Source organism: Dasypus novemcinctus, chromosome 4, assembly GCF_030445035.2.
Source record: "Dasypus novemcinctus isolate mDasNov1 chromosome 4, mDasNov1.1.hap2, whole genome shotgun sequence".
In the NCBI taxonomy this organism is placed as follows: Eukaryota; Metazoa; Chordata; class Mammalia; order Cingulata; family Dasypodidae; genus Dasypus; species Dasypus novemcinctus.
This window is the reverse complement of record NC_080676.1, coordinates 20148578-20292756: the sequence shown is the minus strand read 5'-3', so window position 1 is coordinate 20292756 and position 144179 is coordinate 20148578. Positions and strand designations below refer to the sequence as shown.

General features: G+C 38.8%; 1 protein-coding gene and 2 pseudogenes across 3 annotated transcripts; all 3 read right to left on the bottom strand.

Annotated features, from left to right (window-relative positions):
• Window positions 1–14215: 14215 nt before the first annotated feature.
• On the bottom strand, window positions 14216–14832 carry LOC101432159 (ubiquitin-conjugating enzyme E2 E3 pseudogene; annotated as a pseudogene).
• A 41464-nt stretch (window positions 14833–56296) lies between these two features.
• EIF2A (eukaryotic translation initiation factor 2A) lies at window positions 56297–103553 on the bottom strand. 3 transcript variants are annotated; one of them, XM_004465654.5, is made up of 14 exons: window positions 103396–103553; window positions 91766–91835; window positions 85522–85596; window positions 83480–83598; window positions 82339–82438; window positions 81884–81966; window positions 78625–78698; window positions 78342–78486; window positions 78034–78150; window positions 74622–75193; window positions 69660–69773; window positions 62288–62413; window positions 61453–61518; window positions 56297–56676 (listed from the first exon to the last, which is right to left on the bottom strand). In XM_004465654.5, exons 1-14 carry the CDS (start codon window positions 103421–103423, stop codon window positions 56611–56613), a joined length of 1755 nt encoding a protein of 584 aa, XP_004465711.1. In that variant the 5' UTR covers window positions 103424–103553; the 3' UTR covers window positions 56297–56610. The 3 variants fall into 3 exon arrangements, with proteins under 3 accessions (XP_004465711.1, XP_012383421.1, XP_023446674.1); XM_012527967.4 differs by lacking the exon at window positions 83480–83598 and having other exon boundaries at window positions 103396–103527; XM_023590906.3 differs by lacking the exons at window positions 83480–83598; window positions 85522–85596 and having other exon boundaries at window positions 103396–103527.
• A 21066-nt stretch (window positions 103554–124619) lies between these two features.
• On the bottom strand, window positions 124620–125569 carry LOC101436065 (procathepsin L pseudogene; annotated as a pseudogene).
• Window positions 125570–144179: the final 18610 nt, after the last annotated feature.

The following is a 144179-nucleotide window of genomic DNA, read 5'->3' as shown; positions in this document are numbered from 1 at the left end:
ATGTGAGGGTCTGTTTCTAAACCATACATTTGGTTCCATTGTTCTATGTATCTGTCTTTATGCCAGCACCACGGTGTCTTTACCACTATAGCTAGGTAATATGACTTAAAGTCTGGAGATGAGGGTTCGCTTCTATTTTTTATAATGTCTCTGGCTATTCAGGAGACTCTTTGCCCTTCCAAATAAATTTGATGATTGTGTTTTCAATTTTTTTTAATGCTGGTAGAAATTTTTTAGAATTGCATTGAATCTGTATATCCATTTTAGTAGAATTAACCTCTTAATGATATTTAGTCTTCCAACCCATGAGCATAGAATGTTCTTCCAGTTATTTAGGACTTTTTTTGATTTCCTTTAACATTGAGTTGAAGTTTTCTGAATACAAGTGCTTTACATCATTGGTTAAGTTTATTCCTGACTATTTGAGTTTTATCTGTCATATTTTATTTTCACCACTCTTTTGAGACTTTTAGTTACTTTTACTGTTTTAATCTTCATTTCTAGACTCTCTTCTAGGCCTCTCCTGTCTTTTCTTTTTAGGCTCTAGCACACCTTTTAGTAGTTCCTGAAAAGCTGGTCTCTTGCTTAGAAATTCTCTCAGTTTCTGTTTATCTGTGAATATTCTAATCTCACCCTCATTTTTGAAAGACAGTCTTGCTGGATATGAGATTCTTGGCTGGAAGTTTTCTCTTGTAGTATCTTAAATATATCAGACCACTGTCTTCTTGCCTCCATGGTTTCTGGTAAGAAATCAGCACTTAATCTTATTGGGTATCCCTTATATGTTTTGCATTGCTTTTCTCTTGCTGTTCTCAGAATTCTCTTTGTGTTTGGCATTTGGCATTCTGATGAGTATGTGTCTTGGAGTTGATTTATTTGGATTTTTTTGGATGGGAGTATGTTGTGCTTCTTGAACATGGATATCTATGTCCTTCAATATTCCTTCTGCCCTTTTCCCTTCTCTTCTCCTTCTGGGACACCCATGACACCTATGTTTACATGACTTTTGCTGCCATTAATTCCCTGAGACCTTGTTCAATTTTTTCCATTCTTTTCTTCATCTGTTCTTTTATATGTTCACTTTCAGAGGCCATTTCTTCAAGCTCAGGAATCCTTTCTTCTGCCTCCTCAAATCTGCTATTATATGATTACAATTTTTTTAAAACTTTCATTTATTTCACCTTTCATTCCCATAAGATCTGCTATTTTTCTATGTATGTTTTCAAATTCTTCTTTGTGCTCATACAGTGTCTCTTTAATATCCTTAGTCTCTTTAGCCAGCTCATTGAATTTATTAAGGAGATTTGTTGAACATCTATGATTAGTTGTCTCAAGTCCTTTATGTCATCTGGAGGCTTATCTTGTCCCTTTAACTGGGCCATAGTTTCCTGTTTCTTGGTGTGGATTGTACTTTTTTGTTGGTGTCTTGGCATCTGGATTATTAGGGTATTTATTCTGGCTGCAGTTTTTCTCTTTAGTTTAGGGCTTCTTGCCCTTTCTCCCTTGCAGGTTGTGCAGTAGGAGCCAAAGTTGTAATGGTTGCTATAAGCTTTGGACACTCAAGCTGCCCTCATTGCGCCAGGGACCAGTGAAGCTTCTACCAACTTTCTCCTTTGCCAGGGGTAGGGATAGAATCATAGCTGTGTGGAATAATCCAAACCAAGCAGGCCTAGACTGTAGTTGCCCAGAGAGACTGATGAAGCTTCATGCCCCTTTCTCCCCTGCCTGAGGCAGGGATGGAGCTGCAGGTGTGGGCAGCAATCTATGCAGTGTGGGTCCCAGTTGCCCCAGTAGACTTCCGATTTTCAGGCTGTGCCAGCCAAAGTTACCTGCAGTTACCTAGATAGGCTGATGCAGGGCCCACCAGCCTCCTCCCTGCCAGAGGAAGCCTAGTCTAAGGCTGCAGGCTGATCTGGGTCAAAGAAACCGGTTCCTCCTGTCACTGCAATTTTTGGTCAACCTGGCTTTCCCTCAGGCTGGGGGCAGAATCAAAATGGCGACTAGTGGGCTCTTTCCAACTTGGGCAGATTCACACCCCAGCTGTTCCCAGGGTTATATCTAAGGCAGCCGAGTATACCAATCAGTAGCCGAAATTGGTAGCCAACCATCTCCCCTGTTTTTGGGAAATGGAGCTTCCAATTCCAGCCATAGACTAGCTCTTGGGGTGGCTCATGCCACCAGAGTAGGATAATCACCAGCCTTTGTGACTTGACTGGTAATTTCCCAGAAAGCCTGGCACAGGTCCCCGTAGCTTCTTCCTTGCTGGAGGTGGCACTGGGGCTTAGGCTAGAGCTGCAATCTGACCTGTATGGAAAAAAGCTGGTCCCCATCAGCACTGGGATTTTCAGTCAGCCTCATTTCCCCTCATGCCAGGTGTGGAGTTAAGAAGGCGGCTCCCAGCCTCCTTCTGAATTGGACAGGCTCAAACTTGAGCTGTTCTCAGGATTATACTTTAACCCACTGAATTTACTGATTAGTAGTTCAAGTTGGTGCCCAACTATCTCTTCCCTACCATTTTGGTGAAGTGGGGTTTTCAATTCCAGCCACGGAGCAGCTCCTGAAGCAGCTTGTGCCTCCAGTGGAGGATGGGTACCAGCCTCCAGAGCATGGAGTGCTCTACTTACAAGTCTTCTCTGTAGGTGGGCAGTCTCCTTCTTCCATTCCTTCAAGTATGATGCAGGATGCTCTTCTGGCCTCTTAGAACCCCCAAACAGGTGCTTCAGCTAGCTCCAGAGAGCTCTGGGTGTTTACTAACTGCCCTATAGCAGGAGCTGACTCTAGGAGCTCCTTACTCCACCGCCATCTTGCTGGTTGTCCGGAAGAACTTTTATCTTTGATGTGGAGGCAGTAGCCACTGGAGGTTCTGAGGGCAGGGAAAGGGAAAAATATGTGTAATATATGGGCATTTTTGGTACTTGGGAATTGTCCTGAATGACATTGCAATGACAGATGCAGGCCATTATATATATTGTTATAACTTACAAAAATATGTGGGAGACAGTAGTAAACTACAATGTAAACTATGCTCCACACTTAATGGCAATGCTTCAAAATGTATTCATCAATTGTAACAAATGTATGACACTAATAAAGGATGTTGTTAAAGTGGAAAAACGTGGGAGGGATAAGGAGAGAGGCATATGGGAATCCTCTATATTTTTATGTGACATTTATGTAATCCAAGTATCTTTTTAAAAATTTTAAAGTACATAAAAAATAAAAATAACATTTTTTAAAAAGCAGTTGAGTACCAAGGTATGACTGGAAAAATCTTCTCCTATGGTCTATAGTTGATAACCACAATGTAAGTTAATTGTCATATGTTTTAATTTCTTGATTTGGAAAATGTTCATAATGGAATTAGGGCCTGCATTGTAACCTCTTGCAGCAGTCATATTTGTTCCTGGACTATAGTTGTTATTTCTAAATTCTGAGATGCTTTATTCTTTATATATAGCCTGATAGCTCCCTGGAACTTTGGGTAGCTGTGTGATACCTGAGACTTAGAGCTGGAGTTCTCCAGCTCTGAAGGTGCTGAAGAAGCAACATTAATTCTAAAAAGAACTCCATACAGCAACTGTTAAAGAAGCTAAAAAAGGGATCAGACTTCAATTGAGGAGGTGAATGGGACTGATCTGGGTAAAGTGTAAGGTGAATCTGAATACAAGGTAAAAGGTGATTTTATCTGTATTTTAGGACTTTAATTTCTGTGGGAGACCAAAGGAGAAGAGATTTATTTTGTCCAAAAGTTTAAACTGCTCTATGGCACAATATCTAATTTAATCTCTCTGGTCAGTTTATTTGAATAACCTAACTCAGCATTACTGAACACAGAACCTAGAATAGAGAATGAGATCTTAGTATTCTGTACAGGTTAATGTAATACCCTGATGCTTTTTAGAGTGTATTAGGCAAGAATGAGAAATATCTGTTAGGTCCCTTAAGGGACTGGGGATGGAAAAACTGGAACTGTAAACTCCCTCCTGGGGGAATTTTTGCTATTCTCTCAAGCAATAGGGGCTCCTAATTTACTAAAACTGTAATCAAGGAACTTTGCCATGCCTAAATCTAAGATTTACTCTGTTTTGGAAAGCATAAACTATCTCTATTTGAACTTATAACATGGAGACATATGAAAATAAACTCTGGAATACATGAGTACTGCCTAACAGAAGGAAATGTGCTAATAAACCAAATCCTTGATCTTAAGGCTTTCACTTATGAAACTTATTTCTAAAGTGATAAAACTAAGACTAAATATAATTAATGTCTAAGTGTCACCCCCCGCCCCCTCCAGAAGACATCCTTATGTTCTAGGGTTTAGGACACCAGGATAAGGCTGAAAACCACCTAGAAGAGAAAGGGGCAAAGGGGAAAAAATCTTGATGTTAAGACTATAAGTAGAAGCTGCAGCAGGTGCCTCTACCGATGCCCTCTGCCACCTTACAAGCAGGTAATTTGAATTGTCCAACCTCCTGTTGTTGGCTACAGACATAGGGGGCCACAGGAATACACCTCCCCAGGAAACAGGAAAAAGAGAGATGCAGCCTAAGGCTGATGCAGCTTTTGGCCAACAAGTTTGGTCTACTGTGTCCCTCAAACACTTCCAGGTCAGGTGGGGCCACACCATTGTTTGCCTTGCGAGCCAGACTAAAGATCTGACCCTTTTGCTCATATTCCCTACTGACTGGGACTGGATGCTGAGGATGCAGAGGGGAGTGAAATTATTTCCTACCCACAGAAAGGGCAGGGCTGCCCACAAAGGTTAGAAAACAGCCTCTGAGTAAGTTTGAATTGGGAGACTCCGAATAGCCTCCAGGCAGGATCCTCTCCACTTTGTTGCTGTCCATTTTGGAGTGAACTCACTCCCACCAGGCTTTGACCTGAGAGGGCTGTCTATGAGCACCATCTACTGGCAGACTGGGAAGGTGCACATGATGAAATTTTAAAAGTAAATAAGAAAGAGGCTTTTTCCGGCCTTTACAACCTTCCTCCCCAAGGCCCGTGGAAGCGGGTCTGCAACCCGTTACTGAGTCCATGGCCCAGATTTGAGCAACTAAAAGGGACAATCCTAAAGAACTAGAACAGGTTGAACCAAGAATCAAAGAATGGTAGAAACAGCCTCCCAACACTAAATTCCCATAGAAGAGAGAAATTCAGCATCAGAGTAAACTCATTATCATAATCAGATGCTTGGACATCAGCTAAAAATTAGAAGCCATACTAAGAAAATGGAGGAAATGGCCCAAGCAAAGGAATATATCAAAGCCCCGGATGAGACACAGGATTTGAGACAACTAATCAATGAGATTCATACGAATTTCCAAAATCAAATTAATGAATTGAAAGACAGTATGGCTACAGAGATAAAGGACATCAAGAAGTCATTGAGCAAGCACAAAGAAGAATTTGAAAACCAGGGTGCCCATGAATACATGAGGTAAACTCTGGCAAAATTGAAGGGAGAAATAGACATCTCTAAAATAACAGTTGAAGACTTCCACACACCACTCATTACATTAGGTGGAACACTAGACAGAAGATCAATAAGGAAAGAGAAACTGAGCAATATGATAAACAAGCTGGACCTAACAGGCATGTATAGAGTGTTTCATTCCAAATCAGCGGTTATACATTCTTTTCAAGTGCTCATGGATCTTTCTCCAGGAAAGACCTTGTGTTAGGTCACAAGACAGGTCTCAATAATTATTTTTAAAATTGAAATTATACAAAGCACCTTCTTGATCATGATGGAATGAAACTGGAAATCAATAATAGATGGGAAAGGGAAAAATTCCCAATATGTGGAGGCTAAACAACACACTCTTCAACAATCAGTGGGTCAAAGAGGAAATTGTAAGTCAAATTAGTAAATATATGGAGACAAATGAAAACAAGAACACAACTGATCAAAACTTACAGGATAAAGCGAAAGCAGTGCTGAGAGGGAAATTATAGCCCTAAACACCTATATTAAAAAAGAGATAACATCAAATATCTAATTGAACAACTGTAGAAACTAGAAAAAGAGCCAATGATTCTCAAAGGAAGCAAAAGGAAAGAAATAATAAAGATTAGAGAAGAAGTAAATGAGAAAAACAAACAATAGAGAATCAACAAAACCAAAAGCTAGTTCTTCAAGAAGATCAATAAAATTGACAAACCCTTAGCTAGACTAACAAAGAAAAAGAGAGAAGATGCAAAAAATAAAATCAGGAATGAAAGGGGGAGGTTAGGATTGACCCCACAGAAATAAAAAAGATCTTAGGAGGATATTATACAAAACTGTATGCCAACAAACTAGACAACACAGATGGAATGGACAAATTCTTAGAAACACACAAACAACCTACATTTACTCTACAAGATATACAAGAATTCAGCAAACCAATCACATTTAAAAAGATTGAATCAGTCATGAAAAATCTCCCAACACAGAAGAGTCCAGGACCAGATAGCTTCATAGGTGAATTCAACCAAGCATTTCAAGAAGAAATAATACCAATCCTGTTTAAACTCTTCCAAAAAATTGAAGAGGAGGGAAAATTACCTAATGCATTTTATTAAGCCAACATCACCCTAATACCAAAGCCAGATGAAGATAGTACAAGTAAATAAAATTCCAGACCAATCTCTCTAATGACATAGATGCAAAAATTCTCAACAAAATATTTGCAAATAGAATCCAACAGCATATCAAAAGAATTATACACCATGACCAAGCAGACTTTATTCCTGGTATGCAATAAATACTTTAAAAATTAATGAAAAAGAAAATTAATAAACTACTGCACCACATTAACAAATTGAAGGAAAACAACAACAACACATGATCATCTCAGTTGGTGCAGAAAAGGTGTTCAACAAAATCCAGCATCGTTTATTGATAAAAACACTTTGAAAGATAGGACTAGAAGGTAAATTCCTCAATATGATAAAAGGCATTTATGAAAACCCACAGTCAACGTCATACTCAATGGGGAAAGGTTGAAAGCTTTCCCTCTAAGATCAGGAACAAGACAAGGATTCCCACTGTCCCCTCTGTTATTCAATATTGTGTAGAATTGCAAATTAGGCAATTAAAAACAAGAAAAATCTCAACAGAGTTGCAACTCCTACTCTCTGGTTCATTGAACTTACCCAGGTCAGCTAACAGGGAGGTGAAGATGGTCAACCACCACACTAGGGAATCAAGAATGCCTATAACTTCAAGCAGAAGAAGTGCATCCATCATCCATGTGGAATCTATGCCCCTTTTGATCTAGAGGTGGAGTGGACATCACCATCCCAGAGTCCACAGAATGGAGGAATAAAATATGGACTAGAGTGGACTTACTGATATTCTACTATAAAACTACTGTGATGAGTAATAGAAATTTTAGCATCAAGGTGGAGAAAGTGGCCATTATAGTTGCTGAGGGCAGGGAGAAGGAAGAAGAGATGTGATGTGGGGCATTTTTGGGACTTTGAGTTGTCCTAAATGATATTGCAGGGTCAGATGCTGGACTTCATATATCCTGCCATAACCCACTGAATGTACTGGGGGAGAGTGTGAACTACAGGGTAAACTATTATCCATGTGGTACAGCAGTGCTCCAAAATATGTTCACCGACTGCGATGAGTGTGCCACAATGATGGGGGAAGTTGTTGGGGTGGGAGGAGTGGGATGGGGAGGTGTGGGGTATACGGGAACCTCTTATGTTTTTTAATGTAACATTTTTGAGGTGTATATATCTTTAAAAAAATACAGTTTACAAAAGTGATGGGGGTGGGGGGTGGGGAGTGGGTTATATGGGAACTTCTTATGTTTTTTAATGTAACATTCTTTGTGATCTATTAACTTTAATTTTTTAAAAAGTGTTTAAAAAAAAGAAATAAAAGGCATCCAAATAGGAAAAGAACTAAAACTCTATTTGCCGATGACATGATCCTATATTTAGAAAATTCTGAAATGTCTATGACAAAGCTACTTGAGCTAATAAATGAGTTTAGTTTATGTACAGTGGCAGGATATAAGATCAACATGCAAAAATCAATCATGTGTCTGTACACCTTATCGAACAATCTGAGGAAGAAATCAGGAAAAAACTTCCATTTATAATAGCAATAAAAAGACTCTGTATTAGTCAGGGTTCTCTAGGGAAACAGAATCAACAAGGGATATCTGTCAATAGAAAGAGATTTATCAGAGTCTCTCACACAGCCATGGGGATGTACAAGTCCAGGTTCCGCAGGCAGGCTGCAACCAGAAGCTCTGATGAAAGTCCAATGAAGATTCTTGAAGAGTTCGGGGATGTTGGCTGTCCAAAGACAAGCTGGGAAATTCTCTCTCAATTCTGAAATCACTTCCCCTTTTAAGGGATTCAACTGATTGGGTTAATCATCACTCATTGCTGATGGCACTCTCCCTGACTGATGTAATTATAACCAGCTATCTATGATTTACCACTGCAGTAAAGTCAACGGTGACTAAAGTCCATAAATGCCCTTATATTACAGTTAGCCCAGTGCTTGCTTGACCAAACAACTGGGCACAATTACCTGGCCGAGTTGACACAGCAGCCTAACCACCACAGACCCAAACACCTAGGAACCAATTTAACCAAAGAAATACAGGACCTAGATTCAAAAAAACTATAGAAAACTGCTAAGAGAAATCAAAGAAGACCTAAAAAAATGGAAAGACATTTTCATGAATTAGAAGACTAAATATCATGAAGATGTCACTCATACTCAAAATGATTTATAGATTCAATGCAATACTTATCAAAATTCCAACAGCTTACTTTGCAGAAAAAGAAAAGGCCATTACCAAATTTATCTGGGAGGGAAAGTGCACCCAACTAGCCAAAAGCATTCTACAAAAGAAGAGCAATGTGGAAGGACTTTCACTGCCTGATCTTGAAGCATACTAAAAAGCTATAGTGGTCATGGGAGTAGATGTGGCTCAAGTGTCTGAGCACCTGCTTCCCACATGAGAGGTCTCAAGTTTGATCCATGGGGCCTCCTAAAAAAAAATAAAATAAACAACCAGCAAACAAATGAAAAAACCAATTCAGGTGAGCTGTTGTGGCTCAGTGGTTGAGCACCAGCTTTCCACATATGAGAAACAGCATGGTATTGGCATAAAGATAGACACATTGATCAGTGGAATAGATAGTTGAGAAATACATCCTCACTCTATAGCCAACTGGTTTTTGACAAACCTACCAAGTCCTCATTACTGGCACCAAACAGTCTCTTCAACAAATGGTGCTGGGAGAATTGGATATCCATAACCAAAAGAATGAAAAAGGGAAGCAAATGTGAGTCAAGTGACTGGGCTCCCATCTGCCATAAAAGAAGTCCAGTGTTCAATTCCCGGGACCTCCTGGTAAAGGCAAGCTGGCCTGCATGGCAAGCTGGTCTGAACAGAGAGCTGGCCCATGCACAGTGCTGACCTGCACAGCATGCTGGCCCATGCAGGAGTGCAGGCCTGCATGGAGTGCTGGGCCACATGGAGAGCTGGCACAGCAAGATGATGCAACAAAAATAGACACAGAGGAGCAACAATAAGAGACACAGCAGACCAGGACGCTGAGGTGACACAAGAGATTGAGCACCTCAATCCACTCCAGAAGGTCCCGGGATCAGTTCCTGGTGCCACCTAAAGAGAAGACAAGCAGACACAGAAGAATGCACAGCAAATGGACAGAGAAAGCAGATAGCAAGTACAAAACAATGGGGGGGGGGGAGATTAAATAAAATCTTTTAAAAAAAAGAATTAAAGAGGACCCCTATCTCACTCCCTATACAAGAATCACCTCAAAATGGATCAAAGACCTAACTATAAATGCCAAAACCATAAAACTACTAGAAGAAAATGTAGGGAACCATATTCAAGATCTTGCAACAGGTGGTTTCTTGGCTCTTAACAACCAAAGCATGAGCAACAAAATAAAAAGTAGGTAAATGGGACCTCCTCAAAATTAAACACTTTTGCACTTCAAAGGACCTTGTCAAAAGGGTGAAAAGACAGCCAACTCAATGGGAGAAAATATTTGGAAAACACATCCAGTAAGGATCTAATATCCATGATATATAAAGATCTGCTACAACTCAACAATAAAAAGACAATCCAATTTAAAAATGGGCAAATTACTTGAATAGACATTTGTCCAAAGAAGAAATACAAATGATGAAAAAACACATGAAAAAATGTTCAACATCACTAGCAATTAGGGGAATGCAAATCAAAACTTCAATGAGATATCTAATAGGTGTTAAAACACCTATTAGAATGGCCACTATTAAAAAAACAGAAAACTACAAGTATTGAAGAGGATATGGAGAAAAGAATACTTATTCACTGTTCATGGGGATGTAGAATGGTACAGCCACTGTGGAGGACTGTATGGCAGTTCCTAAAGAAGTTGAATATAGATTTTCCATGTGACCCCTACTAGGTATATACCTAGAAGAACTGACAGCAGTGACACAAACAGACATCTGCACACCAATTCATAGCACCATTATTCACAGTTGCCAAAAGGTGGAAACAATCCAGGTGTTCATCAACCAATGAATGGATAAACAAACTGGGGTGTATACACATGATAGAATATTATGCAGCTGTAAGAAGATATGAAATAGTGAACATATGATAACATGGATGAACCTGGAGGACATTATGTTAAATGAAGCAAGCCAGACACAAAAGGACAAATACTGTATGATTGTGCTATTATGAGCTAAATATAATCTCTAAATTCATGGAGTTAATAACTAGAATATGGGTAACCAGAAAATAGAAGGAGGTTAGAGATTGGAAAGATGAGGGTTAACCTATGCAGAATTGGTAGAAAGATTGTTTGTTAATCTTTGGAAATGAATAGAAAAGATAAAATCACAACATAGTGTTGGTAACCAGCAGTGCTATTATATGGGTATGATAGTGGTTGAAAGGGAAAGTCTAAGGTCATATATAGTACTAGAAGAAAAGCTAAAAAATTTAACATGGGACTCTATAGCATAGTAAAACCTCATGTGAAATATGAATACAGGTATAGAGATGTTCAATCCTGTCACTATGGTGCAATAGACAAGTTCCATCTCCAAGTTCCTGAGCAAAGCCAGAGGAAGGCTTCAGGAGGCAAAGAAGTTGTTGCTACTCTTCTTCCATCTGCAAACAAACAAAAGGAATTCAAGGAAAAAAGAATAAAGGAACATGTAACAGAAAGTTTATTTTTTGAGCAGTTTCAACCAGAAAATAGAACTGTCTCCTCAGGGCCTAGTTTACTGTCTTCCTGGGAGTGGTGTGCATTGCAGCCCTAATGCTTCCTATGCTGGTGGATGTAGAATTGCTGGTACCTCACTACCTCTAGTTAAGTGTGAATCAAAAATTGTTGGCCACTTATTTTAGGTCTTATCACAATAGCTATACTTAGAACATGAGCAAAGATTTCAATCAACTTCTGAAGTAATTTCTTCAAAACATCATAAGGAGGGGGCAAGATAGTGGCAGAGTATGGAACCCTAAGAGTCAGCTCATCTGACAGGGCAGTTAGTAATCAGCCAGAGTTATCTCGGTTACCTGTTTGGGGGGCCCAGAAAACCAGAAGAGCATCCAGCAATATCCTCTGAAGAATAAAAGGAGGACACTGCCCATCTGCAGTGAAGATTCACAAGAAGAGCACTCCATGCCATGGAGGCCAGAGCCCATCCCCTGCTAGCAGTTCAGGCTGTCTCAGGAGCTATTCCTTTGCTGGAGTTGGATGCTCAATTTCCCAAAAACAGAGGAGGAAGAGAAGATCAGGCACCAACTTCAGCTCCTGATTAGTAAATTTGCCTGGCTAAAGTCCAGTACTAAGAACTAACATTTGAGCTTGTGCACGTCAGAAAGAGGTTGTGAGCCTCCATTTTAACTTCACCCCCAGCATGAGGGGAAGCGGGACTGATTGAAAATCAGAGTGAGTTAAGGACTGGTTCTTTCCACGCAGGTCAGATTGCAGCCCTAGGCTATGCTCCAGCCCCAGCTCCAACAAGGAGGAAGCTGGGGGGACCTGCACCAACCTCTCCAGGCAACTTTAGGTGCTTTCAACCCACACAAACTAGAGTGCTGGGCATTCCTGTGGATCCATCCCCACCCATGACAGGGCAGACAGGCCTGTGCTACCTCAGCCTCTCCAGGCACCTGTAGCTGCTTTCAACCTGTACCAACTAGATTATTGGACAAATCTCTGACTCCACCTATGCCCGACAGGGCAGGAGGAGGGACAGTGCTCCCTTACCCTCTCCAGGCAACTGCAGTTGCTTTTGACCAGCATGAACTAGATTGCTGGACACACTGGGAGCTCCATTCCTGCCCCTGGCATGGAAGGAGGTGGGCCAGTGCTTCATCAGTCTACCTGGACAACTGTGGTCAGTTTTAACTTGCATGGCTTAGCTGACTGCCCACACCTGCAACTCTTTCCTCACCTCAGGCAGGGAATGAAGGGGTGTGGAGCTTCATCAGTCTCTCTGGGTAACTACAGATAGTCTTAGCCTGCCTGACTTGCATTACTGCATACAGCTGTGACTCTAACCCTACCCCTGGCGGGGGAGAATGGTGGGAGAAACTTCATTGGTTCCTGTGGCAATGCAGGCAACTTCAGCCTCCACAGCTTATGGTACCAACCACAACCTCAGCTCCTGTTCCACAAATAGCAAGGGAGAAAGGTCAAGAAACAGATGAAAAATAGCTGAAAAATTCAGATTGACTAAATACAAGCCACTATAATGTTCTAAATTAAGTTGAACCAAGTATCAAAAAGAGGCTGTAGCACAAAGTCAATCAAATAGAAAGCACTAGAGGAAAGAGGAAAAGGTGCAAAGAATAAATAAATCTAGTAAATCAGATGCTGACACACCAATAAAAAATTACAATCCATACCAGGAAACAGGCAGATATGGCCCAGTCAAAGGAATAAACTAAGCCTCCAAATGACATAAAGGAGTTGAGACAAATAATCATAGATGTTCAAACAAGTCTCCTTAATAAAGTCAATGAGATGGCTAAAGAGATTAAGGTTATCAAGAAGACACTGGATGAGCACAAAGAAGAATTTAAAGGTATATATAGAAAAATAACAGATCTTATGGGAATGAAAGGCACAATAAATGAAATTAAAAATACACTGGAGGCATATAACAGCAGATTTGAAGGGGCAGAAGAAAGCAACAGTGAGCTTGAAGACATGGCCTCTGAAATCAAACATATATAAGAACAAATAAAGAAAAGAATGGAAAAATTGAACATGGTCTTGGGGAAATAAATGACAGCAAGAGACATGCAAGCATATGTGTCATGTGTGTCCTAGAAGGAGAAGGGAAGGGAAAATGGACAGAAAGAATATTTGAAAAAAAAATGGTAGAAAATTTTTCAACCCTATTGAAGGACATAGTTATCCATGCCGAAGAAGCACAACATACTCCCATTCAAATAAATCCACATTTACCTACTCTGAGACAAATACTAATCAGAATGTCAAATGTCAAAGATAAAAAGAGAATCCTGAGAGCAGCAAGAGAAAAGAGATTCATCACATACAAGGGATTCCTGGTAAGATTAAGTGCTGATTTCTCATCAGTAAACCATGAAGGACAAGAAGGCAGTGGTAGAATATATTTAAGACAATGAAAGAGAAAAACTGTGAGCTGAGAATCTTTTTTTTTCCTTTCTTTTTCTTCAGGAGTATGTTTATTATGTATGAGATGGTACATCAGGTGCTTTCTGAGCTACAAATGGTAAAAGGAAATCCTCTCATTACAAACTGACAAACATAAAAGGTAAAACACTTTTCACAACAGCATGTACCATGTACTCAGAAGTAGATCTGGGTTTAATGCAAATGACATAATTCTTGGTCATCTATGGCCACTTTATAACTTCATACAGATAATGAATTAGGCTAAAATGCACTATAATATTTGGTAGACTTCAGGACCAGTATCCTCAGTACATTACAAAATACATTTTGATATCCCTAAGAAGGAAGACTTGCAAGTAGGCATTTTAAACATAATCTACAGCTGCAATGTTCTACTCTTGAGGAGTCTCCCATTTTCCAAAGGATAAAAGCAGAGTAGAATTAGTATGACATGTATATAGAAGTCTGCACTGTAAAGGCTATAAATATTTGCAGCACAGTGAGAAGATGCATTTTGTTCCTTCACACTACATAGAAATTATGTGAATTATGTTGCATATCTCTAGGTCCACTCTCTAGGTATCCTGTCTGGTTCTACTCTTTTGGTCAAATACTGAGTGGCTATGCTTCCAACCAAGGATCTTCAGGATTGCAATCTGTCAAAAGGGAACAAATAGACAGCCAGACCTTTGAGATAGTCAAAGAGGGACTCCAGTTGTCTTTAAGAATGTCCAGACAGATGACTCCCTGATTGTTGATTTTGCAATGATATATTCTAGTGTGAAAAGTAACTTTGGTGGTTTACATGGATGATCTGATGAAAATGTGATATCCAGATAAAACATACCACCTTCATATACAGAACCTGGTGGACCAAATATAGTCTATCTCCACTCATAAATGTTATCTCCTTTAGGCCCAGCACTGCAGTTAGGAGGAGAATCAAGGATTATTTCGACTAGTTCCTTCTGAATTCTTTTAGCACTAGTGGGTAACTTAGCAGTGGTTTTGCTAGAGTGTGATGTTTTTCTTCTGATGAGTGGCAGGTTTTCTTTCTTCTTGCTCTTCAGGTTCTGGAGTGACTGGGTTTGGCTGGTCTGCACCTGAACTACCACTGCTGGTGCTGGGACTTTCATCATCAGACCTTTGCATATCACTGCACATCTTGGTAAAGCTATCTCTTGGAAAACTCAGCTGCCTGCCTGGCCCACTTGTGCACTGCTATGGTGTGGAGGAGGAAGACAGAAAAAAATCCTTCCTTAAGGAAATGGAGGCAGTGGGGTGGGGGAAGAAGTGGGGATGGAAAAAAAGAAGTTGAGGAGACTCTGGCCAGGGAAAATGGAAACACTGAAAATCAGAGGGGGTTATGTAGTCCCAGACTCCAGTGGGATGGTGGCACTGCCCAGTGCCTTCAGAAAAAAAAAAGGGGGGGGGTATTGGAAGCTTGGTGGGGTGAGGGAACAAGCTCCCAGTGAGGAGAGGGGACATAGGAGACCCACATGTGTTGTGGCCTCCAGCTGCTGCTGTCCCTAGCTAAAAATCTTATATCCAGAAAAACTGTCGTTCAAAAATGAGGGCAAGTTTAGAATATTCACAGATAAACAAAAACTGAGGGAGTTTAAAACCAAGTATGTAGCACATACTAAAGGGAGTGCTACAGCATAAAAAGAAAAGTCAGGAAATAGAAGCTTGGAAGAGAGTCTAGAAATAAAGATTATATCACTGAAAGTAACTAAAAGTGTTAAAGGGTGGTGAAGACAAGAAATGACAAATAAAACCCAAAGAGCAAAATGGGTGAAGTAAGAACTGCCTTTACAGTAATAACATTGAATGTGAATGGGTTAAACTCCCCAATCAAAAGACACAGACTGGTGGAATAGATAAGAAAATATAAACCATCTCTATGCTGTCAACAAGAAACTCACCATAGACCCAAGAAGACAAATAAGTTGCAAGTGCAAGGCCAGGGAAAAATAAGCCAGAGTAGCTATACTTATAGCAGGTGAAATGGTCTTTAAAAATGAAGCTGGGGAAGCAGATGTGGCTCAAGCAATTGGACTCCTGTCTACCATTTGTGAAGTCAGGGTTCAATTCCTGGGACCTCCTGGTGAAGGCAAGCTGCCCCTCACAGAGAGCTGGCCCACGCAGAGTCCTGGTCTGAACTGAGTGCTGGCCCATGCAGGCATGCTGGCCTGTGCAGGAGTGCTGGCCCACACAGGAGTGCTGGCCTATGTGGCAAGCTCACCCAAGCAGAGAGCTGGCACAGCAAGATGACAAAACAAAAAGAAACACAGAGGGGACACAATAAGAGACACAGCAGACCAGGGAGCTGAGGTGGGGTAAGAGATTGAGCACCTCTCTCCCACTCTGGAGGGTCCCAGGATTGGTTCCCAGTGCCACCTATAGAGAAAACAAGCAGACACAGGAGAATGCACAGCAAATGGATACAGAGAGCAGACAATGAGGGGGTTGGGGAATAAATAAATAAATAAATATTTTTAAAAAGTGAAGCTTTTATTAGAGACAAGGAATGTCATTATATACTAATAAAAGGGGCAATTCACCAGGAAGAAATAAAAGTCATAAATGTATATGCATCTAACCTGGATGCCCCAAATTAATTGAGGCAAACCCAGGCAAAACTGAAATGAGTAATAGATACAATAATAGCTGAAACTTCAATACACCACTCTCATCATTGGATAGATCATCTGGGTATAGGATCATTAAAAAAACAGAGTGCTTGAATAATATGATAATCAAACTAAACCTAAGAGACATATATAGAAAATTGCACCCCAAAACAGCAGGATATACATTCTTCTCAAGTGCTTATGGATCTTTCTCCAGGATAGACCATATATCGGGTCACAAAGCAGATCTTAATAAATTTTAAAAGATCAAAATTATACAAAGCACTTTCTCTGATTATAATGGGTTAAAGCTGGAAAATGACATGCAGAAAAAGGAAAAATTCATAAATTATGGAGATTAAGCAACACACTATTAATATTAAATAATCAGTGAGTAGAAGAAAGTATGAGTGAAGTGAATAAATATATCAAGATGAACACCATATATCAGAACCTATGGGATGCTGCAAAAGCAGTGCTGAGAGGGAAATTTATAGCCCTTGATGCTTGCATAAAAAAGAAGAAAGAGTTAAAATCAGTGACCTAACTACACAGCTGAAGGAATTAGAAAGAGAACAGCTAACTATTCCCAAAGCAAGGAGAAGTAATGAAATAACAAAGATCAGAACAGAAATAAATGAAACTGAAAAAAAAAAAACAATAGAGAGAATTAACATAACCAAAAGTTGGTTCTTCGAGAAGATCAACAAAATTGAAAAACCCTTAGCTAGACTGACAAAACAAAAAAAGAGAGAAAATGCAAATAAGTAAAATCAGAAATGAAAATGGGGACATTGCTATTATTGACCCCACTGAAATAAAAGAGATCATAAGAAGATACTATAAACAACTATATGCCAAAAAACTAGACAATGTAGAAGAAATGGAAAAATTCCTGGGAACATATAAGCAACCTTCACTAACCCTATAAGAAATAGAAGACCTCAACAAACCAATCACAAGTAAAGAGATTGAAACAGTCATCAAACAACTCCCCAAAATGAAAAGCCTGGGACCAGATTTCTTCACAGGGGACTACTACCAAGTGTTCTAAGAAGATTTAAAACCAATATTACTCAGACTCTTCAAAAAAATTGAACAGGAAGGAGTACTACCAAACTCATCCTATGAAGCCAATACCACCCTAATACCCAAATCAGATAAAGGTATTATGAAGATAGAAAATTACAGAACCATTTTCCTAATGAATACAAAATGCAGAAATCCTTACAACATACTTGCTACTAGAGTACAACAACAGATTAAAAGACTTATTCATTTAAAAAAAAGACTTACTCATCATGATCAAGTGGGTTTTATCATAGGCACACAAGGGTGGCTCAACAGAAGAAAATCAGCGAACCACACCACATTAATAAATCAAAGAAGATAAGTCACACAATCATTTCAGCTGATGCATAAGAGGCATTTGACAAAATCCAGGATCGTTTCTTGATTAAAACACTCCAAAAGATAGAAATCAAAGAAAACTTTCTCAATGTGATAAAGGGCATATATGAAAAACCCACAGCTAACATTGTACCCAATGGTGAAAGACTGAAGGCTTTCCCATTGAGATTGGAAACCACTATTCACTGCTGTTTGATATAGTGCTACAGGTTCTAGCTAGAGCAATCAAGCAAGAAAAAGAAATAAAAGGTGTCCAAATTGGAAAGGAAGGGTAAAATTTTTCTATTCGCAGATGATATGATCCATACCTAGAAAATCCCAAAAAAATCTACAACAAAGCTGATAGAGCTAAGAACCAAATTCTGCATAGTAGCAGGATACAAGAATCACAAAAATCAGTAGTGTTTCTATACATTAGTAATGAGTATTCTGAGGAGAAAGTCAGGGAAAAATTTCATTTACATTAGCAACAAAAATAATCAAATATTTAGGAATAAGCTTAAACAAGGATATAAAGCACATGTATTCAGAAAACTACAATGCATTGTGTTTTTTTTTGTGGGTTTTTTTTTTAATTCAAAAAAATTTTTGGTTTATACAATGCATTGTTAAAAGAAATCAAAGAAGACCTAAAGAAATGTAAGAACATGCCATGTTCATGGATAGGAAGACCAAATGTCACTAAGATAGCAATTCTACACAAAGTGATGTATGGATTCAATGCAATCATGATAAAAATTCCAAGAGCATTTTTAAAGAAATGGGAAACCCAATTATCAAATTTATTTGTAAAATTTAGGGGCCCTAATAGCCAGAAACATTTTAAAAAGGAAGAACAAAGTTAGAGGGCTCTAAATTCTGGAATTTACTTAGCTACAGTGGTGAAAAAAAAAAACAAACCCAGCATTGTACTGGCATAAAGATAGACATATAGACCAATGGAACCAAATTAATGGTTCAGAAACAGACCCTCACAAAAGTCACTTCTGAAGTGATTTTTGACAAGGCTGTCAAACCCATCCAGCTGTGGCAGAACATCTATTCAACAAATGGTGCTGGGAGAATTAGATACCCATATCCAAAAAAAAAAAAAGAAAGAGGACCCCTACCTCACATCTTATAGAAAAATTAACTCAAAATGAATCAAAGACTTAAATACACAAGCAAGAACCATGAAACTCCTGGAAGAAAATGTAGGGAACCATCTTCAAGACCTGGTGGTAGGCAGTGACTTCTTAAACCTTACACCAAAAGCATAAGCAACAAAAGAAAAAAAACGGATAAGACTTCCTCAAACTTGTTCTTCAAACAACTTTCTCAAGAAGGTGAAAAGGTAACTCACTCAATGGGAGAAAATATTTGGAAACCACATATATGATAAGGGTTTGATTTCCATGCTAAAAAAAGGGATCATACAGGGAAGCCAATGTGGCTCAAGCGATTGAGCTCCTGCCTACAACATGGGAGGTCCTGGTTTGGTTTCTGGTGCCTCCTGGAGAAGACAAGCAAGACAGCAAGCTGGTGTGACAGGCAGGTGCAGTGAGCTGATGCAAGGAGATGATGCAACAAGGAGACACAAAGAGGAAAGACAGTGAGAGACACAACAAAGCGGGGAGCTGAGGTGGCTCAAGCAATTGACTTTCACTCTCCCACATGGGAGGTCCCAGGTTCAGTTCCTGGTGAGTCCTAAAAAGAAGATGAGCAGACACAGAGAGCACACAGTGAATGTACACAGAGAGCAGACAGCAAGTGCAAACAACTAGGGAGGGGGAATAAATAAATAATAAATACATCTTTAAAAAAATAAAGAGATCATACAACTCAATGATAAAAGAGCAAGCAATCCAATTTGAAAATGGGCAAAAGACTTAAATAGACATTTCTACCAAGAAGAAATACAAATGGTGAGAAAGCACATGAAAAAAAAAATGCTTAACCTCATTAGCTATTAGGGAAATGCAGGTCAAAACTTAATACAATGAGATAACTTGTCACACCTCATAGAATGGTCACTGTTTAAAAAACGGAAAACAACAAGTGCTGGAGAGGATGTGGAGAAATAGGAAAACTCCTTCACTGTTGGTGGGAATGTACAATGGTGCAGCCTCTGTAGAAGACAGTTTGGCAGGTCCTCAGGAAGCTGAATAAAGAACAGCCTAATGACCTGGCAATCCCTCTACTAGGAATATATCCAGGAGAACTGAAAACAGTAATGTGAACAGACATTTCCACACCAATGTTCATGGTGACATTATTCACAATTGCCAAAAGATGGAAATAACCCAAGTGTCCATCAATCAATGAATGGGTAAACAAAATGTGGTGTGTATATATATATATATATATATATAGATATATATATGATGGAATACTATGCTATTGTAAGAAGAAAAGAAATGGGACATATATGATAACATGGATGAACCTTAAGGACATTATGCTAAGTGAAATAAGCCAGACACAAAAGGACAAATATTGTATTGTAACTCTAATATGAAATAAATATGAAGAATAAACACATAGAGTTTAAACCTAGACTATAGATTACCAGGATAGGATAAGGACTGAGAAGGGTTACTGATGCTTAATGTATGTAGACTTTTCAATTAGCCTAACTGTAAAAGTGTGGAAATGGTTAGTGTTGATGATGTAACATTATAGCAAATATAACTAACACGGCTGGTTTATAATCAGGATTATGGCTGAAAGGGGTAGTCTAGGGATGTAAACGTCACCTGAAAGAAAGCTAGAGAAAAATCTAGGGATTGAATAACATAGCGAACCCAGAAGTAGATGAGGATTGTGGTTACAAATACAAGAATGCTCTTTTTTTTTTTAAAGATTTATTTATTTTTCATTTATTTCTCTCCCTCCTCCCCCACTCCCCCCACCCCCACTGTCTGCTCTCTGTGTCCATTTGCTGTGTGTTTTTCTGTGTCTGCTTAGATTCTTATCAGTGGCACTGGGAATCTGTGTCTCTTTTTGCTGCGTCATCTTGCTGTGTCAGCTCTCCATGTGTGTGGTGCCACTCCTGGGCAGGCTGCACTTTTTTTGCACAGGGTGGCTTTCCTTACAGGTTGCACTCCTTGCACGTGGGGCTCCCCTACACAGGGGACAGCCCTGCATGGCAGAGCATTCCTTGTATGCATCAGCACTGTGTGTGGGCCAGTTCACCACATGGGTCAGGAGGCCTGGGTTTGAACCCTGGACCTCCCGTATGGTACGCTGATGCTCTTATCAGTTGAGCCAAATCTGCTTCCCCAAGAATGCTCTTCTATGAACTAGAACAAATGTATGTCACTAGTACAATGTAGTAAGAATATAGTAATACATAGGAAAAATACAATTAATGTAACTTATAGACTGTAGTTAACACCAATATTGTAATATTCTTGCATTAATGTCAAAAAAGGTAATATATCAATGCTAAGTGTCAGTAATAAGAGGGTATGGGTTTTTTTCTTTTTGGACTAAAGAAAACATTCACAGGTATACTGGGATGATGACTGCACAACTCTGTATGAAAGTGAGAGCCAATGAGTGTACACTTTGGATAGAATGTACAAGGCATGGGACTGTATATAACACAGTAAACCATGTGGTGGAAGATGGATGGTGGTTAATGGAACAAATGTGTTTTCTCATGAACTATAACAAATGTACAACATTAATATGTGTTAATAATATTACACTATGGATCATAGTTAGTGGTAATAGTCTGATCATGTCCTTTCATAATCTGTAACAAATGTTCCACAATAATGTAAGGTTTTGATGGAGGAGTAATGTATGGGAATTCTGCACAGTATACATGATTGCTTTGTAAACTCACAACTTCTCTAATAAAAAATATATATTAACTTTTTTTTAAAAATATATGAATATGGACTGCCTTTATCTCTATTAGTGTGCTATAAACTGTTAACTGATTTAAAATAATTGTAAATATATAGGATATCTTTTAAATTACTATCATTATTCGAAGGATTCTACCACATTATGTGAATAGGCAGCAAGAATGCTTCTGAGTGACACCTACGAAATTGTTTGAAGATTCTTTTTATATCTATACCTATTATGCAAAAGACTTTAATTGCAACAACATTTGTTATTTTGTCATCCTTTCCTAGTTTGCTTTGCTTGTTAAGGTCATGTGTCCTTCAAAGTTAAAGGTCAAAAAGACCAAACTGATCAGCCTAAAAATAAAAATTACATTTATTTCTTAGCTACAAACATCAGTGTTACTAAATAAATTATACCTTCCCCTCTAGCACTATAAACAGTTGCTATGGTGTTTCTAAAATAAGAGTTTTACACTTGCCCAAATTGGGATTATTAGATGCTGAGTTGTTCATGTGCAGATTATTTTCCTCTTTAAACTCTAAGCCAAGTATAGAAATCCTTGATATCTGCGTCTATTTTGTATCAGTCCCTGAGACTTTTTAAGTTTCTATTTATTATTAAAACAACTTTACCGAAAAATGTCCCCTAAGCACAACTATTTACATTTCTTATATCCTCTTCTAATATCTGACATAAATTTGCAGTTTTAACTGTTGTCTTCTGATTTAGGATTTTTATCTGAGAGCACAATGAATTATGAACAGTCTCTTGAAAATCATCTTTCAGATCTTATTAGAGAATGAACTTACATACCGCTTCTGTAGTAATCTCAAGGACTATATGTAAACATAAAATATATGCCTGAGTTTGTTTTTTGCAGTAAATTGGCTTATTTTTTAAAAAGCTTTTATGTATACTCTTTCATAGAGAATCCTCATTGTTTAACCATTTGGGAAGCATACATCATTATATGGATAATGTCTGTACATTGTGTAATGACTAAAAAGCACATAAGTGTATTCTACTTTGAATTTTGTAAAACAAAAACTGTAAAACAACAAAAAAGATTAGAATGGAGATAGATGAAATAGAGAATAAAAGCACAATAGAGAGAATCAACAAAATCAAAAGTTGGTTCTTTGAAAGGATCAATAAAATTGACAAACCTTTGGCTAGAGCCACTAGACTGACAAAAAAGAAGAGAGAGGACACAAAATCAGAAATGAATGGGAGGTCATTATTACTCACAATACCACACAGAAATATAAGGATTATAAGAGAATACTATTAATAACTTATGCCAACAAATTAGATAACCTAGATGAAATATACAAATTCCTTAAAACACACAAACTATCTACACTGACTCAAGAAGAAATAGAAGATCTCAACAGACTAACAACTAGTAAAGAAAAAAAAGAAAAGCACAGGACCAGATGGCCTCATGGGGGAATTTTACCAAACATTCCAAGAAGAATTAACACCAGTCCTGCACAAATTCTTTGAAAAAACAAAAGAGGAAATAACATTCCCTAACTCATCCTATGAGGTTAACCTCACCCTCATACCAAAGCTGGACAAAGATTCCACAAGAAAAGTTAATTACAGACAAATATCCCTTTTGAATTTAAATTAAAAATCCCTAAACAAAATCCTAGCAGGCAAGTGGATGTGGCTCAACTATAAGGCCTCCACCTACCATATGGGAGGACCCAGGTTTGAGCCCTGTGATCTCCTGCTGAAAAAAGAAGAGAAAGCATACCTGCACAGTGAGCCAGTGTCCACACAAGTGAGTCATGCAGCAAGATGATGATGCAACAAAAGAGAGACGAAGAGGAGAGTCAAAGTGAAGTAGAGCAGAGACCAGGTACTAAGGTGGCACAATTGACAGGGAACTTCTCTCTACAGCAGAGGTTCCCAGGATCAAATCCTTCTGAATCCTAGAGGAGAAAAATGAGAAGAGAAGATAAAAAAGAGAAATAGAAACAGAAGGTCACACAACAAATGGACACAGACAGCAAAAATGGCAGGGGTGGGGGTGGGGGTGGGGTGGGGAGGGGGAGGGGGAGGGGAAATAAATAAATATATATTTTTAAATCCTAGCAAACCAAATCCAATAGCATATTAAAAGAATTACACACCATGACTAAGAGGGATTTATCCCAGGTATACAAGTGTGGTTCAACACAAGAAAATCAATTAATGTAATCTACCACACTAGTAGAAAGCATGTAAAAAACCATGGGACCATCTCAATTGATGCAGAAAGGTGTTTGATAAAATTCAGCAACAATTCTTGATTAAGACACTAGAAAAACTAGGAATAGAAGGAAGCTTTCTTAAAATGATGAAGGACATATATGAAAAAGCCAGTGCTAACATCATACTCAATGGTGAAAGACTGAAAGTTTTCCCCCTAAGATCAGGAACAAGACAAGGATGCCCATTCTCACAACTTTTATTCAACATTGTAATGGAAGTTCTAGTTAGAGCAGTTAGGCAAGAAAGAGAAATAAAAAGACATACAAATTGGAAAGGAAAAAGTATATGCTTTTTTCCAGAATAGACACTTAGGCAAATATTTGAAGGAGATGAAATTAAGAGCCATGTAAATGGTAGGGGGTGGGAGGGGGTAGGGGTGTGGAGGAGTGTTGCAGGCAGAAAGAACAGAAAATCTAAAAGCCCTTACTCCACACATCCTATCACCAAATCCAATCAGATTTTTCTCTAGAGGGTCTGTTAAAAATGTTGCCTTATCCTCATTCCTCTGCCACAGCCCAGGTCAATACCCAAGTCTTTTCTCCTTATTTTCTGCATTAGCTGCTTCCCCTTAGAGGACACTCTCCTTTCACCAACTTAAATGGTTATAGGATACAATCTATAATTTCAATCATTTTAAATTTATTGAGACCTGTCTTTTACCCAACATGTGGTCTATCCTGGAGAAGGATCCATGAGCACTTGAGATGAATGTATATCCTGCTGTTTTGCGGTGTAAGGGTCTATAATTGTCTGTTAGGTCTAGTTCTTTTATTATATTATTCAAACTCTCTATTTCCTTATATATCCTCTGTCCAGATGTTCTATCCAATGCTGAGAATGATGTGCTGAAGTCTCCAACTATTATTGAAGAGATGTCTATTTCTTCTTTCAGTTTTGCCAGTATGTGTCTCATGTATTTTGGGGCACTCAGGTATGGTGAATTTCCCCTTTTTTAATATATAATGACCTTCTTCATCCCTTATAACAGTTTTTCATTTAAAATCTATTTTGTCTGATCTTAGTATCATTACTGTAGGACTTTTTTGATTACTAGTTACATGGAATATCTTTTTCAAACCTCTCCCTTTCAGCCTGATTGGGTCCTTGCATCTAAGGTGAGTCTCTCATAGACAGCATATAGACGACTCATATTTTTTTATCCATCTGTCAGCCTATGTCTTTTCATTAGGGAATTCAATCCCATTAACATTCAATGTCATTACTGTAAAGGCATTTCTTACTTCATCCATTTTATCCTTTGGCTTTCCATTGTCATATCTCACTATTGTATTTTCATCCTTTAAGTTCTCCTTACTAAAAACCTTCATTTCTACACACTTCTCCAAGTCTCTTGCCCTTGTCTTTTCCTTTCAGCCTGCAGCACTTGCTTTGGTACCTCTGGTAAATATGGTACCTCTGGTAAATAGAGTCTTTTGGTAACAAACTTTCTCAGTTTTTGTTTCCGAAGACTTTAAACTCACCCTCATCTTTGAAGGACAATTTTGCCAGAAAAAGAATTCTTGACTGGCAGTTTTTCGCTTTCAGTACCCCTGCCTTCTCACCTCCATGGTTTCTAATAAGAGATTGGCACTTAGTCTTATTCATCTTTCCATGTATGTGATACATTGCTTTTCTCTTGCTGCTTTCAGAATCCTCTCCTTATTTCTGGCAGTTGACATTCTCAGTAGTAGGTATCTGAAAGTATGTCTATTTGGATTTATTCTAATTGGAATTCATTGTCCTTCTTGGATAGTGATATTTATATCTTTCATAGGGATTGGGAAATTTTCAGTCTTTATTTCCTCAGGTATTTTTTCTGTCCCTTTTCCATTCTCTTTTCCTTCTGGGACACCTATAATGCACAGGTTTGTGCATTCCATGTTGTCATTCAATTCTCTGATACCCTGTTTCTATTTTTGCCATTCTTTTCTCTTTCTGTCCTCTTGTCTTCTCAAGTTCAGGTGCTTGGTCTCCTAATTCAATAGTCCTCAGCCAATTAAAACCTGCTGTTATATGCCTCTAATGTACTTTTTTTGCTTTTTAGGAGGTACAGGGGATCAAACCCAGGTCCTTGTACATGGAAAGCAGGCCCACAACCACTGAGCTACATCTACTCCCCATTGAGAGCTGGTTCTTTTGCCTATTTGTTCATTTTTGTTTTTAGGGGATACCAGGAATTGAACCCCAGAGCTTCTATAGGGGAAGCAGGTGCTCAGCCACTTGAACTACATCTGTTCCCCTCTAATGTATTTTTTTTAAGATTTATTTATTTATTTTTCTCCCCATTCCCCCCCGCCAAGTTGTCTGCTCTCTGTATACATTCACTGTGTGTTCTTCTCTAACCACTTCTATCCTTATCAGCAGCACAGGGAATCTGTGTTTCTATTTGTTGCATCATCTTGATGTGTCAGCTCTCCATGTGTGCGGTGCCATTCTTGGGCAGGCTGCACTTTCTTTCGCGCTGGGCGGCTTTCCTTACAGGGCACACTCCTTGCGTGTGGGGCTCCCCTATACGGGGACACCCTGCGTGGCATGGCACTCCTTGCGCACATCAGCACTGCGCATTTTTTCATGTGTTTTTTAGCCATTTGTATTTCCTCTTTGGAGAAATGTCTATTTAAATCTTTTGCCCATTTTTTAATTGGATTGCTTGCTCTTTAATTGTTGAGTTGTACGACCTCTTTATATAGAATGGAAATCAAGCCCTTATCAGATAAGTGGTTTCCAAATACTTTCTCCGATAGACTGGGCTGCCTTTCACCTCCTTGATGAAGTCCTTTGAATCACAGAAATGTTTAAGTTTGAGGAGGTCCCATTTATCCATGTTTTCTTTTGTTGCTTGTGATTTTGGTGTAAGGTTTAAGAATCCACCACCTACTATCAGGTCTTGAAGATGTTTCCCTACATTTTCTTCTAGGAGCTTTATTGCACTTCCTTTTATATTTAGACCTTTGATTCATTTTGAGTTAATTTTTGTATAAGGTGTAAGGTAGGGGTCTTCCTTCTTTCATTTGCCTATGGATATCCAGTTCTCCCAACACCATTTGTTGAATAAACTGTTCTGCCCCAACTGGGAGAGCTTGACAGGCTTGTCAAAAATCACTTGGCCATAGATATGAGTGTCTGTTTCTGAACCATCGGTTCATTTCCATTGGTCTATGTGTCTATCTTTCTGTCAATACCATGCTGTTTTTACCACTGTACCTAGGTAATATATTTAAAGTCTGGAAGTGAGGGGTCTCCAACTTCACTTTTCCTTTTTAAGATGTTCCTGGCTATTTGGGGCCTCTTACCCTTCCAGATAAATTTGATAATTGTGTTTTCCATTTGCTTTGAATCTGTATATCAATTTGGGTAGAATTGGCATCTTAATGACATTTTGTCATCCAATCCGTGAGCATGGAATGTTCTTCCAATTATTTAGGTCTTTTTATAATTTCTTTTAGCAATGCATTATAGTTTTCTGAATACAAGTGCTTTGCATCCTTGGTTAAATTTATTCCTAAATAGTTGATTCTTTTAGTTGCTATTGTAAATGGAATTTTTTCCCTGACTTCCTCCTGAGATTGTGCATTATTAGTGTATAGAAACACTACAGATTTTTGCATGTTGATCTTTTATCCTGACACTCTACTAAATAATTTATTACCTTTAGCGACTTTGTTGTAGATTTTTCAGGATTTTCTAGATATGCAATCATATCATCTGCAAATAGTGAAAGTTTTAATTCTTCCTTTCCAATTTGGATGCCTTTTATTTCCTTTTCTTGCCTGATTGCTCTAGCTAGAACCTCTAGCACTATATTGAACAACAGTGGTGACAGGGGGCATCCTTGTCTTGTCCCTGATCTCAACAGGAAAGCTTTAAGTCTTTCACTGCTGAGTACAATGTTAGCTGTGGGTTTTTCATATATGGCCTTTATCATGTTGAGAAAATTTCCTTCAATTCCTATTTTTTGTAGTATTTTTTTTTATCAAGAAAGGGTGCTGTATTTTGTCAAATGCCTTTTCTGCATCAGTTGATAAGATCATGTGATTTTTCTTCTTTGATTTATTAATGTAGTGTATTATGCTGATTGATTTTCTTGTGTTGAACCAGCCTTGCATGCCTGGTATAAAACCCACTTGATCAGGATGGATAATTCTTTTAATGTTGTTGGATTTGATTAGCAAGTATTTTATTGAGGATTTTTGCATCTGTATTCATTAGAGAAATTGGTCTATAGTTTTCTTTTTTTGTAATATCTTCATCTGGCTTTGGTATTAGAGTGATATTGGCATCATAGAATGTGTTTGGTAGTGTTCCTTCTTGTTGAATTTTTTGGAAGAGCTTAAGTAAGATTGGTATTAAATCTTCTTTGAATGCTTGGTAGAACTCGCCTGTGAAATGGTCTGGTCCTGGGCTTTTCATTTTGGGGAACTCTTTGATGACTGTTTCAATGTCTTTACATGTGATTGGTTTGTTGAGGTCTTCTATTTCTTCTAGTGTCAGTGTAGGTTGTTTGTACATTCCTAGGAATTTTTCCATTTCATCTACATTGTCTAGTTTTTTAGCATAAAGATGTTCATAGTATCCTCTTATGATCTCCCTTATTTCTGTGGGGTCAGTAGTAAGGTTGCCCTTTTCATTTGTTGTTGTTGTTGTGTTGTTTTTTCATTTATTTGCATCTCCTTTCTTTTTTTCTTAGTCACTCTAGCTAAGGGTTTTTGAATTTTGTTAATCTTCTCAAAGAACCAATTGTGGTCTCGTTAATTCTCTCTATATTTTTTTTGTTCTCAATTTCATTTATTTCTGCTCTGATCTTTGTTATTTCATTCATTCTATTGCTTTAGGATTAGCTTGCTGTTCTTTTTCTAGTTCCTCCAGTTGTAAAAGTCACTGCTTATAGCCCTTCATTTTAAAAGTAAGCATTGAGGGCTATAAATTTTCCTATCAACACTGCCTTTGTAGCATCCCATAGGTTCTGATATGCTGTGTTCTCATTGTCCTTCATCTCAAGATATTTACTGATTTCTCTTGAAATTTCTTCTTTGACTCACTGATTATTTAAGAGCGTGCTGTTTAATCTCCATATATATGTGAATTTTCCCTTTATTTCCTGCTTGTTGATTTCCAGCTTTACTCCATTATGATCAGAGAAAGTGCTTTGTATAATTTCAATTTTGCTGAATTTATTGAGGTCTCTTTTGTACCCCAACATATGGTCTATCCTGAAGAAGGATCTATGAGCACTTGAAAATAATGTATATCCTGCTGTTTTGGGGTGCAATGTTCTGTATATGTCTATTAGGTTTAGTCCATTTATCATATTATTTAAGCTTTCTGTTTCTTTATTGATCTTTTGCCCACATGTTCTATCCAATGCTGAGAGTGGTATATTGAAGTCTCCAACTATTATTATAGAGATGTCTATTCCTCCCTTCAGTTTTGCCAGTGTTTGCCTCATGTATCTTGGGGCATCCTGGTTAGATGCATATATATTTGTGATTGTTATTTCTTCCTGGTGAATCATCCCTTTTCTTAATATGTAATGTCATTCCTTGTCTCTAATAACAGTTTTGATTTTAAAGTCTGTATCATCTGATATAAGTATAGCTATCCCAACTTTTTTTTTTTTTTTTTTTGGTTGCAGCATGTGTGGAATATCTTTTTCCAACCTTTCACTTTCAATTTATTGGTATCCTTGGGTCTGAGGTGAGTCTCTTGCAGATGACATATAGATGGCTTATATTTTCTTATCCATTCTGCCAGTCTGTGTCTTTTGATTGGGGAGTTTAATCCATTCACATTCAATGTTATTATTGTAAAGGCCATTCTTATTTCATCCATTTTGAACTTTGCATTTTGTCTGTCATTTTATATTTGACACTTTTAGTTACTGTTACTGACACAGTTGTCATTTCTAGGTTCTCTTTCAAGCCTCTCTCTCCTGTCTTTTCTTTTTAGGCTGTAACACTCCCTTTAGTATTTCCTGCAAAGCTGGTCTTTTTGTTATAAACTCTCTCGATTTCTGTATATCTGTAAATATTCTAATCTCACCCTCATTTTTAAAAGATAATCTTGCTGGGTATAAAATCCTTGACTGGCAGTTTTTCTCCTGCAGTATCTTAAATATATCATACCACTGCTTTCTTGCCTCCATGGTTTCTGATGAAAAATCAGCATTTAATCGTATTGGGTATCCCTTATATGTTATGCATTGCTTTCCCCTTGATGCTCTCAAAATTCTCTTTGTCTCTGGCATTTGACAGTCTGGTTAGTATGTGTCTCAGAGCTGGTCTATTTGGATTTATTCAGATGGAGTATGTTGTGCTTCTTGGACATGGATATTCAAGTCCTTCAATAGGGTTGGGAAATTTCCCACCATTATTTCTTCAAATATTCTTTCTGCTCCTTTTCCCTTCTTTTCTCCTTCTGGGACACCCATGACATGTTTGTTTGCATGTCTCTTGCTGTCATTTAGTTCCCTGAGACCCTGCTCAATTTTTTCCATTCTTTTCTTCATCTGTTCTTTTGTTCATTCACTTTCAGAGGCCATGTCTTTGAGCTCTCTGATCCTTTCTTCTGCTTCCTCAAATCTGCTGTTATATGCCTCCAGTGTATTTTAAACTTCATTTATTGCACCTTTCATTCCCATAAGGTCTGCTATTTTTCTATGTATGCTTTCAAATTCTTCTTTGTGCTCATCCAATGTCTTTTTAATATCCTTAATATCTTTAGCCATCTCATTGAATTTATTAAGGAGATTTGTTTGAACATCTAAGATTAGTTGTCTCAACTCCTTTATGTCATCTGCAGGTTTATCTTGTTCCTTTAATTGGGCCATCTCTTCCTCTTCTTTGGTATGAATTGTAATTTTTTGTTGGTGTTTCTGCACCTGTTTGCCAGATGTATTTATTCTGGGTGCAGTTTCTCCCTTTAGTTTAGGGATTTCTTATCTTTTCTCTATTGCTGGTTGTGTAGTAGGAGTCAAGGATGTAGTTGGTGCTGTAAGCTATTGAAGCTGAACCTGCTCATGTTGTCCCAGGAAATGATGAAGCTTCTCCCAACTTTCTCCTCTGCCAGGGGTAGGGACAGAGCTATAGCTGTGTATAATAATCCCAGTTGGGCACAAGACTGTAGTCACCCAGAGACACTGATGAAGCTTCACACCCCTTCCTCCCCTACTTTAGGCAGGGATGAGCTATAGTTTTGGTCAGCAAGCTATGCTGTGTCAGTCCAAATGACCACAGTTGCTCAGGTAAACTGATGCATCACCAGACCCTTTCCCTGCTGGGAGTGGGAATGGACCCTCTGGAATGCCCAACAATCTAATCTTTGTGGGCCAAATATGCCTGCAGTTGCCCTGAGAGGGTTAAGGAGTACTGTCCCTTCTGCCCTTTAGGGTGTGGGAACAGAACCACAAATGCTCAACAGTTCAGTCCTGTAGGCTGAAATTACCCACCGTTGCCCAGAGAGGCTGAGGAAGCACCAGCCCCCTCCTATCCTATTGGGTAGTAGTGGTGGTTCTATGGGTGCTCAACAGTTCAGTCCCTTTAGGCCGAGAATACTTGCCATTGCCTGGAGAGGTTGAGGAAACACCAGCTTCCTTCTATCCTCTTAAGGCATGGGGTTGGATCCATAGGCACCCGACAGTTCAGTCCCTGTTGGCTGAAAGTACCCACCATTGTCCAGAGAGGCTGTGGAGACACCAAACCCCTCCTGTCCTATTGGGGGTGGCAGTGAATTCATAGGCATCCAATAGTCTAGTCCATGCAGGCTGAAGGTCTGCTGTTGCCCAAAAAGGCTGGGGAGAGACCATCCCCCTTCTTTCCTATTGAGGGGTGAGGGTTCATCCACAAGTACCTGCCAGACAAGGCTGTGTGGGCCAAAAGCACTTGCAGTTACCCAAAGAGGCTGGGCAAACACAGTCCATCTCTTGTCCTATTGGGGATGGAGGTGGAGCCACAGGTGCCCAACAGTCAGACTTGTGCAGCCCCAAACTGTTTCCCTGAGAGGTTGAGACAACACCAGTCCCCTCCTATCCTGTGGGGTGACAGAGGTAGAGATGGGCTCAAAGGCACTCAACAAATCTGTGTGGCCTGAAAACTCCTGCCATTGCCCAGAGAGGCCAAGGATACCCAGCTCCTCTCCTATTCTCTTGGGGTGCAGGTTGCAGCCCCAGGTGTCCGACTGACTATTCAGCCTCTACCAGCGGAGAACACTTGCAGTTGCCTGGAGAACCTAGTGCAGGTCCCACTAGCTGGAGGTGGGGCTGGAACCTAAGCTAGGGTTGCAGTCCGATCTTGGTGGAAAGAAGCCTGTCCCTAACTTCACTGGATTTCAGTCAGCCCAGCTCCCCCTCGTTCTGGGGGCAGAGTCAAAATGGCGGCTACCAGACTTTCCTGCTTGGACACGCTCACAGAGACCCCAGTTGTGTCTATGATTACACTTTAGCCAGCCGAGTCCACTAATCAATAGCTGAGGTCAGTGGACATTTGTCTCTTTCTCCACCATTTATGGGAATTGGAGCTTCCAACTCAGTCACAAAATAGCTCCTGAGGCAGCTTGCGCTCCTAGAGTAGGATGGGCACCAGCCTCTGCAGCGTGGCTTGCAGCTTCCCAGGGCATTGGTGCATGTCCCCCAGCTTCCTCCCTGCCAGAGGTGGGACTAGGGTTTAAGCTAGAGCTGCAGTCCAACCTGGGTGGAAAGAAGCCAGATCTTTCAAGTACTATGATTTTCAGTCAGCACCGCTTCCCCTCATGCCCGAGGCAGAGTCTGAATGGTGGCCACCAGCTTCTCTCTGACCTGGACATGCTCAAAGTTTAGTTGTTCCTAGGATTCTACTTCAGCCTGCTGAATCCACTAATCAGTAGCCGGAAGTTGGTGCCACGCTGTGTTTTCCTCCTGTTTTTATTGGGGGAAATGGAACTTCCAACTCCAACCATGGAACAACTCCTGAGACAGCTTGCACACCACAGGCACTGACCTCCACTGTGTGGAGGGCTCTACTGACGATTCCTCTGTGCAGATGGGCAGTCTCCTCCTTCCACACTGTCAAGGATGTTGCAGGATGCTCCTCTGGTCTCCTGGGTCCTCCAAAAGGTGCTTTAGGTAGCTCTGGGTGACCACCAACTGCCCTGTTTCATGAGCTGACTCCAGGAGCTCCTTACTCTGATGCCATCTTGGTTCCACTGCTCTTTATTTTAAAAAAAAGTATTGTTTTTTTTGAAGATACATTGATCACAAAAAATGTTACATTAAAAATATAAGAGAAAGAAAAATAAAAAATATAAAAGGTTCCCATATACCCCACACCCCACACCCCATACCCCCATTCGTCCCACATCAACAACTTCTTTCATCATTGTGGCACATTTATTCCATTTGAATACATTTTGGAGCACTGCTGCATTGCAAAGATTATGGTTTACATTGTAGTATACACTCTCCCTCAGCACTTTCAGTAGGTTATGGCAGGATATATAATGTCCAACATCTGTCCCTGCAATATCACTTAGGACAATTCCAAGTTGTTGCTCTTTATGTTCACCCAATATCTTCTTAGTATCCTTTATCTCCTTAGCCATATTTTCCTTTAACTCCTTGAATTCATTTCGGAGATTTGTATGAATATCATTGGTTAATTGTCTTTAATCCTGTGGCTCATCAGGATTTTTGGTTTGTTCCTATGGTTGGGCCATATTTTCCTGTTTCTTAATATGACTTGTAATTTTTTGTTGATGTCTAGGCATCTGATTGTGCTGATGAATTTACTCCGATGGTGAATTTCTCTCTCTGGCCTAGTGGTTTTGTTTTATGGTTCTTCTCGGATTTTGTTTTAACTTATTCTAAGATTCTCCAGCTTAAAATCAGAACAGGGCCAGTGATCCACTAATGGGGCACCAGATCAATGGGGCCTAGGACATGAGAGATTCCAAAAAGCTATTTTACTTCTTACAGTTTCCCAGCCTACTAGCAGAGGGCAAGCTTCAGTGAGTCTTTCCACAAAAGTGTCTCTTTCAACCTCCACTTGCTGGGTTGGCTAGGGCCAAGATTCAAAGCAGGCTCTGCTGGCCAAACTTACTGAAGAGAAGACTGCTCTCTGCCCTTTCTCTTTCTAGGGAGGATGAACTCCATTCCCCTTTAGTTGGCTGCAGTGAGCCATGAGTTCTACCAAGGCTGTTTGCATTGAGGGTGTGGGATGGTTGCCATTCCCAGTCACTGGGGTGAATAACTCACATTTTTCATTTCAGCCTCTTGGTCTCTCTGTTCCTCTCTCTCCTGGATGATGTGTAGCACTCTTCTAATCTGTAGATACTCAAAGCAGTTCCCTCAGACAGCTTTTTTGCCCTTCCTCCATTATGTTTGTAAGAGAGTTGAACCCTGCTGTCCTATTCCAAAGCCATCTTCCTGGAAGTCTGATACAATCTAAACTCTTAGGCATGGAAAGTCAGGCAAATTAGAGATAGCCCAAAAGATTGCTGCCTGTGTCCCAAACACATTAGAGATTTTTTCTGCTTATGAGCTTTTGCACATGCCACTCCCTTCCCCTAAGTGAATCTAAACCCTGCTGCACAGTAAAATCACATGTGGGAAATTTTAAAAATACAGTTGCCTGGACCCCATACCCAGAGATTCTAATCTATGTGGTGTATCAATTTCCCAGCTGCTAAACCAATTACCATGAAATGGGTTGGCTTAGACAACAGGATTTGTTGGCTCATGGTTTGGGGACTAGGAGAAATAAAAAATTGACATATCAGCAAGGTGATGCTTTCTCCCCTAAAATTGTGGCATTCTGGCTGCTGGGGATCCTTGGTCTTTGGCTTTTCTGCCACATGGAATACAGATGTCTTCTCCTTTCTCCTTCCAGATTCCATTGACTTTCTGCTTTCATGGCTTTTTCTATGTCTGAATTTCATTCTTCTTATAAAGGATTCCAGTAATCTAGAGTAAAGACCAACTTGATTCCATTGGGCTACACCTTAATTGACATAACACCAAGAGATCCTGTTTACAATGGGTCTACACCCATCAAAATGCAGACCATGACCAATAATATGTCCAAACATGTATACATAATTAGTCTACCACATTTGGTCTAGGGTCTGGCAGGTTTTTTGTTTTTTTTTTTAAGTTTTCCATATGATTCTAATGTGTACTCATGGTTGAGAAACACTGGTCTAGAAAGACTTACCTCTCCTTTTCACCTGTGACACTCCTACTTCTTCAAGGCAAGTTCACTGTTTCCTCACTAAAGTCTATCCTAAGCTTTCCTTGCACTGTGCCCCTGAAGAGCTCATCACTGAGCTCCCTATTTAGTCATTGTGTTTCCTTGAAATAATTGTTGCTCTGTTAGTCTATCCTGCTTTTATCTGAGCTTGGCAAGGACTGGGACTGTATTATTCATTTTTGTAGCCCAGGTAACCAAGGAGTTCTTGCAAAAATAACAAGGGCATAATGAGAATAAATAAAGCCATCAGTTTACTGAGTGCCTACTATATATAAGGTGTGATGTTTAGCCTTTACATAAAATTTTTTAAAATTTCAAGATACGTATATTTTTAAAACAGGTCACAACATTAAACTTTTGGCCCATTCTGCCATTATCGAACTTGGGGAAGTCATGGGACCTCCAAAACTGGGGCAATGGGAGTTCAGGAAGCACAAGATAAATAAGAGCCTGGTGAGCCTCAGGCCTTCGAAGAAGCTGGCCAGCAGTAGATAAAAGATTTTCACTTATCAAGTTTAATAATTGTGGAGAGAAAAGGAATATACTCAGCACTGATAATATTGTAGGATAATGCACACTCTTATATTAGCTGTTAAGAAAATGAATTGGCACAATTCTTCCAGACCACAGTCTATCAACATGAACCTAAAGTCTTAAAAGGTACATAAATCTTGACCCAGTAATTTTACTTCTAAATCTAACTGTCATAGTTGGAGGCTTTTATGGACCCCAGAAAATCATGTTCTTGGATACAATCCAGTCCTGTGGGTGTTAATGTATTGTAGGTGAGACCTTTTGATTAAATTACTTTAGTAGGGCATGACCGAGGGTGGGTACTAATCCTCTTACTGGAGTCCTTTATAAATAGAATGATTTGGAGACAGAAGCACAGAAAGAAATCCACGGAAGCACAGGAGCAGAGAGAAAACCAAAGGAAACCAGATGCTGAAGCAATGAAATCTGGAAGAGAAGGGAGACCAGCAGACATTGCCATGTGCTTGCTGTGTGACAGAGGAATCCAGGATTGCCACCAGCCAGTCTTTGAGGAGAAAAGCATCAGTTGATGAAGCCTTGATGCGAACATTTTCACAACCTCAGAACTGAGTTTATAAGTTAATATATCCCCATTGTAAATGCCAACCCATTTCTGGTATATTGCACTCTGGTAGCCTAGCAGACTGAAATACTAACCTAAAGAAATAATGGAGAAGTGGGTGTGGCTAAAGCAATTGAGCTCCCACCTACCACATGGGAGGTCCCAGGTTCAGTTCCCAGTGGGTCGTAAAGAAGATGAGCAAGACAGCAAGCGGACATGATGGACAGATGTGGCGAGGTGACACAACAATATAATGCAACCGGATAATATAACAAGAGACACAAGGAAAACACAATGAGAGATACAACAAAGCAGAGAGTGGAGGTGGCTCAAGCAATTAGGTGCCTCCCTCTCACATCAGAGATCCCAGGTTCAATTCCCAGTGCCTCCTAAAAAAAAAAAGAAAAAAGACTAGCATACAACAAACAGACACAGCAAAATGCAAACAATGAGGGGGTGGGGAGAAATAAATAAAATAAATCTTAAAAAAATAATAATGGGCAAAGATTTTAGTTACAATATTGATCATCATAATGTTATTTTATAAGTTTTGAAATCAGAAACAATCTGTGTCCAACATATAAATCATAGCACATTAATGGCATTTTAACAACCATTAAAATGATTTATAAATTTTTATGTATGTGTATATGTCCAGAATAATATTAAAGAAACCAAGAAATATTTGACCCTTAGAGAAGGAAAAAGGGCAGCTTGGAGACTGTCTTGAAATTCTTTATCATTTTTGAACAAGGGCCCCACATTTCCATTTTGCACTGGACCTCATAAATTATGTAGCTGATTCTCCTTCAATGCCCAAGGATGTTCATTTCTCTACCACTTCAGGATAACAAAGCTGTATCTGAAATAACTTGAAAAAGTCTTTCACTGCCAGTGTTTAAAACACAAATATCTGATAGAGGTTTATGTTATGTCCATCAATAAATACGGATGGATTGTCTATAATTTTATTGAGGGGTAGTGAGAGGTACAAGCCAGTGGCTTCAGTTTTCTGAATTGGGGGCCAGATATTCTTGCTGAGAATAAGAGGAGAGAATGTAAAAACAGGCTGGGCACTATAAAAGGCTTTCTCCCATGCTTTGACAAGTTTTCTAGGATTTGTTCTGTGACATCAATTGAAAATAGACAAATAAAACTGTCCAGAAGTATTTTTGCCTGATAGTGTAAATGCAAGATCTGATTTTGTCGGGTCATTTACAACCTCAAAAATACTGCTGAGGCTCTCTCTGCCTGGAGGAGCCTACAACAAATCTAAGTGTGTATGTCCATCTTTCTATCCCATTTCTCAGCAAGCTCTGTTCTTTCCTCTGTCTCCCAAATAAATACTTTTTACTGGCCTAATGTAAAAAAAAAAAAAAAAATACAGCTGACTTTTCTTTAAAAAGGAACCTAATTCCAAGAGATTTGTGAAAGTATTCCCAAGTCACTATACTTGGGAGAAATGAGTAGTTACCTAATACCTCTCTTCCTCTTCCAAGACTTCTCACCATCCCCCACACCCATCCCTCCATAGCTCTGACAAGAAATTGAGTCGTCGTCCTGTCCTGTAAGCAGTGTCTCCAACTCAGTTCCAGTGTCTCTTTCCCTCACATCTTCCTTTCTTTCCCTCTTCCACTGTTTATCTTGTGTATGTTCTTTCCTCTATAATCCTTTTCTTTCCATCTGAGCTTCCATTTTTTGTTCAGCAATTTCAGGAAAATAGCTCTTCCTCTTTCTTTCTTTCTCTTTATTTCATTTGTAGACTCTGAATGACCTCTATTAATCATGGTTAAATTTTTTCTCTTTTTTTTTCATTGTGATAACGTTTATACAACATCAAAGTTCCCATTTTAACCACATTCAAGCATACAATTCAGTGGTGTCGATTGTATTCACAATGTTGTGCTACCATCACCACCCATCTATTACTGAAAGTTTTTTATCATCCCAAACAGAAAATATGTACCTATTAAGCATTAATGGTTAAATTTAATAATAGTGAAAATTTGAATCCAGGAAAGGGAGAGATAAGTTTATATGTATGTAACAAAGACCCAGGTCTAAAACACATAAAAGCATCCTTAGGAATCTCCTACAATGATTTCTTTCTACTTTTTCCTTCATTTAAATCTGTCATTTCTAAAAAAAAAAATTTCATTCAAACTTTCATAAAGAATTCTCATTCTATTTTCTTGTATTTCTAATGCTGGCATTAAATTATTTTTAATTTAGTAAATTTTAAACTACTTTTTAAATGAGTCTATACCCATTTCTTCAGTTTAAGAATTTCATGGGCTCACCTCACCACCAGTAGCCATTTATATTACCTCTAAGAGGAAACACACTCCATTTTCTTTTTTCTTTTTTTCTTTATTTCTCTCCCCTTCTGCCCCCTCCCCCAGTTGTCTGCTATCTGTGTCCATTAGCTGTGTGTTCTTCTGTGTCTGCTTGTATTCTTGTCAGCAGCACCAGGATTCTGTGTCTCTTTTTGTTGCATCATCTTGCTGCATCAGCTCTCCATGTGTGCAGCCCCACTCCTGGGCAGGCTGCACTTTTTTCATGGGGGGCAGCTCTCCTTACAGGGCGCACTGCTTGCATGTGGGCTCCCCTACACGGGGGACACCCCTGTGTGGTACAGCACTCCTTGAGCACATCAGCACTGCATGTAGGCCAGTTCATCACACAAGTCAGGAGACCCTGGGTTTGAACCTTGGACCTCCCATGTGGTAGGTGGATGCTCTATCCATTGAGCCAAATCCATTTTCCCACACTCCATTTTCTAAAAGATTGACCTACAAACAAATTCTTAGGATGTGATTTATTTGCATTCATTAGAAATTAACAGATGGATATCAAGGAATAAGCATGATTGCAAGGAGCTAAAGAGGATTATTTCAAGGAATTTGACAATTAAGGAAGAGCAGCAACTCAGGCTACTGAAATGCAAGTTTTAAGTGAGCGAACATATTTTCCAAATATTTTCCAAACTTTCTAATTCAGCATCAATTTCTCTATACTCTGACCTTTGAAACCCTCTCGGGGCACATAAGGAATTGTTTTGGGTGACCTGAATAAAATGCTTTTAATGTTCAAATTTTTCTAAAAGTATAGATATGTGTATGCACATTATAAGATATTTAAAAACTTTAAAAGTTGCTTTTCTGACTTCGGATATAATAAAGCAGAATAACCACATGTATTTGCCTCCTTCCTTTCTCAGGATCTAGTGGTACAAGCAATTAATTAATGGCAACATTAAAAGGAAGGAAATTGTATAAAATCTCAAAAAAAAAAAAAAAACCAAACCTACAGAAATCAGATGTATCACACTGATTGGTTTACTTATGATTTCCGTAACATATTGGAAGAAACAAATGAGCGACATAGAGGGAAGGAGTGAGATATAAAGCAGCAAGCTGAGTGACCAATTAGAGCTCTACATGTGGAACTGCTAACCTTCTCATGTGTAAAGAACAAATGGTGGTGCAAACCATTGCTGGAGTCCTGCAAATTTCTTTATTTTATTTCTTTAAAGATTTATTTATTTATTTATTTCTGCCCCCTTCCTCTCCACCCCCCTGCCCCAGTTGTCTATTCTCTGTGTCTATTTGCTGCGTCTTCTTTGTCCACTTCTGTTGTTGTCAGCAGCACGGGAATCTGTGTTTCTTTTTGTGGCATCATCTTGTTGTGTCAGCTCTCCGTGTGTGTGGCGCCATTCCTGGGCAGGCTGCACATTCTTTTGCACTGGGTGGCTCTCCTTATGGGGCGCGCACCTTGCACATGGGGCTCCTATATGCGGGGGACACCCCTGCGTGGCAGGACACTCCTTGCGCACATCAGCACTGCGCATGGACCAGCTCCACACGGGTCAAGGAGGCCCAGGGTTTGAACCATGGACCTCCCATGTGGTAGATGGACGCCCTAACCGCTGGGCCAAGTCCATTTCCCACTGCAAACTTCTTTAAAAAAGAGGATTCCAGCTTGGGGTGATTCAAACCTCCATAAAGTCCTGAAGAGCAAAAGAAAGCTCTAGTCCTAGAAGAAATGAAAAATCTTTACTTAGGAAACCGTGGTAGTCCCCAGCCATCCTGCCACCACACTTATCGAACACCTGCCCGTCATGGGACCCAACCACTGACTGTGGGGAGGCAGTCAGCGCCCTCATTTAGGAAAGGTCTGTTATGTGCACAGGTCTCCACAAATGAGGAGGCAGACCCGCCTGACGCCTGACCTCATCTACTCTCTAGGGCTGAGGTGACCCTGTACAGTGGTAATCTTATTTTTGGGGCCTGTGACTGACCCCTGATATGACAGAGAAGTCACAGACTGTCTTAGAAGGACCATAGCTATTAATAGTTTGTGTCCTATAGACAGAAAGCCGAAGAACAAAGAATAAAATGCTCGCCTTACAATTTACTTTTGGAAAACTCAACATCTTTTTTTCATGTTTTTGGATTACAACCCAACATCGGGGACTTTCTGATATAACTCATGCACATAACCTTTCTAATTGGCAGGGGTGTAAATTCAGGCAGTGTTCAAATTAGTAAAAAGAGTGGCATAAAAAAAAAAAGAGTGGCATAATCTTTTGTCCGATTCAGTTTGGTTGGCCCTGAGCTCTTTTCATTAACCTTTTGAACAGTAAATATTTAATTGATTTGATCTGTGTGAAAATCACTCTGGCCCATTACCCTATTTCTTAAAAAGAAAAAAAATTTAGTTGTTTAAACGCCAATTTGGGAAGTGGATTTGGCCCAATGCATAGGGCATCTGCCTACCACGTGGGAGGTCTGCAGTTCAAACCCCGGGCCTCCTGACCCAAGTGATAAACCAGCCCATGAGCAGTGCTGATGCGCACAAGGAGTGCCCTGCCACGCAGGGGTGTCCCCCGCATAGGGAAGCCCCACGCGCAAGGAGTGCGTCCCATAAGGAGAGCCGCCCTGCATGAAAAAAATGCAGCCTGCCTAGGAGTGGTGCTGCACACACGGAAAACTGACGCAGCAAGATAATGCAACAAAAAGAGACAGAGAATCCCATACTGCTGACAAGAATACAAGCCAAGCGACACAGAACACACAGAATGGACACAGAGAGCAGACAACTGAGGGTGGGGGGCAGGGAAGGGGAGAGAAATAAATAAATTTTTTAAAAAATCTTAAAAAAAAAAACAAAAAACAATGCCAATTTGCAGACTCATTTACCAAATTCACAATGGTCTCAGAGTACCAAATGAGAAAATAGGTCAGTTGAAAAAAGAAGGTGAGATTTGTGAGGGAAAAAAATAAGTTTTTATAAATGAAAGTATTCAAGTTTTTGAATATCACTTAACTAAGCAATTCCACTTCTAGGAATTTATACATCAGAGAATACAAGGAGAAAAATAACTTGATATTGTGACTATTTCCATGTCACTTTATATTCTTCTACAGTAAGGGTCAGTAAACATTTTCTGTAAAGGGCCAGAGAGTAAGCATTTTAGGCTTTGTGAGCCAGATGGTCTGTCACGACCACTTTACTTTGCAGTTGGAGCATGAAAGTAGCATGAACTTAATGAATGAATATGGTTGTGTTCTCATAAAACTTTCTTTATGGACACTGAAATCTGAATTTCCTTAAATTTTCATGTGTCAAAAATATTCTTTTGAATTTTCAACCATTTAAAAATGTATAAACCACTCTATGTCTGGTTATATTTAGCCCAAGGGCTGTAAGTTGCTGACTCCTGATCTACAACATCATTTTGTAAAGGCTGCATAGTATTCCACTATACAGATGTACCATAACTTAACCAGTCCTGTATTATCAAAGTATTCGCTACTATGAATATGACTGGTATTAACATTTTAAAATGTTTATTGTGGTGAAATACATATAACAACATTTACCATTTCAACCATCATTAAGTGCACAATTCATGGGCATTAATTATATGCACAATGTTTTACAACCATCATCACTACCTAATTCCAAATTTCTTCATCACCCTAAATAGAAGCTCTATAATCACTAAGTAATAACTCCCATTCCCTCCTGCCCCCAGCACCTGGTAACCTCTAACCTAATTTTTTCTCTATGAATTTGCCAATTCTAGGTATTTCATGGAAGTGGAATCATACATAACTGACCTTTTGTGTCTGGCTTACTTTTACTTAGCATAATGTTTTCAAAGTTCATCCATGTCTTAGTTTGCCAGGTCTGCTATGACACAAGTCACACAATGAGTTTGCTTAAAGAACAGGTATTTTATTGTCTCATGGTTTTGGAGGCTACAAGTCCAAAATCGGGGTCTCCACTGGCTATGCTTTCTTCTGGAGTACTTCAGGTGCTGACTTGCAGTAATCCATGGGATTCCTTGGCTTCTATTTCTTCTTCTGTCTCTCTAAGAGGCACAGGGAACCAAATCTGGGACCTCCATTGGAAGAGAGGCACGCAATCACCTGAGCCATCTCAGCCCTGGTTTGTTGTATCTCTCATTGTCTTTTCTCTTTGTGTCTCTTTTGTTGCATTATCTTTTTTTTTTTTGTCTTTATTCATTTTTTTAATATTACATTAAAAAAATATGAGGTCCCCATATACCCCCCACCCCCTCACCCCACTACTCCCCCCATAGCAACATTCTCCTCCATCATCATGAGACATTCATTGCATTTGGTGAATACATCTCTGAGCACCGCTGTACCTCATGATCAATGGTCCACATCATAGCCCACACTCTCCCACGTTCCATCCAGTGGGCCATGGGAGGACCTACAATGTCTGGTAACTGTCCCTGCAGCACCACCCAGGACAACTCCAAGTCCCGAAAACGCCTCCACATCCTATCTCTTCCTCCCATTCCCCGCACCCAGCAGCCACCATGGCCACTTTCTCCACACCAATGCCACATTTTCTTCAATTACTAGTCACAGTAGTTCATGAATAGAATATCAGTAAGTCCACTCTATTCCATATTCTATCCCTCCATCCTGTGGACCTTGGCTTGGTTGTGTCCATTCCACATCTATGTCAAGAGGAGGCTTAGATTCCACATGGATGCTGGATGCAATCCTCCTGCATTCAGTTGTAGGCACTCTAGGCTCCATGGTGTGGTGGTTGACCTTCTTCAACTCCATGTTAGCTGAATGGGGTAAGTCCAATAAACCAGAGTGTAGGAGCTGAAGTGTGTTGAGGCTCAGGGCCTGGCTATCATATGGTCAGTCCAGAGATTCAGATCCCCTGGGTATATATTAAACCCCAGCACCAACTACAATTCTGGTAAAGTAACAGGAAAGGCTTGTGAAAAGAGATCGCATCCGAGTCCAGCTCCATCACCCAGAAACACCAACTCCAAAGAAGGGCCAACTGACATGGCACTGAACTCCATGTGCCATGACCATAAAACCTGTGGGTCTCTGTAGCCCTCAGAAGAACCAATACCTGGGGTTGTATCTACTTTATCTGTCTCTGGGACTCTGCATAAGGGCAACCCCTCTGATAACCTCCCGGCTCTTGTTGTATCATCTTATTGTGCCAACTCGCCCTCTCCAGGAGGCACTAGAAACTGATCCTGGGACCTCCTGTGTGGTAGGTGGAAGCCCAATCACTTGAGCCACATCCACTTCCCTGAACTCCATTCCTTTTATTTTATTTTTTAGTTAGGCCAGTAATTTAGTCAGGTAGGGAGGGACAAGAAATGGTATCCCAGGTAGAGAGGAAGGGGTTGAAAAGTGATAAAGAGGACTGGTTTACAGACTACAATTCCCCATTATGGTTATAAATGCCCAGGTTTTACTTGTGTAGTCATCATGGCAGAGGAAAAACAGCAAGAGCAGGGCACAGAGGGCAGCAACAGAGGTCCCAAAACGAGCCCATTCCTTTATATGGCTGATTAATATACCATCATATATAATACCATATTTTGTTTATCAATTCTTCCATTAATAGGCATAGGTTGTTTTCCACCTATTATTGTAAAAAATATTGCTTATGAAACATTAGTATACAAGAATCTGTTTACTTACCTGTTTTCAATTCTCTGCAGTAAATACCTAAGGAGTGGAATTGCTGGGTCGTATGGTAGTCCTACATTTAACTTTTGGAGGAACCACCAAACTGCCACAGCAGCTGCACCATTTTATGTTCCTACAAGCAATGTATATGAGGTAGTTCCAATTTCTCCACATCCTCTTCAACAACTTATTTTAAACACATCAATTTTATTGATACGTATTAATAAATCATAAAATTTTCTTAAAAATAGCCATCCTAAGGGTATGAAGTGGTATCTTGTGATTTTGATTTACAGTTCCCTGGTGGCTGTTGCTGTTGGGCATCTTTTTGTGTGCTTCTTGGCCATTTATATATTTTCTTTAGAGAAATGTCTATCCAATTCCTATGGCCATTAAAAATGTGGGTTTTATTTTTTTTGTTTTTCTTGAGTTGTAGTACATACTTATTTATATTAAATTCTTATCAGATGTATAAATGACAAATATTTGTTCCCATTCTGTATGTTTTTTTCACTTTCCTGATAATGTCCTTTGATGCGCAAATTTTAATTTTGGTGAGTCCAATTTATTTTTGTTATTGTTGCTTGTGCTTTTGGTGTTAGAGCTAAGAATTCACTGCCAAATCCATGGTCTTGAAGATTTATCCCTATGTTTTCCCCTAAGAATTTTATGATTTTAGCTCTTATATTTAGGTTGTTGATCCATTTTAGAGTTAATTTTTGTATACAGTGTGAGGTAGGGACCCACCTACAGAAATCTAGTTGTCCCAGACTCATTTGTTGTAGATAACATTTTTTCATAATATAATTTTACACACATCCCTAATTATTTCCTTGGATAACTTCTGAGAGGTGAACTTGGTGGGTTGTTTAAAAGGCTGACGACAACAGAAGCGGACAAAGAAACAAGACGCAGCAAAAAGACACAGAAAACAGACAACCAGGAGAGGGGAGGGGAATTAAAATAAATAAAAATAAATCTTAAAAAAAAAAAAAAAGGATATGCAAAATTCTCAGCCCTTATCTTTTTATGTATTCCTTTGATATTTATTTTCCTTTGTCTTTTCTTCACCTTCCCTACTTTTCTTTTTATTCTTTTTCAGTTTAAGGTCTGATTTACCTCTCTGAGATTGTCTTTTTACATATAAAGCCAGGGTATATATCATTGGCCCAACTGATTTTGGTCCAGCTACTCAACAAGCTAAGAAAGGCAGTGGTTGCCAGTGTTGCTGTCCCAACTTTCAGAGTTTACAATTAAAGATTAATTACTCTGCACAATCCATGTGTATTAGACTGGCAGCTAACAGAAAAAAAAAATGTTATGATAACACATGAACAGAAGGGTAAGAACAGGAATATGAAATAGTACCATCACTGATTAGTTGGAAGGAAAAGTCGAAATGTTAGATTCTCTCTGCATTTTCCCCTTCCTTTGTTTAACTGTCAACTATGAGAAGTACCTAAAATAAAGCAAACTTTTATCTCTGTAAGGCATCCATAACAGACCCATGTTAAATTTTAATTCTTTCCATGAAGCTTTCCCTGGTTAATTGGCCATCCTTGACTTTTAAACAACCTGAAATTTATACATCCTAACATATGTTTCTTGTACCACTTTGATATTTAAGTACTCTCATGGATGCATGAATACTTTGAGCAATGACACAGTGCTGTTCCCTGAGAGCCTAATGTTTAGTTTTGTGTCATTGTTGTCTTCTAAGTCTGTTCACTAATATATGTGGAATTATTTTCTAATATCTCATTACATTTTTCCCAAATGACTAGACAATGAAAAAAATACTCATACTATAATAAAAACCTTTTATCTTATGAACTTAATACTAAGAAAAAAATGGAATTTATTAGGTATGCCAATATGTTTAGCACCAGATTCCCATAGGAACTTAAAATTTTTAAAAATATATGTAACCCAACATATCAAAAATACCTTTCAAAATGTAATAAAAATTTAAAATTATTAATGAAGTTTTACATTCTTTACTGTCTTTGAAATCCAGTGTATTTAATAATTTTAATTTCGATATTATAAATTAAAATTTATATTTTTTTTACACTTGTAAAAAATACTTTTAAATAATTTCAAACTTACAGGACAGTTGCAAAAATAATACAAACCCATACAGAGAACTCCAACATACCCCTGCCCCAGCAGACACCCAAATCCACCAATTTTAACTGTTTGTCATATTTGCAATTTCTTTTCCTTCCTTCCTTCCACCCACTCATCCATCCATCCATCGCCTATCTATCTTCTGAACATTTGAGAGTAAAGTGTATACGACATGCTCCTTGAACACATAATATTCCCATGTACATTTCCTAAGAACAAGGATATTAATTTATGTAGCCACTTTCAGTGCAATTAGCAAGTTCAAGTTTAACATCAGTATAAACTTGAGTCTATATTCCAATTTTTTCTTTTGTTCCAGTAATGTCCTTTTGAGTCTTCACTCCTCCATTATTAGATCCTGTTGAGACTCTCATATTAAAAATTCTCTTTTTAATTGCTTTTATTCTGTTTTTGTGTTTAATTCTGGAAACACATATAAAACATAAGCTTTCCCATCTCAGTCATTCCCGAATATACCATGCTCTGGGACTAGTCACACAATCTTCACCACCATCCATTACCAGAACTTTTCCATCACTGCAAAGAGAAACCCTATACCATTATACATTAATTCCCCACCCCTGCCCACTGCCCTTGATAACCTGTACTCTATTTTCTTTCACTATGAATTTGCATATTCTCCAATATTTTCCTTGTGGTTACCACAGGGCTTAGTTTAACATTCTAAATTTATAACAATCTCATTTGCTTTGATATCAACTTAACTTGAGTAGCATAAATAAGCTATGTTCCTAGGCCCCTCCACCCCCCACCTTATGTAGTTCTTGTCACAAATTACATATTTATATATTTTGAGTCCAAAACCATTAATTTATCACTGCTGTTTATGCATTTGCATTTTAGACTTTATAGAAGGAAAAAAGTAGAGCTACATATCAAAAAAGCAATAGTACTGGTATTTATAGTTCATTCACCTATGTCATTATCTTTACTGGAGATTATTTCTTCATGTAGTTTTGATCTATTGTCTAGTGCCCTTTCTTTCCAACTTGCAGAACTCTCTTTAGCATTTCTTATAAGGTCAGTCTAGTGATGATGGATGCTCTCAGCTTTTGTTTATCTGGGAATATCTTAATCTCTCCCTTATGTTTTTAAAGTTTTACCAGATAACAGAATTCTTGGTTGGCAATTTTTTGCTTTCTATACTTTAAATATGCCATCCCACTGTCTTGTCTCCATGGTTTCTGGTGAGAAATTGGCACTTAATCTTATTGAGGCTCTCTTGTACATGACACCTTACTTCTGTTTTATGGCTTTCAGAATTCTCTATCTTTAGAATTTGACAGTTTGATTATAATATGTTGCAGTACAGACCTATTTGGGTTCATCCTGTTTGAAGTTATTGAACTCTTGAAGGACGTGTATATTCATGTGCTTTGTTAAATTTGGGAAGTTCCCAGCCATTACTTCATTGAATATTCTCTCTGCTTCTTTTTTCCTTCTCCTTCTGGGATTCCCCCAAAGCATACATTGGTACACTTGATGGTGTCCCACAGATTACTCAGGCTCTGTTCACTTTTAGTCCTTCTTTTTACTTTCTTCTCTGCAGACCGAATGATTTCAATTGTCTTATCTTCAGGTTCACTGATTATTTCTCCTGCCAGCTCCAATCTGCTGTTGAACCCCTTTAGGGCATTTAAACTTTGTTACTGTGGTTGTCAGCTCTATTTGTTTCCTTTTCATAATTCTAATCTATTAATATTCTCTATGTGTTCTATTGTGTTCCTAACATCCTTTAGTTCTTTCTTAATGTTTTCCATTACCTTAAGTATACTTAGTACATTTTTTAAAAAGTGTCTTTGTCTGGTATGTCCCAGGTCTGGGCCTCCCTTTGCATGGGTCATCACTTCCTGTTTCTTTTTATGTTTTGTAATCTTTCCTTGCAACCTGGACATTTTTATACTTTAATGTGTTATCTCTGACACTGTAGAATTTAAAGGCTTCTATTCCTTAAGCTTGTATCCAGCTAGTGTCATTCTGTAAGGAGATTTCTGTGAGCTGCCTTCATATGCAGGGCAAGTTCTGAGATAGTGAGCCTGTGACAAGTGTCCTGATTCAGTCCTTCAGGCTACCAAAAGACAGACTGGCACAAAAATACACGTTCCCAGTATGTGCATATGATGGCCAGACTCTCCCCAGTCCCTGCAATACCCTAGCGTCTTTGGTATTTGCAATCACAGCATCCCACTTTCTTGGTACCAAAATCTGTTTGTTTGCTAAAAGCTACTGAAAACTTCATAGGTTCCTCTGTGAGCTCCTGTATCTGTGTATTCATCCCATTTATGAAAGACTCCAGCAAGAGGATTAAAACCCACCCTGGTTTACACCTTATTTAAGTAATCTCATCAAAAGGTCCCACCTACAATAGGTTAACATCCACACAAATGGATTCTCTCAAAGGATGTGATTTTATGGGGTCCATTCCGCATCAAAGCATCACAATGTATGATGGTTACTTTGCCCCCCTGAAATGAAGATCAGGGACCCATACTGGGAATGTGGGCTGGCTCCAAGATTTTAGGATGAGGAAGGGGCCAGCAAGAGCACCAGGATATCCAACTGTTTTTAAGTTATTTTTTTCTTGATTCAGTGCTCACTCCGTTACTGCGATCCTTTTACCATTTTCTGGAACTTTGAGAAAGATGCCTCTGCCAGTTGTGCTTCTTGTTCCAAGTTCTGGAGGGGGAGGGGAAGGTATGTAGCCATGGAGCCTCTCTCTTACAGAACTTTTAAAAAAATTTATTCCCCTACCCCCACCCCCACCCCCATTGTTTTTGTGCTTGCTGTCTGTTTTCTGTGTCCATTCACTTGTGTTCTTCTTGTCTGTCTTCTCTTTAGGCAGCACCAGGAACCGATCCTACAACCTTCAGGAGTGGGAGAGGCACTCTATTTTTGTGCCACCTCAGCTCCCAGGTCTGCTGTGTCTCTTAATGTCTCTACTCTGTGTCTCTTTTCGTTGCATCATCTTGCTGCACCAGCTGTCCACATGGGCCAGCATTTTGTGTGGGCCAGCACTCCTGCATGAGTCAGCTCATCAAACGGGCCAGCTTGGCTTCACCAGAAGGCCCTGGGAATCAAACCCTGACCTCCTATATAGTAGGCAGGAGCTAGACAGGAGCCCAATTGCTTGAGCTACATCTACTTCCCTAGAACTTTTATATTATATGAAATATTGTAAATATAATGAATGTCAATAAGGCAAGATGTAAAATATATTACAAGCTCTTTAAGATAAACACACACCCTATAACAGAAAAGGATATAACTTGACTTTCAAATACATTTTCATTTTCAGTAATGTAATATATATAGGAGCTGGGTCTGTGGCTCACAAACATTCCTCACACATTGTAACCACTTGACTAGTTTCCACCACCTAATACGGCTACAAAATGCGGGAATCATTGGGCTACCTTATCCTGGCAATAAAAAGGATCCAAAGGGGAGAGGGTGTAGCTCAGTGTTTGAATGCCTGTTTTGCATGTAGGTCTCAGGTTTAGTCCCCACCCTCCCCACACACATAACACAAACCCCACCGAAGTTCAATTACTGTTTTTTTAAAAAAATCATTCATGTTACAAGTCCACCATGAATCAACAGGGGGCTTGGCTCATTCTAGTCACTTGGAGGATGATACTTATGACACTGCCTTCTCAACCCCAGATTTTAGGATCTACAGCAAGGGAGGAGGCATGATGAATCACGCACTGGCTTTTAAATGCTTTTGCTTACAAATAACACATCTTACTTCCCTCTGACATTTAATTGGTTGAAGCAAGTCACTTAGCCATGCCTAACTTCAAGGGGATGGATTGGGAAGTGTAATTCTCCCATAAGCCAGAAGAGGACAAGAAATAATGGTGAGCATAGTAACATTGCCCATAATTTCATGTCAATATACAGTCAACTGTGTTTTATGATTTCTCCTGACATTTTTTGGTAATAGGTCTTGAATTGTCTTCTGCTTATTTCATGAACCAATCTTGCAAAAAACTGGAGACTCCTAAATTACACATTGCATTTCCTTTGTTTGTTGCACAGTTCCCAATAAACTGGTGAATTGATCCATATAACTTAAAACAACAATAACAACAAAAAACCTAGTGTGAAGGTTATTTCTTCAAAATTCAGTTTGATTTTATGGATTTAGAGGATGGTAGAGATGACTCAGAAGTAGGAACCTGGTATAGGCTCATTCCACTATTTCTCCTTTGCAGAACCAAATAAAACACTTGAACTGCAACACTGTCACAGTCATTCTTCTCATTTTTTACTTATAAATTAGTGCCAGTTTGCACTCCTTTGGATATTAATATATTTACCCAGTGGATGAACCCAAAAAATGCTTTGAAACCTCACTTGAATAGACTCTTAATCTTCCCAGTTGTCCTTTCTAGTATCTCAACTCAAAGAAATATCCTGAAAAATAACCGCCAGTCAAACAGCATATATGGAACTATTAATAATTTCCCAAAACATTCAACTTCATGCTAAGACACAGATTAGCATTAAAAAAAGGCATGTATGTATGTATATTTAATTGAAATTTTATAACCTAAGTATGTATCAGTATAGAGATGGTTAAATTATCTTACTTCACATACTGGACCGTTATGAAGTTATATATATATATATATGTGATGTACTGATATGGAATGATTTCCAACATACATTAAGGGAAAAGAACACAAAACATTTGTTTTAAAAGTACTTATACATATACATACTGTATATATATATACACACATACTTGTACACATATACTATTGTCTTTAGAAGGATACTCACAAGAAAGTGCTAATAATTGTTTCCTCTATAATAGAGATGAGAGATATTTTTCATTGTATATATTTTTTAAGTAGGTACTGGGGATTGAACCCAGGACTTGTACATGGGAAGAAGGTGTTCAACCAACTGAGCTACATCTGCTCACCATTGTACACCTTTTTGTAGTATTTTAACTTTTTAAAAAATCATGTTCATGTAATTTATACTTAAAGTCTTTTCTAAATGAGGATTTCATGGGTTTCCACATAGGACAACCTAACAAATTAGTAAGACAAGAACTAAACAACCAAATAGAGCATTGGGTAAAGGAAAAGGAAGAACAGTACACTAAAGAAATACAAACTGTCAAATTTTAAAAAGTACATAACTTATTCTGAATAAAGAAATATACATAAGAATAACAGAGTATCATTTCCCCATTCTCAATTGGGCAGAATTACAAAGCCTAACAGCAACCAATACTGACAAAAGTATGGGAAACTTTCATTAGTGAAGTATAAATCTTGAAAGAGGGCAATTTGGTGATATCCATGAAAGGAGGAGAGAAGGGAAAGGGAAAGGAGAAAGGACGGTAAGGGAAAGAGGAAAGGAAAATGGCGGGGAATAAGTGGGGGGTAAAGGGGGAAAGAGGGGAAAGGGTAAAAAGGAAAAATAAAACCCTTGCCAAATAGGTTCTTTTTATTTCAAGATCATTTAAATAGGACTGTCATACTTGTACTTAATTATGAACTATTACTGTTAAACTTACTTTAAACTACATTGAAAACTACAGTCCTATTGCTATTTCATATTACTCAAAACAATCAAAAGGATGTCTAGCAAATAAAAGGTATCAAGGCAATCTTTAAGTAGCCTCATGATTAAGTCTGTTATAACTCTTATTAATATTATATAAAAATCATACAGGTACCCATTGATTAAAAGAAAAATGGGTGAAACAAGAATCACATTCGTTTTTTAAAAATTAAGTTATATGTCAAGATAAAAGGCACATGCCAAACCTATTTGACACTTGAGAACATTGTAAATATCCATTTCCCAAATCTACTTGTCAAAATGCCTAAGAAAAAAAAATAGGTCACAAGTATTTTCCCAGACATTTATCTCCTTCTCCTCGTTTCATATATTAGGTGATGCATTCCAAAGACTAATAAATTCTACCCAATTTCCTAACACTGAGTTCTTACCGTAAATATCAGAGGTATATGGAGTAGAAGACAAATTTCCTATTCCAAAGCCATCTCAATTATAATTTTTAAATTGTACAAAACTATATTTTCCTTTTAAAAAATGTTCCTTTTGGTCCCCCAATCCTAGTGGTCAATCTAGTTTAGTGTATACTCATACTAGACATTTTCCCATATTTATATACTTAAATGTACCCATAGAAAATACTATTGCTTTGAAAATATTCAGTATTACTTTATTTAAAATATAGATAAACATGATTTGACATAAATGCTATCTCTATTTCTTTTCTAAGGGAATTCCTTTCTTAGGGTTAGCCTTGGGTTTTGCTCCTTTTTTTCCCTTCCCTCACTGGGAAGAACTTAACAAAAGGTTAAGAAGAGCCTTTGTGTCTACTGAAATGCCTCCCTTTAAGCTTACATTATCTCTAAAGATGTCTTCTGGTAGCTGCATAGTATATTTCTAAGATGACCAAGAAGGGATATCTTCATGAGAATCCAGGATTTACAAGTTTTCCTTTATCACGTGAACAGCAAAATATTTTTTAAAGATTTTATTTCTCTCCCCTCCCCCCCGCCCCCATTTGTCCATTTGCTGTGTTCTGTGTCTGCTTGCATTCTCAGCAGCAGCAGGAATCTGCATCTCTTTGCGCTGCATCATCTTGCTGCATCAGCTGTGTATGTGTGCGCGGCACCACTCCTGGGCGGGATGCACTTTTTTTGCATGGGGCGGTGCAGGGCGCACTCCTTACGCGTGACACTCCCTTATGTGGGGGACACCCCTGCGTGGCACTGCACTCCTTGCGTGCGGCAGCACTGCGCGTGGGCCAGCAGGCCCTAGGTTCGAACTCTGGACCTCCTGTATGGTAGGTAGACACTTTATCAGTTGAGCCACATCCGCTTCCCTAGCAATGTATTTTAAATTTCATTTTCAAACTGACTTTCATCACTTTTATCATATCCCCAGAGAATGTATTTAAAATAAAAACCTAACATTATGTAGCAAAGAACATCTCAATGAATTTTATCTTTATGTGTAGTGTGGCTGGAGGTGGTACAGCTGTTGTAAACAAAGTGCCCTTAACAAGGACAAATCTAATTAAAATAAGGATACTTGATCTCTACAGCATTATGATGCCAGTGGCATTAAATAGCTAAATTACAAACTACAACAAAGTCACCTATGTTGGATATTTACCTTCTACTCTGCTGTGTTGAAAGTACTGATGACTGGCTTTCATCTGAACAGAAGATAGCAATACTAACATAGTGTATGAATGTTTCTCATACTTAAATTTTCAGCTTATCTGGTAAAACGTTACCCTTATTATTAGTTATAACTGAAATCATGGAACCCAGAAGCAAGCAAGCCACAGAAGGACAGCTGGAAGCTGAAGGCAACAGAGCCTGGCACAGACCAGCAGATATGTGCTTCCCATGTGACAGTGAAGTCCAGGATCACCTAAAGCCAGGGGACTTCAAAGAGAAGCTTCACCTGATACCTTGATTTGGGTATTTTTTCCAGCCTCAGAACTGTAAGCCTCTAAGTAATAAATCCCCATTGTAAAAGCCAACCCATTGCTGGTATATCATCTTGGCAACATTTAACTAACTGAAACACCTTACAAAAGAAAATATCTTTTCTAATACCCTAAATATGTGCAATTCTTAAAATTATCTATGGATTTTTTAAAGATTGTTTGAAATTAATTTCCCCTCTTTAGATAAGAATCTCAGGAGTAGGTGGAGTAAAAGCGTTTCTTGTTGTCAGCATATAGGACAGTGCTTATTAAGGGTTATATTACCATTTATAATACAGTTCACAACTGTAAATGGTAATTTTTAAAAAATCTTTAGGCAGCCAGGCCAAGAAAAATTAGGCTGTCTCAGGATACATTTAACATTTTATTAGAATAATATTTTAAAAGTTACTATATAATAGCCTGTATCTGTGGTTGTAGTGTATGGCCATAACCTACAGAGTCGAATTGGAGAGTATAAACTATGATGTAACTGATAATCCATGCTTAGTGGCAATGCTCCAAAATGGGTTTATCAATTGCAATGAATGTACCACACTGATGAACGATGTTGCTAATGTGAGAAAATGTGGGAGGTGTGGGGAGCAGAGCATATGAGAATTCCCTATACATTCTGTAACATTTATGTAATCGAAGTATCTTTTAAAAAATAAAAAAAGTGAAAAAAAAATTTAATGGCAGAGAATAAACTAAAAAATTACTATAAAAGTAATCTACCTGCATAAGTTTCTATGGCCAGAAATTAATTTTGAAAGCAATTATATGTACATGTACACAGGCAAGCACACACCTCGAATACTATTCAGATTTTAACACAGTAGGTCTTTACCAAATCTAATAGAAACTTTGGGATCTCAAAGCTTCTGTGTTCTTTTCTCTCACCTATCAGTTTAGGTATTAGCATTTTAACTAGCTCACTATGGAAAATGAATACGTATATCAATGCAAATGACAGAGTAACTTCAAATGTTAACCTGATGTAAAAAAGTTACTTATATAAGGTAGATAAATAGATAGGACAGATATATAGATAGATGAATAGACAGAATGATATGGCAAATGTGGCAAAATGTTACACTTTGGATGAACTGTATGCTTTATTAATATGAATCAATAAAACTGATGATAAAAAAACGTTAAAAGAAAGTGAATCTAGGGAAGTGGATTTGGCTCAGTGGAGAGTGTCCGTCTACCACATGGGAAGTCCACAGTTCAAACCCTGGGCCTCCTGACCCATGTGGTGAGCTGGCCCACGCAAAGTGCTGATGTGCACAAGGAGTGCTGTGCCACACGGGGTGTTCTCTGTGTAGGGGAGTCCCACACACAAGGAATGTGCCCCATAAGGAGAGCTGTCCCACACGAAAAAAGTGCAGCCTGCCCAGGAAGGGTGACGCATACACGGAGAGCTGATGCAGCAAGATTACGCAACAAAAAGAGAAATAGATTCCCCATGCTGCTGGCAAGAATAAAAAAAAATAAAAATAAAAAATAAAAAAAGAAAGTGGATCTAATTATCCGGGTGGGGAATATGTTGGTTTTACATCACTTCTACAAATGTCCTGTATATAATTTTTGCAAGTATCTTGTAAGTCTGAAATCATTTCAAAATAAAAAAAAAAAAAAAAAAAATTAATTATAACAGGTTCCAGCACCAAATTTAAATAAGCCTTTATAGTTGGGTGTCTTGCATTGTCATTACATCTTTTTTCGGCATAAGAATCAACAACAAAAATAAATAAGACTCAACTACAGCCAAATAATCACAGTCCATATCTGTAAAATATTTATACCACCCTTAAATCGCAGGGTTTATTTTTTAAAATAGCAAAATCAAATGTTTTACTGTTTCTTCTTATTATTTTTTTTTAAGATTTATTTATTTCTCTCTCCTTCCCCGCCCCCAACCCCGGTTGTCTGCTCTATTTTGCTGCATCTTCTCTGTTCTCTTCTGTTGTTGTCAGCAGCACAGGAATCTGTGTTTCTTTTTTTTTTTGTTGCATCATCTTGTCAGCTCTCCATGTGTGCGGCACCTTCCTGGGCAGGCTGTGCTTTCTTTCGCGCTGGGCGGCTCTCCTTACGGGGTGCACTCCTTGCGCGTGGGGATCCCCTCCGTGGGGGACACCCCTGCGTGGCATGGCACTCCTTGTGCGCATCAGCACTGCGCATGGGCCAGCTGCACACGGGTCAAGGAGGCCCAGGGTGGGCCTCCCATGTGGTAGACGGATGCCCTAACCAATGGACCAAGTCTGCCGCCTGTTTCTTATTTTTAAAGACTATATTTATTTCAGAGCTACTCATAAAAGCTTTACTTCAAATAATACAAAATATATAAACAATTTAATATATTTAATACAATCTGATTTTTAAGGCTTTTTTTTAAGTGTTTGGAAAATAAGATAATGCTTTAGGATCAAGAAAGCAGTACTATATATGCTAGTGAAAAATTTCCAAAACTTACCTGGTAAACTAGTGAGGGATGTCTTAACTTGAACTTATAATAAAGCCAAAAATGATTAAATTTAAAATGCCTTTATTCATTTATACAGTAAATACTGTTCCCTACTAAAAAAGAATGACATTTGTCTTTCCATATACCAAGCTTAGCTTAAAAATTCATGAGTCTCTTTTCTAAATCATGTTATTAACAGAACATTCAATTTAACAGACATTATTAAATACTTTCATACATATGCAGAGTCTTGGCTAAATTGTTAAAATTAGAGGTGAACATTAATGTGAGCACACGGATATTCCACGTTTGCTGATGGGTTTAACATAAAATATGTTTGCACTGATTTCTGGTAACCAACTTGCTTTCTGTGAATCTTTAAATACCCAATTCCAAATCTTCCAGCTCCTGCAGAAGGGCTTTCTCTTTCTGAATTTTCTCCAGCTAGAAAATTTTAAAACAAGAAAGTTATTAAATAGAGAATGAAATAAAATCAATTAATTCAGTGTTTTTGGATCCATAACCAAAAGAGCAAAGGAGAAAATAAATTTCTAATACTATCAGATATTGTGGTGAACACAGCTTAAAAAATACAGATTATACAAAATTTTAATTTATCTGGTAGGAATCCAAGAGGTAAAGGATAGATGCTGCCTTACTACATCCCTTTGGATCCAGTGATTTTCCCATTCAATATTTGGACTAAAAATTTTGAAAGTAAGGGAACTGACAGACCAGTGTAACCTGAGATAGAGCAAAGTAGAGAATCCTATATTAGTCTAATGTAAGAAATTGTCATTATTTTCAGCAGCAATAACATTAGTATGGTTTTTAGGAATAGCAACTATCTAATTCACCATGATCCATGGCCTTTCTTCCTCTAATCTGTATTGCTTAAGAGTAAAAGCATTCTGGAAGATGGCATTGGAGTAGGTCGGAAGGCCCAACTCTCACAAAAACAAGAGAGGAAGGGCAAAAAACTGTCTGAGGGAAATGCTTTGTGAATCTGCACACCAGAAGAATGCTATGGATCCTCCAGGAGGGTGAAGGACAGAGTAATGAAAAAGCTGAAATGAAAACCGGGAAGTTGCCACCCCCTTGGATGGAAAGGGTACTCATCCCCTATCCTCAAGGTTAACAGTCTGGGTAAAATCCCTGGCTCACTACAGTCAACTGAGAAGGTTAACATACTTCTTCCCAGGGAAGAGGGAGAGTGCAGCAGAGAGTGGAAAGTGGTTTCTATTCAGTGAATTTTGCCTCAGAACCTGCTGTGAATCTCTGGTTCTGGTCAAGCCAGAGTCACACAGGCAAGTGGAGGTTGAAAGAGACAGCTCTGCGAAAGATTCGCCAATGACCACCATCTGCTAGACCACCAGGAAACTGCAAGAAGAAAGACTGCTATTAGGAGTCCCTCATCCCAGTGCACTTGGAGAAAATCTGGGCCCCATTAATGATCCCTGGTCCTATTTTGATAACTTAAGCTGGGCAATTTTAAATACTTAGAGTAAGTTGAACCAAAAATCAAAGCACCATGAAACAAAACCAATAGGCAAGAGAGAGAAAATGACCATAAGAGTAAATTCACCAATATATTCAGATGCCTAGACATCAGCAAAAAATTATAAGCCATACTAAGAAACAGGAAAAGATAGCCCAGGCAAACGAACAAGGCCTTTGACAAAACACAGCATCCTTTCTTGAAAAAACACTCCAAAACAAAGGAATAAAAGAGAGCTTTCTCAACATGGCAAACTGCATATATGGAAAACCCAGAGCTAGCACTATACTCAACTGTGAAAGATTGAAAGCTTTCTCACTGAGATTGGGAACAAGACAAGGAAGTCCACTGTCACAACAGTTATTCAATATTGTGCTAGAAGTTCTAGCTAGAGCAATTAGGCAAGAAAAATAAATAAAAGGCATTCAAATAGGAAAGGAAGAAGTAAAACTTTCACTATTCACTGATGATATGATCTTATATCTAGAAAAGCCCGAAAAATCTGTTAACAAAGCCACTAGAACAGACATGTTCAGCAGAGTGGCAGGATACAAGTTTAATACGCAAAAATCAGTAGCATTTCTATACATTACTGATGAGTAACCTGAGGAGAAAGAAAAAAAATTCCATTTATAATAGCAACAAAAAGAATCAAATATTTAGGAATAAACTTAATCAAGGACATAAAGGACCTGTATTCAGAAAATAACAAAACATAACTAAAAGAAACCAAAGAAGACTTAAATGGAAAGACATTCTGTGTTCATGGATTGGAAGACTAAATATCGTTAAAATGTCAATTCTACCCAAAATGATTTACAGATTACTCAATCCCAATGGCTTTTTTTTTTTTACAGGAATAGAAAATCCAATTATCAAATTTATCTGGAAGGGTAAAGGATCCCAAATAGCCAAAAATGTCTTTAAAAAGAATGAAATTGGAAGACACTCACTTCTGACTTTAGAGCATATTACTTTTCTACAGGAGTAAAAACTGCATAGTACTGGCATGAAGATAGACCTATCAACCAATGGAACCAAACTGAGAACTCAGAAATAGACCTTCATATCTAGAGTCAAGTGATTTTGACAAGACTATCAGCCCACCCGACTGGGCCAGAAAAGTCTAATCAACAAATGTGGGGAAAGATGTCATTCAAGGGATTGGGCTCCCATCTATCATATGGGAGGTCAAGGGTTTGATTCCTAAGGCCTCCTTGTGAAAGGCAAGCTGGCCTGTGCAGAGAGCTGGCCCAAGCAGAGTGCTGGCCCACACAAAGTACTGATCTGTGCGGGAGAGCTGGCACAGCAAGATGACACAAGAGACACAGAGGAAAGACAATGAGAGATGCAGTGGACCAGGTTGCTGAGGTGGCACAGGAGATTGAGTACCTCTCTCCCATTCTGAAATGTCCCGGGATTGGTTCCTGGTACTGCCTAAAGAGAAGACAAGCAGACAGAAGAACACACAGGGAGCACAAAATAATGAGGTGGAGGGGGAGGGAGGGAAGGAGGGAGAAATAAATGGTGCTAGAATAAATGGATATCTATATCCAAAAGAAAGAAAAAGGACCCCATCTCACACCTTATACAAAAATTAATCAAAATGGATCAAAGATTAAATATAAAAGCTACAAACATAAAACTCCTAGAAGAAAATGTAGGAAAACATCTTCAAGATCTTGTAGGCGGTAGGTTCTTAAACCTTACACCAAAAGCATCAGCGATGAAAGAAAAAATAGACAAATGGGACCTCCTCAAAATTAAATACTCTTATTCTTCAAAAGACTTTGTCAAGAAAGTAAAAAGGCAGCAGCCTACTCAATCAGAGAAAACATTTGGAAACCATATATCCGATAAAGGTTTGATATCCATGTTATATAAAGAGATCAAACAACTCAACAATAAAGATATGCAACTCAATTTAAAAATAGGCAGAAGACTTGAATAGACATTTCTCCAAAGAGGAAATACAAATGGCCAAAAAACACATAAAAAATGTTCAACATTACTAGCTATTAGGGAAATGCAAGTCAAAACTACTGTGAGATACCTTGTCACACCTTATACAATGGCCATTATTAAAAAAACAGAAAAAAACTACAAGTGCTGGAAAGGATGTAGAGAAACAGAACATTCCTCACTGTTGGTGGCAATGCAGAATGGTGCAGCCTCTGTAGAGGACAGTTTGGCAGTACCTCAAGAAGCTGAATAAAGAACTGCCATATGATCCAGCAATCTCATTATTAGAATATATTCAGAACAAAAAGCAAGGATGCGAACTGACATTTGCACACCAATGTTCACAGCATTTATTCAGCTGCTAAAATATGGAAACAGCCCAAGTGTCCATCAACTGATGAGTGGATAAACAAAATATGATGTACACATACAATAGATTATTCAGCTGTAAGAAGAAATGAAATTGGGATGCCTATGTCAACATAGACGAATCTTTAGTATATTGAGTGAAATAAGCCAAACACAAAAGGACAAATATGGTATGGTCTCTCTAATATGAACTAAACAATGAGTAAACTCACAGAGGTAAACTCTAGAGTATAGGTTACTAGGAAATAAAATTTTGGTTGAGAATGGGAACTGATGTTTAATGTAAATAGAATTTTTAATAAGGTTTATTGTAATAAATGTGGAAATAAATAGAGTTGATAGTAACACACTATAGTGAGTATAACTAACACTGCTGATTTATAAATGAGATTGTGGCTGAAAGGGGCAATCTGTGGCTATAAATGTCAATTGAAAGGAAGCTAGAGAATAATATAGAGGGAATGTGTAACAGTGATTTCAACAGTGGATGAAGATTGTGGTTAATATTATAAATATAAGATTGTTCTTTTACAAAGTGTTAAGAATATGGTTATACATGGGAACATTACAATTAATATAAAATACAGATGATAATTAACAATACTATTGCAATATTTTTGCAGCAATGGCAAAGAAGATACTATATTAATTCTAAGGGACAATAACGGGGTATAAGAAAGTATGGGATTTCTACTTTTGGAGGAATGAAAATGTTCTAACGTTGACTGAGGTGATGACAGCATAACTCTGTGATGAAAATAACAGCCACTCAGTATACACTTTGAACAGATTATACAAAGCATTAAGACTGTATAACACAGAGAATCCAGTGGTAGAAGGACTACAGTTAACAGATCAAATATGAGAACGTTCTCTCATGAACTATAACAAATATATAATACTGATTATAATACTAATACAGGGTGTTGAAAATACACCAAATATAAGATTGAACTCTAGCTAGTTCATAGTTTGTAACAAATGTTTCATAACAATATAAGGTATTAGTGGCAGGGTGATACGTGGGAGCCCAGTATGATGATAAGCATGTTTTTTTTTTTGTTGGTTTGTTTGTTTTTTAGGAGGTATCAGCGGTGGAACCCAGGATCTCGTACATGGGAAACAGGCATTCAACCACTGAGCTACATCCACTCCCCACGTTTGTTTTATAAGTTCACAACTTTTACTATACACTTACTATTTATGTATGTACATGTATATATATTTCAATAAAATTTTATATAAAAAGAGTAAAAACATTTTTACGTAGCATATGGTTCTCAAAAGAAATTTTAAAATCTACTGATGCTCAAGAGATTAAACAATTCCTTATAATAAAAGGGGGTAGTTTTATCAAGAGTATGAGCCTAGATGAAAAATGCAGGAAATACCTGATTTTTTTCTAACTGTTTTCCACTTGCTGCTTGTTCTTTCAGTTGTTCAATTGCTTTCAGTTTCTGTAAACATAAAATATATTATGAGTTAAGAGGAAGAAAGAAATTGCGATTTTAGAACGCATATTTTCTTATCAACAGCTAAATCATATGAATGTGAAACATGAATAAGGAGAAGCAATTATCTTACATTTGTATCAGGAATGGTCTATTAAATTCTAGGGTAAATTACTTTTTAGAAGTTAAATGTATTATTGGAAATATTAACAACATAGAATTTTGTAATCTTTTAATTAAAGTTATATCATATCGTAACATTATCACCAATTTCACCATTTATTTCAGTATCTATCACACCTGGATTATGTCTTTGCTTTTAAAAGAAACCTCACAATGTAATCAGGAAAAGGCTACTAGTGGAAAGATAGGAAGAGACAGGAAGGGCTCTGATTTTATTCCCAGGGCCACCATCACACACTAGTTGCAATTTGACAAGTTAAGAACCTTCCTTTTGTCTGTGTGTTCATCTTTAAAACTGGGATAATTGTCTTCTTCCTCCCTATTTCACAGGTGTCTAGTAAAATATTGGGTATAGAACTGTTCCGCATATTTCTATACAAATACACATTCTTATTAATGCAAAATTCAATAAAAAGACTAATAGCCTTTAGCCATTTGTGAAGAGAACAAAATCCATGCCAATCCTAAATTGCAGTATTTTCCAGCAAGAAACCAATGATGAAAACTGCTATAAACTTCTTAGATGACTGTAGGCATCCAGGTTCTACCCTTTCTTTGAAAAGCATGTTTGTTTTTCATATAACTCTCTCACCTTCTTTAGGTTCTTGATTTTTTTGTCTATCTCGGGGTCTCCTGAGGTTGACTGAGAGATGATATTTTGTGGTGTGCTCTGTGGGGCAGGAGGTGCCAAATCTGGACTCTTGTCACTTCTTGCTTCCTGTAGGAAATGTTTTAAAACATTCAATTTTCTAAAATGAAAACACTGAAGTATTTCAACCAACATAGCCTTAATGTATAAAATGCAAAAACCAAACATGTGATTGTATCCTTTATACTGCATTTTATATAAAAAATATATTAGGGAGCAGATGGGGCTCAAGTGGTTGAGTGCCTGCCTCCCACGAGAGGGCCTGTGTTCGGTTCTTAGTGCCTCCTAAAGAAAGAAAAAATAATATTAAAAAAAGACAAGAAATAAAATGGCCCCCACTCTGAACAATATGGCAGAGTGAGATGCTTCAGGGCTTGATCCGCCACAGAATCTTTGAACAACCAGCAAGAACTGGCAGATATATCCTTCTCAAAGCTCCATTAAATGGTGAAAGGACTGCAGTAACAGGTCAGGCACTGACTCAAGAAAAAAGTTACTTTAAAAGTGGTAAGATCTCCTAGCCCCCTGCTGGCTCCTGCCCCATCCCTCACTTGCTCTGCACAGAGCCAGCCCACACTCCCAGTGCAGATCCTGGGTCCTGGTTCTGGAGGGAGCAGAGAACCCTTGTGTACATAATGGGAGCATGTATGTCACAGCTAAATCTGTCTGGCAGTAGCCTGAGGGATCCACTGTCCCAGAACTTAACCACGAGTGCAGAAGCAGCTCAGAGAGCTCTCCTACAGAATGGAGGGAGAGCAGTCAGGTCACGTTGCCTAGGGCAAGGGATTGCTGACTAGGACATGCACAGCAGTGTCTGGGAATGTGAAGAAACTGTATCCCAAGGAAGAGTGGACATTTGTCACTGTGTAAATGGGGAAGGAGGGCCACAAGTACATGACCAATACAAGATGCATATACAAAAGGGATCAGAAAGGCCCCTAGCCTTTGGCCTATAGCAATTCTCAATTCTTTGTAAGATAAGCAAAAAGGAGAACACCCCTACAAGTATTCTACAAAAATGGGAAAGAATTTTTTTTTTTCCTTCTTTTTTTTCCCTCTGGAAATCAAGGAAAGGTCTTATAACACTAGCTGAATACAAACTTAAGGAACAAATATGTTAGAGTTTACATTCTTGCAATGACGCGCTAAAGTATCAAAATGACCAAGTTTCAACCAGATTACAAAACATACCCAAAAAGACAGAAAGTAATGGCTCAGGCAAAGGAGAAAAGTAAAGCTTTAGAAACCATCAGTAAGGAAGATCAGACCCGGGACATTCCAGAAAAAGATTTTGAAATGGTCCTAAGTATACCCAAAGAGATAATGGAAAACATGAACAAAGAACTAAGGAAATCAGAAAAACTATATATGAACACAAAGTGAATATCAAGAGAAAAGGGAATTATGAAAAGCAACCAAACAGAGCTGAAGACCAAAGCAATGGCAATTAAAAATGTCCTACATATCCTGTCAGTGGGCCTTACCTTGGAATATATGATAACCTATCCCCCCAATGTACTGGAGTTGGACTCATTTATAATTTTCCTATACATGGCTCCTGTCCCTTTTATTTGAACCTAAAATTAGCACTATACCCTTTAAATGTGTCCCAGAGACTTAAATCTTCTGGCTGTTGATATGCTGGTTGAGCCCTGAATCTCAGCAGAGTTGCAGCCAATGCCTACTCTCCAGTTCATTGGGCAAAGAATCAGAAAACTTGAAGAGAAGGCAACTGAAACCATTTATTCTAAGGAGAAGAAAGTAGAAAGAATGAATAAAAGTGAACAGAGTCTGAGGAACCTGTGAAACAACATCAAACATGCCAATATAAGCAAAAGGGGAGTCCTAGGAGAAGAAAGAAGGGGGCAGAGAGAATATTTAAAGAAATAATGTTTGAAAAATCTGCAATTTTAAAGAAGTGAATATACACATCTGAGACCCAATGAACTCCAAACAGTTATAAATCCAAACAGATCCACACCACAACATATTATAATCAAACTGCTGAATACCAAAGATAAAGAGAGAATTCTGACTAGCTGCAAGAGAATCAACACATCAAATAAAAACTCAAAAAGATTAAGTGCCAATTCCTCATCAGAAACCATGGAGGTAGAAAGGCAGTGGGATGACATATTTAAAGTGCTGGAAGCAAAATATTGTCATCTAAGAATTCTATATGAGGAAAGACTGTTTTTCAAAACTGAGGGAGAGATTAAAATATTCCCAGATAAACATCTCCTACAAGAGAAGATAAAGTTCTGCAATTTGAAACAAAAGAACAATTGATAATAGACTGAAGCTGCATGAAGACATAAAGTTCTCCAGTGAGGGTAATGACATGCGTAAATATAAATGCCAGCACTAACTATATTTTTGGTTAGTAACTCCACTCTTTACTTCCAAAGGCAAAGACATAAAAAGCAATAATAAATGGGTGACTTTGGACTCATAATGTGTAAGCATGTAATTTGTGCCAAGAACTACATAAAAGTGGAGGGACACAGGGGCATAGGAACACACCTTGTATATAGTATGGAAGTTAAGTTGTATCAAAGCAAATGAGATTGTGTAGATTTAGAATTTTTAAATTCAATTTAAATTTAAGCCCCATGGTAACGATACTATTGGAAAATATTCAAGTTCATAGATACAGAAATTAGTATAGAGGTTTCCAAGGGTAGAATCTATGGGAAATTACCACATAATAGATATAGGGTTTCTATTTGGGGAACTGGGAAAGTTTTAGTATGGGAAAGGGGTAAGGGTACTACAATGCTGTGAACATGATTAATCCCATTGAATGGTATGCTTGGGAGTGGGTGAGATGGGAAAGTGTATGTTGTATGTATGTTCCCACAACTGAAAAAAAAAAAAAAGCAAGTAAAGAGACAATGACAATTAAATGCAATATGTCATCCAGTACAGGATCTAGCAAGGGAGAAGGGCTCAAAGGGACCTTACTGGGACATGTGAAGAAACTGGTATATAGACTGTAACCTTTATATCAATATATTTCTTGGGAAGCGGATTTGGCTCAACTGATAAGACTGTCCACCTACCACACGGGAGGTCCAGGGTTTAAACCCAGGGCCTCCTGACCCGTGTGCAGCTGGCCCACGTGCAGTGCTGATGTGCACAAGGAGTGCTGTGCCATGCAGGGGTGTCCCCCTCGTAGGGGAGCCCCACGCGCAAGGAGTGCGCCCCATGGGGAGAGCCGCCCCTCGCGAAAAAAGCGCAGCCTGCCCAGGAATGGCGCTGCACACATGGAGAGCTGACACAGCAAGATGAAGCAACAAAAAGAGACAAGATTCCTGGTGCTCCTGACAAGAATGCAAGCGGACACAGAAGAACACACAGTGAATGAACACAGAGAGCAGACAACCGGGAGGGGGTAGAAAGGGAGAGAAAAAAAAAGTATGATCGAATATAAGTAATGGAAGGTGCTACAAGGTAAAAAGTCCCATATTTATTCATATGTAACACTGAAACTTTTTCCCCTTAAAGGGATACCATATTGCTTCCGATATCACCAGACCTCTGATGAGCTCTAGCTCATCCTTTCTCTCTTAAGAACTAATCATTCCAAACCACTTTCAATTCCTTCAAGATGCCATGTACTCTGCTGCCTTCTGGCCTTTGTGTAAACTGTTCCTTGTGCCTAGAATACCTTCCCCTATATGCCACCTGACTGACCCCTGCTTATCCTTTAGGCCTCCTCAAAAACTCCCCACCATCCCCCCACCAAGACTGGGTAAGTTGTACCTTCTCTGGACTCCCACAACACATGGTATGTATCTCTACTTTAACACTGCAACACAGTATTGTACTATTTCCAGTTAGACTATACTTAAGGTCAAAGACCATTCCTGTTCACTGTTCTAATTGTGCCCCTAAGCACAATATTTGATATACTGCAAGTGCTAAATAAATAAAAGAACAATTGTATGACTCTCCCTTTGCAATTATGGCAAGACTTATGTTTTGAAACAAGAGGGGGAAATGTTATATAAGTCTTTATTGGCCCCAAGGTAGAGCTTCTACTTCCGTGCAGTTTCCAGTGGGACAGGACCCCAAGACTCTAAAATCTTTTATTAAGAATTCTGGGTAGGAAGTCCTGAGCTCTCAAAGCATCTCAATGGAAACATGGATCAGGGCATCATTCCTAGGTCTCCAACTCCAAAAAATGTCTGCCTAAGAGTGCTGAATGGGAGTCACATTTTCTTTTTAAAGGAATCATATTGGCTGTATCTTTTTGTACACCTTAATTCAACCCGTCTATTCCTTACATTCTGTATGAAAGCAAATCACTAGGCTCCTTAACAAGAATATTCACAGGGAGCTGAGGTGGCCAACCTGTCTCCCACTCCAGAAAGTCCCAGGATCAGTTCCTGGTGCTGCCTAAAGAGAATATAAGCATACACAAAGAATACACAGTGAATGGACACGGAAAGCAGATAATGAGGGGTGGGGAGGAACAAATAAATCTTTTTAAAAAAGCAGTTTCAGAAAGAAAAGATATAGCTTCTATGCTTAAGGAGCTGATAAGATCTAATAAAACGCAGTTTGGTTATTTTTCTTAACATAAAATTAAAAGGACAAAGTTTAAAAGGAGAAGAGATCCTCTGAGCTATCAAAATTCACTTCTGACAGATAAAAAGGAAAAAGTTTCTTCATATTTAGCAGAGAATATTAACATTTCTTCTAGGTAGGAAGACTAATGTTATAAGTGTAAATAAATGTGTTAAGTGAAAAATAAACTTTACTATTATTTTTTTACCATAAAACACCCAAGAATAGTACATTAATTTGTCTATATTATTACAACACTTAAATTCTGTTCGTTCTCTCTAAAGGAAGGCAAGATAAAATTCTAAGCCTGAACTCCTTGGTAAAGTTAATAAGATTATCACCAGTTTATAATAGTACTGGTTAGATTATATAACTCTGACTCCTTCATATTTGTTTAGTTAATTCAGGGTCAGGACCAAGAAGGGCTGAAGGTGAGTTAGCACCATGTACTATTTAGCATTGTTCTATTACATAATCATAATTTTACTAACTCTAGTCAGTCATCTCAAAAATGCATACTAAAGGATTATCCTGCAAATAGAAAACCTATGCATCCCAGGGAAAACACTCAAAGAGGAGCCCCATAATAAAGGACTAGTAGTATCACATTTAGTAACCAATATATGTGGGTGATTAATTTGTATGTTAGTAGAGAGGGTGGGGGGTTGTCTAATTGCTGTTTTATATCAATGGCATTTTTTTTAAAAAGGGTCGCAAAGGCTATATTTTTAAAAAATCAATTTTTAAACAGATTTTTCTGAATAAGACACACTAATTCCACATTACAAAGAAATTAATGTGCTCAAACACCAGAAAAACATAAAAGTAAAAAAATTTTTTATTATAAAGGGATCTTAGTTCAGTACCAGAGATGATGGTCATTTTTAAAACTATCTGTTGATAAAGAAGAAAAAATCTTGCTTATAAAATAGGATTCTAGGCTGAGTGGGTTTCAGAAAGTTTCTAAATCTCAATTAGAAAACATCTTACATAGATCAATACTTACAAGGATACTACTAAGAATTTGGAATTCTATGAAATGATATACGGATTCTGCTGTCAAGGGGTTGTCTTCTAACTTCTTGTAATACCTAGCGCCAGCAGACGTCCCTAAAAACACTGGCAAAAGGACAAGTCCTGCTTTTATACAAATCTAATACCTGGATTGTTTTACTTAAAATCACCTAGACCTGACTTATTTAAATGATATTTCTAGAGATGAAATGAAATTACAAAAGAGTACCAGGACTTTTATGAAATTCCCAGATTATAGCAGAATGTGGTTAGATAATACAATTCCAGGCCTTAGAAGAGTAATTGCCTGCCAAACACTAAGCAATGCAGAACTGTCAAAATTCAAGCATTACCAGCAAAATGGCACTAATGACACAGCAATCAGCTGTGAAAAATCTATCCCAGGGAAGCAGCTGTGGCTCAATCTGTTGCGCTCCTGTCTACCATATGGGAAGCTCTGGGTTCACGTCCCAGGGCCTCCTTGTGAAGGCAAAGATGGCCCGTGCACCGCAGAGACCTGATGGCCTGTGCACCGCGGAGCGCTGGCACAGCAAGATCATGCAACAAAAGGCAGACAAGCAGATACAGGAAAAAAGCTCAGTGAATGGACACAGAGAAGAGACGGCAAAAGAAAGGAACAAGCCACAAGGGGGGAAATAAATAAATAGCATCTATCCCACTGTTTAAATCTCAAAAATGCAGTCATCATGATATCACCAACCAATAAAAAATAAAAATTAACAGACCCAAGATGGTTTTCCTTTGGCTTCTTTATCTGTCTCGCTCCTCCTGGATGATGCACAGCACTGTCCTCTTACTACAGAACCCCAGAGCAGCTCCCTTGAGTAGGTTTTTGTCCTATCTGCGTTGTTTTTTGTGAAAAAGTTGAGCTCTGCCTATCTATTTTGACGCCATCTTCCCAGAAGTCAATGGTATCACCAATCAGACAATCCTAGCCCAGCTGATCATACCTTCATCATGAGCTATATACTATCAGAATTTGAAAGTAACTGCACTGGAGTGGTTTCTCAACTGCATAATCAAGTGAATTATTTTAGAATAATTCTGTTGTTTATATACTTGTGATATTTAGACTCCAGTGGAATAATCCTGTATAGTAATATAAAACTGGGTGACAAACAGGCTTTATAGTCAGGTAATTTCCAGCTTGATAAACACATGCTTTAAAGCAGGGGTTCTTAACAAGTGGTCTGTGAGTGCGAATTAAAATTCAAAACATTATTCTTATGGGGATGTACTGGTATGGGTGTGATATATTTATTAAATAACAGAAAGTATATTGTGGACTTAAGTAATGTTCCATAGTTTTCACTTGACTGGCAAAAGGGTCTGTGGAACAAAAAAGGTTAAGAACCCCTGCTTTAAAGAAAGCAAATTACACCATATCACACAAGCTCACCAAGAGGTTCTTTAGCCAGTAACATAATATAGTAATCCCGTTAGAGTCTCACGTTTTAAGGTCAGTTCTAGTTTCTTTACTCACACATTATACTACAGGGTTATTTGCCTAAAGTCATAGGCAAACATAAAAGAAAGACATTTTGGCTATTTAAGTCTAAGTCCAACTACATTTTATACCATTACAATCAAGTCTCTAGGACAACAATTCTTTAAAACTTTACAGCATAAAGCTAATTAAACTGTTTTTTTGTTTGTTTGTTTTTTTGGTTTTTTTTGGTTTGTTTGAAGAGATTAGTATCCCAAATACCTGCTTTGCAGCTTTCTTGGCTTCATGCTTCCTTTGATTTTTAAGGGCTGTTTTTGATAATGGCTTATCATTTCCTGGTTGTGGCTTCATATTCTGGGGTGGTTCATCCTCATGCTATGGAAAATAGAAATTAAGTGATTTTGAAATGGAATACATGTTCTTGAAAGCACATAGAAGAAATTATATAATTTTTGCTTGAATGGAATAAACCTTTACTAAACTTATTTTAAGAACTCCAACAAAGACTATGTCAAAAGTTTTATTAGTGGTGGAACACTCCAAATGTCTGAATGGATATAATTAGGTTCTTTGTATAACCTGACATATGATATCTTTCAATTACATAAGAGCTGGCAGACTTCCCTTCCACTGGTTTTGTTTAAACAATGGAATTTTTCTTACTACTACTATTGACAATGATTCTTATGAAATTAGAAACCAACAACTTCTCCTGAGGTCTTTTTGGATCTAAGGCCATCAGAAACCCAGGTGCACTGCTTATTTTCTTAGTGCAAAGAATTACTTGCTAAATCTTACTTGCAAAATCAGAGATTAAGATTAAAAGCAAAAGCAAACAAAAAAGGTTTTTAATACACTGTAAGAAAACAAGTCAAATAGAAAGAAAGGGGTAATTGCCTAATTACAAATCTGGCTTAACAAAAGGACAAGGCCTTCAAAAAACTAAATAGCTCATCAGACTATACAAAGAAGACAACCGTTTCTATCATCAGCATTTATATCAACTATGTATCATATAGCCATATATAAACTATATTCCAGAACAAAGAGAGGTGAATTAAATATAGGTTCAAGATCTCTCCAGGGTAACTTCAAACAACCTACAGAAGTGATGAATGAAGGTGGAGGACACTCACTTCCTGACTTTAAAGCGTATTACTTAAGGGAGTGGATGTAGCTCAGTGGCTGAGCGCCTGCTTCCCATGTACAAGGTTCTGGGTTCCAACCCCGATAGCTCCTAAAAAAACAAAAAACAAAAACAAAAAAACACGAAGAAACAAACTCTCATTGGGGAGCGTATGTAGCTCAGTAGTTGAGCACCTGCTTTATGTATGAGGTCCTGGGTTCATTCCCCAGTACATCCTAAAATAAATAAATAATTTGAAAAATTAAAGCATAGCATATTACTTAGCACAATGGTACTGGCATAAAGACAGACATATTGACCAATAGAACTGAATCAAGAACTCAGAAACAGACTCTCACCATCAATGGCTGAGTGATTTTTGACAAGACTGTCAAGCCCATTCAGCTGGGCCAGAACAAGTCCACTTAACAAATGCTGCTGGGAAAACCATTGAGTTTTACCCAAAAGAAAGAAAGAGGACCCCTATCTCACACCTTATATAAAAATTAACACAAAATGGATCAAGGATTAAATATAGAAGCTACAAACATAAAACTGCCAGAAGAAAAACATCTTCAAGGTCTAGTGGTAGGCAATAGTTTCCTAAACCTTACACCGAAATGTAAGCAATGAAAGAAAAAATAGATAAATGGGACCTCCTCAAAATTAAACACTTTTGTTCTTCAAAAGACTTTGTCAAGAAAGTAAAGAGAGCCTACTGAATCAGAGAAAACATTTGGAAACCATATATTCGATAAAGGTTTGATATCCATGTTATATAAAGAGATCAAACAACTCAACGATAAAAAGACACGCAACCCAATCTGAAAATGGACAGACGACTTGAATAGACATTTCTCCAAAGAGGAAATACAAATGGCCAAAAAGCACACAAAAAATGTTCAACGTCACTAGCTATTAGGGAAATGCAGGTCAAAACTACTGTGAGATACCTTGTCACACCTTATACAATGGTCATTATTTTAAAAAAACAGAAAACTGCAAGTGCTGTAAAGGACGTAGAGAAACGAACATTCCTCACTGTTGGTGGCAATGTAGAATGGTACGGCCTCTGTGGAAAAGTTTGGCAGTATCTCAAGAAGCTGAATAAAGAACTGCTGTATGATCCAGCAATCTCATTACTAGGAAAATATTCTGAAGAACTGAGAGCAAGAATGCGAACTGACATTTGCACAATGGTGTTCATAGCAGCATAATTCACAGTTGCTAAAATATGGGAACAGCCCGTGTCCATCAACTGATGAATGGATAAACAAAATATGGTATATACATACAATGGAATACTATTCAGCTGTAAGAAATTAAATCACGGTGCATATGACAACATAGACAAACTTAGAGGATATTATGTTGAGTGAAATAAGCCAGACTCAAAAGGATGAATATTGTATGGTCTCACTAATATGAAATAACACGATGAGAAAACTCACAGAGGTAAACTCTAGAGTATAGGTTACTAGGAAATAGAACGTTGGTTGAGAATGGGAACTGATGCTTAATGTATGTAGAATTTTAGTAAGATTTATTGTAAAAGCATGGAAATAGAGTTGATGGTAACATAGTATAGTGAGTATAACTAACACTGCTGATTTATAAATGAGATTGTGGCTGAAAGGGGTAGTCTGGATAGAAATGTCAACTGAAAGGAAGCTAGAGAATAATCTAGGGAATGTGTAACAGTGATTTCAGTGGTGGATGAAGACTGTGGTTAATAGTATAAGAATGCTCTTTTACAAAGTGCTAATATGATGATAACACAGAAAAGTTACAACTATTTTAACTTATGGATTATAGTTAAGTCATTTTGTTACTATTTTATGACATTACACTCCCATATCAATTTCATCTACTTATTGGTTTCTCTCTACATTGTTATTACCTTGGCATAAATGACTCTTACCATTCTCAACACATCAAAGGTACCAGCCCTCCATGAAGTTTCATTAGAATTTACAGGTCTCAAATCTATATTTACTTGGGAAGCAGATTTGGTTCAACTGCTAAGAGTGTCTGCCTACCACATGGGAGGTCCAGGGTTGAAACTCAGGGCCTCCTGACCCGTGTGGTGAGCTGGCCCACATGCAGTGCTGATGAGCGCAGGGAGTGCCGTGCCACGCAGGGGTGTCCCCCGCGTAGGGGAGCCCCGCTTGCAAGGAGTGCGCCCATAAGGAGAGCCGCCCCGTACAAAAAAAGTGCAGCCTGCCCAGGAGTCACACACAGAGAATTGACGCAGCAAGATGACACAACAAAAAAGAGATTTCCAGTGCTGCTGACAAATCTGCCGAATGAACACAGCGAATGGACACAGACAGCAGACAACTGGGGGAGGGGGGTAAGGGGAGAGAAATAAAAATAAATCTTAAAAAAAAAAAGAATATCTATGGGGCTACTGATAGACTTGCATTTCAGACAAAAAAATCTAAATGACTACTGTGGATCATGAGCTTTTTTAGTTTTTGTACAACTGCAAAACTCAGAAGATTTATTTTTATTAATAGTTTGTTTCTTCAGTATATCAACCATTAGGGGATTGTTTTAATGAATATATTACAAAAGTGGAGGATTTTTAGAAAGCCAGGAAATACTTCAAGCATAATATATATATGAATTTTAAAATGTGGTTTCTTGATTTAAATAACTTTATATAAATTACTACATCACACACAAAACCAAAAATTTAGCGGAAATCTTAAATTTTTAAAAAAAGTTTTGTTTTTACATTATCACCTAATTTAATCACCATTTTCAAAGCAGGATCTTTCTTGATTAATTTCTCCTCCAACCAACCAACTGGTTTTACAGATTAGAGAATAAAAAAGTATATTAGGGGAGCTGGTGTAGCTCAATGGTTGAGCACCTGCTTTGCATATTCAAGATCCCAGGTTCAATCCCCAGTACTTCCTAAAATAATATATATATATAAATACTAATTTAGAATTTTTTCCTCTTGTATCTTCTCAGACAGATTCAGAAACCAGGTTTGTTTGAGGTTATTCTTGTTTATATCTTAGGTAAGGAATATTTCAATATAGGGCTAAGACAATTCTCAAATTTCACTACATACTTTTTAAAAATCTAAATCCAAATATCATATATAGGGCTTGATTTGTTATATAAGCTTTTATATATTTTTATTAAATACAACTTACATAACAAAAAATGGTTAAACAGAAGATTTCAATGGAAGTCAAAAAGTTACAGATCACACTACATTTTTCACGCTACATTTTATTAATACAGAAGGAAGAGTTGTTTTTCTGAGGGAAGAGGGAAGCAGCACAAAGAAAGCATAGAAATGCCTACTCTTTGAAAAAGTATCTACCCCCTGAAGGCCTAGTAATTATGTGTCTATACATCTCTGTTTACTTGAAACAGTCCCAGTTTACTCCTGTCATATGCTCACCTTTCTAATAATAGCAATAATACTACTGTTCATTGTTGCAAAGTAACTTTATTCCTCAACACTATCACAGAAATCCAGGGTATTAATTAATGCTCTCTCCTGAAAAATGGAAGGCACACCTTTAAATGATCAGACATAACTAACACACTTGATTAGAATTCTACAGTAGAGGTAGAGAACTGCTAGCCTAAGGACTATAAATATATTTTATTTGACCAAAGTGTTTTGAAAAAGGAGAAATCTCAGGTAAGTATCCAAATTTGTCCTGTCTTGAAAATTCGAACATTTTGCAAACTGGGCCTATAATCCCCTATGGAAGCCTGTTAAATGGGGCATGAGCTTTCCTGTTGACTAGTCTTTCCTACTCTGTAAGCCTACTGCCTAGCCTGTTAGCATTTGAGTTTTGAATCCCTGATCTAAAAGCTGGTATGTCACATGCAGTTATTCTTCCCAGGGAGTTTTTTTTTAATGTATTACTTTAAATTAACTCCTCTGTCAACTTAACAATACGAGCTGTTCACCACCTACGGCAGTGGGTCCTAGATGATTTCTGCCCTGGAGTTTCTATTCTCATCATGTATTAAATAATGCAAGAACATGAGAAAAGAAGTCAAGAGAACAACAAACACTGAAAAATCTTCTTTTCCTGCCAAAGTAGTAAAAATTTACTTACCAGTTTGGAATTGGTGACTGGTTTATTTCTTAAAGCTGGAGGTCTATAAGCTGTTGTAACTTTAGGTTCCTCACTAGGTACTTCACTTGGAACTGCTTGGTAAGTTATTTTTTTTGCTGGAAATATTCCATCCAAAAACGGCTGCCAAGAAACCTGCCAAATTTCTGCATTTGACGGCACATCATATTTGTGCAAGACAGAGCCAGTATAATGCCAAATCTTGTACCCATTATTAACACGTAACCTGGGAGCACACGTGGCAGTCAAAATATGCTCACCATCTGGGCACCAAGCAAAATATGTAGAATCAGAGGCCACTGGTTTAGAAATAAGTTTGTAGTTTTTAACATCCCATACTTCCATTTGTCCCCTCAGATTTCCAAATCCAGCTAGTACTAATATATGTCCATGAGGGCTATAGAAGGCTGCATTTCGAGGACCAGTTCCAAAATCAAACACAGGATCACATTTCAAGTTGAAAACTGTTGCTTTGGCAGGCATAAAACCATAAACAGCACAAAATTCAGTGGAACTAGAGTTCCATACTACATCATAAATGGGACCATTTTTTGCTAGAAACAGAATACAGAATATAAAACCTAAATTAGTAATAAGGAATTATACATTAGCATAAGACAAAAACACATAGAACCTCATAATCATGTCAAACATAAAAACAAAAATTTCAAGATATATTAAAATTAAAATATTCATACATGACGTAATTATACATTAGTCCCCATAATATAAGTTTATTTAAGAATACTGAATCTCAATTTCTATTAAACATTTTTAGGCAATGTGGGCTCACAAAAGCATAAGCTGTTTTATTATTAATAAAGACATACCACAAAAATAAGTCCCTCTACACAGCGGCAACCCTGTTACATTTATTGTATAACTTTTCAGAATTGTTTTTGTTGAACTAAGGGATATTTCTCAAACACACACATAAATCACAGTTCTGGACCTTTTGTTATTTCATCTACTACTATATCTTGGAGACTTCTCCATATAAGCACATTAAAATTAACTTCATTCTTTTTTCAATTGCACTATATTTCATTACAAAGCTTGCTGCATATTCTCCACTGTGGGAATGTGCCCAAATAAAAACATCTGTAGGTATGCAACTGGTAGGTCAAAGGGCATATGTAACTGTTCACTGACATACCACCAAAGAGATTTTACCAATTTACATTCCTATCAATAGTTTTTTTTTCCTCTAGATTTATTTTTTTATTTCTCACCTCCCCCCCCTCATTGTCTGCTCTCTGTGTCCATTCGCTGTGTGTTCTTCTGTGTCGTCTTACATTCTCGGCAGTACCAGGAATATGTGTTTCTTTCTGTTGTGTCGCCTTGCTGTGTTAGCTCTCCACGTGTGCGGTGCCACTCCTGGGTGGGCTGCGCTTCTTTGCATGGGGCAGCTCAATGCGGGGCATATTCTTTGCACATGGGGTTCCCCTATGCAGGGGACACCCCTGCGTGGCACGGCACTCCTTGCACGCAGCAGCGCTACACGTAGTTTATTTTTTTTTAAAGATTTATTTATTTCTTCCTCCACTCACTGTGTATTGTGCTTGCTGCCTGCTTTCTATGTTCATTCACTGTGTGTTCTTCTGTGTTTGCTTGTCTTCTCTTTAGGCAGCACCGGGAACTGATCCTGGATCTTCCGGACTGGGAGAGAGGCACTCAACCTCTTACGCCACCTCAGCTCCCTCCTATCAATAGTTCCTGATAGTACAGATTTCCCTGGACACTCACCCATACTGCATACATAGTATCATATTTTTATCCTTGCCAACCTATTAAGTGAAAAATTGTACTTTATTTTCATTCCTATTTCTTTAATTCTAAGTTAGGCACCTTTTAATATACTTGTGAGTAATTTCATTTCTTTTTCTGTGGACTGATTTTTTGTTTCATGTCTATTTTTCTTCAGTTTTTGGTCTTTTTCTTGATTTCCTTGATGTATCAATAAAATCTACATCCCTTGTGTGTCTTAAGACATATTTTTCCAAATTTGTTTTATTTTTCTTATCTTATGGTCTCTTTTCTTTCCTCAATGTAGAAATCTCTAATTTTTATATATTGAAATGTATCATTCTTTTCTCTTATGACTTGCAGATCTGGTTTAGAAAGTCTTCCATTCTAAGATTAGGAAAAAATTCTGCCATATCTTCTTGTACAGTTTTTGGCCAATGTGGAACTTATTTTGGTTAAGACACAAATATTAGCTATTTGCTCCAAATGGCTAATCAGTTGTCCTCGTATTATTTACTGAACAATTACTATTTAATCCAGAACAAAATTGTCTTAATTACAATTGCTTATATTTTAATATCTGGTAGTATCAGAACTTCCCTTGCCCTGCTCTTCTTCTGCAAAGATTTCCAAAATATTCTTGCATGCTTATTTTCATTATCATTATTTAGAACTAGCTTATCTAATTTTTAAAAATCTTCTGCATTTTAATTTTTAGATTTAGAAAGAAATGACATCTTTTAAAAATTGAGTATTAAAGGACATAGTTTGTACCTCATTCAGAGGAGTTTCAAAGTTTTCTTCTCATAGGTCCTACATATTTCTGAGTAATAATGGAAAGGGGAGCCATCCTTGTTGTTTCTGACTTCAAAGGGAAGAAATAATTTTTTGTAAGGAAGGTTACCTTACATTTACATGTTCAATTCAAAATGATAAAATTAGGGACATGTCAGAATTTAATAACTATTAATTTACAATTAATTTAGCTGATTAAAACAATAAAGTTGTAAAATTCTCAAATATTATTCACAATTCTAAGGCAGCACTAAACTCATTGGATCAATCTGTCATAATTAAAACCCAAAAGACCTACTAAAATGGAACTACCTCACTTAGCAACTTCCCTACTGAAATGGTGGAATAACTCAACTAAATGAATTGTCAATTGGTTAGGGATGATTTTAAGTTCTTTAATTCATGGAAATTTTATCTTAAAAGTTATTAATAGGAGCATTTTCAGAATTTGGAATTGTCCTGAATGACAGATACTGACCGTTATATATCCTGCCATAACCTACAGAACTGAGAGGGAAAGGGTGTAAACTACAATGTAAACTACAATCCATGCTGTGTGGCAATGCTCCAAAATGTGTTCATCAATTGCAGTGAATGTACCATACTAATGAAAGAAGTTGTTAATGTGGGAAAAAGTGAGAGGTGTGGGGCATATAGGAATCCCTTATATTTTTTTATGTAATATTTTATGTAATCTAAGTATCTTTTAAAAATAAATATATTTTTAAAAAATTTTTTTAAATTATTGAAATATGTGAATTTAATTACTTGACCAAAGAACATTAGTTTATATCATACTTTTGGCATAGTACTTTTTATGTTATTATCAAAGGAAAACTTCTGGAGTACTTACGTAATTGCACTACAGCACTTTCTCCATTTGTTGCAATGTAGTGCAGCGTTTGTTCCCCATAGTAGGAAGCGCCTGTCTTGTCAACATCTGTACTAGCTATTACCAACACTGCAGTAGCTATAACAGTAAAAACTTTAATTAGATTTAAAATAAATTAACCTAATAGTAATAAGAAAAATACAAAAAACATAAGAGCAGATCTAAATTTCCATTAGATAAGCACTGACACTTTTTCGTATTCACACAGGAATATAAGTTTAAATTGGCACTCGATAAATGAAATGAAGAATAAAATATATTTATCATACCTTTTTTATTCCATAGCATTGTAACCTTATCAGCCTTAAAGAAACTTTTGTTGGCTAAAGCTGCATGAGGTCCACCAAAGTTAGGGTACTGATATAATCTAACAAATGAAGGTGCACCCTTACTTCCTGGAACATAGACGGCCACCTAAGATACAGACGTAAATTGTTATTTAATTTTTTGAAGCAGATACACTAAAATGGCCATGTTTTTATAATCATTAAAAACTAGGAAAAGCTTTAATCACATAATAGTCCAATGAACAAACAAAAACCTAGCAATTACCTTGTATGGTTGGGGTCCAGGTGATAACACAAAATCATTAATCTTTTGCAAATGCAACTTATTTGCAATTGTGCCTAAAACAAATAAATAGCTTTAGATTGATGAGAAGAGAGCTAACAGTACTTTAAATAAACTCTGAATGTATTATAGAAGGTTAATATAGCTATACTCTCAAGTTGACCAATGTAGTCTCATATAGGTGAGGCAGAGCAACATAGTGGACAAAGCATGGGCTGGAAGAAAGACAGACCTAGGGTTGAATTCCTATTCACTTACTAATTGTGTCACTTACTAATTGTGTGACCTTAGTAATGTGATTATACCATCTAATTTTTTAAGAGCACAGTGCATGCACATAGTAGTTACTACCAGTGATAACATTTCCTTTGGGATGCTCATAGAGTAAGACAGGAAAGCAGCTAACCCAAAACTGGTGGAGCAGGAGAGAGTCTCAAAAACAGGAAAAAGAAATGCCTGGCTGTACTTATTGCTTGGATGGTGCTCAAAAACAGCCTGCAGGTCACCTTTGGTACATGTATACGAAGTCATCAATTCCTATTCTACTTTAATATACCCAAACACAACAATTAATGGGATGCTCTAAAGAAAAAAGGAACTGCAAACATTTTTCCTTTAAATTATCTTCAGAAATCATGTTATTGTTTGTAGTGTTGGTATTGCTATTCTGAGAGTATTACACCAATAATGTTACACAAAGCACATGAATACTTGTGTGAAAGAGGTATTTTCAAACTATTGCTCCTAGTATCCTAGAAAACCAGGATTCCTGGTGACAGAGAAAGGCAATACAGATATCAAATAGAAGAGGTTAAGTAGAAATCTTGTAAGTTGCAGTTATCTGTATGAACTCATGATTATTATACCATTAAAAAAAACACAACAGGGCGGCGGACTTGGCCCAGTGGTTAGGGCGTCCATCTACCACATGGGAGGTCCGCGGTTCAAACCCCGGGCCTCCTTGACCCGTGTGCAGCTGGCCCATGAGCAGTGCTGATGTGCGCAAGGAGTGCCGTGCATGTAGGGGTGTCCCCCGCGTAGGGGAGCTCCACGCGCAAGGAGTGCGCCCCATAAGGAGAGCCGCCCAGCGTGAAAGAAAATGCAGCCTGCCCAGGAATGGTGCCGCACACATGGAGAACTGACAGAAGATGATGGAACAACAAAAAAAAAGAAACACAGATTCCCAAGCCACTGACAACAACAGAAGCGGACAAAGAAGACGCTGTAAATACACAGAGAACAGACAACCAGGGTGGGGGGGGGAGGAAGGGGAGAGAAATAAATAAATCTTAACAAACAAACAAACACAACACTGACACAAAAGGCCTAGAAACAATGATAAACTCTGCAGTAATGAAAACCCTAGAACCCAGATTATGGTACCTAAAAATCATTTTCCACTAAAAGGAACCAGGGTTTCTTGGAGCTTTGGGAGATTCTAGGTGCACAGCAGGAAGCATGCAAGATGATTCTAGAACATCTTGTCTTAGGATATAGTAAAGAAGTCATTAAAGACTAACTGGTTGGGAGAGGATATGGCTCAAGCAGTTGAGTGCCTACCTCCCAGACAGAAGGTCCCGGGTTCAGTTCCCGGTGCCTCCTAAAGAAGACAAACAAACAACAAGCAGACAACAAGAAAAAACTGAGAAAAAATCAAGAAGCAGACAATGAACAAAAAAACAAACAAGGAGGCAGCAGATGAGGCTCAAAGAGTTGAGTGCCTGCCTACTACATGGAAGGTTCCAGGTTCAGTTCCCAGTGCTTCCTAAAGTAAAAAAGACAACAAGCAAAAAACAATGAGCAAAAACAATGAGCAAAAACAATGAGCAAACAGATGAGGGAGCCATCTTGGGGGGTGGGGAGAGGAATATGATGCCATAATTTTTTAAAAAAAGACTAACTGGTCAAAGAAAGGACAATTTGAGCTTCAATAAAATAATAATTGAAATGGACTGAAACACATCATGTATGTTTAAATCTTAAATTCTTAAGGATTAGGGGGAACTGGTTGTAAAGGAAGTGCTAGAAAAAGAACTCATTATTTTAAAACTGAGAAATAAAGGCAGACTATTTTTCCGGCCTTTATTATATACCTTGTACCATTAGGCAACCAAATAGTAAATGGAGGAATTTCTCTATTTTTTAGGAGGTACTGGGGACTGAACCCAGGACCTCATACAAGGGAAACAGGCACTCGACCACTCCCTAAGAATTTCTCTTTATAGTAGTACAGCTAATAAATGAGGATGTAGGGAAGAAAAAAAAATTAGAATATCACCAGTTGGCAACCACCAATAAAATAGTAGATCTAGGCATTGTATATTAATGTCAGTTAGCTCCACAAAATTTAAGTCAACCAGATGTTATGTGCTTCTTGATAAAAATAATTAAATACTACCAATGATGTAGTCTTGCCTTTCCCCTCCCCCCACAAAAGAAACTGAAGCTGATCAACTCTAGATCCAACTAGCAATTTACAGAGGGCAGATGTACATGTCAAATTATAACACAGGCTATAACAGTAAAATTCAAGCCGTGGAAAAATATACAAGTTTGTTTCTTAATAAATTAATGGAGTGGGGGCAGGCAGGGGGGTGTAGGGAGGAAGATGAGAGGGAAATTATAGATTAAAAAATTTGAAAGATATATCAATCAATTGCAATATGTGAAGCCTTGTTTTGGATACTAAGTTTAAAAGGGTTCATGATAGTTGCAATTATTTGAAATGCTGAACAGTGATAAGATATTTAACAATTTCTAATCATATCAAGGCTAAAATTGAAAAAATACAGAACCCTAATCTTCAGAGACATATATTAAAATATTCATAAGGGAAATGATATAATGCCTAGGATTTGCTGCAGCAGAATAAGAGATGGTAGGTAGAATAAGAGATGGCTGCTGGAACAAGGTGTCTATTTTTCTGTTTCCAATGCTCCACATTAAAATACTTTAATTTTAAAAATCTGAGTCAGAATTTCATTAGCAATTAAACTGAGGAAGAGGTATTCAGATGACTTAATAGTAATTATCAAATAATAAAAGATTATTATAAAAGAAAATCTATGTGTTATAGAATTTTACTAGCATTTAAAAACAGAATTATGCAAATGAGTTAACATAATAACAAGTATTGATTAATAAATTAATACTATTTAGGAGAACCCTACAATGCCAAATAAGGTAATGAAAACTATATATATTAACAAATAATAAAATTATCTCATAAATCTTCCCATACTAATATTGTTGTTTTCAAAGAAGTGAACTTCATTGTTAACATTTCGGGCACAAATAGTTTCATCTTCTGACCAGGATGGACACCTAACATTGAAAAGAAAGAGTTTTTAAAAAATTTAGGCAAATGTAACATCACTGTTAACATGTAAAAGTTTGTGATATTGCTTCTTGTTTAAGAAAAACTACTTACGAATATGATGTTAACTCAGTTACTAATAGTTTTAGTCAGTATATGTAACAGAAAAATATTGTTCCTTTCTATTTAAATATTAAACAATAGAAATATCAAGCTTTTACTACATTAGCTTAAGTGAAGATTCCTACACAGGGTCTTATAGGTCTGGTTTTTCGTCTGACAAGTTATTTTTGAAATCAATACCAGAGAAACAAATATCATTCAATGGAGATATTTACAATTTAATATTTTGTAAGGAACACTTTAAAACATTTAATTACCAATTTTGCATTTTTTTCTGGATGAAAGATGTCAAACACGTCCCCGTTTTCACATCATAAAGCTGTAGGTTGGGAATCCCAGCTGTGCCATCTTTAGAGGCTGCAATAAAAACAAAACTTTTTGCAGTAACTGTCTTCTAACATTTGTAAAAATATTTCATTACTTTAAAAAATCTGAGCAAGATTATAAAAGCATTGCTTTAAAACTCTGCCCTCTAGCCTTAATTATGGATCTAACCATCCATTCTTAAAGCCATGACAATATGACAGCTGTTTATGAACACAAGCCTAGCATTTCTAAAATGAGATAATTACTACAGATTTCAAGACTACTTAAGATCTTTTATAGTTTATTAAGTTTTAACATAGTTTACTGCCAAATGGATTAAGTGTCTTATTAAGAAAGCCTACATCCATAAGAAGCACATGCCAAAAAAAAGCTATAAAAAAAGTCATAACTCTCAATCAATTCTTAATTTTCCTTTTATTTTCTTGGACAAGATTCATGAGAGTCCATGCCTCTTAGAATAACAACGCAGGAGGTTTAGAACCCAAGAATGAACTATTACCATATACTTAACTCAGCAATTTCCACATTAGAAAGTGTTTCTTAAATATAAGCCCTTACACCAACTCCCAATATTTTATTATTTATGAGTCACAGCTATATAAAATGTCCATATAATCTATCTTTACTAGTTACTTTTAAATGCACTAGAAAAACGGCCATCATTTCCTACTTTTTGTCATACAATACACATTAGATGTTGTCTACAGTACTTCCTCTTTCATTTATAAAGACAAATTTAAAACAGTTTTTATTTTAAAAGGCTTTATTATTCTTTATTTTTAGGGACTGTTCCTATCTAGTAGTTATTTACTTCCTAAGTTTTCCCTTGAGTATTTTCTTTTCTTCCATCTCATAATGGACCTTTTCACAAACTTATATGTTGAAATTACTTAAACTACCCTGTATCGGGAGAATACAAGATTCATTGTTCATTAAAAATGTTCACAAACCCTATTCACTACCATAAAGACTAATTACTTCCATATAAGGTTATAAACTGTTTTCATGTTTTCTCACTGCATTCAATTGGTCCTGCCTGTCAGAATATTTTTACAATTGGAAAATACTTACTAGCATAAGGCTGCCACGCCGCCAGGACAGTGTTTTTTGGCGAGAACTCAAGGCAAACTGCCTTTGGGAGGTCGAAGGAGTGCAGTAGTCCCTTGTTAGTGACACTGATAATATTTACTCTGGTTTCAAAAGAAATTACTTCAGCAATGAAATACTGTAAGTGCCAGCACTAACCAAAGCATTCACACCTCTTTTTCAAATACAGATCACTCAAGAGTTCATTTTTCACAAAAATCAATTTTCAGTTAGTTCTACAAAATATCCAGGAAATACAGAACTAAAAAAAAAAGTGCACACTTCACCAAAAGGCTCGGTATTGGGGAATAATATCAAATCAGCAGAAAGACACAATAGATGATTTCTTCTACAGCTGAAAAAGAACCAACTAGGCCTTTGTAAGCTGAGCTACAAAGGTGAGGTCTATCATATCAAAGGGAAAGAAGTAACTAGAGGGAAGAGCAAAAGTATTATTTTGAGTAAATGGAAGATGTAAGAGCTAGGGAAATTAGCAGGGAGACTTTTGAGGTTTACTGAAATCACAAAGGAAGTCACCAAAAGATATGACTGTAAGAACCATTGCAGTATAGTAATGACAAAAATGCTAAGGAGTATAATAAAAGCAGTTTCCGTTTGTTGGATGCTTACCATGTGGTTAAGCACCTGACACACATTTTTTTTTCACTTAATCCACACAACAGTCTTGTGAAATAGGTATTATCAACCCCATTTTACAAATGGTAAAACTGAGGCTTAGAAAAAGTAAGTGATTTGCCCAAGACCATACTATTAATAAATGTCAGAGCACAGCTTTGAAACCAGTTTGGCTTGCTTTTATGTACTAAACACTCTGGGGTAAAACACAAAAACTTCATCATTTCCAGAAATTGTTTGAAGTAATTTTGTGCCACTCAGTTTTGAAGAAGACATTAAGGTTAAGATAATCTGGAACTGAAGAATGCAAGATTACTGCATATTGTTTAAATATATACATACCAAGTGACACACATACACAGTTAAGATTCTTTACAACTTACAGTAAAATAAGTATTTTAGAATTAAATGATTTATTTTTTAAAAAATCATTGTTGATAACCATTAATTATTTTTAGTTTAATGAAGGCCATTAGTTTTAATAAAAAAATCTTACATAAGGAAAAATATTTTAACCACAATCAATATACTATGTCTAATTCACTTGCTCCTGGAACAATATGTACCATGTGTCCACACTACTTTAAAGGCTAAGTGGGGATATGGATAGTGTAGTATACAAAATCATGAATTACTTTTCAAACTACTGTATGCATTTTTCCCCCTTTAAAAAACCTTACAGTTTTATATCTGGCTAAAAACAACAACAAAAATAACATTTAACCTAGCAACAAATATTTAGGTATTTTCCTGGTTCTGAGAACTGAAATGCTATAGTAACACTTGAAAATTTTTAAAAGACCAGTTTTCTTAGGGAAATTATTTACATTTAATCAAAATACTTATTTTTCACAAGACCAATTCTAGAAACTGATATTTTGTTATATAGATTATACTATACATACTTTTGAATAACTTATAAAATACCTATTTAATATACTTTTACATACAATAAAATAGCACTAACTGCAGACAGTTTAGTTATTAATTTAACAGCAAAGATAAAAAGAATCCAAGTCTGAGGTAAAGAGGCAAAAAGAATTATTCTATATATGTTAGTGCAGAAATTAAGAAATCCTAAATAATTATTTAGAGCACTATTTCAAACAATCTCAGCTTCTTCCAACGAAAAAGAAAAAGCACTAAATTCACTGCCCTCTTTTACATATTGAATTTTAATTCAAAGAAATGAAATAAATCAGGACACATAAACAGAAACTAACAATTTGGGAAGTATTTTATAGAAGTTACAATGGAGATGATTTCTAATTACATCATGACATTAAAAGATGGACTTTACTAAAGATACCCAAATACGTTTATTCAAATAATGCTAGATATGCTTTATATTCATGATACACATATAAAATGTTATATAAATAAACACTAACTTTTCTCCGTTGCCCCAGGCAAACAAGGTCCCATCATTACTGAAGGTATAGACTTTGCAATTTTTCCCAGATTCTCTGAAAAATGACCAAAAATATAAGTTTACATTAATAAGCTTTAATACTTTTCAAAAATCTGATTATAAAATCCACTTACTCCTAACTTAATGACTAAGAACTTAAATTTTAGAAAATAATTCCAAAATGCTTTAGTCTGTCAAAATACTTCAATCTTTCAAAATACCATACCAAGGACCACTGTAAAGTATACAGTAAGAAATATGGCCTCCAAAAAAGAGGTCTGGCCTTGGTCCCACTACTGGGAACATCCTTGGCCCTTCCTATGATAGGAGTGGGTTTTTTTCATGAGGGTTCCTGGACCATGCCTGATAGTTCATATGCTAATGAGATGACACAGGTTTGGGTTAGCCTCACTAGTAGTCTTAGTAGAGAATCCCCTTGGTATGATGGGAATCCCCTTGGGATGATGGGAACCCCCAAATTTGTAGCCAGCTGGTCAGAACTGTGAGTGGCCCGGGCCTCCAAACTCGCAACTGGTGCCTTGAAGGGCAATCTTGTAGGAGTGCCCCTTAACTTGTGGACTCTGACCTAACTCCGGTAGTTAGGCAGAATTGAAATGTTGCTGATGATTTAAGTTACTCTAGTTTACACAGTTGATGTCAGGAGTTTTTCTACTCCAGGTAGCTGGAAACTGATTTTATAATTATTTTTTTTTATAACTAGTTTATGTGAAAACCCAGAAATGTAAGTGAATGTGAAAGTTATCCCCTATCATCTGGATCCTGAGAGGACTGAAAGATTTGAACTTGGAGCTATGTGGAAAATGCTCCAGACCCTTCTTAAAAAAACAGTGGTGGACAGAATATCCTCAAGTGGCCAATACGTATCCCTGGATTTGAAGGACGAAGACTTTCCATCAACTCAGTATATGTAAAGTCAAAGAAGTATCAACAAGAGGCTTTAATTATTAAATAAAGAGCATTATTAAATAAATGCTGATGCTGGATTCGTGGAAATCAGACTTCTTGGCAATATTCTATCAAGTGATCATCAAAACTCCAAATACAGTACCTCTAATCTGGAGCTGCTCGCTGTGAATACATCTCCCAGTGATAATGAAGACCCAAATAAAAATGTCTATGTATCTATATGTAAATATCCATTTTTGTAGTCACATAACATCAGAACTTAAAAGCTAATACTTAAATTGTTAAATAACAATAAACCAGCACTGAGAACTGACGGATAGTAGTAGACTGAATTATGTATGTACCCTAACAAAAGACATGTTCCTGTGGGTACGAACCCATTGTAAACAGGACCTTTTGAAGATATTTTTGTTAATGTGTGGCCCAAATGAATGAAGGTAGACTTTAATCCTTTGGTGAAGGTCTTATAAAGAGAGGTCAGAGAGAGCCATAGAGCCAGAAGCTGGAAGTCAGAGGAAACTGCAAGAGCGTATAGAAGGAGACATTGCCATGTGATGGGAGGCAGAGATGCAAGTCAAGGAACCCCAAGGATTGCAGCAAGCCAGCACCAGAATCCAGACCTCACAGAGAAGCGTGGCTGTGCCAGCGCCTCGATTCTGGACTTTCAACCTCTGAAACCATTAGCCAATAAAATTCCTCTTAAGCCAACCTGTTGTGTGGCATTTGCCAGAGAAGCCTAAGATACCCTCTTAAACTGGATTCTATCTTTGCATTAATTCGTTTTAAGATGACCTATTTATTTCTGCAGACACACAATAATGATAGCTTATAATCAGTTTGTAGTTATCTAAACATTTTCCCTCTTTCACATAAACAGCTTTGACCAATATTTCTCCCTTCATATATTTCAGCAAATAAGTTCTGAACCTTAAGGCAGAATTTTATAATTATCCTGATTAAATTCCGCCCTTTAGATTTTAACCTATCATTCCAGCCTGACACCTACGTAGGTTTTTATCTTTCTCCTTGAAAACATTAGTCATTTCTCAGATTTGTATAATGTAAATTATAAAACAGTTTCTAAGCTATCACCTAAATAACTCATAAGAATGTTGAATGAGCCGTAAACAAGATCTTGTGGCTCACCAAAGTACCTTTCCTCTAACTAAAGTAAACTCTTTAATCAGCTGAATTCACAACTCATAACCAATGACAACTCTGTCATTTTCTTCATCCAACCCAAAGACTCCAATAATCATCCCCTCATCTCAATGCTTACAAAGTGTCTTTTTAATAACTCATTCTAGAATTGTGTTTAGGATTGAAAGCAAGTTTACTAGCCTAGAGTACCCAGAATTCAATGATTTTCTTAATTTGGGGAATTGGAATTGTCTTCATTTTCTTCTAGTAATAATTTTTAAAGTGAAAAATTTCAAATACACAAAAATGTAAGAAGGGTATAATAACCACTCCCCCATGCATCCATTACTTAAGCTTAAATAATTGACTCATGACCAATTTTGTTTAATCTACATTCCACTTTTTTTAAATGAGTATTTTAAAACAAAAACTAGATGTTACGTCATTTTACTCTACACTTAAGTATGCATTTAATTGATAAGGATACATTTTAAAAACATAACTACCACCATGCTATTTCATCTCACAAATTACTCATTATCACCTAACACTTAGTACTTGGCTTGGGTTATCTAGGTGTTGTTGTTATTTTTCCAAACTCCCCAGGTCATTCAAATGTGCAGTCAAATCTGTGAACCAACCGCTCATCTAGAAGCTTGATTCAGGTTTTAGTTTAGGCAAGTTACTCATAGATGCTAAGTATCAGGTAGTTCCTATTACAGTTCATCAGGAGACACATACTGTCTACTTTGTGGCACTCTTTTTGTTTGTTGCACTCTTGATGATGCTGAGTATTCTGGACTCAGTTTTGTACCTCCTCAGATTCACCTAGCTCTTCCTGCTCTCGACTGGCCATTTAATCTCCCAACATCCCTGGTTATTTATCTCAAGATTCTCCACAGGTGAGAATTACACTTCAGTAGGAGGCAAAGTTCTGACACTCAGATTCAATCCAAACAGACCAACAGAGGCTATGGGCTGCAGATGAATGTTTTATCCCTCCTCCCCCCAACAAACTGTTCTGAAGCACAGTGGTTTCATGCAGGCCCTCTGGAGACATTTTGCATGACCAAGCCAACTGGTTATATTTTGTGAGGTTCTGTGCACCCCACTTATATTTGTCTCTGCTCCTTCCCCGCCTCACTTCTCTTTTTCCCCTCATGCCTGCTGCCTAGACACTGCACACCCAATTCAAGTATAGCATATAAGCTTTGCCGTAACATTAATGTGCATACAAATTACATGAGGATCTTGTTAAACTACAGTTTCTGATTCAGTAATTCAGGTAGGGCCCGAGATGCTTTGCTGCATTCAGCTCACAATAGGTTGGCTTGAAGGGAAGGCAATGCAGAAATAAAGGTAGAGCCACAAGAGGGGAGACAAAGCTGGGACCAGGGGACTCACAGCTTCTGGAACTGAGAGCCTCAGCTGTAGTTTTCCCATCGCATTTATTGGGAAACTACCAAGCAGCTGTTTGCTATCTGAACTGCATCATTTACAATAACAGGGAACAACTGCAACATCTAACAACTGCTACATTTAACAGGTGTAACATTTACAATAACAAACAGGTAAGCCAATTTCCCACAACAATGCTGCATTTCTGCACTGGCTTACAGGTGATGCCAATGTGGCTAGTCTTAGGCCCACATTTTCTATAGCAAGGTTCTAGAGAACTATGCCAAATAAAAAAATTGGGAGGAGTGGACGCAGCTCAAGTGGTTGAGTATCTAGCTTCCCACATAGGAGGTCCCAGGTTCAATCCCTGGGACCTCCTAAAAAACAAAACAAAAAACCGAAAAACCAACTTTCATTGGGAGCAATCCCTGCTACCACCAAAAAAAAAAAAAAAAAAAAACCTGAGAAAGTATAGTGTATGAATAAAAAATTTTAAAAAATAAAAACTGGTAATTATATTCCAGTTATGTCAGCCTGATTATAAAATTTCCCATCAAGATTTCATCTAGGAGAGCAGAAGTAGCCCAGTGGTTGAGCACCTGCTTCCCAAGCATGAGGTCCCAGGTTCAATGCCTGGTATCTTCTAAAAACAAATAAACAAACAAAAAACCAACTCTCATTGGGGAGAAGTAGCTCAGTGGTTGAGTCCCGCTTCCCACATATGAGGTCCAGGGTTCAATCCCCATTACCTTCTAAAAAAAAAATTCTAATGGCTTCAGTATCTTTTGATGATCATCTGCCTAGATCAGTGACTCTCAAAATGGGGTCTCCACACTAGAAACATCACATCACCTGAAAACTTGTTAAAAACAAATTCTCAGGCCCCAGCCCCGACCTAATGAATTAGAAACTCTTAGGGTAGGGCGAATAATCTGTAGTTTAACAAAACTTCCAGGTGACTCTGATGTATGCTTGTTGGAGAACCACTGGCCTAGATCCATGATTTCTTTAGGATTACAAAATTGTGATTGTGGGGAAGCTGACATGGCCCAATGGATAGGGCGTCCACCTACCACATGGGAGGTCCGTGGTTCAAACCCCAGGCCTCCTTGACCCGTGTGCAGCTGGCCCATGAGCAGCGCTAATGCGCACAAGGAGTGCCGTGCCACGCAGGGGTGTCCCCTGCGTAGGGGAGCCCCACGCGCAAGGAGTGCGCCCCATAAGAAGAGCCGCCCAGCACAAAAGAAAGTGCAGCCTGCCTAAGAATGGCACTACACAAAGAGAGCTGATACAACAGGATGATACAACCAAAAGAAACACAGATTCCTGGTGCCGCTGATAAGGATAGAAGCAGGCACAGAAGAACACACAGCGAATGGACAGAGAGAGCAGACAACTAGGGTGGGGGGGAGAAGGGGAGAGAAATAAATAAAAAATAAATCTTTAAAAAAAGGTGATTGTCTAGTTCCATCATTCCTTTCGCCTTTATTAGCAAGAGTTCTTCTATAAGAACTTCCCTTCATTGCTTTGTCTTTAGATGAACTTTAACAATTTCTAACCTAGAGCTGGAGTCTGCCACTGCTCCAAGAAACTGGTTCATTCTACTGAGGAACTATATTTAGAGATCACAAGAGATCACAATCTGGGAGGCAGGGGTATTCATTGACACTGGGATAGAAATGCTTTTAAGTCATTTCAGTGGGCAGAACTAGAAATTAAAAATGTTTTTGTGAAAAGAAATCAAGAGCTCAAACTGATATTTGAACGTTCACCTCTTTATACTTACGCTAAAAAATCTTGGCTCCTAATAACATTACTATAATTACTTATTTGCTTTATCTTACAATAGATTAAAAATATCAATTTTCTGTTAACAAAAAAACTACTGTGCATTTAAGACTTTTGTATGGTTATGCCATCAACTTCATACAAAACTAGCTAGGATCATTAGTTTGTCTTCCATTTTAATTTCTTAATATAATTTTTAAAATTTAAAACCATTTCATGGCCCAAAGTCAAAACTATATACCAAAATTCATTTACAGACATGTCTCCTGTATCATGTAACTCTCCCCTATAGGTAACCACATTTTTTTTTTTTGAGGTACCAGGGCGGGGTATTGAACCTGGGACCTCATATGTGGGAAGTCAGCACCCAACCACTGAGCCACATTGGCTTCCCTGAGTGGTTTTTTTCATTTTGTTTTTTGCTTGTTTTGTTTTTTCAGGCGGCACCAGAAACAGAACCCAGGACCTCCCGTGTGGGAGGCAGGTGCTCAATTGCTTGCGCCACATCCGTTCCCCTAGGTAATCACTTTTATGGGCTTTTGATTTACCTTTTCAATATTTCTTTTAAGGAAAAATATTTACATACCTATCTAGCTACATGTTATACACATATATTCATAATTTTTTCTTTCCTTATACCTTTTTCATTCTTTGATTTCACAAAGTTTATTACTCATTCCCTAAGATCAAATTCCTCTACATTTGAGGCTTGAACTCAATTACACCATTGTCTAAGCTTTCTCTAATGTTGTTTTACCCCCTTTTAACCAGGCTAAACTATTATTCTCAAGCCTGAAGATCATTTTCCTTGAAAGAGAATATGCATTCTTTCCAACATATTGGTACTACAATATGTTCTAAAAAACTGGCTTATCTTTCTTCTTCTTTGTTGTTTAGATTACTGTAGAAAAATATATTTTGGAATAGACTGCATAGTTCCCTATACCATCCCTCAACCAAGTAAACCATACCTTGGAAACACTGTGCTTTCCGTAAAATGTGGGGGGCCATTCACCATGTAGAGTCCCTCTGATCCTCGGACTAAAGAAATAAAATGGGAAAAACCACCATTATTTTGCTAATAAAGACTAAATTACTACAAATATTTTGTAAAAATAAAAGGCTTCCGGTCAAAATATTAATGAAATCACAAAAAATATTCATAGTAGTATAGAATTCAGCATTAAAAGGGTACACTTAATGAAAAGAAGAAAAAAAAAACAGAAAGAAAAGGGTACATTTTCTTCTCCTATTGCATAAAATTATTTAAGTGCTGGGAAATAAATAGGTAATATTCTTCTGATTTTTTTTTTGCTATGAAGTATATTTATTTAGTCACTAAGGAGACTTCTTTAATAAATCTGCTTTTATCTATTTAATAAGAAACTTGTGTATGTATATTGATATACAACATTCATACTTATATTCCTTGAATCGAATGAAAAATGTTCTCACTTTTGTTTTCACATTACTTTCTAATGCTGATTTCAAAATATATTAATGTCGCAAGCATAGATACAGAATTAGAAGCTAATTTCAAAGTTCTTTATATCAGCTTGCATTCAAATAATTTTTATAAATAGAAATTAAAAAATTTAACCATTACCAGTGAATGAGTATGCAATATTTAGGAGATACAACTGACAGGTTTTGATGATGAGCAGCAACAGTATAAATGCTGAAGAAAAGAAAGTTTTACTCAGGTCTATGGCTACCATTACATCTGCTTCCTTTTCTGCCAGCCTTTCACCAATCTCCCACTCTTTTCTTGGTTACTGGGAAAGCAGCAAAGTTGATTAAAAAAAGGGGGGAGGGGGCCACTCTTGGCTCCAACTCTGATCTCTCCTGAGGACAATTCTCAGAATGCTGATATTCTACCTGAAAATTAACTAGCTCAAACTTCAGGTATCCTACTGTCCCAAAGTTAAAAGCATCACTTATGAACAAGACAAAATCTCTGCCATTATGGAGCTGCCACTCTAGTGGCAAAACGGAAAAAAAATAAGTAAACACATAATTGAATGCTGAGATTATAAGACACCCACAAGTAGACAGGTGGATACCATTTCCTCATATTCAAAGCACTAGACTGAGCTATTTCTGAAAAACTGTTGGCTGAGTAAGTAGTTTGCCCTTGAATATAATAGAGCCTACACAGTATTCTGCACATATCAGAATCCAAATTTCTTACACCATGGCCTTCAAGGCTTTATATGATTTGGTCCCTGCATAGCTCTAGTAAGTGCTAGGTATTAGGGATAAAAAATTTTTTTTTAAGAAATCCATCACTTCATTCAAGGTAGTAATTTCAAAGGAGCTCAGGCTATTGCTGCACCTTAAATGAAGCACTGAAGATATTGATCCTAAAAATCTCTAGTGACATTTAGAAAACATTTTTTGTGCCAGAGAATGTTTTCCCAGAATATTTAAAAATGATTAAGTTTAATTCTTTAGCATCAAAATTTTCTTATCATATAGGCAAAAGTAGTTTCATTTCTCATTCATTGCCAAATCAATCATCTGATGCAATATCATATATGATACACTATGATTTAGAAGTGTACAAATCATTCTTAACACTATATTTAAGGTTATAACAAGCATTTATTTGAGGGTTTAATAAAAAATGAATTTCTCAAACTAGGAAACTCATAGTAGCAGATTTTGCCTTATTCTTAGGTTATACAAGTATTTTGTCAGCCCCATGAGGTCCCACAAGCTGAAATGCTCATTTTACACACTAAAAACTCTTTTAGAATTCACACACGGGCCTAGAAATAGCAAAACTGTACATCATTGGTGTAGACCCAATGAAGCTGCAGTGTGTGGGAAAACAATTGCATTTGAACTTTGTACTACCTGTTCCTTCTTGTAAATGTTGCACCTGTTCTATTGTAGCTGTTGCCTTACTATAGATGTAGCAGTTGTTTCCTATTATTGTAGATGATGTTGCAGTTCTGACAGCAAACAGCTGCTCAGTAGTCTCCAACAAATATTATGTGAAAACTAGGGTCTGAGGCTCTCTTCCGAAGCTGTGAGTCCCCTGGTCCCATCTTTATCTCCTCTCTTGTCTCTGTCTTTATTATTTAAACCTACTGTGAGCTGATTGCAGCAACTGGCGCCCAACATGGGGCATGAATAGAAGAAGGCTCACAGCAACTGGCAGGCTGAACAGGGACCCAAAGGGAAAAAGGATCGCCTTGAGCGAAACTAAAGTTGGTGTAATGGCACAGAGCCCTAAGTGGTTTGGAAAACCTTCGAAGTCCTCAAGGGTTTGCTTGTATTTCCCCAGGAGATGGAGAACATCCTGTGTGGGTACCTGCTCGTCGGATAAATTCATACCATGAATGCCAAGAGATGACGAAAGCTCCTGTGGAACCCAGAACCTCCAGTCATGCAGAGAGACAGATGCTGGAAACTGCACTGCTGGGTCTCATTCCAAAGACTAGAATGGCTTTACATCAAAGCATCTAAACTACACAACTTGTTCAAGCATGGCGTCATAAAACAAGTATGGCATGGGGACAGAAAGAAATTAGAAAAGAAGGAAATTGAAAGGAGGGAAATTGGAAAAGAAATGTTGAAGTATAAAAGGAAACAATGAAGAAATTCTAGATTAATAGATTTGGAACTGCTTTTGTGTTTGTTCAATGTCAGTGGGTGTGTTGAAATTGTTTCAGTGTGTGTGATTGTTCAAAAAAAAGAGAAAGGAAGGAAAAAAGAAAAGAAGGAATAAAGAGAGAAAGGAAGGAAGCAGAGAGAGGAAGGAAGGAGAGAAGGAAAGGAGAGGAGAGAAGGAAAGAAGAGAGGAAGGAGAGAAGGAGAGAGGAAGGAGAGGAGAGAGAGGAAGGAGAGGAGAGGAAGGAGAGAAAGAGAGAGAGGAAGGAGAGAAGAAAAGAAAAGAGGAAGAAGAGAAGGAAAGGAGAGAGGAAGGAGAGAGGGAAAGGAGAGAGAGAGGAAGGAGAGAAGGAAAGGAGAGGAAGGAGAGAAGGAAAGAAGAGAGAGGAAGGAGAGAAGGAAAGGAGAGAGGAAGGAGAGAAGGAAAGGAGAGAGGAAGGAGAGAAGGAAAGAAGAGAGGAAGGAGAGAAGGAAAGGAGGAAGGAGAGAAGGAAAGAGAGGGAGGAGAGAAGGAAAGAGGGAGGGAGGAGAGAAGGAAAGAGGGAGGGAGGAGAGAAGAGGGAGGGAGGAGAGAAGGAAAGAGAGGAAGGAGAGAAAGAAGGGAGAAAAGGAAAGAGGAAGGAGAGAAGAAGGAAAGAGAAATGAAGGAAAGAAGAGAGACAGGAAGGAGGGAAGGAAGAGAAAGGAAGGAAAGGAGAAAGGAAGGAAAGGAGAAAGGAAGGAGAGGGAGAGAGGAAGGAAAGGAGAGGGAGAGAGGAAGGAAAGGAGAGGGAGAGAGAAAAAGAGAAAGGAAAAGGAAGAGAGAAAGGGAAAGAAAAAGGGAAAGAAAAAGAGAAAGGAAGGGAGAGAGAAAGGGAAAGAAAAAGGAAGAGAAAGGAAGGAAGAGAAAGAGGAAGGGAAAGAAAAAGGAAGAGGAAGAGAAAGAGAAAGGAAGAGAAAGTAAGGAAAGAGAAAGGAAAAGAGAAAGGGAGAAAGGAAGACAGAAAAAGGAAGAGAAAAGAAAGGAAAAGAGAGAAAGAAAGAAGGAAAAGAGAGGAAGGAAAAGAGGAAGGAAGGAAGAGAAAGGAAGGAAAGAACAGAAAGGAAGGAAACAGATAAGGAAAAAAGAGAAAAAGAAAGGGAGAAAGAAAAAGAGAAAAAAGAGAAAGGAAGGATAAAATGAAAGATGTAAAAGTTAAGTGAATATTGAAAACAGTAAAAAGTTTGTGGGAATGCTAACCAAAATGTCATAAGGTGTATTTTGTCCTAAAATAAAATGGTTAGTACGGAGGCATGCAGGACAGAACTAGTATGCACATAGCAAGTTGTAGAAGTATTATGGTAGCATTCAGTGAGATAATGTGTTTTGTAAAAGTAAAACAAGCCTGAATGAATACAAAAAGCACAAAAGCTGTGTGAAAAGGTTGTCGATGGACTTTTGCAGTTCTTCAAGGCTTTCTGCCCTGGCCTGATGGCAACAAATCTGGCTGCATAGAAGAAACCTGAGGCAGTGAACCTACTAACATCAGACAGCGGTATTTTAAGGGCCTGGAAAAGGCAAACAATTGGGACAAGCTGTAAGGTCTCTGCTACTCTATCAAATTCTTAAATGTTGTTCAGTCGGGTAAGACAAAACTATACCATCTACTGTATTTGATAAAGCACAATGTTTTCTCATGTTAATAGAATTTGTAATATTGTTGGAATACTCAAAATCTTTTATCCCTCACTAAGATGTGTTAATTAGGAAAGGTCCTTCATGGGAGTAGGAGGACCTCCAGCAGGCTGCTTTAAAAAGTAAAAACAGGGAGAAGGTGGATATTGACTTAGCCTGTGAATTGGATGTGGCCCCAGGTCCAGTGAAGATGCTAAGAGCACTATACAAACTAGGGAAAATGAGATAGTTTTTGATCCAGTACTGGCCTATATAGCCTTGCTGGTTGGGAATATTAAGCCCATGAGAAATGAAAGTATTTATTAAATGTCTGTTAGTTAGAAGTCTTATTGTTTGTTGTTGCAGTTATGGATTATGTATAAAATGCTTGAATACCAATCAGAACTTTAATGATGTAACATATCGTGTACTTAAATGATGTGATGAACTGTGACACATAACTGTACCTTGTTGAATGCATATGTAAATCTCGTTTTAAGTTTGAACAATCCTGGGACTGAATGTATCAAGAAAAAAATTTAATGAGTATTGTTCAAACCTGAAAGTGAAAATATCATGTAAAACATAGACTTAGCAAAAACGAAAAGGGGGAAATGTGGGGAAATAATTGCATTTGAACTTTGTATGACCTGTTCCTTCTTGATTGCACCTGTTCTATTGTAGACTTTGCAGTTGTTCCCCATTTTTGTAGATGATGTTGCAGTTCTGATAGCAAACAGCTGCTCAGTAGTCTCCAATGAATTCGATGTGGAAACTAGGGTCGAGGCTCTCCGTTCCAGAAACTGTGAATCCCCTGGTCCCATCTTTATCTCCTCTCTTGGGTCTCTCTTCGTCTTTTATTTCATAAAGTTATGCACTGCCTTCCCTTCGAGCCAACCTATTGTGAGCTGATTGCAGCAGCAGTGTAACCAGAAAATGTGCCACATTTTGACATAATCAAACCACAATCAACTTCCAGCCGCAAGGACACAAGCCTAAACTGGCTGGCAAAAAAAATAAAAAACAAAAACACAACTTTTTCCCAGCTCATCTTAGTTTTCTGTGTTCTTCTCATGAATGACACTTGTAACTAATAACGACAGTCCTCCATTTTTGTTGATTTTAGTGTCACCACTAATCACAATGTTTACTTGGGGAAAATTCAGTCTTTGTATATCACTAAAGTGGCAGCTATCTCTTAACCCACAAAGGCATCCCTTTCAACTATAGCAATAGATTTTAAGATACACAGGGCACCTGGAAAAGTTTTCCTTTTATAAAATTTCTATTCACACCTACATCTCAAACTAAGACACAGACAAGTAAAAGACCCCAAAGGAACAGAGAAAAACAAAAAACAAAAAACATACTTAATCCCTCCCCCCCTTTCAAATAGGCTCTCAACCCAAAATCTTAGAAAGGAGCACTTGAGAGAAGAGCCAGTGTGAAAAGTTCTGTCTTTCCTCCTTACATAGCTTTTAAAATCTCATGATTTCCAATTTCTGGTTTTAGTATGCTTCTAGAGAAGCAAAACCTTGAGTAAAATTTATCAACCACTTTTCAACATGTATAAGGCTTAGAATGTTTGCATTCTATTTTTTTTTTTTAAAGATTTATTTATTTATTTAATTTCCCCCCCTCCCCTGGTTGTCTGTTCTCGGTGTCTATTTGTTGCGTCTTGTTTCTTTGTCTGCTTTTGTTTCTTTGTCCGCTTCTGTTGTCGTCAGCGGCACAGGAAGTGTGGGCGGCGCCATTCCTGGGCAGGCTGCACTTTCTTTTCACGCTGGGCGGCTTTCCTCACGGGCGCACTCCTTGCGCATGGGGGCTCCCCCACGCGGGGGACACCCTTGCGTGGTATGGCACTCCTTGCGCGCATCAGCACTGCGCATGGCCAGCTCCACACGGGTCAAGGAGGCCCGGGGTTTGAACCGCGGACCTCCCATATGGTAGACGGACGCCCTAACCGCTGGGCCAAAGTCCGTTTCCCGAGAATGTTTGCATTCTAAATAACACTCTTAAAACAAAGATCCAAAGTTTACATGTTGTAAGGTTATATATTTCTATAACGTTCTTGAAATGACAATATTGTTGTTATACAGATCTGTGGTTGCAAAGGGATCTAACTATAAAAGGTTAGCACAAAGGGAGTTCGTAATAATGGGACAGTGTATACTGATAACTGGTGGTTACATGAATCTACACAAACCCTAACATTTCTTAGCATCATATACCCCACACCCCCCCCAAAAAAAAAAAGAATCCACATAATAACTGGTGAAATCTGAATAAGGACTGTGGTTTAGTATATATTACTGTACCGATGTCAATTTCCTGGTTTTGATCATGTATTACGGTTATGTAAGATGTTATCACTGGGGAAAGCTGGGTGAAGGGTACACACAAACTCTTCACACTGTTTTGCAACTTCATATAATTTGTGTGTTAAATTATATGAAACTTGAAAGTTTTTTTTTTAATCCTGTCATTTCTGGTAATGCTTTGTTCACAATATGACAAGCAATTAAATCAATTCAAAGTTTAAGATTTTTAACATTTCTGAGAATGGTTTTGTTTGGGAATCCTGCATGCAAGTGTCAAATTATAATCAAATACTCAGTAGACCACGATTTTTTACTAAGGCAAAACATAGTGCAGGAGTCAAAAGTACATATCAAAGGTTGATGATATTGCTAGTCCTCAATTAAATCAGACAATCTTCTCTATTCATGATGCTTTGCAATATATATGTCCATTTTAGAGAAACTAGTTATCAATGGAATTCACCATAAAATCATCATAATTTTGTTCATATATCAAGCAGCTATTTAAAACTATTTTTATTTCATACCTCTCTATATAGAAGCCTGACTGTAAGAAAGTGCTGAGACATTTTGAAACCAATAAGATTTGTCACTGGATTTAATCAGTTTGAACAACTTCCGCACACAAATTTGAATAATGGGTATATAAAGAAAGTTCATTAGGAGAAACACAAAATCAGGTTTATAACTGAATAAAAACTATTTTACAAGTTAATAAAAGTAAAATTACATGTGTACTCAAAATCTTTTCAATAAATGAAACAAAACTTTTTCTACATATTACTTTCTAATGAGAAATTCATTTTAATTAGAAGTGCTTGAATATGAAATAGTAAACAGAGCGTGGAAATTGCTTAAGATAATGTATTGAGACTTGGTGCCCTTCTGTTTTTCAAGATTTTCCCCTTCAATTAAAGAGGATCAGTTAACGCATAAAGCATTTATGGTTTCCGTTTGAGGAAACGGAAAAGTTTTGGTAACAGATGGTGATAATGGTAGCATCCAGATCTCCTTCTTTTGGGGACCCTATTTTCCCTTTGGGGAACCATCCAGGGATGAGTGTGTGATTTGGTTCTGGCCAATCTAAGGAAGAACTGATTCACTCAAAGATGAACAACAAGACAAATGTGGACTCTCAGCCAAACTCAGCATATAAACACACTTCCTTCCCCCAATAAGAGACAGGACTCCCAGGGATGAGCCTCCCTGGCACCAAGGGATTATTACCAAGCACCAACTAGCAATGCACCTGAAAAGACTTTGACCAAAAGGGGGAAAGGGTAAATACAAACGAGTTTTTTATGGCTAACAGATTTCAAAGTGAGTCAGGAGGTCATTCCAGAGTTTATCCTTATGCATATCTCAGCAGGATCTCATTGATTGTCATGGTAAATATTGCCTCGAATAGTGGGGTTCCTGAGTACTCTAGAGATACGCAGACACTACAGGCAGGACAGACAGTTCAGGAGTTTGGTACCCTGCCAGTGGGCCTTACTTTGGAATTTATGTCCCCCAGTGTGACAGAGTGGGACAGAGTGGGACTCAGTTGTGGCTTCCCTACACATGGCTCTTCTACCCCTTCTATTTGAACCTATAATTAGTACTATACTTGATAGGTGTATGTCCAAGAGACTAAAATCTTTGTTCTGTTCATATGACAGCTGAACCCTCAACCTCAGCAGAGTTGCAATACCTACTCTCCAGTTCACTGGACTCACCCAGGACAACTAAAAAGGAGATGATGATGGACGACACCCATCCCAAGGAACAGAGAGAGTCTGCAACTACAAGCAAGATAGCCCCACACATCTGCTTTATGGATCTAAGACCCTTCTCAATTAGAGGCAGAGTGGGCATCACCACCCCCAAAATCCTCAAGACTGAAGAATGAACAAACATAAGTGGGGAATGCAACTATGGACTAAAGTAGACTTACTCTAGTAATGGAAGGACTTTTAACACTGATATAAAGGTAGTGGTCACAAGAGGTTCTGAGGGGAAGCAGAGGGAAAAATAGGTGTAATATGGGGGCAAGTTCGGGACAATGGAATTGTCCTACATGTCGCTGCAATGATGGCTACAGGCCCTTATATATTTTGTCATAACTTACAAAGTTGTGCAGCACAGAGTGTAAACTATAATGTAAACGACAATCCAGGGTTAGTGGCAATGCTTCAATATGTGTTCACAATTGTAACAAATGTACAACACTAATGAAGGATGTTGTTAATTTAAGAAAGTGTGGGAAGGGTAAGGAGTGGGGGCATATGGGAATTCCCTGTATTTTTATGTAACATTTATGTAAAGTATTTTTACAAAATAAATAATGTTTGTGTGGGGGGAGATGAACAAGAGTCAAGTCAAGCCAAAAGACAGAGAACCTTGAGACTTTTGCTGGGACTACTGGCAAAGAAGTATTCTTTCCCTTGGGTCTGCTGAATTGATTGCATGTAAACCTGGAGCTTCCATGTAGAAAGTTAGCCTGAGAATGAATTTAATCCAAGGAAATCAAGAGACTAGGAATGGAGAAAAATTTTAGAGTCATTTGAGTACCTGGATCCAGTAGTACTGAAATTGGGTTATGTGAGAAGAAAAAAAAAATTCCTTTTTTCACCTGTTTCGGCTTTTTGTCATTTCCAATTAAGAGTCCTGAAAAATAAAATTTACTAAATAATCCCCAAACCAAAGTTATATAATCTCATAGTCTAAATATAATTTAAAATTTGGGGAGTAAAAGATCTATTGTTTGGTCACGGCCACCGAAATGCCATCCAGATTGAGAAAGATCCAGAAACTTCAGGGCCATGTGACCCATGGCCATGGCCATATTGGCAAACACCAGAAGCATCTAGGAAGCCAGGGTAATGCTGGTGGCATGCATCACAACAGGATCAACTTCGACAAATATCACCCAGGTTATTTGGGGAAGGCTGGTATGAGACATTATCACTTGAAGAGGAATCAGAGCTTCTGTCCAACTGTGAACCTTGATCAACTGTGAACCTTGGTCAGTGAGCAGACACAGTAAATGCTGCCAAAAACAAGACTGGAGCTGCTCCCATCATTGATGTGGCATGATTGGGTTACTACAAAGTTCTGGGGAAGGGAAAGCTTCCAAAACAGCCTGTCATTGTGAAGGCCAAATTCTTCAGCAGAAGAGCTGAGGGGAAGATTACGGGTGTGGGGGAGACTGTGTCCTTTTGGCTTGAAGTCTTATGGATGGAGGTTCATTAAATGCTAACATACTTTAAAAAAAAAATCTATTGTTTACTGAACCACCTATAAAAAAAGGTTTAAAAGATTAAGTGGTATTTTACTGAAAAATGGGCGACTGAGTTGAAAGACATGAACTATAATTCTGATCTTGCCAATCTTGCAGTGTGATTCTGAAGACTTAATCTCTGAGCCTCTATTCTTTCTGTTGAGTTGTGGGGTAGACTGACTAGATAATCTTTAAGGTCATTCCCAGCTCTTAAAAAGTCCTTGATTTTAAGCATTTTAAGAAAATTGCCGTTCTTGGTTAATATGACTATAAATGACTCTTCATTAAATTATTCCTTCATCAGACATTTAGAATGTTTATTGTTTACCACGTATTGATACTTGGTATTGATACAATGCCCCTGCCGTCAAAGACTCACAGTGGAGCAGGGAAGAAAAACATCTGAATAGTGACAAAATTATCACATGTGATAGTGAAAAAAAAAGTCTAGCATATATAAGGTATAAAAGTACTGACTCTTTCTGGGAAGAGTAAGGAAGGCCTTCACAGAGGAATGATGTCTGAGAATTTTAAAAGTAGTTTGCCAAATCAACAAGAGGAACACCACAGTCTAGCTGAAGAAATAGGTTGTTCAAAGGGATTTATAAGCTGTTCAGAATTGATGGAGCACAAAATATTGGCAAGGAAATGAATGACACTGAAGAGCAATTTAAGGAATATAAAGGGATCCACACACTATGCTAAACAGGATGGAATTTACTCTCTAAGTAGTAGGAGCCACTGTAAAGATTTTGAAAGGGGAGAAAATTTTTCAGGTTTTTAAATGTTTTCTCTTTTATTAGAGTTCAAATAAGCATTTAGTATTCAAAAAATGTAATTAAAACTCGTTACCTTTATGAGGCTGGGGGGACAAATGCACTTAATTTATGTAATTATGCCTTTTGAACAGTCTTAGGCTAGCATATTATCTAGCAAATTGTAAACGGTGTTCCAGAACTATTTGATGAATGAACTGAATATGATCCAGGACCTACTCTGGATCTGCATCTTCCCGTGCATTGTCCAAGACTAAGTTTATTATCTTCCCCAACACTAAAATTCTGCTTCTGAACTACAGGAGTCCTCTAATGTTCTAATTCTAAAATATTCATAACCGTTTCGACACCAAATATTGCTAAACTTATTTCTATAATGCTCACTGGTACGACCCCAGGCCATACCTTCACCACTTGAGCCTGCACTACCACAGCGCCTACAAACCTCATCTTAGTCTTTTGGAACACACCACTCCCTTTCAAAGTCTATACGGTTCCAATCATTCTCTTCCATCTCCTTTAGAAAAGGAGAGAACAGGACCTGTTATTAAGTTCAGGTGTATTTAAAGCGTGTAGTCATTCTAGAAGACTGAGTCATGCCTATCTTTGCCATGATTACAGAGCTAAATGGCTTCACGCCGGCAAGAGGACCTGACACTACATAAGATTCTGTGTAACACTGATATTGCAGACCCAGGGGTCACAAATTCATGTAGTACTTTCTGTTCCTAACCCCCTTCCTCTTTTCCTGAAGATGAAGAGGCAGGGAAGAATGGATGGGGGAAAAAGAGAGGGAGAAAACTGTACGAGAGGCGGAAGCCTCACTTCCTATTGCCACACTACATTAAGAAACCTTAAAGTCCGTCCGGCCCTTCCGCAAGACACAAGAAAAGACGGAGCACACTCCAAGGCTCCTCGGCTAGTTCTCAACGGCAAAACCACAAAAAGAAACTACTCTGAAAAAAAAGCTCCTCGCTCGTCCAGAACTCACCAGCCAGGAGCGGCGTGGACGGCGCCATCTTATCCGGAAAGGGAAACCCATGCGTTGGGGTCAGAGTTCACGAGGGCCGAACCCGGCCCCAACACGTCTCCTCAGGCGTGGGGATTGCAAGTTGGTATTTCCGGGGCCACCAACCTCGGGGCCAATTCACTTCCGATTGGGAAGAGAAAAGGAAAGGACCCCGAGCGCGCACGCGCAGCTCCCCCTCTGTACAGGCATGACCACGCTGGACTAGGGCCGGTGCCCCCGCCTTGGCCCTCCCCTTCTTTTTTCCCCCAGAAGGTGGAGCCCTCACTTCCGCGGGGCGGAGTCCGCCCAGTGCTGACGTTGGCAGCCGAACCCGAAGTAGTTCGCGGCGGCAGGCTGCACCGTCCGGTTGTTTCGTTGAGCTTCCTTCCTCTTTCCCTCCACGCTCTCGGCGGCTGCCCGAGCGGCGGCGGCGGCGGCAGAACGTCCCGGCGGCCTTCTGTCTCACGCCCGCGCGCCCACGCTGCTCGGCCGGTCGCTCCGGCGGCGGCAGTCAGTCGGCGGCCCGTGGCCGGCTAGCGCCTCAGCCCCTGCGTGTAGTGCGCCCAGGCCCAGCGGCCAGAGCTCGCGCCCCGCCTGAGAGCCTCCTCGCTCCGGCGGCGCGGGCCCCAAGAGCCGAGCCGAGCCTCGCAGCGGCCGGAGGGAAGGCGAGCGAGCGAGTCCGAGGGGTGGCCGGGGGCTGGTGGGGGCGCCGCGAAGATGGTCGCCAAGCAGCGGATCCGTATGGCCAACGAGAAGCACAGCAAGAACATCACCCAGCGCGGCAACGTCGCCAAGACCTCGGTAAGGAGTGAGAGGGTTTCTCTCCGTTCCGGGGCCGGGGCTCAAGGGCCATCGAGTCCGCCTCCCCACGCCCGGCCGACCCCGGCGCGCCGTGTGCCCTGGAAGGGGCTGCTCGGGTACCCGAGGCCGCGAGCCGGCCGCCGAGTAGTCCCAGGAGGTGGGGTCCGGAGGGTGACCTGTGAGGTGACGGGCCCAGCGGCCTGCCCTGGGGTGCAGGCTCTGAGGGGCCGGGGGCCCAAATGGTTTGTCTGCATCTGAAAAGGTGGACTTTCCGTTTTGCAGAGAAATGCCCCCGAAGAGAAGGCATCCGTAGGACCCTGGTTATTGGCTCTCTTCATTTTTGTGGTTTGTGGCTCTGGTAAGTGTTCTGGGGGTTCTCACTGGTAGGATGTTGGGTGACGGGTTTGAGATGACGTGGTGAACTATCAGTGGTAAGTGCTTCCCGTGCAGTTCTCGACCCACCTGACGGGAGCTTCTCATAATTCTATTTCCTCTGAACCCAATTACTTGTCCCACATATGCACAGAGGCTTGTGCTCCAGAAACTTCTCCCAGCTTGATTTGTCCTCGGAAAGGAGGTCAGGCCAAATTGGAAGAAATTTAGACCAAAAAAACCCACAGAATTTAGAATGTTTTGCCCACCCATTATCTGTGCCTTTGCAAAGAATCAATCAGCTTTGTGCAATTAAAGTACATGTATAAACATAGTGTACCTATGGATGTTCAAACTGCATTTAACATATACCAGAATCTAATGCTTTTAAGTCAAAATTGGGTATAATATGTGAAAAGTAAAGCTAGGACAAAGAGTTGATTCACTATAGAGGAAATGTTTTTAGATGACAAAAAAGTCTGACATATGGTAGGAAAATTTAGTTGTCAGGGCCACCTGTTGTTATAGTAATGAGCTCTTGCCTTCTCAAATATTTATTATCTTAATATGCAAGCTGTGAAGTAGGTGTTTCTGTTTTCCACAGTTCTGAAATTCCTCTTAAAACATTTCACTTCACTTTTCTTCTGAACTTACTAATTGGCAATTTTCCTGATAAATGGCCAAGAACCAAGCAATTTATATAACCTAAAGTTTATTGAATTTCAGCTTTGTGAAAATGAGGAAACTCGCATATATTATAAGCAGGCCTTAAGTGGACTTATTTATTTAGGGATAATACAAAATAAGTCTATGCTAGAAAAACCTGTTTGCTTGGTGCTTTTTAAGTTTTTTCTGTAATGATTAGCTATTTGGAAGTTCTCTTGGACACTTAGATCTGAAATTCAATGAAGCTGAGATTTTAAAAGAAAATAACATTTTTATTATTAAAGTAGGTCTGTCTTAGAGTATCTGTAAATAGTTACGTATAAGGGTGTGCATGGATTCTTGAACTACCTTTAAAATATTCATCCGTTGTCAGATTTGTTTCATTTAAAACTTGTTTTAATATTTGCTTCTTTCTCTTCACAGCAATTTTCCAGATTATTCAAAGTATCAGGATGGGCATGTGAAGTGACTGACCTTAAGATGTTTCCATTTTCCTGTGAATTTTAACTTGAACTCATTCCTGATGTTTGATAAACCCTGGCTAAAAAACAATTCAGTAAAAGCATCCTGCCTCAGAATGACTTTTCATATCATCCTTCATGTGTCATTCCAAGGTTTCTTCACCAGTCATTCCAAGTTTTCTAGTCCATACCACAGTGCCTTGCTAAAGCACCACATGAATAAAGCAATAAAATTGGATTGTTAAGCTTCAGTAGTGGGCCCTACTTATTCAGTCAGCAGAGTTAAGTTTGTCTATGTGATTGTTTAAAACAATATGCAGTATGGATAATTAGATCAAATCTGTATAGACAGGGGCTAGATTTTGTTAACCCTAATGTGTCAATGCAGTTTGCTTAATTTAAAAATTGAAATCTATGGTTTTTATATAGCTAGGCACTTTATTACTATCTCTTGAATTGAAAGCACATTCCCCTATAGGGTCAAGTAACTGTCCTGTAATAAGGTGCTTATAAATGGAACAGCTACACAGCCTAGTTTTACCATAACCTGTAGCATCTGAAAATTTTAAAAGCTTCTAAATGCCTAATATGAAGGGAGATGCTTATAGCCACAACATCTATTTTAACAATAGTCTTTCTATTATATACTACCTTGGATTTAGCATGAGTGAATATACTAATCAAAAATGCCATTTAAAAAAAAGCAACTTGATAAGAGTATTTTATAACTTAGTCATTGCAGTTTCACTAAAAGCTACCATGGAGCCAAGTCAGGGAAGGTTGTTTACATCTGCATTGATTTCACCAGAATTATTTTAATATGTCAAAGAGGTTTACTCTGCTAGACAAAATTTGAGGAAAAAATACTAAAAATGGATGCCTCATCATGACATGCAATGTGCCATAAGAACATCTTAGCATGTTACTAGCACTTTTAATACCAAAAAGGCACATCAACTAAACTAAAACTTAGTTTAGAAATGCTTTTACTGGATTTATGAGTAAAATGCTGTTACTAGATACATCAGAGTAGAGTGACAACTGAAATAGATTTAATGATAAGGATCAGTCTTTAGTCTTCCCTTTGTTGTATGAGTACAGGTTTTAATTGATCAAATTTCCTTTTTACTAATAGGGGTGAGGGTGATAAGGCAGGTTTTGGGTTTTCTGGTACTGTTGAAAAACTGCAAGTATTGGCTATATTCTTAGCCATAACTTGGTGAGAAAAAGGCCGAGGTGTCTTCCGTATTATTGAATTGGAAAGCTGCTTCTGTGCTTTGTTAATAGTCTCAGGATATTTCTTAAATAGATAAGAGGAACTAAAAGGAAGTCTGCTACCTACTCTATGCACAGTATGAACCTCATAGAGAGCTTCTTATACCCCGTGAGTCTGGGGAAAAGTAAGGGAAAGGAGTGGTTAAGGACCTGACTTCTCCAGTTAGCTGAGCTGATCCAAATGAAGGAATAGGAATCAGCTGACCTTGGGCCAGCAGGTTTTTAACCACATTGTTACCCATCTTTCTCACCTAGTAAATCAACCCCTATGTTTGGTTCCGTCTTTGAAATAGGTGTCTTGATTGGTTAACTAGATCTATTTTATTATGAACTTTTAAAATGAAAGTTATTGCTCTAAATTCATAGCAGGTGCCTTAAATTTTGCTTTGCGTCAGACCATTCCATATCAGAATTCCCCTTTTACTATAGATAATTGACTTTAAAATGTGTTTTATAAAAATGTACAATGTCTTGATTAATTTGACTGTTAAATAAGGATGGATTATGCATGTTTGGGTAAATGAAAGCTGTATCTTACTTGATTTGTCCTTTACAAAATAAAGTTCCCTGAATATTTCATGCTTTCTAAAAGAAAATTATTTTTCAGAGTCATCTGAGTATAAATTTTATAGTTAATAATACTACAATGATTTTAAAGAGTGCCTAGTGTTCCAAAGAACTTGAGTTTAAATAGTACCCAAAAGCGCAGATGTAAGGTTTATAACTAGAAATGGGTAGCAAGAAAAATATTAAAAGCACGATTAATTAAATACTTCACCTAGGAGTTCCCCTTATCTCATTATTATCCAAGTTTGGCTCATAGAAAAAACAGAGTGTTTCGATCTCTCTTATCCAGTTTGATTTTAGTTATCTAATGTTGAGCACAGTATTAGAATAATGTATTAGAATTGTCTACAGTATCCAATTGTTGATTGAACTATTTTAAGGAGTTGTCAATTTCATTGTATGTCAGGTTATATATAATGTTGCTTAAAATGATTGAGTGGGCTTCCAAGATGAGTAAAGATTTTCCCTATAGCAGGATGCTTTGTAATGAGCTTTGACTTATATATTTTTATGGTGCTTTAGCATGGATAAAATCTAGAACATTGAATTCTACTTTAAAAATTATTCTCACATCTAACTTGCCTTTTATCTACCTTTTTATTTGGTATTTTGGTTTACTGTCTTAGAAGCAAACCACAATTTCAAGAGGTAAGAATTGGCTTTAACAGCAAACTCCCTGTACCCTGTCACTCTAGCTGCTTGTACTCTTCAATTTGGATTAGGACGAAAATGTCCTAATTTGGAACGAGAAGGGATGAGCAATAAAGGGCTAGAAATCCCAAGAATATGTCAGTCCAATAGGTGAAGAAACAGACATTAAAATAAAATATGACCATCATTGTGATACTTTTCTAAAGAAAAGTAAAATCAGACAGTGTCTTTGTCACAGGGCTAGTTGGGATAGAGCAGAAACTAGAACCCAGGTTTCCTGACTGACATTATATGCTATAGAAATCATGGAAATGATTGCAAAACTTCCATATAGAACACTTCTGTTTTCGTGGGATCTTAATTTCTGCTTTTAGAAAAGTTCTTCCAGTTTTTTTTCAAGATGCCAATTCAAAGAAGAAACAAAAAAGGAACTTCTGCTTTCATGGATACAATTTCTTTTGAAAATAAGTGGCAAATTTACTATTGGTGTTTCTGACTCAAATGCAAAGATCAAATCTATATCTACTGAGGCACATTCATGAGTATGTTCTCTTTATATTGCGACGGTTTTATTGTCTTGAAATTTTTCATGGGTTGTATTGAGAAATTCTATTATGTAGTCAAAGTCACGTGCTGTAACAAAGGCACAGGGAATAAACCATCTGACTTCCATTGTGTGAATTTCTGCTTTAGGATGCTGTTAGAACTTCTGTAAATAAAAATGTATTGCTTTAATTTCAGTAACATTAATGGTCAGGGTTAATATCAGGTTTTTTTTCCTTTTTCACTTGTATGGAGAAAACCTTTCAAACCGGAAAATGGGAATAATTGATTTTAGAACTGGCAGGAACTTTAGAAATGATCTTGATTGGCTCTTTAATTTTACTCTTGAGGTTATGGTCTGGGGAGGTTATCCTTTCCATCACCAATGAACCTGTAGCAGAGCAACGTTTAGAAAACTGGTTTTACTACCAAGAAATTATTTTAGGTATTAATCTCCTGAAACTCGATGAGCATTTCATGGAGCTAAAATCTGAGGTTTTTGCTAAGTTCAATGGCTTCATACTGCCATTAGGATGAAATAACTTGTTAGCCTTGATTTTCAGGGCATTTCACAGCATGGTCCCAACCTACCTTTTTAGCCTCACTCCCCACAGCTTTTCTCCATAGAGCTACTCTAGGCCTTAAGAATCTACTTAACATTCTTCACATACCTTGTACTTTGGTTTAAGTGTTTTTGCTCATTTCCCACACATTACAATTCACCTATCCTTCAAGGTCCAGCTTAAATTTCGCTACCTTTATAAGTTTTCCCTTCCAGGGGTATCAAAAACATGTTCTTCCTCTATCCAACAGCTCTGATGACTCTGGACCAGTTGATTAGCATTTATTATATGTTGCCATGTTTTTTTAGTTTTATTTGTTAGTTTCTCAACTATAGTATGGAATCCTTAAGGACAAGTGCCCATATCTTTTTCTTTTTTCTTTCCTCACCTACTCTCACCCCAAGGATAGTGTAGTCCTTTATGCACAGTAGGGACTCAACACATTGAGTGATAAAGTAAAAAAAGAGGGCAAAGGAATGCATTATGACATCACAATAATTAAGGAAAAAATCTTTTTAACAACCCTAGCACAACAACCATACCAACCACTTTGAATCTTGGTGACCTCTGGTTAATGGCTGGGCCCTGCCAGAATTCAGATTTTCTACCCTTGAAACAAATTCATCACAGATAGGCTTGATATTTGGAAATATTTGTCCTTCAGTCATGTGAATCATTTAAAATTGTCCTTGAGAAAAGCAAAAGTGCTTTATCAAAGAAAGCTGACACCTCACCCCACCAGTCTGTCCAGTTATAAGGAAAAAGTCAAACAGCCTCCCTTAACTGTTGAAGCAGGTGACTGAGGGCTGGTGGGAGCCCCATCTTAGCGCACGACATGCCAAGGACACCACAGCTCTTTACAGTCCCAAACCAGATCCAGTCCCTGGGAAGGGATAGGCTTGTTCCACTCACAAAGGAATTCCCCACAGCAAGGTCACAACACAATGACAAACATGCCCACGCAAAGTGTTCTGAATGTGGTGTGGTTTGCGAGCCAGATTCCTATGTTGGGCAAAGGAGGCTCCCAGGGCCCTTCTCAGGAAAATGCCGGGCAGGTAGCCACACAGCACCCCGGACCGGAGGACGCTTAACTCCTGGCAGCCAGAGGCACGTAGGACCAGAATGAACCACCAAACCGAAGATTCCAAGGAGCAAAATCATTTGGTTTTGAGAAAGATTATAATTTCCAACTAAGCAGAAATCGAAAAACGGTAAATAAACAGGGAGTATCCAAGCATGATTCCACCTAGCCTCATACTTGGTTACACATGTACAATCCCCCATTAATTACGGAGGATTCTGCAGGAAAGATGTTACAGAAAGTGAAAACCATTCAGATCTCTAAAAGTCAGTTCTGCTTGACTGAGAACAACATCAGTATGTTTCTCAAGGTGAGACCCCTCTCTTCTGCTAAACTTTACCTTAAGATGCACCTGCGTTCCCAAGAACAACAGGGAAAGGCAACTAGCAGTTTAATACCCAACCAGTTTAAAGGTCTACTCAAAGTGAGATCTGGGGAAGAGCAATAACATGAAAGCCTATTAAAAATGCAGAATCTCAGGCCCAAACCCAGACATGCAGAATCAGAACTTATATTTTCACAGGCGATTCATGTGCAAATTAAACTCTGAGCCTTGCTGAAAAAGGGCTATGAGTTTTTAATCCATAGCCTTAAGCAAGGGCTTCATTTCTCTCACCAGAGGCAAAGGGAACATTTACCCTTCTCCTCAAGGGAGCTGTTTTGAAACCTCATGGTGGTAAAAGCAGTTTGAAAAGTTAAAAATGCCCTATGCAAATGAGATGCCACTAAATTTGTAAACTACAAATACAAAAGAGGTTTCTCATGGGAGAGGGGCCTTCTCCACAGGAAATCAAAAGAAACTCTAGCCTTCATATTTGACTTGGCAGCATCACCTGCTTTATATAAATCTCGAATTATAATTTTACCGTATTTTACCTTTCCAAAGAGTTGCTTTCTGAATGGCTTCTCAAAATTTAAAGGACTGTGAATCATATTCAGCTTTTCAGCCTACACCACAACATGCTTTGTGGATAGCAGATCCTCAATGAAAATCTGTTGCACTTGGGAAAGTGAAGAGAAACCAGGGGCCATATTGACATAACGATAGCTCATCTAGACTGGTTACCCCTACTTCAGGAGAGTTTTATGATGCTTTTTTTTTTTTTAATTTTTGGGTTTTTAATTTTTTTTTAGGAGGTACCAGGGATTGAATCCAGGACCTCATACATGGAGAGCAGGTGTTGAACCACTTGAGCTATATCAGCTTCTAACACCTTGTTAAAGAATCCCCATTACTCTTCAACAAATGGTCCTGGGACAATTGGATATTCACATGCAAAAGATGAATCTCTATTGCATACTATATACAAATATTAACTCTAAATGGATCAAAGACTTACGGATTGAATCATGTCCACCACAAAGACATTTCAAGTCCTAACTCCTGGCCCTGTAGATGTGAACTCATTTGTAAATAGGTTTAAGTGGGCCTTAATCCAGTATTACTGGAGTCCTTATGAGCAGAGGAAATTTAGACACAGTGGTAGGAGGAGTAAGAGACAGGAGGAGACAGATGGTCACTTGATGGAGGTGGAGATGAATTATGGTTTGCCGAAGCCCCCACTAGAGCGCTGCGATCTTAGGAGAAAGTATGTCCCCTCCAACACCTTGATTCTGGACTTCTAGCCTCCAAAACTGTGAGACAATAAATTCCTGTTCTTTAAGTCAACAAGACTATGGTATTTGTTGCAGCATCCCTGGGAAAATGAGAAAAAGACTTGAATGTAATAGCTAAAACCATAAAATGCTTAAAAGAAAACATAGGGGTGTTCAAAGAAAAACTTTTCATGCAATTTAGGATCTCAAAGCTTTATTGAGCAATTCATGAATCTAGGAGCATCCGATCCAAAAAGTAGAAGAGGGCTCTACCGAAGGGGTGGAAAGTGGAAGCTCATATGAGGCAAATGAGGAAGCAAGTGAGGAAATGTTCTGTTTGGCTAATGTTAAGTTTCTATTTACATAAGGTGGTCTTACTAAGCAGGGAGCAAAAATACATTCTATTAGTAAAGTATACCTGTCTTTTTTGATAAGGTATCTTTACAGAATTGAAAATGGTTTATCACCTGGTGTTGCTTATTGCAATTCTGCAGGGTGCATTCCATTTTCTGAAAGCCACTGCAGGTAACTGCGTTTGTCTTTCAGAAAATCCTTTTTTCCCAATGTGGGCACCCATTTTATTTTACTTAGGGGTGAAATCTTCATTTTTTTGGATTTGGCAATAGATTCTTAGATATCATCAAGCATATGAGCAACAACAACAAAAATACATAAACTGGACTTCATCAAAATTTAAAAATTCTGTACATTATCAAGAAAGTAAAAAAGAAAACCTAAAGAATGGGAGGCAATATTTGCAAATCATTTATCTGATAAGGGGATCCAGAATATATGAAGTCATAACTCAAAATTTAAAAGATAAACAACCAAATTTTGAAAAATGGTCACTCTTGACTTTCAGCTGGAGGAAGTCAACGAGCAACTTTCTTCAGTTGTCCCACATCTGGGTTCATCTTACACCAGTTCCCTTCACCTTGCCACCCAAGTTAAGCCCAACAAGATCAAAGTCGTATACCTAAGGTGCACTGGTGGGGAAGTAGGTGCCACAATTGTCCTGGCCTCCAAGATCAGACACCCTGGGTCTATCTCAAAAATGACATCGCCAAGGCAACTGATGACTGCAAGAATCCAAGGCTTATAGTGAAACTGACCATTCAGAACAGATAGATTCAAGTTGAAGTGGAAATTTCTGCCTCTGTCCTGTTCATCAAATTTCTTAAGGAACTGCGCAGAGATTGAAAGAAGGGAACATTATAAAGCACCATGCCAATATCACTTTTGATGAGATTATTAGTGTTGCCCAACAGATGTGGCATTGATCTTTAGCCAGAGAATTCTTGGAACCATTAACGAGATCTGGGTACTGCCCAGTCTGTGGGCTGCAACGTTGATGACCGCCTCCTTCATGACATCATAGATGACATAAACAGTGATGCAGTGGAATGCCCAGTTAGTTAAGAACTATAAAGGAAAATGTTCCAATAAAGTATCATTTGAAAGCCCTCCCACAAAAGGCAACACTTGAATAGGTATTTCTCTAATGATGATATACAAAAAGTCAAGTAGTATATGTAAAATGCTAACATCATTAGTCATTAGAAAAAGGAAAATCAAAACAGCAATGAGATACTACTTCATACCCACTATTTTTTTGCTCTCTCTTTTTTAAGGTACCAGGGCCAGGAAGTGGACCCAGGACCTTGTACATGGGAAGCCAACGCTCAACCATGGAGCCACATCAGCTCCCCTGAGTTGGCTTTTTCATTTGTTTGTTTGTTTGTTTTTATTTGTTTTTAGGAGGCACCAGGAACCAAACCTGAGACTCCTTTGTGGGAAGCTGGTGCTCAACCACTTGAGCTACATCTACTCACCTATTATATTTTTAAAAAAGAAAAGAAAAGAACAAGTGTTGGTGAGGATGTGGAGAATTTGGATCCTTCATTCATTGCTGTTGTGATGTAAAATGGTTCAAGTGCTGTGACAATTAGGCAGTAACTCAAAAAGTTAAACATTTGACCTGGCAATTCCATTCCTAGGTATATATCCTAAGGAATTAAAAATAGTATCCAAATACATGTACATTCATATTCATTGCAGCATTTTTCACAATAGCTGAAAAGTGGGAACAGCCCAGATGTCCATCAACAGATGAATGAATAAATAAGTTTCACTATATACATCAATGGAATATTAATCAATCATAAAAAGGATTCAATTAGATACATAATACAGTGTGGATGAACCTCAAAATCATTACGCTAAGTGAAACAAGTCAGTCACAAAGGTCATATATTGTATGGTTCCATTTATATCCAGAATAGGTAAACTGATAGAAAGAGAATGCATATTGGTGATTGCCAGAGTCAGATGGAATGTAGGACTTTACAGGGAGGTCAAGCAATGGAGTGGGTGGATCCCACAGAGTTATCTCATGACTTTACTGTTCAGGTCAGTGGAACACATTCTATCTGGATTCTGTTAATCCAGAGTAAGAAAAGTCCAGGGTCTAGAGTCAAGGAGAAGCTTGCCTAACGTTTAGTCAAGGGAAGAAGTTAAGACCATCCTGGTCAGTGTGGCGGTTTGAAACTATATGTACCTCAGAAAATCATGTATTTAAAGCTAATCCATCCCTGTGGGTGTAACCAATTGTAAGTAGGGCCTTTTGATGAGGTTACTTTATTTAAGATGTGGCCCACTGTGGGACTTAGTGCTCTTACCGGAGCCCTTTATAACCTTTATAAATGGGGTGAAGAGAGAGAGAGAGGTCACAGAAGCTAGAAGCTGAAAGCAATGAAACCTGGAAGGGAAGGGAGAGAACATGAAATGCTGCCATGTGCCTTGCCACATGACAGAGGAGTCCAGCACCATTGGCAGCTGGTCTTTTGGAAGAAAACGTTACCTGATGATGCCTTGATTTAGACATTTTTCTCAGTCTCAAAACTGTAAGCTTGTAAGCTAATAAATTCCCATTGCTAAGGCCAATACATTTCATGGTATCTGCTTTGAGCAGCTTAGCAACCTACAACAGTCAGTAACACAGAGGTGGGGGGATTTCTTGCTGTTTTCTAAGATCACAGGGTTCGGGTAAAGTTCAACATTGTCAGTATCTATCCCCTTTCTGAGGGACAGTGAGATTGTTTCCAATTGTTCACTTTCATAATTTCGGGTGCAATGAATGTACATATTTAGCCATTGTTTCCATACATTGTTTGGTTGTGTTTAGAATTTCTCTAGCCTAGAAGTGGAACTACTATGCATGAGGTATTTGCATCTTCAAATGTATTAGGTATGATGAAATTGCTATCCAAAAGAAATTCTACAAAATTAAATTCCCATCAGCAATATGTAAGAGTTCCTGTCTCCTCAAATTATCACCAAAATTGGATTTTCTCAAACATTAGCACTTGACCATCTAATAAGAGTGAGTTCTCTCGGTGTTATTTTAATATGCATTACTCTGATTACTAGCAAGATTGACCAACTTTTCAAATGCCAACTCTAAAGCCTGGATTTGTATCTGTTTTTGGCACTTTGAATCTGTCACCTAGGGCAATCTACTCTAGCGCTAAATTTCCTCAATTTAAAAATGAAGATTAAATGAGTTAATACATTTAAAGAACTGAGAAAAGAGACTGGCGTAACAAGATGCTCCAGACTCATCTAAGATATTTCCTTCTCCAGACTTGAAATCCCCCATTTTTCCAAGGAGGCCTGGTCCCTTTTTATCTGGAAATGGTATTTAGAGATGACAATGTGGCTTTAGGGGTGCTCATTGCAATTGTATTCTCTTTGCTTTAAGATGTTTATTGAACAAAGCTAGGAAAAATGTAAAAAAAATTCATGAATTTATGCCGGTATTTCCAATTCAATTTTAAGATAAGTTTTCACTTAATTTCTTTAATTTTGAACTCATACCTATTTTTTATTAAGTTAAAAATCTTGGATACTAACAACCTTCTGGAATTATCTGCCTGCTTTATCCTAATAAATATAAAATAATTTCAGAATAATAATCCCAATTTTATTACTAATAATATGATTATGAAAACGGTCTTTTTGAAAATTTCTTTACAGTTCTTTTCATTCTTAGAGAGTATTTCATGAGAAATGTACAGTCAAATTACTGGTTTCAAATAAGTGAAATTTCTCTTTATGTGAGCAAATTGCTAATGTAATATACAGGTAAGTTCATTTTTTCATTTGACTTTTAGGGGTTGATTTTGATTGTCAGGGATTGCTTTTTTTGTGTGCAATATAGCTTTATTGAGATGAAATTTATATAGAATATAATCCCCCCCCAAAGTGTACAATTCAATAGTTTTTGTATAATCACAAAGTTGCGCTACCATCACCACATTCAATTTTAGAACATTTTTATCACCTCAAAAAGAAATCTGATGCCCCTATACTTTTGATGTAATTTTCTGCCATCTATAACTTCTTCAGGGAAGCGGATGTGGCTCAGGCGACTGGGCTCCCACCTACCACCTGGGAGGTCACTGGTTCAGATCCCTGTGCTGCCTAAAGAAGACAGTGAGCTGGCATGACAGGCAGGCATAGCATGCTGACACAACAAGAAACACAAGAAGAACAAACATAATAAGAGACACAACAAAAGCAGGGAGCAGAGATTCCCAGTGCCTCTTAAAGAAGACAGCAAGCTGACACGATAGGCAGGCGTGGTGAGCTGACACAACAAGATGACGCAACAAGAGATGTGGGGAGGAAAAACATAATGAGAGAGGGAAGCAGAAGCGGCTCAAGCGATTGAGCTCCCACCTACCACATGGGAGGTCCGCAGTTGAGTTCCCAGTGCCTCCGAAAGAAGAGAGAGAGGTGGTGCAATGGGCAGGCATGGCAAACTGATGCAACAAGATGACATAACAAGAGACACAAGAAGAAAAACCTAATGAGAGACACAACAAAGCAGGGAGCAGAGGTTCTTGGTGCCTCCTAAAGAGGATGAGCAGGATGGCAAGCTGGCGCAACAGGCAGGCACACCAAGGTGACGTGACAAGATGACACAACAAGAGAAACAAGAAGAAAAAATATAATAAGAGACACAACACAGCAGGGAATGGAGGCGGCTTAAGTGATTAGTTTCCTCCCTTCCACATCGGAAGTTCCAGGTTTGGTTCCCGGAGCCTCCTAAAGAAACAAAGAAGACAAACAGATACAGCAAGCGCAAACAACAAGGGGGTGGGGAGAGATAAATAAATAAAATAAATCTTTTAAAAAATTAAATAAAACTTATTTAAAAATAAAGTCTATCTTCCAGAAAGTTGGCAGATTGGAAAGACATGGGACTCTCTTTCATTCCAGAAAAATAGCTAGAGGACAAGCAGAAACGGCCTGAGAAAAAAAGAGTTCCATGGTTTAGGACACCAGGGGAAGGCTGAACACCGCCCAGAAGAAAGGGGCAAAGGAAAAGAATTGGGACAGCAAAACTGTGAGTTAAAAAATGCAGGGAAGTGGACATGGCTCAACTGATAGAGCATCCGCCTACCATACGGAGGGTCCAGGGTTCAATACCCAGGGCCTCCTGACCTGTGTGGTGAGCAGGCTGCCGTGCAGTGCTTCCGCACCCAAGGAGTGCTGTGACATGCAGGGGCGCCCCCGTGTAGGGGAGCCCCATGTGTAAGGAGTGTGCCCTGCAAGGAGAGCTGACCCACAAAAAAAAGCACAGCCTGCCCAGGAGTGGCGCCGCACACACAGAGAGCTGATGCAGCAAGATGATGCAACAAAAAAGAGATACAATTTCCCAGTGCTGCCTGACGATGCAAGTGGACACAGAAGAACACACAGTGAACGAACACAGAGCAGACAATAGAGGGGGAAGGGGAGAGAAATAAATAAATCTTTAAAAAAAAATTAAAAATTAAAAAATTAAAAATGCAGCTGCAGGTGCCTCCCCCCCCCCCACCCTATAGACACTTTTGAATTTTCAGGGTTGGGGCAGGTGGCTATAGACAAAGGGGGCCCCAGGGAGCCACTTCCCTAGGAAAGGGAAGAGAGAGGGACACAGCCTAAGGCCGACTCAGCTTTTAACACACAAATTTGATCTGCTGGGTCCCACGAGCCCTTCCAGGCTGGATGGGGCTACGCCTTTGTTTGCTTTGGAAGCAGGAAAGGTACCAAAGAGATCCAACCCTCTCAATTTCCCTCTCTACTGACCAGACTGGTTGTTGAGGACACAGAGGGGACTGGAATTCTTTCTTACCCAGGAAAAGGGAGGGGGCTGCCAGCATAGGTTGGAGAACTGCCTCTGAGAAAGTTTGAATTATGAGTTGAATGTAGATTTGCCACATGACTCTGCAATATCACTACTAGGTATATATATTCAGCAGAACTGAGAGCAGTGACGTGAACAGACATCTTCACACTGATGTTCATAGCAGCGTTATTCGCGATTGCCAGAAGATAGAAACAACCCAGATGTCCATCAACCGATGACTGGATAAACAAATGGATGTATATACACAATTGAATATCATACAGGTGTAAGAAGAAATGAAGTTGTGAAATGTATGATAACATGCGTGAAACTGGAGGACATTATGTTGAGTGAAGCAAACCAAATACAAAGGACAAATACTGTATGATTGTGCTATTATGAACTAAATATATTGTGTAAACTCATGGAGCTAATAACTACAATATGGGTCACCAGAAAATAGAAGGTAGTTAGAGAATGGAAAGCTGAAGGTTAACTTGTACAGAATTGATAAAAAGGTGGTTGTTGTTATTATTTTAATGTACTACATATATTTTAAAGTAACACCTTGCTCTCATTTTATAGTTCAAACTTCATAAAACCCTTTCATATTTGTTTGATTTCATCCTCATAATAAGCCTGTGATATTGGGCTGTTGTTATAGTTGTCATGTTGCATATGAATAAAGTTGTTAATCTTTGGAAATGAATAGAAAAGGTGAAATCACAACATAGTGTTTGTAACTAGCAGTACTATTATATGGGTATGACAGTGGTTGAAAGGGAAAGTTTAAGGTCATATATATTACTGGAAGGAAAGCTAAAAAATGTAACATGGAACTGTATAGCATAGTAAAACCTCATGTGAAATTTGAATATGGGTAATAATGCATATATAAGACTTTTTCTTTGAAACTGCACAAATACATGTTAATGATACAAAATGTCTATATAGGTAAAAAAATTATGCTAAATGAAAGACACAAAGTACTACATATTGTATGATTCCATTTACATAAAATATAAATATAAATCAATTTATAAAGATGGGATTAGATTAGTGGTTATGTAGGTCTGGGAAAGAACTACTAAGAGGTATGGAATTTTTCTTTTTGGAATAATGAAATTGCTCTAAAATCTTTTGAGGTGATGAATGCATAATATTGTTATTATACTAAAAGTCATTGACTATGTACTTTGGATAACTCTATGGTATGTGGATATATCTCAATAAAACTGCTTTAAAAATAAATAAATAGGGAAGCAGGTGTGGCCCAGTGCTTGAGTTCCTGCTTAGCATGTCCGAATTCCCAGGTTCAATTCCCTGTTACCTCCTAAAATAAATAAATAAATGTGCAAGAATAACCAGAAATAGCAGCTATGTACATCAGGGGAAGCACAGAGAGATTGAGAGCTGAAAATTTTTTAATTTGTTTTCTTTTTTATTATTACTGAAATAATAAAAATGCCCTAATAATGATTGAAATGAAGGCACAATGATGTGATTATATCAAATACCATTGATTCTACTTTGGATGACTTGCTTGCTTAATTAATATGTATCAATAAATTGATTTGTTGCTTTGATTTGCATTTATTTGGTAACTAATGATGTTGAGAGCATCTTTTCATGTGCTGATTGGCCATTTGTGTATCTTCTTTGGAGAAATGTCTATTCACATCCTTTGCCCCCTTTTTAACTGGGCTGTTTGTGTTTTATTATTGTGTTGTAAGAATCTTTACTTATTTCTGGATACTAGACAATTATCAAATGTAAGACATGCGAATATTTTCTCCCAGTCTCTGGGTTATCTTTTTACTTCCTTGATAGTGTCTATTGATGCACAAATGTTTTAAATTTAAATGAAGATGAGTTTTTTTTATATTGTTGCTTGTACTTTTGGTGTCACATCTAAGAATCCTTTGCCGAATTCAAGATCATGAGGATGTACCCGTATGTTTTCTTCTGTTGTATGGATTTAGTTTTTACATTTGAGTTTTTGACCCATTTTATTTTTTATTTTTTATTTTTTAGATTTATTTATTTTAATTATTTATCTCCTCCCACCCCCCCACCCCCGCCAAGTTGTCTGCTCTCTGTGTCCATTCGCTGTGTGTTCTTCTGCGACCACTTCTATCCTTATCAGCGGCACAGGAATCTGTGTTTCTTTTTGTTGCGTCATCTTATATCAGCTCTCCGTGTGTGTGGTGCCATTCTTAGGCAGGCTGCACTTTCTTTCACGCTGGGCGGCTCTCCTTATGGGGCGCACTCCTTGCGTGTGGGACTCCCCTACGCGGGGGACACCCCTGCGTGGCACAGCACTCCTTGCACGCATCAGCACTGCGCATGGGCCAGCTCCACACGGGTCAAGGAGGCCTGGGGTTTGAACCGCGGACCTCCCATGTGGTAGATGGATGCCCTATCCATTGGGGCAAGTCCATTTCTCTTGATCCATTTTAAATTAATTTTTGGACTTGGTGTGAGGTAAGAGTCCAACATCATTTTTAAAAATATGTGGTTATGTAGTTATCCCGTTGTCTCAGAACAATTTGTTGAAAAGGCTGTTCTTTCTTGACCCCTCTGGCAAAAATCAATTGGCTGTGAATTTTTTCTGGACTCTCTTTTTAAACTATATGCCTATCCTTATGCCATCACCACAGTTGATTACTGGTGCTTTGTAGTAAGTTTTGAAATCAGGAAGTATGAATCCTCCAATTTTGTTCTTCTTTTTCAAGATTGTTTACCTATTCTGGGTTCTTTCTTTTCCTTGCGAATTTTAGGAAGAGCCTGTCATTTTCTACAACAAAGTCAGTGGGATTCTGATAAGGATTGTTTTGAATCAGTACATCAAATTTGGTGAGCATTGCCATTTTAACAATATTGTTTCTGATCCATAAATATGGGATGTCATTCCATGTATTTCAATTGTCTTTAATTTCTTTAAACAACTTTTTCATAGTTTTCATAGCATAAGTTTTATGCTTTTCATATATTTATTCCTGTTTTATTCTTTTTAATGATATTGTAAATGGAATTGTTTTTTGTTTTGTTTTTTTTGGTAGTTTTTGTTTTATTGTCTTTTTTTAAGAAAAGATACTAGATCACACAAAATGTGACATTAAAAAATGTAAGAGGGAGATGGATTTGGCTCAACTGATAGTACGTTCGCCTACTATATGGGAGACCCAGGGTTCTAACTCAAGATCTCCTGACCATGTGGTGAGCTGGCCCATGCCAGTGCTGATGCGCGCAAGGAGTGCCCTGCCACGCAGGGGTGTCCCCCGTGTAGGGGAGCCCCACACGCAAGGAGTGCGCCCCTGCAAGGAGAGCCGCCTTGCGTGAAAAAAGCACAGCCTGCCCAGGAGTGGCACTGCACACACAGAGAGCTGATGCAGCAAGATGATGCAACAAAAAGAGACACAGATTTCTGACAAGAATGCAAGCAGACAAAGAAGAACACACAGTGAATGGACACAGAGAGCAGACAACATGGGGAGGGGGAAAGGGGAGAGAAATAATTAAAAAATAAAAAAATCTTTAAAAAATACATAAAAAATTAATTAATTAAAAAAAATATATATATAAGAGGTTCCCATATACCCCACTCCCTACCCCAACCCCCCCCCCCCTCCTCCCACATCAACAACCTCTTTCATCAGTGTGGAACATTCACTGTAATTGAGGAATACATTTGGAGCACTGCTACACTACATGGATTGTAGTTTACATTGTAGTTTACACTGTCTCCCAGTCCATTCAGTAGGTTATGGCAAGATAGATGATGTCCTGCATCTGTCCCTGCAGTATCACTCAGGACAATTACAAGTCCCAGAAATGCCACCATACCTCACCTCTTCTTCCCTCTCACTGCCCTCAGCAACTCCTGTTGCCACTGTCTCCACATCAGTGATACAATTTTTTAATGGAATTGTTTTTCTAATTTCATTTTTAGTTTGCTCTTTGTATAGAAATACAATTTCTTTTCCTGTGTTGATTTTAAACACTGCAACCTTGTTGTGGCAGTTTGATATTTTTCATGAATTCCAAAAATAGATACTGGATTAAGTTGGTAAACTGGTTTGACCCTCTAGGCACATTAGATTATATTGGATTCAGAGGTTTCACTTTTACTTGATTAAATAATGATTAAGGCTTTGATTGGGCCACATCAGTAGGATGGTACATCCCTGGCCCCTTGATAGGCAGAGACACACAGAGAAACCACACTGCAGAGAAGGGAGTTTGCAGTTTTGAGCTGGTGGGAGAGGCCCTGGGAAGAGAGATGAGCTGTTTGCCTGATAGTCTACAGCTGACCTTGTGGAGATCAGCCCGAGCCCAGAGAGAATTGAGCCCTGGGAAGACAGACAAAGCCTAGAAAGCCTGATAGCCTACAGCTGATATTGAAAGAAGTTGGGACCACACATTCTTAAGAGGAAGAGGAAGGCTGAGTGTCAGCAGCCATCTTGCTCCAAAACATGGCAACAGACTTTGGTGAGGGAAGTAACTTATGCTTTATGGCCTGGTAACTGTAAGCTTCTACCCCAAATAAATACCCTTTATAAAAGCCAACAGATTTCTGGTATTTTGCATCAGCACCCCTTTAGCTGACTAATACACTTGTTAAACTCATTTATTAATTCTAACAATTTTTTAGTGAATTCCTTAATATTTTCTATAGGTAAGTTTATGTCACCTGAGAATACAGTTTTATGTCTTCCTTTATAATCTATATACCTTTTATTTCTTGCCTAATTGCCCTGGCTAGAAGTTTCAGTAAAATATTGAATAGAATTTTTGACAGTGGACATCTTTGTCTTATTTACTTCTGTTACTATTTGTTAAGGGTGTTTTATCATGAAGGGTATAGGATTTTGTCAAATGCTTTTTCTGAATATATCAACTACTCCTGAGGGTTTGTTTGTTTTTTACTATAAAAAGGATGTATACATTCATTGATTTTCAAGTATTAAACCCACCTTGCAGTTCTGGTATAAATCCCGCTTGGTCATTTTTGTGTTTTTTTTCCCAAGGACAATTTACATTTATTTGTGGATAATGGACTAAATATACTTCCAACATAGCAGAAGTTAAAGAGTCCGTCAGGTGAAGCTATTTCTTGCCTGCAGCTAAAGGTGGTCCACGAAGAGCCACTCCAGCATCATGTCCACGCTGAGGCTCCAGCTCAGGGCAAACAGCTGCTTTAGTGAACCTGGTCCTTCTGGCCTGGACGGGGGCCTCTGAGGAACTATTCGCATTCTTTCACTTGTGCTTTATGTTTTCCCACAACGTCCTAAGATCACATCCTCCCCTCCCTGGGAGGCTTGCTCAAAGAATAGGGCACCCATGCTGATGATGAGGGCAAAAGTGGAGGTCGGGCACAACAGCAGTGAGTACAATCCGTCAACGTCGGAGGTACCATGTTCCCCGCTGCCACACGGAGCCATGGTGCTTGCTGCTGCTTGGTCTTGATGGGCAATTCTACTTATATGTTGCTTGATTCAGTTTGCTAGTATTTTGTTGAAGAATTCTGTGTCAATATTCATAAGAAATAATGGTCTGTAGGCTTTCATTTCTAGTGATGTCTTTGATTTCAGTTATCAGTATGATACTGGCCTTGTAGAATGAGCTGGGAATTGGTACTAATTTTCCTTCCTAGAATTCATGAGTGACGTTATCTGGGCCTGAGTTTTCTTTCTTGGGAGGTTTTTGATTTCTGACTCAATCTCAACTATGTATAGGTCTCTTCAGATATTCAATTTCTTCTTTTTCTTATAACTCATAAAATTAAGTTTTATTTCAAAAGGTAAAACTATACATTCTTTTTTTTAAAAAATGAAAATCCAAGTCTTAGTATTAAGCAATGAGTTATAATATTACAAAGCTCTTTACAGCAGTAATGAAATAGTGGTAACATTGTACTATTGTAAAAATGTCATGGAGGGAAACGGACTTTGGCCCAGTGGTTAGGGCGTCCGTCTACCATATGGGAGGTCCGCGGTTCAAACCCCGGGCCTCCTTGACCCGTGTGGAGCTGGCCACGCGCAGTGCTGATGTGCACAAGGAGTGCCGTGCCACACAAGGGTGTCCCCCGCGTGGGGGAGCCCCCACGCGCAAGGAGTGCGCCTGTGAGGAAAAGCCGCCCAGCGTGAAAAAGAAAGAGCAGCCTGCCCAGGAATGGCGCCGCCCACACTTCCTGTGCCGCTGACGACAACAGAAGCGGACAAAGAAACAAGACGCAGCAAATAGACACCAAGAACAGACAACCAGGGGAGGGGGGGAAATTAAATAAATAAAATAAATCTTTAAAAAAAAAGAAAATGTCATGGAATTCATATCTTGGATCGTCAATGACTCAAGTGTTTTATCCCACATAGTAAGGGTTGGGTCAGTTTTAAAATAAAATTCCTCTAGTATGCCATCCTCAGTTCCTTTCTTATTACCACACATCCTTCAGGTCACACGGCGGGAAAGCTGGCTGTTGTGGTGATTTCGCAGTGGTTATTCTGGTTTCTGACCATCTTTATGTAGCTCTTCATGCCTCAATGTTTGCCCCAGCTGTTCTTGAGGAGCCAGAATTTATTGTTATCTGAGTCTGTTCCTTCAAAGTCATAGCCAACCACAAGAACTCTGTGATCCAGGTCTCTGCTGCTACAGTCTGGTTCATAATAAATGCCTGTGTATAGAACTGGAAGGAGTCATGGCTTGCATCGATAGAACAGTGATGATACCACCATCGCCACTGCTTTCATGAGTGCTTTCTCTTGTGGAGGGATGTTCACAAAGCCAGTGTCGTTGGCCATGGAATACTCAGGCTTGTAGTGACAGTCCATGTCCCTTCCAATGTATGGATAGGATTCCTCTGAATCAAGGCTTTTGCTGTACTGGACATACTGGAAAGCATTGTCCATGAAGCCACCATTGCAGCTATGGTTACCCTCAGCCTGAGAGCAGTCTCCCAGGTCCTGGAACATCTGTCCTTCAAGGGAAACAACTGCGCTAAAAGCCCAACAGGAGCCACACTCACCCTGATCCTTCACAGGAGTCACATGTAACCCTTCTCCCTCCAACACACAGACCTGGGGACTTCAGGGGGAAAGTCAAAGAACATTATCCCCTTCCTGTCGAGCTGGTTTTGAAAGCCATTTGCCTGAATTCTTCCTTGGTCATGTCACCAAAGGCATTCATTCTCTTTGTGAAGCACTGTTGCTTCGGCTAGATTCCAGATTGTGCTGTTCGATCCTTTTCGTATTCTACTCCCACACTGCTCTCCTCCAGCCTTTTCCATTTGTGCCATATAGTCCCTGGTACATTGCCTTTCACTGCATTATGCATCTAAACATGAATCAAATGTTGGCGTAGCTGAGGCTCCCAAGCAAAGGGCAGTCAGAAAGAGCAAAGGATTCATGTTTCAAATCCTGCGGTGGCTGCCACTGACCATGCACGCTCCACATACAATGGGATCAGGGGTCTTCGAGGTCTGTAGTCTCCTCAATTTCTTTTTAAGTTTCAGTAGTTTGTGTTTGTCAATTTTGTTGTTCATTTAAAAGAAGCAACTTTTGGTTTAATTAATTGTCTTTTTTATTTATCTATACTCTATTTCATTAATTTCCATTGTAATCTTTATTGGTGTTTCCTTCTGCTTAATTTGAGTTTGGGGAAGTGGATTTGGCACAACTGATAGAGCATCCACCTACCACATGGGAGGTCCAGGGTTCAAACCCAGGGCCTCCTGACCCATGTGATGAGCTGGCCCACGTGCAGTGCTGATGCATGCAAGGAATGCTGTGCCATGCAGGGGTGTCCCCCACAGAGGGAAACCCCACACGCAAGGAGTGTGCCCCATAAGGAGAGCTGCCCCACGCGAAAAAAGTGCAGCCTGCCCAGGAGTGGTGCTGCACACATGGAGAGGTGATGCAGCAAGATGACACAACAGAGACACCGATTCCTGGTGCTGCTGACAAGAATGCAAGCAGACACAAAGAACACACAACGAATGAACACAGAGAGCAGACAATGGGGAGCAGGGAGAAGGGGAGAGAAATAAATAATCTAAAAAAAAAAACTAATAAGCATACTATTAAAAAAACTTTTTTTGAGTTGCTTTGCTCTTCTTTTTCCAGTGCCTTAAAGTGTAAGGTTAGGTTACACTTACCTTGAGATCTTTCTTCTTTTTAAATATAGACATCTATAAATATCCCTCTAAACATTGCTTTAGCTCAGGGTTCTTAACCTTTTTTTGTTCCACAGACCCCTTTGCCAGTCAGGTTAAACCATGAACCCCTTACTAAGTCCACACTATATCGGGTATTATTTAAAAGATGTATCATATCTACACCAACATGTCCCCACAAGAAGAATGTTTTTTTTTTTAATTTCAATTCAAGAACCCCTACTTTAGCTGTATCCCATAAGTTTTTGGTATGCTGTGTGTTCATTTTCACTCTTCTCAAAGTATTTTACAATTTCCTTGAGATTTCTTTTTTACCCATTGGTTATTTTGGAATGTGATATTTAAAATGTTATTTGTGAATTTCCCCAATTTCCTTCTGTTATGATTTCTAACTTCATTCCTTTGTTGTCAGAGAACATACTTTGCCTTATTTCAATCATTTTCAATATGTTTAGGTTTGTTTTATGGTCTATTCAATGGTCTATCCTGGAGAATGTTCCAGGTACATTTGCGAATGTGTATTCTGCTGTTGTTGGGTGGAGTGTTCTATTGGTGTCTATTAGCACTTGTCAGTTTATAGTGTTATTTAAGTCTGTTATTTTCTTGTTGCACATTTGCCTAGTTTTTCTATCTGTTACTGAAAGTGGAATCTTGAAGTTTTCAACTTTTTGTTAAACTCTTTTTCCCTTCATTTCTGTCACTTTTTGCTTCATATATTTTGATGCTCTGTTGTTAGATGCCTATATGTTTATAATTTTTTATAGCTTCCTAATAGATTGACAATTTTGTCATTTTTTTCTCTGGTAGCATTTTGTTTAAAAGTGTATTTTCTCAGATAGTAATATAACCACTCAGCTTTCTTATGGTTCTGTTTGCATGATATATTTTTTCCATCCTTTAACTTTGAATCTATTAATGTCTCTGAATCTATATGGTATCTCCTGTTGACAACATATATTTGGATCTTTGTTTACTTATCCAGTCTGACAATTTCTATCTTTTAATTGAATTGTTTGATCAATTTATAGTTAATATTATACTGATATAGTTGAATTTATATCTGCTGTTTTACCTTTTGTTCTCCATATATTTCATGTCTTTTTCTTTCTCTGTCCCTCCTTTATAGCTTTCTTTTGCAGTAAATGAGTACTTTTATGTAATACTTTCGTTTCTTTAATTTTTTTATGTTAAATTATATATTAATAACTTACATATTATTTCTTTAATTTTAGGCTTAATGCTCTAGGTTTTACCTCATATATCTTAAGTTATCAGAATGTACTTTGCTTTTATACTCACTTAATTCCAATGAGATGTTAGAATTTTACTCCTATATATCCCTATTATCTTTCCCCTTTTTTTATAGATTTTATACATGTTATATCTATATCTGTTATAAACACGGAAATGTTTTGTTATAATGATTACTTTATATAATTGTAAATCTTTTTAAAAAGCTACTATATATATTTAAGTAAGTATATATTTATACCTTTTGTTATATAAACCTTCCCATTTCTAGTTCTCTTCATTTGTTCCTTGGCTTCAAGTTACAGTCTGGAGTCATTTCCTTAGGACAATGCAGGTTTATACCCATTCTCTTCCTTTGTGCTGATATTGGCAAATATTTTACATTTCTATATATCATAGGCTACCCATACAATTAAACACATTCTTTTACACAATTGTTTTTTAAATAAGTTTTAAAAATGAAGAAAAAGAAACATACATTTATATTGTGATGTATAATTTCATAATTACCTTTGCTGGTACTCTTTGTTTATATGAATTCAAATTACTGTGCGGGCTTACTTGCTTTTAGCCTTTAATAGTTCTTGGAGGGTAGGTCTGTTAGCAATGAATTCTTTTCAATTTCTTTCTTTTTTTTAGGCAAGGGAGTAAAGAGTTTATTAAGAAACAAGAAAAGAGTGCATAGTCCTAGACATGGACAGTGAGCATGCTGCGGGGTGAGTCATGCTTCCATTTTCTTTATCTGTCTTTATAGCACTTTTACTTTTGAAAGACAGTTTTACTGGATATAGGATTATTGGTTGACAGTTTTCTTCTTTGAGCACTTCATATATTATCCCACTGTCTTGCTGACACACTCTCCTTCTAGCCTCTATTGCTTCTGATGAGAAGGTAATTATTCATCTTATTGGTGTCCCCTTGTAAGTGATAATGCATTTTTCTCTTGCTGCTTTCAAGATTTTCCCCTTCTCTTTGCTTTTCCATCATCCACTATGATGGGTCTGTTTGTGGATATTTTTGCTATTATCCTACCTGGGCTTTTTTGTTCTTCTTGAAAGTGGAGATTAAAGTATTTCATCACATTTGGAATTTTCTGCCATTGTTTCTTCAAATATTTTACTTCTCTTTTCTCTCTGCCTTCTCCTAGCACTCCCAATACAAGTATATGGTGCACTTAATGGTGTCCCTTATTTCTGTTAGGCTTAGTTAGTTTTCTTCACTCTTTTATTCCTCTGTTCTTTGGATGATATATTTTTATCTATTCTTAAATTCACTAGTTCTTTGTAGTATTTATTTGCTACTTCAAACCTACTATTTTTATTTATTTATTGTTTAATTTATTCTTCCTCCCCCTGCCGCCCCATTCCCCCTGTTGTCTGCTCTCTGTGTCCATTCACTGTGTGTTCTTCTGTGTCTGTGTGTCTTCTCATTAGGCGGCTCCGGGACCGATCCTGGGAACTTCCAGAGGGTGAGAGAGGCGATTGTTCTCTTGCGCCACCTCAGCTCCTGTAAGAAAAGAAGATTAGTTTAGTTTTCACATAAAGAAAGAAAATATTGATTAATGTAACCTGGCAGCCTACTGCCTCAGTCTCCCACTCCCGGATTAAGCAGGAACAAAGGAAACCAGCTTAAGCCAGTCCTATAGGCAGTAAAAAAGATGCCCAAGAAAGAGCTAAGTCAATACCAAATCAGCACTAAATTCCATTCCTTATTTGACAAAGGGGAGCAGGTAAAAACTAAAATGGTTGGAATGTGATGGGGGAAGCGTTAATCACAAACTTTTGCAAGGGAAAGTTAGATCTTCTCAGATAGGCTGTAACTTCTAAAGTATCCAGTCTATGGAGAAAGAAAGGAAGGGCTTGTATGCTAGGCTTAGGGGTATAAATTGTGTCATTTTTCTTTGTTCAGGGAGCCAGCCACGTTTTCTGGTTGTGCGCCCCTTCTTGTAAGATTGAGAATAAATTCTTTTCTTTTCCACAATTGGGTGAAGCCTTATTTTCTTCCAGAATAAGATTTCTTTCTAACAGCTCCCCTGTTCTGCTATATCTTATTTTCTCTACTCTGTGTCTCTTGTTGTATCATCTTGCTGTACCAGCTCTCCGCGTCAGCCAGCATTCCTGCATGGGGTGGCTTTTCCTGCATGGGCCGGCCCTCCACATGGGCCAGCTTGCCCTCACCAGGAGGCCCTGGACATTGAACCCTGGATTTCCTATATGGTAGATGGGAGCCAAACTGGCAGAGCCACATCCATTTCCCCAAATCTTCTATTGAAAACGCGAATGAATTTTTCATCCCACTTATACTTTCATCTAAAAAAAGGACTTCATTTTTTTAAAAAAATCATTTTTATCTCTTTATTGATATTCCCTATTTGATGAGATATTGTTATCATATCTTTCTGAGGCAGGTTAGCACAGAGAAATGAGGGAAAAATGAGCTACAACATGGCAGACACACAACATGATCGCAAGACCCTGCTGAGACCTTGACCTTGACCTTGAAGTCCCATTTGGGACTCTTTCCAGGACCTCCCATTGGCCCTCGATATTCCAAACAGGCCTCACCATTGGCCCCCATCATTGGTGGAGTAACCAGTAATAGCTGGAGCCCCTCCACTTACCATTAGCAAGGGGAAGTGTAATTAATAGTTTAATAAAGGTAACTGCACGAGCCAAATTGCTTTCTCTGCCTAGAGGAGCCTGCATCAAATCTCAGTGCATTTTTCTGTCCTTCTCTCCCCTTTATCAGCAAGCTCTTTTCTTTTCCCCCATGTCTCAATAAATTTCTTTTTACTATCCTAACTCAACTGGCATGTTCTTAAATTCTTTTATGTTACATAGCCAAGAACCTAAAGGAATCCAACACATTACCAGCTTTATTCCTTTCCTTTTTTTTAAAAGATTTATTTTATTTATTTCTCTTCCCTTCCCCCCTTCTATGTCTGCTCTCTCTGTCCATTCTCTGTGTGTTCTTCTGTGTCTGCTTGCATTCTTGTCATGCGGCACTGGGAACCTGTGTTGCTTTTTTGTTGCATCATCTTGCTGTGTCAGCTCTCTGTGTGTGCAGCACCACTCCTGGGCGGGCTACACTTCTTTTGCGCAGGGCGGCTCTCCTTGCGCGGTGCACTCCTTGTTCGTGGGAATCCCCTACATGGGGGACACCCCTGTGTGGCAGGGCACTCCTTGCATGCGGCAGCAATGCCTGTGCGCCAGCTCACCACATGGGTCAGGAGGCCCTGGGTCTAGAACCTTGGACCCTCCATATGGTAGGCAGATGCTCTATTAGTTGAGCCACAACCACTTCCCTCCTTTCCTTCTTTATGCATGTTTTCCTTTAGTTTCAGCTTCTGTTGTCTCAGTTTTTCTCATGCATGTATCAGACTTTCCTGTTTCTTTGCATGTCTTGTAATATTTATATTGGAAATTGCACATTTAAGGTAATATATTGGAGCAACTCTTGATACTGATAAGCCCACCCTTACGCCCAGCCCTTGAGTGCTTGTTATTGATATTTGCTTATTTGTTTAGTGACAAGCTGATTATTTTAGTGAATTCTACCATTCTATCTGCCCCCATACACTATATGAAGCCTCTGATACTGTTTCTTTGAGAGTACAGACTAGAGCAGAGACTAGTCATCCTGGGATGACAGTGATTTTGGCAGGGTCCTCTTTGTCTCTCTCTCTGACAGTACCCAGCTGTTAAGCTACACTAATTGCTGGCTGATTGCTTTAGTGTTTTCAACCATGTCCTGAGGCATAAAGTGCTCCAGAAAGTGATCCAATTAAATTTGATCTCCTTTACTGTCATAATTTTTGAGGTCAGATTTATTTTAATCCTTAGAGCAAGTGCTCATATGAGTTGTCTTTTTCCCTACCTCTCTCAGCTAAACTACCTAATCTTAGTTTTAATTTATTTCTCTAAGGAATCTACCCGCCTCCTCTTCCATTGTTTTTTTGAGAGTGCCCTTAGGCTTGACTTTCCCACACTTTGGTGCAAATGAAGTCAGCTCCTACTGAAAGAGCTTTGGCCTGCCTTTCTCTCAGGCAAAATCTGAGTCAAGATTCAGGAACTGGAGGCGGGGACAGTGGCCGGCTTCTCTGCTCCAGTGGCTGAGCACTAGATGGAGGGAGGGGAGCATGTTTAGCCTCTGGTTTTCTCGGCTTGCTTCTTCTGGTATGGAACCTCTGTTTTACAAATGAGCTGAGTGTTAGGTAATCAGTGTGTCACGTCATTGTGGGAGCCTCTATCCTATGACTGGGGTCTGGGTTCAAAAAGGGAGTCCCCACTTTTCTGCTGCTCTTGCCTGGAACTCAGCCTCTGCAATAGGTAAGTGGGGACAGGAAGAGCACTGCTGACATCCTGCCTCTCCTGGGAGAAAGCCCTCTGGCTGGACCTGAAGGGGAGAAGGAGCTCTTATTTCCTTGGCTGTACCTCTCTGGAGTGGTGCGTCCATGACTGAGTGGGGAGGCAGGGGGGAAGGGGCCAGGCATGGTTTGGATACCACAGGCTCTTGTTTGGAGTTTTAGTAGGCTTTCTTAAATAAATGTTTTTTTCATTTACTGTATGGCCTTGGGACCATTTCTAGAGACCTTAAATGGTAGTTTTCAAAAAAATAATAATTTTCTCTGATTTCAGTGTGGAGTGGGTCTGTGGAGCTCCTCACATTGCTCTACCCGAAGTGGAAACTTGAGGCAGGTTAGTATGGGGAAGGGAAGACTTGGGTCATAGCTGAAGACCAGGCAGACCACATGGCTGAGAGCCCAACCCAGAAACCTAAGGGATCCCGTGAGACCCTGGCCATGAGAATCCCATTCGGGGTCCAGGGAAAGCCCTGGATACCCTCTAAAGACCACAGCATTGGCCTCCTGAGAACTGACGGGGGGGGGGGGGGCAGCCAGTCAGAACAGCAAAGAGGGAAGCAGACATGGCTCAACTGATAGAGCGTCCACCTACCCTATGGAGGGTCCAGGGTTCTATACCCAGGGCCTCCTGACCCGGTGGAGCTGGCCCATGCGCAGTGCTGATGTGTGCAAGGAGTGCCCTGCCACGCCGGGGTGTCCCCCATGTAGGGGAGCCCCACGCGCAAGGAGCACGCCCCATAAGGAGAGCCGCCCAGTGCGAAAGAAAGTGCAGCCTGCCCAGGAGTGGAGCCATACACACACAGAGAGCTGACGCAACAAGATGACGCAACAAAAAGAGACACAGTTTCCCAGTGCTGCCTGATAATACAAGGGGAATACAAGCGGGCGCAGAAAAACACACAGCGAATGAACACAGAGCAGACAACGGGGTGGGGGTGGGGGGGAGAAATAAATAAAATAAATCTTTAAAAAAAAAGAACAGCAAACAGCTTGGGCCCTGCCCCAACTTAATGAAGGGGGAGAAGGAAAGGCTTTAAAAAGCCCTGACCGAGAGCAGCGGCAATCCTCCAGGTGCAACGGCAAGAACCAGGAAGGAAGGAGGGCCCAACAGTGGGCTCTTGATACTAATGGCTATACTTTTGAGCCTTTGCACCTGCAATAAAAACAAGGCCTAGAGTAGCATTGTGCCTGGGGGTTTCCTCCTGACAGCCTTCATGTTACTCAAATGTGGCCACTCTCACAGCCAAACTCAGCGTGTAGATGCGATGCATTCCCCCCAGCGTGGGACACGACACCCGGGGATGAGCCTCCCTGGCACCGAGGGATCACTACCACATACCAGCTGAAGAAGCAACTAGAAAATGACCTTGAATTAAAGATTCAATGCGGAACAGCAGAATATACCTGTCTACATATAATAACATGACTTCAGGAAGCAGTTTGACCTAATGTAAGGGGGAAATGGAAAGGAGAAATGAGATTATAAGGCTGTGAGTCTCTAAAAAAGAGTCTGGAGGTTGTCAGAAGGAATAGCCCTATGTACAACTGAACAGAGTCTAAGAGACAGATAAGGTAGATACAACCCCAGGTATTGGTTCTTTTGAGGGATAAAGAGACCCACGGGTTCTATGGTCATGGCAGAAGGGGTTCACTGCCATGACAGATGGCCCTTCTTTGGAGCTGGTGTCTCTGCGTGATGGAAATGGACTCAGAGGGGATCTCTTTTCACAAGACTTGCATGCTACTTTATTGGAATTGTAGTTGGTGCTGGGTTTAAGATATATGTAGGGGATTTGAATCTCTGGACTGATAATATGACACCCAGGCCCAAAGCCTCAACAGACTTCAGCTCCTACACTTTGACTTATTGGACTTACTCCACTCAGCTAACATGGAGTTGAAGAAGGTCAACCACCACAACATGGAGCCTAGAGTGTCTACAACTAGAAGCGGGAAGAGTGCATCCAGTACCCATGTGGAATCTAAGCCCTCACTTGACATAGGTGTGCAATGGACACAACCAATCCAATGTCCACAGAGAAAATGTGGAATGGGTGTGGGAACGGTAGCCATGGGGGCTGCTGGGTGTGGGGAACGGGAGGAAGAGATGAGATGTGGAGGCATTTTCGGGACGTGGAGTTGTCCTGGATAGTGCTTCACGGACAATTACGGGACACTGTAGATCCCCCCAGGGCCCACTGGATGGAACGTGAGAGAGTCTGGGCTATGATGTGGACCATTGACTATGGGGTGCAGTGATGCTCAGAGATGAACTTACCAGGTGCAATGGATGTATCACGATGATGGGAGAGAGTGTTGCTGTGGGGGGAGTGGGGGGCGGGGGCGGTGGGGTTGAATGGGACCTCATATATATTTTTTAATGTAATTTAAAAAAAATAAAAATAAAAATAAAAAGCCCTGACCTGGGGCCCCATGGTGTCTGACACTGCGGTACACGGCTTGCGCCCTGTATTTTTGTTTTCTTGTTTCTTAGTAAACTCTTTCGTCCCTTGCCTATCCTACGGTGTGCCCTTAAACTCTTTTATACGACGTAAGCCAAGAACCCGGAAGCCCAGAACCCAGAGCCTTCTAGTAACGTTAGCAGGCAAGCTGAGCCAGGAGAGGAAGAGGCAAATAATGCTCCCCCACCCCTGCCAGAGACTGGTTAGCTTTTAACTAAAGCCTATGTCCCTTTTGTTTTATTAGCAAGGCCATGAGAGTCTCACCCTGGGCCATGCTGGGAAGTTTGTTCCTTACTGAGCCCTGGGAGGCCCTCCCATTCCCCCAGGGCCCCTGAGGCTGTGTGCCTCTGAGCTGCAGCTCAGTCGCTGCTTCTTCATTGCCTCTTTTCTTTTTCATGTATTAATTGACTGATTTTTTTAAAAAAGGATTTTGAAATTTATTTTCCCCCCTTCCCCTCCTCTCGCCCTGCTGTTTTTGCTGTCTGTGTTGTTTTCTCATTTTCTCTCCTCTAGGATTCCATCCTGGAGACCTCTGATGGGAGAGAGGTTCCCTGTCAGCTGTGCCACCTCAGTTCCTGGTTTCTGCTGCACTTCACCTTGACTCTCCCCTTGTCTCTCCTTTAATGCATCATCATCTTGCAGCATGACTCACTTGTGGGGGCACTGGCTTGCTGTGCATGCATGCTTTCTCTTCTTCTTTTTCACCAGGAGGCCCCAGGGATTGAACCCAGGTCCTCCCATACGGCAGATGGAAGCTCTAATCACTTGAGCCACATCTGCTTGCCTTAATTCCCTCTTAATGTCTGGTTTAACTACAAAACTTGGTCCCTGACAGCGGCCATAAAATTAGCTCTCTCTCACAGCCTCTTTCTAAGACCTTTGTAAATCTAGGCCAGAAAAAAGGTCCCTAGCTAGTCCTTTTCCCAGCAGGAAAGCCAACTTAGAAGCCAAAGTTTGAGAACTGGATCCAGATGTCTCTGGACACCTCTGAGTCTCTTGGGGTGTCCAAAGACATAAGGCTCCCGATCCCTGGAATGTGGGACAGTGAGCAGGGCTCCCAGCCTCCAGGATACTGGCGTGGCGAGCAATCCATTCAACCAGGCCTAGCCGTGGGATGCCACGCAGACTGACAAACGTGTTGTCCTCCCTAGGATAATGGGCAGCGTCAAGTGGGATAACTGCCTACTGATGGCCTACTAAGGAAGAGACTAATCTTCTCCTGCCACACCACATGGCCGCAGGATGGCTGAGTGGCCTCTCTATGTGACCTTGAATTCCAGTCAAACCTGTGTAAGTGGGGAGGAGAGGACAGACAGATCTGAGGGTCAGAGACCATATGGTCATGTCTTGTTAAAGAGATGAGGAGACGTACTACCAAACCAGTCAATTATACGCTCAGGGAAATTTACTCAGAGGCAGGACAAAAACCCAGCCTTATTTCAAGGAAAGTTGGCAGAGGCAATAAGAATATTCTCTTGGTAGATCCTACCTCGAGAGAAGGACGGATGTCCCCAAGGAACTCCAGTCTGCCTCGGATATCCGTAGAAAGCTGCAGAAACTTTCCCTGGACCTGCAAATATCCCTTAAGTCCCTTTTAGAAACAGCCTTTGCCGTTTTCAACTTCTTCGAGGAGAAGCAGGTGGGGAGACGGGGCTGGCACAGAGCCCAGACGCAGGCTCACCTTTTAACTGCCGCTGTTAAAGACACTGTCACCAAGTCCAGGCTCCACCTCAGTAGGACCCTGGCCCCCGGGAACCCAACATGCAGACTGCTGGGACCTTGCCCGGGAGGACAGAAGGGGCCCGGAGCGCCACGTGAACAATCAACCAGCAGGCCTCGAGTGACCCTTGACTTGGCAGGTAAGATTGTTAACTACCTAATGAACATGGGAGCCAATTACTCAGGCCTCGCCTGCACTCCAGACCGCTCCTAGCCTCGGCTGTGCCTAATGAGGGGAATATAGGGGGAATCAAGGTCTAGGCCGTATACCAAACCTCCCGCCTCCAGTCCATGAGCAGAAATTCCCTGGCTATTCCTAGCTCCCTGCCTCTTCCCTTACGACGCTCTAATCCTTCCTGTGAAAAAGCCTTACAGGGCTTTACCCCTTGTGGGAGGTGATAATGGGCTGCAGCCCCCAGCGCAGCCCCAATTCGTGTCTTGTCAGGGGCAGGGCTTCTCTGGACGCCTTAGCTCCATACCAAGCAGCTGCCCAGGGATTTTCCTGGAGGAATGAAGCTGGAGGGTCCTGCACTGTTTTCTGCCATGGACGGACACTGGGAGCTTTGCAGGACTTTCCCTAAGCAAAGTAAGTGTAAAATTCTCTCTTCTGTTTTAATCTGTGCTTGCTTTAATTTTGTCAGTCTGCTCATGCCTAGGAACTGTAAATCAGATATGGGGTTTGCCTGTTACAAATTGGAAACAGTGAAAGGTGACCTAAAAATGAGTCTTTAAACGTCAATACTATCTTGCAATTGGATTTAATGTATAAGTCACAAAAGGAATTAGTTTAACTGCTGGAAAAGTGCAAAAACTTAGCAACGTTATTATTACTAATAAATTCATTTTAGTTGTTTAGTTAATAAACAAAAGTGCCCAATTTGTTCTAAAGTAAAAATTTACTAGAAACTGTAACTAAGAGTTAAGATCATTATAGAGATGCCTTTATATTATAAAACAACAGAAGGCTAATATCTGAAATTGCTGGAACTGGGTGGATTTGGCCTAGACCTACTACTGTAATGGTAATTATAAACTGAATTTACCTTTGTTTATGGTTGTTTCAGGTCTAGCCACATCCTTGCTTATGCTTTCTATAGTCATGACTCCAGGTGTGGACTAGATTTCTGCCTGGTGGAATTCTTGACCCTCAGAGTTGGACGTCCACTCTTCCAGTCCAGTGGCTACCAGAGTCCTGTTATCTCTGAGGACTGGGGAGTTGGGGGGGTGCCTCCCACCTTGAGTGTTGATGTTCCTAAAAACAGCAGGTCATGAGAAGAACAAGTCTCCCGAGACTTCAGTTACCTCGATGAGTGTATAGAGGAATTAGTATTGCTCATCCAAGGTCAAAGTCAAAGTGGGAAAGAAGCAAAGCTCTAAAGTAAAGGAAAATATTATAAATTGTATTTTAAAGTACTGGGAATGAGTTGGTTATAAGCCAATAATTAAAAGGCACAAAATTCTTGTGCAAAACTGCATGATCACAGTGCAGATTAATTAGAAATAGCCTTCAAAGAGATCTTTTAAATGTTTACAGTTAACCTTATTTTGTAAGAGAATGAAAATTACAACATCAGTGAGTTGCGTTTTTGTGTCTCTCTATTTGTGTCTGCCTATTTTCTATATTACCATACATTGGGATGGTAATATCAAATTAACAGATGAAAATTCTTAAAAGAACACTATTCAAATTGTTAACAATTAAATAGGTGCTTATATATGTGAAAGAATATTACTGGAGCCCAAATTAGGCTAAGCAGGAATGGAAAGTTATATAGAAATATGAACATAGAAATCATTGGGAAAGGGAAAAAGTTTTTCCTAAACTCTTTGACCTACTTAGCCTTCAGGCCTTCTCTCTGTAAGAGATATGAGGAAATGGCTAGGTGTGGCAGATTAAAACTCTATCTTCTCTTGTAATCTACAGTTTCTTTTAAAAATTAATTAATTATTTGAAAAAAGCCTCTTTCTTCTAGGCTGGAGAATTAAGAATTAGTTTGTCCTGTAATCCCCCAATTTTAACAGCCTTAAAATAAATATGGTTAATAATCCTATTACCAAATTTCAGTAGTAAAGGAAAAGTCCTTGAAAGCTATGGAAAGATCCTTTCTAAATAATAATTAAAACAAATTGAACAATTATAATTATTCCAGAACCAAGCAGTATGTATGCTTTAAAGTTACAATTTTAGAATTTCACTGAAGAGGTTTTAGCCTCTTTTGAAGGAATAAAGAACATTCCTTGCATAAACTATAATTGTTTCAATTTTATTTAGCTTGAATGTTATCTCCCTAGGTTTATAGGATACCAATTAAATAAATTAACATTATAGGTATTAAATCTTTAAGATGAAAGTTGTAAGTTCATGTCTAATAAAATTAAGTTAAAGAAGGAAATGTAGTGTGTCCTCTTTTAAATAGATAAAAGAAATTTCATTGGTTACTAATTGCAATTTAATAAGCTTATTTAAAGGTGAAGTAACTAGTGTATGTTATGGTTAGTTCTAAGAAGTTTGTAAACACAATGTCTAATCTGAAGTACTTATATGGCTAATTCCAGATGACCAATATTAAACAGAAACCTAAATTGATTTTAATAACAAACAGTAGCTTCATAACAAAGGAACCTGTCAGAAGCCACCACAATCTGCATATTACACTTGTGGTAAAGGAAGAAATCTTGATTCCATTGGGAATCTTAGTTTTTCATAAAATAATGGAAAAAGTAGTTTTTCCTGTACTGCTGAACTAAAATACTTGTTATTTATCAACATGGTAAAGATGTAGGAGTAAAAAACAAAGTATTAAAATAGTGAAGTTCATTTGATATGTTCTACATTTCAATGGAAGTGTTTAGAAAGTATGTAAAAATTAAGAGATATATTTAAATATCATCATACTCTCTTGTGCTTTCAAACCAGGCCTTCAATGTAGTGCATGGTACCTCTCCATTTGAGTTATTGGCTAGGTTAGTCACTATAGCCCCTAAAATAATAGAAGTATCTACTACATCTCTGAACATACTCCTGAAGTAGATTAAAGAGTAGTTGCAGTTTCAGACTCCTGCAGCAGCCAGCAATAGATACGGTCAGATTTGCAATGGACATTGCCTCCAGGCAGGCTCTGTAGTTCCGAAAGACGCTATACACCAGCCTGTTGAAACACTAGGGCCTACTTCCCTAGCCCTTCTCTAGGATCAGTGGTGCTGCACCATGCTGGCTCTGGGAAGGACATAGCAAGTGGAGTAACAATTGTCAGAGTAATGTGAATAGAACTTAAACCAACATAATTGGCATTATGGCCTGCTTCCATGGAGAGAAAACATGTATGGTATTGCATTGCTTAAATCTATTAACTGCAGCTCAAAGAGGAACTTGTGCATTGATTAGTATTATGTACTGTACCTACATATACCTGATGATAATACCTCTTTAATTCTAGATCATATGCAGAGGGATATTGAACATGTTAAAAGTCTTGGTAAATTTAATTCATTTTCTAAGTAGTTAATGATCATACCTATAAGATAAAGGAATGACTCTCTTAATTACTGTCTTTATTTTGCTTGCCATGTGCTTGCCTTGCTGTTTCCTGTGCTGTCTTTTGTGAGTTTATGTCTAGGGCAGTGCTTCTGCTGTCTCCCTTAGGTGTTCTAGGCATAACCACTGCCGTGGGAACTGGGGTTAGCAATTTATACCAAACCCAGCAGGTCTACCACAATCTCTCCCTAGAGTTAACCAACAGCATAGAAGAACCCAAGGAAGAGTGTTGCTTCCCATCAACCTCAGGAGGATGCAGCTTCTGGAGGCACCTGACCTTTCTCACTTTCATGGTCCAGTGTGCCATGGCTGGCCCCCATTTGGGCTCGTTTACCACCATCTAATTTATCCTTTTAATGGGACCATGTATCTTAAATTCTAACTAAGTTTATTTCTTCCTGAATCAATGCTCAATGCCTTATTAGCCATGCAATAATTTCATCTAGCTCCAGCGGTGCTGCACCCATATTCCCTCAACTTCAGCAATAGAGCCAGAGGGTTTTCATTCTGTCAGGCAAGGCCTACTCCCCTTAACCAGCAGAAAGCAATGACAGAAGAATGACCTTCATTCTTCAGCACCCTCTTAAATAAGGGTGTAAACTCTTGGGGGGGGGGGTAGTTGAAGCAGGTTAGTTTAGGGAAAGGGAAGACTTGGGCCACATTTGAAGACCTGGCAGACAATACGGCTGTGAGACCCCCTCCCAGAAACCTGAAGGATCTTACAACACCCTGGCCACAACAATCCCATTTACTGTCAAGGGAAAGCCCTGGATACCCTCAAAAGGCCTCACTACTGGTCCTCTGAGGACTGACAGGTAGGGCCACCAATCAGAACAGCCAACAGTGGGGGCCCCACCCCAACACTGTGAAGGGGTAGGAGAAAAGGCTTTAAAAGGCCTGACCTGCGGCCCCACATGAATGTCTCACTCTGCATCAAACTGTGTACTTTTCTCATTGTTTCTTTTTTTTTTTTTTTTTAAGACTTATTTATCTCCCCCTCTTCCCTCCTCCTACCCTGCTATTTTTGCTGTCTGTATTGTCTTCTCTTCTTATTTTCTCTCCTCTAGGATTCACCAGGATTTGATCCTGGAGACCTCTGATGTGGAGAGAGGTTCCCTGTCAATTGTACCGCCTTAGTTCCTGGTTTCTGCTGCACTTCACCTTGACTCTCCCCTTGTCTCTCCTTTGATGTGTCATCACCTTGCTGCGTGCTCACCACGCGGGCACTCGTGGCAGGCACTGGCTTGCTGCGCAGGCAGCTTTCTCGTCTTTTTCACCAGGAGGCCCCAGGTATCGAACCCAGGTCCTCCCATATGGTAGTCAGAAGCTCTATCACTTGAGCCACATCCTCCCATTTTGTTTCTTAATAAACTCTTTACTCCTTTGCCTACCCTAGGGCATGTCCTTAAATTCTTTTATATGACATAAGCCAACAACCCAGAAGCCCAAAACCCAGAGCCTTCTGCTAAAACTTAGGGGGTGCATTTTAATTTAATGTAATTTTTAACCATGTAACATTTACATGGTTCTAAAATAAAAATCTAATAAAATAGGTATTGTCAATAAAAAACATGTCTACTCCTGTCCCTTCTACTTTGTTGCCTCTCCCTACAGACATAATTTGAACATTGTTTTTCCTTGGGATATAATTCATACATAATATCTAACTTTTAAAGTGTACAATTAAGTATTGTTTAGTATAGTCACAGTGTTGCACAACCATCACCACTATTTCATTCCAGATCTTTTTTTTTTTCTTTAAGATTTATTTCTTCCCTCACTCGTTCTTTGTGTTGTCTGCTATCTGTGTGCTCTCTGTGTTTGCTCATCTTCTTTTATGAGGCCCTGGGAACTGAACCTGGGACCTCCCATGTGGGAGGAAGGTGCCAACTGCTTGAGCCACATCCACTCCCTGTTTGTTGTGTCTCTTATTGTCTCTTCATTGTGTCTCCTTGTTTCATCATCTCACCACACCAGCTTGCCATGTCAGCTTGCTGCCTTGTCTTCTTTAGGAGGCACCAGAAACTGAACCCAGGACCTCTCATGTGGGAGGCAGGCACCAAACTCCTTGAGCCACATCCACTCCCCCAGATCATTTCTATCACCCCCAAAAGAAGCACTGTACCCATTTAGTGGTCACTCCCCATACCCTACTGCCCCACTGAGGCTGGCAATGACTAATCTACTTTCTCTCTGGAGTTGCCTATTCTGGATATTTATATAAATGAAATCATAAAATGTGTGACTTTTTGTAACTGGCTTCAAGCTAGCATCATGTTTTCCAGGTTCGTTTATTTTGTATCATGCATCAGTACTTCATTCCTTTTTATGGCTGAATAGTATTCCATTGTATGGCTATAAAATATTTTGCTTACCCATTCATCAGTTGATGAACAAATAATCAGTTATTTCCACTTTTTGTTTATTATGAATAATGCTGCTATGAACATTGGTGTACAAGTTTTATGTGGACATGTTTTAAATTCTTTTGGGTATATATCTAGTATGGCAGTTTGAGATTATTTATAAATCCCCCAAAAAAAAGATTAAGCTTGCAAACTAATGTATTCCTCTGGGTATGATACCCTTTGAATGCCTTTGATTCAGTTGACATGTCTTGATTAAATTATCTGTTAAGATTAGGGCTTTTTTATTTTTATTTTTCAGATTTATTTTATTTATTTTATTTCTCTCCCCTTCCTCCCCACCCTGGTTGTCTGTTCTGTTTGCTGTGTCTTCTTTGTCTGCTTCTGTTGTTGTCAGCGGCATGTGTTTCCTTTTGCTGCGTCATCTTGTTGTGTCAGCTCTCCGTGTGGGCGGTGCCATTCCTGGGCAGGCTGCACTTTCTTTCGTGCTAGGCGGCTTTCCTTACGGGTTGCACTCCTTGTGCTTGGGGCTCCCCTATGCGTGGGACACCCCTCCGTGGCACGGCACTCCTTGCGCACATCAGCACTGCACATGGGCCAGCTCCACATGGGTCAAGGAGGCCCGGGGTTTGAACCACAGACCTCCCATGTGGTAGACGGATGCCCTACCCACTGGGCCAAGTCTGCTGCCAAGATTAGGGCTTTGATTCGACCTCATCAGTAGGGAATGACTCAGACTGAGTCCCTGCCCCCTTGGTGGGCTCATATAAATGGTCTCTCACTCAAGAAGACACACAGAAGAGGAGAAAATTTGGTCATTTCAGTCCTGCCATGTGACAGAAAGGAGAAGGCTCAAAAAGCTAAAGCCCTGGAAGACAGACAAACCATTCACCTAATGGTTTGCAGCTGAGCAGCTGAGAGAGACTGTAAAGAAAAGAGTCCTTCACCAGACTGATATAGGAAGCTCTGAGAGACAAGCCCTAAGCCAGCCTACAGCTGAGTTAGGAAGAAGCTGGGTCCACGGAGCCTTAAGAGGAAGAAGGAAGGGCAGAGATCGCCAACCATCTTGCTTCAACATGTGGCAGCTGCCTTTGGTGAGAAAGTACCTCTTATGGTACCTTGAGTTGGACTTCCCACAGCCTTGGGAGTATAAGCTTTTATCCCAAATAAATACCCTTTATAAAAGCCAACAGGTTTCTGGTACTTTGCTTCAGCATCCCTCTGGCTGACTAATGCTTAGATATGGAATTGCTAGGTTATAGATAACCCTTTTTAAAAAGGGTTTAGTTTTCCTTCCATTAAAAAAAATGAGTGTACATCAAAAAATGGATTTATAAATATCTACTTTCTTAGATAAATGGTAATATCATACACATACTTGTTTTTTGCCTTGCTTTTTTTAAAGTTAAATATCCTTGAAAACAAAAATCACAAAAAAGGTATAGCCTAGAAATGAGTTCATATAAATATACTGAGATATTTCTCACCTCTTTTTATAGCTTTATGATTAGAACATGCCAAGCTTTATTCACTCAGGGTCTAAGGTATTTTCTGTAAACATACAACTTAAGAAAAACAACCAACTGTATTTAGACCATTAACATATATTACACTTAGTGATATTTTTCGATTTATTTCTCCTGTTATATTTGCTGCTTTCTACTTATCATACCTTTTAAGTTTCATTATTATTTTTAATTTTGCTTGTTTTGAACTTCCATTCCTTTTTTTTTTAAAGATTTATTTATTTATGTATTTCTCTCCCCCCCCAGTTGTCTGTTCTCTGTGTCTATTTGCTGCATGTTCTTCTTTGTCCATTCTGTTGTTGTCAGCAGCACAGGAATCTGTGTTTTTGTTGCATCATCTTGTTGTGTCAGCTCTCCGTGTGTGTGGCGCCATTCTTGGGCAGGCTGCACTTTCTTTCGTGCTGGGCGGCTCTCCTTATGGGGCACACTCCTTGCGCGTAGGGCTCCCCTACGTGGGGGACACCCCTGTGTGGCAAGGCACTCCTTGCGCGCATCAGCACTGTGCATGGGCCAGCTGCACACGGGTCAAGGAGGCCCGGGGTTTGAACCGTGGACCTCCCGTGTGGTAGACGGACGCCCTAATCACTGGGCCAAGTCCGCTTCTCAACTTTCTATTGTTTTGA

Bases quoted from the DNA above. Each gene is read 5' to 3' on its own strand.
- EIF2A (XM_004465654.5), bottom strand. From the start codon at position 103,423: ATGGCGCCGTCCACGCCGCTCCTGGCTG. The intron at 81,967-82,338 runs GTAATTAAATGT...TTTCAATGTTAG, and splicing joins CAGAAAAAAATGCAAAATTG to GTGTCCATCCTGGTCAGAAG. The intron at 78,699-81,883 runs GTATGGGAAGAT...TATTTGTTTTAG, and splicing joins CTTTGAAAACAACAATATTA to GCACAATTGCAAATAAGTTG.